The sequence below is a fragment of the Oncorhynchus tshawytscha genome, linkage group LG30 (genome assembly GCF_018296145.1).
Source record: "Oncorhynchus tshawytscha isolate Ot180627B linkage group LG30, Otsh_v2.0, whole genome shotgun sequence".
Classification (NCBI taxonomy): Eukaryota; Metazoa; Chordata; class Actinopteri; order Salmoniformes; family Salmonidae; genus Oncorhynchus; species Oncorhynchus tshawytscha.
Window position 1 is genome coordinate 16,596,761 of NC_056458.1, and position 132,571 is coordinate 16,729,331.

Sequence of the window (132,571 nt, forward strand, 5' to 3'; positions counted from 1 at the left end):
TAGATAGCCTGCAGTTACAGACAACTAACTAACCTATTATATATAAACTATTATTCTCAAGTTACTAAATACATATTGATAGAGTGTGATTTACAATCAGCCTATGAGGAGAACATCTGACCATGGAGATGAATTGTGTATCACAGATATTTTTGCACAACGGTCATAATATATTTTCCTCATCCCCTGCCTCCAATAGGTGAGGACAAGGCAGTGGCCCCAGTGACGGACAGCGAGTTCAGCCAATCGGTGAATCCACAGAGCTTCTGCACGGGCGTGTCTCTGCACCACCCCGCCCTCATCCAGAACACAGGGCCATTGATTGACATGTCAGACATCCGCCCTGGAACCAGTGAGTACTTCACATACAGTAGGATGTGCATAGAATGGAAAGATGTCACATTACAGTGTAATGTGTAGAAGTTAACTGGATCTGACACGCAAAGTGGTTATAAAGCACCCTTAATGTTGTACATGCTGATTAGAACTGATATGAATAGCATCCTCTCACCATCCTCCTATCCTCTCCTCAGACCCAGTGTCGAGGAAGAGTGTGAAGTCAGCCCACAGCTCCAGGAACCGTTACTCCAGCCAGTGGACCTTAAGCAGGCCGGGCCAGAGCCAATCAACAGCCTCCGCAAGAACTCTGACCTCTGACTGGCGCACCATGGGCTCTCACGGCATCACCGCCACCGAGAGTGACAGCTACAGCGCCAGCCTGTCGCAGGACACTGGTGGGTACCGCCCAGCCCTGGCAACAACCCAATTAAGACCCATCATTAACACATCTATCTTTTACATCCCCAAACCAGACCTGTAGGATACCTTGAAAGACCTACTGACACATCTGTACTGTATGCAAACTTCATATTGTATTATTTAATATGGTATCTCATATATTGTTTCTCCAGATAAGGGTCGTAACAGCATGGTGTCCACAGAGAGTGCGTCGTCTACGTACGAGGAGCTAGCGCGGGCCTACGAACACGCCAAACTGGAGGAGCACCTGCAGCATGCCAAGTTCACCATCACAGAATGTTTCATCTCCGACAGCTCCTCTGATCAGATGACCACTGGCACCAACGACCCGGCCGACAGCATGACATCACTCAGCACGCCGTCCGAAACAGGCCTTTGTCGCTTCACCGCCTCGCCACCCAAACCCCAAGACTATGACCGCGGCAGACCTACCAATGTGGCCGTGCCCATCCCCCACCGCGCCAACAAGAGTGAGTACAGAGAGCCACCCTGACTGGCACAGTGGCACCATATTATACTGTGCCACAGGCTATACATCTCAACATGCCCTCCCTCTCTCTGTTCTGTCCTCATCACTAGGTGAATTCTGCAACCTCCCACTCTACATGAAGACAGACCCTTTCTTCAGGAAACAGGCAGAACTGCATGACCCGTGCCCTGCTGTACCGCCCCGGGAGGCCTCCATCCGCAGCCTGGCACAGCGGGCGTACCACACCCAGGGCCGTCACATGACTCTGGACCCGTCCAAGCAGCAGGCCCTGACGCTGGGACACTCTGGGCTGGCCAGCCTGGGTGTGAGCTCAGGTACTGCCACCCTGCCCCAGAGGACTCTCACTATGCCCAGCTCCAACCCTGCAGCCACAGCCTCCACCTCCAGCACCAGCAGTAATCCCACTGGCTCCAGCACCAAGATGGGGGGCTCCAGAGACTCACTGCTAGAGAACAGCTCCTCAGCATTGGGCAGACTGCAGAAGCAAGGGGTCGGGGCCTACTCCAAGTCTTACACACTGGTGTAGCTACTAGCCCCCCTTCTCTCTCTCAAAGACTATACACTCCTGTCTGGCCCGGCCCCACACCAGTGTTCTACACATCAGGTCAGGGTGGGTATGTAGTGCAGTGCAGTGCAGCAGGTGTCCCCAGCTAACAGCTAACTACTGTAACAGCTAATTACCCAGTAGCTTGAGTAGTCTTTATTCTGACCTTGGGTTCTGCCTCCCAGGAATGACCAGAGACCATTGTAACCTGCCTGATTCATGCTCACCTGGACCTGTATAAAACAAACTACTATCTACTGACTACCAGTTAGCCTGCTGCCATGCTAGCATGCTGCTCAGTATCCGGGGACGTATCCACACACACACACACACACACACACACACACACACACACACACACACACACACACACACACAGACAGAGGAAGACCTGGAGCTGTTCTCCAAGGTCATTTCAAACCAATTGAGTATTACTGAGGAGCTGAATGGTGAAAGCTCACTGCTCGTGCTGATGAAGTCAATGATAGCAGAGGAGTCTGGGCTAAAAGCAGTGTTGATCACACACACATACATTATGCTGCCCTCCATGGTTTGAGCAGAAGCTCCTGCAGGACTTCCAGTTTTATCCCCTCTAGTCTCGTCTCACTCTCTATGTCTCCACGTCCAGTCTCACTCTCCATCGGCAGTTACTCTCTCTCTCTCTCTGTGGATTCCATAAGGAAGGGTTTCAGGTTCACCTCACTCAGAATTTTAAGTTCGTATTTTTAGCACATTTATTGTTGATATGTCCCACCCTCCCCTCCTCTTTCCCAACTCAACATTATCCAATAGCTTTTGTCCGAAACATGACAACCCAAATAACCCAGCAATGATTTGAAAACATCAGGGCTCTCGCAATACAAACAAATATAGAATATTTGGTATTTTAAAGATTTTACGTATATATTTCTATATAAGTATATTATGTCATTAAAGTGAAATTATGGCAAAGAATAAAACTATACAACCATTTAAATGTTTTAAAAACTATAAGAATGAGACAATCGCTCAATCATGTGAAGAGCAGGGAAAATGAAAGAGGAGGAAAGAATAGAAGAGTATTATGAAGAGGGAGGAGCACGTGTATATAGAGGGTGTTCTTTATGTTAGACAGGCTGAGAGGAATGAGGTGACTTCCTTTTCAGACAGGAAGTGTCTATCTCAAAGCCCCCTATTAGTTAGTATCTTATGAGATCGTCAGTGATTGGTTGGTGTACTTACTTTCAGAAGCCAAATCATTTCCTCTGAAGACGGGTGTATCCAGGGCGACCTACACTGTTGACACTGTTGTCTATCATCTCTCTGCTTTCGTTCACCTGTTACTTGAGTAAACAGAGGCCATTACCTCTCAGGGCCTCAGGTATGGGCATTTGACCTTTGACCTGTGGTAGCAGCGGGGTTACAGAGTCACTGTGAGTGGAGCAGAAGTCAGGGATCAGAGCACGGCTACTGTACCCACAGCTAGCTACCACACAGAGTGTACACCAGTAGCCCTGTGACGTCTACCAACCTCTCAGCCGATGTATTACTGTCTCCCTCCTTCCAATACAAAATGGCCGCAAAGACACCAAGGAGGATAATCATGTGAAGTAAGTTAATTGTCTAGTTTACCAGAGAGACGTTACCAGCCAGTAACAGTTTGAATTCAGTTTGAATATGATAAGATGATGTGCAGTCAGTGGTCTATTGGTGTCTCTGTTGCTGCCCTGTCTGAAGTACTGTATATTTCCCACTTCTTTCTCCATCCCCAATATCCATGTCCATCCTCATCCCCTGCACCATTTTGTGCTACTACATGTACATCAAAACAGGAACTTGTTGGAATGTCTATTGAAGTATTGCCATTCAAGTGTTGTGTCGTTTCTTTTGTTTTTGGATTATTTGTCCATCTGTTGATTTTTAATTGAATATGTTTGTTTTTGCTTGTTTATTTATTTGTATTTTTTGGGTTCCAGAGGCCAGACAGTACTGAGGCATAACACACCTATGATTTCGGCCAGCTTTAACCAAGTCAAATCAGGGACTAGCTCTTTAGGTCACACCAGAGCCATGTATTTAGAAAGCAGGGCCAATGCGGTTTCTGCATTATGATGCATTTACATGACACTTCAACATTCTATGGCAGCCATGTTAGCTCCCTATTAACATCACATGGGGAATATTTTTAGCAATGCTATGTAACTGAATGTCTAGAATTCTAAAAGTTGTTTGAACTCTCTATATACAGTGGGGAGAACAAGTATTTGATAACCTGCAAAATCGGCAGTGTTTCCTACTTACAAAGCATGTAGAGGTCTGTAATTTTTATCATAGGTACACTTCAACTGTGGGAGGCGGAATCTAAAACAAAAATCCAGAAAAATCACATTGTATGATTTTTAAGTAATTCATTTGCATTTTATTGCATGACATAAGTATTTTATCACCTACCAACCAGTAAGAATTCCAGCTCTCTCAGACCTGTTAGTTTTTCTTTAAGAAGCCTTCCTGTTCTCCACTCATTACCTGTATTAACTGCACCTGTTTGAACTCGTTACCTGTATAAAGGGCACCTGTCCACACACTCAATCAAACAGACTCCAACCTCTCCACAATGGCCAAGACCAGAGAGCTGGTAAGGTGTAAGGACTTCAGGGATAAATGTGTAGACCTGCACAAGGCTGGGATGGGCTACAGGACAATAGGCAAGCAGCTTGGTGGAAAGACAACAACTGTTGGCGCAATTATTTGAAAATGGAAGAAGTTCAAGATGACCCTCGGTCTGGGGCTCCATGCAAGATTTCACCTCCTGGGGCATCAATGATCATGAGGAATGTGAGGGATCAGCCCAGAACTACACGGCAGGACCTGCTCAATGACCTGAAGAGAGCTGGGACCACAGTCTCAAAGAAAACCATTAGTAACACACTACGCCGTCATGGATTAAAATCCTGCAGCGCACGCAAGGTCCCCCTGCTCAAGCCAGCGCATGTCCAGGCCCGTCTGAAGTTTGCCAATGACCATCTGGATGATCCAAAGGAGGAATGGGAGAAGGTCATGTGGTCTGATGAGACAAAAATAGAGCTTTTTGGTCTAAACTCCATTCGCCGTGTTTGGAGGAAGAAGAAGGATGAGTACAACCCCAAGAACACCATCCCAACTGTGAAGCATGGAGATGGAAACATCATTCTTTGGGGATGCTTTTCTGCAAAGGGGACAGGACGACTGCACCGTATTGAGGGGAGGATGGATGGGGCCATGTATCGCGAGATCTTGGCCAACAAGCTCCTTCCCTCAGTAAGAGCATTGAAGATGGGTCATGGCTGAGTCTTCCAGCATGACAATGACCCGAAACACACAGCTAGGGCAACTAAGGAGTGTCTCCGTAAGAAGCATCTCAAGGTCCTGGATTGGCCTAGCCAGTCTCCAGACCTGAACCCAATAGAAAATCTTTGGAGGGAGCTAAAAGTCCGTATTGCCCAGCGACAGCCCCGAAACCTGAATGATCTGGAGAAGGTCTGTATGGAGGAGTGGGCCAAAATCCCTGCTGCAGTGTGTGCAAACCTGGTCAAGAACTACAGGAAATGTATGATCTCTGTAATTGCAAACAAAGGTTTCTGTACCAAATATTAAGTTCTGTTTTTCTGATGTATCAAATACTTATGTCATGCAATAAAATGCTAATTAATTACTTAAAAATCATACAATGTGATTTTCTGGATTTTTGTTTTAGATTCTGTCTCTCATAGTTGAAGTGTACCTATGATAAAAAATTACAGACCTCTACATGCTTTGTAAGTAGGAAACACTGCCGATTTTGCAGGTTATCAAATACTTGTTCTCCCCACTGTATATGTCTCTGGGTCACACACACTGAAGTTGTGTATATACTAGACAGGGTCAGGAAAAGCGGACCCTCCCAACCAGCTCTCCCTAGTCAACTCCCTGCCACCTTGGACATACAGTATATACACTACCCCTGGCAGTATTGTTTAGAAATTAACTCTTGTACATAAAACACGGTTTTGTATGAAGAGCTATTTTCATCAGAATAAAATAGGGATCAGGGTTGAATCATGCCCCACTTCAAAATGACTAATATTGATTTGATAAACATTCATTTCGACCTTGGGCAACAAATATTTTTTTCTCTATTCCCTTCATGTTTTTTATACTAATTTGTTGAATTTTTATGCTTTTTTAAAGGTATTTTGATGTTGTCATTTGTCCTGTTCACTTTTTTAATGATCATTTTTTGTATTTTGTTCATCCTCAAAAATGACATTGCATGCTTGGTAAAAGGGAAAAGGTGAGGGAAAGAAATGTACAAAAAATTTAAATTTGAAGAAAAGAAAATGTTGAGAGGATTCCAAACATTCGTTTGAGTTGCTTCTAATAGCAATTGCTTGTCTTTAAAAGAACATTTTCTATGAAAAGTAATGAAAAAAACGAACAAAAAGAGTATTCTAACACCTTGTGCAATAAAGCTATCTTTCTATATGCCATGGCTTCTGTCATTCTTAATAGACTTGCCTGCTACGCTAGCAACAAACACTTGCCTGCTACGCTAGCAACAAACACTTGCCTGCTACGCTAGCAACAAACACTTGCCTGCTACGCTAGCAACAAACACTTGCCTGAAGACAAATGTTGTTATTATACTGCTCTGTTAGCTACATACTTCAGTCTGACACTGCCAGTGTTGAAGTCGTTTGTGGTGTCAACATGAGGGTGTTGTACAAAACAATGTCATCTTTGATTGGATCATCTCTAACCAATCAGAGTAACAAAGCCAATGGCGAATTTTCAAAATGCCGCTTTACCCACGTGGGCTCTGGCCCAACCCCACTGGTTTCTGGGACAAACCAGAACGGTCAGAATGTGTTTGTGTTTAGAAATCGTCAGGGAGGTACTCAGATGCAGACTCATTGCGGAGAAGAAACAAACTTCCTTGAGCGTGGCGTAGAGTTTGGCCGGAACAAGGAGTTTGGGTAGCCAGGCAAAACAAACTACCACATTCTGCTAGTGTTGGGAACAGGAATCAGAACTAGAACCAAAGAATAATCAGATGGATAATAATTAAACCACAACGAAAATGAAAAAGCATCAATAGCAATAATACATTCTAATTGAAAAATCATGTAGCATGTGATTGTTTTTACTGTTGAATCCATTCCTTAAGCTTCTGACTATACATGTTAATTCTGGTGATAGACTGAAGCATGCTGCAACCCACAATCAGGTTCTCATATTTTATTAGGCACACGCATTTGCTCCCATGTACAGCCTGAAAACCTATTTAGTGTCAGCCTGGGTCAACCAATCTACCATCACTCAATAATGTTCAATATGTGAATTATACTGAACAAAAATATAAATGCAACATGTAAAGTGTTGGTCCCATGTTTTATGAGCTGAAATGATCCCAGAAATGTTCCATGGGATGGTTTGTTTATGGTTAATGGGATGGTTTGTTTATTATTAATGGGATGGTTTGTTTGTGGGTAATGGGATGGTTTGTGTGTGGTTAATGGGATGGTTTGTTTGTGGTTAATGGGATGGTTTGTTTGTGGGTAATGGGATGGTTTGTTTGTGGGTAATGGGATGGTTTGTTTGTGGTTAATGGGATGGTTTGTTGGTGGTTAATGGGATGGTTTGTTTATGGTTAAAGGGATGGTTTGTTTGTGGTTAACGGGATGGTTTGTTTGTGGTTAAAAGGATGGTTTGTTTGTGGTTAAAGGGATGGTTTCTTTGTGATTAAAGGGATGGTTTGTTTTGCTGTGTCAGAGAATGGTAGATACAGAGGTGCATTCTGCTTAATGAACTATCTACAGTCCTCTCCAAGCAAAAACAAATCCACAGAATCCTTACATTCTAACCTGCTATCATTTAATGCATGACATGACGCGTTTATGCCTGTCATGTAGTAAACATGTGCTCAGAAGCAAGATTTCAAGTAGCTGCATGTCTTAAAATACATTGAATACATCAATCAAATCCATGCATCGTAAGTTAGAAAACATTTGAAAATGAGAAGTTGAGTCTATTATACCTCGGTAGTAGTTTCATTCATCTCTTTCAATGCATTTCTCTGCAAACCCGAAAATGTTGTGCGCTAAAGATATCATTGTAGCCACACAAATACATTAGAAGATCATTGTCAACCAGATCAGAAACACTATGCTCACAACCTGTATCTCCTAAATGGTGTCGCTGGCGTATTTTGTTCGAATTTTGTAATATGTTATGCAATAGGCTTTAATGTTTTTACAAGGTGTGTGTCCATCCATCCTGTTCGGGAATCACAAGTGAGAAATGTATATTGCAAACTTTCATCCATTTTTTAGATAAAAAAATATTGGCCTACCTTCATGTTGTGTCAACCATCCATCCAAATAATGTAATTTCATGTCTACCTTTGTCTTTATAAACATTCACACGTATTCCATAATATGGGCTAATCCAGAGGGCAACATTGCAGCTGGTGATTGCCAGCATTCATTATTTGTCACGTAATGTAGGCATATGATATAATCAACACACGTGTAGGACAATTGATGCAAGCATATAAGTTCATACTTTTTCCGTTGTTTAAAATGGCATTATCACATTCCGCTGTCTTGTTTCATGGTATCACATGTAGAAATGTCCCCAAGGTGTCACATGTATTTCACATTAGATCATCTTTTAACATGTCTAGTTTGATGTTATCACGTTGTTTTAACATGTCTAGTTTGATGTTATCACGTTGCTTTAACATGTCTAGTTTGATGTTATCACGTTGTTTTAACATGTCTAGTTTGATGTTATCACGTTGCTTTAACATGTCTAGTTTGATGTTATCACGTTGTTTTAACATGTCTAGTTTGATGTTATCACGTTGTTTTAACATGTCTAGTTTGATGTTATCACGTTGTTTTAACATGTCTAGTTTGATGTTATCACGTTGTTTTAACAGGTCTAGTTTGATGTTATCACGTTGCTTTTACACGTTGTCATGTTATCACGTTGTTTTAACAGGTCTAGTTTGATGTTATCACGTTGCTTTAACATGTTGTGATGTTATCACGTTGTTTAACATGTCTAGTTTGATGTTATCACGTTGCTTTAACATGTCTAGTTTGATGTTATCACGTTGCTTTTAACATGTTGTCATGTTATCACGTTGCTTTAACATGTCTAGTTTGATGTTATCACGTTGCTTTAACATGTCTAGTTTGATGTTATCACGTTGCTTTAACATGTCTAGTTTGATGTTATCACGTTGGTTTAATATGTTGTCATGTTATCACGTTGCTTTAACATGTCTAGTTTGATGTTATCACGTTGGTTTAACATGTTGTCATGTTATCACGTTGCTTTAACATGTCTAGTTTGATGTTATCACGTTGTTTTAACATGTCTAGTTTGATGTTATCACGTTGTTTTAACATGTCTAGTTTGATGTTATCACGTTGTTTTAACAGGTCTAGTTTGATGTTATCACGTTGCTTTAACATGTTGTCATGTTATCACGTTGCTTTAACATGTCTAGTTTGATGTTATCACGTTGCTTTAACATGTTGTCATGTTATCACGTTGCTTTAACATGTCTAGTTTGATGTTATCACGTTGCTTTAACATGTCTAGTTTGATGTTATCACGTTGCTTTAACATGTTGTCATGTTATCACGTTGCTTTAACATGTCTAGTTTGATGTTATCACGTTGGTTTAATATGTTGTCATGTTATCACGTTGCTTTAACATGTCTAGTTTGATGTTATCACGTTGGTTTAATATGTTGTCATGTTATCACGTTGCTTTAACATGTCTAGTTTGATGTTATCACGTTGGTTTAACATGTCTAGTTTGATGTTATCACGTTGTTTTAACATGTCTAGTTTGATGTTATCACGTTGGTTTAACATGTCTAGTTTGATGTTATCACGTTGGTTTAACATGTCTAGTTTGATGTTATCACGTTGGTTTAACATGTCTAGTTTGATGTTATCACGTTGTTTTAACATGTCTAGTTTGATGTTATCACGTTGTTTTAACATGTCTAGTTTGATGTTATCACGTTGGTTTAACATGTCTAGTTTGATGTTATCACGTTGCTTTAACATGTCTAGTTTGATGTTATCACGTTGGTTTAACATGTCTAGTTTGATGTTATCACGTTGTTTTAACATGTCTAGTTTGATGTTATCACGTTGGTTTAACATGTCTAGTTTGATGTTATCACGTTGGTTTAACATGTCTAGTTTGATGTTATCACGTTGGTTTAACATGTCTAGTTTGATGTTATCACGTTGGTTTAACATGTCTAGTTTGATGTTATCACGTTGGTTTAACATGTCTAGTTTGATGTTATCACGTTGGTTTAACATGTCTAGTTTGATGTTATCACGTTGCTTTAACATGTCTAGTTTGATGTTATCACGTTGGTTTAACATGTTGTCATGTTATCACGTTGCTTTAACATGTCTAGTTTGATGTTATCACGTTGGTTTAACATGTCTAGTTTGATGTTATCACGTTGGTTTAACATGTCTAGTTTGATGTTGTCACGTTGGTTTAACATGTCTAGTTTGATGTTATCACGTTGGTTTAACATGTCTAGTTTGATGTTATCACGTTGGTTTAACATGTCTAGTTTGATGTTATCACGTTGGTTTAACATGTCTAGTTTGATGTTATCACGTTGTTTTAACATGTCTAGTTTGATGTTATCACGTTGCTTTAACATGTCTAGTTTGATGTTATCACGTTGGTTTAACATGTCTAGTTTGATGTTATCACGTTGGTTTAACATGTCTAGTTTGATGTTGTCACGTTGGTTTAACATCTTGTCATGTTATCACGTTGCTTTAACATGTTGTCATGTTATCACGTTGCTTTAACATGTCTAGTTTGATGTTATCATGTTGCTTTAACATGTTATCACGTTGGTTTTGTTAACATGTCTAGTTTGATGTTATCACGTTGCTTTAACATGTCTAGTTTGATGTTATCACGTTGGTTTAATATGTTGTCATGTTATCACGTTGCTTTAACATGTCTAGTTTGATGTTATCACGTTGCTTTAACATGTCTAGTTTGATGTTATCACGTTGCTTTAACATGTCTAGTTTGATGTTATCACGTTGCTTTAACATGCTGTCATGTTATCATGTTGGTTTAACATGTCTAGTTTGATGTTATCACGTTGCTTTAACATGTTGTCATGTTATCATGTTTTTAACATGTTATCACGTTGCTTTAACATGTTATCACGTTGCTTTAACATGTCTAGTTTGATGTTATCACATTGCTTTAACATGTTGTCATGTTATCACATGTTTAACATGTCTAGTTTGATGTTATCACGTTGCTTTAACATGTTGTCATGTTATGAACATGTCTAGTTTGATGTTATCACGTCGCTTTAACATGTCTAGTTTGATGTTATCACGTCGCTTTAACATGTCTAGTTTGATGTTATCACGTTGCTTTAACATGTCTAGTTTGATGTTATCATGTTGCTTTAACATGTCTAGTTTGATGTTATCACGTCGCTTTAACATGTCTAGTTTGATGTTATCACGTTGCTTTAACATGTCTAGTTTGATGTTATCATGTTGCTTTAACATGTCTAGTTTGATGTTATCACGTTGCTTTAACATGTTGTCATGTTATCACGTTGGTTTAACATGTCTAGTTTGATGTTATCACGTTGCTTTAACATGTCTAGTTTGATGTTATCACGTTGCTTTAACATGTCTAGTTTGATGTTATCACGTTGCTTTAACATGTCTAGTTTGATGTTGTCACGTTGGTTTAACATCTTGTCATGTTATCATGTTGCTTTAACATGTCTAGTTTGATGTTATCATGTTGCTTTAACATGTCTAGTTTGATGTTATCACGTCGCTTTAACATGTCTAGTTTGATGTTATCACGTTGCTTTAACATGTCTAGTTTGATGTTATCATGTTGCTTTAACATGTCTAGTTTGATGTTATCACGTCGCTTTAACATGTCTAGTTTGATGTTATCACGTCGCTTTAACATGTCTAGTTTGATGTTATCACGTCGCTTTAACATGTCTAGTTTGATGTTATCACGTTGCTTTAACATGTCTAGTTTGATGTTATCATGTTGCTTTAACATGTCTAGTTTGATGTTATCACGTCGCTTTAACATGTCTAGTTTGATGTTATCATGTTGCTTTAACATGTCTAGTTTGATGTTATCACGTTGCTTTAACATGTCTAGTTTGATGTTATCATGTTGCTTTAACATGTCTAGTTTGATGTTATCATGTTGCTTTAACATGTCTAGTTTGATGTTATCACGTCGCTTTAACATGTCTAGTTTGATGTTATCACGTGCTTTAACATGTCTAGTTTGATGTTATCACGTCGCTTTAACATGTCTAGTTTGATGTTATCACGTCGCTTTAACATGTCTAGTTTGATGTTATCATGTTGCTTTAACATGTCTAGTTTGATGTTATCACGTCGCTTTAACATGTCTAGTTTGATGTTATCATGTTGCTTTAACATGTCTAGTTTGATGTTATCACGTTGCTTTAACATGTCTAGTTTGATGTTATCATGTTGCTTTAACATGTCTAGTTTGATGTTATCACGTCGCTTTAACATGTCTAGTTTGATGTTATCACGTCGCTTTAACATGTCTAGTTTGATGTTATCACGTCGCTTTAACATGTCTAGTTTGATGTTATCACGTCGCTTTAACATGTCTAGTTTGATGTTATCACGTTGCTTTAACATGTCTAGTTTGATGTTATCACGTTGCTTTAACATGTCTAGTTTGATGTTATCACGTTGCTTTAACATGTCTAGTTTGATGTTATCATTTTGCTTTAACATGTCTAGTTTGATGTTATCACGTCGCTTTAACATGTCTAGTTTGATGTTATCACGTCGCTTTAACATGTCTAGTTTGATGTTATCACGTTGCTTTAACATGTCTAGTTTGATGTTATCATGTTGCTTTAACATGTCTAGTTTGATGTTATCACGTTGCTTTAACATGTCTAGTTTGATGTTATCATGTTGCTTTAACATGTTATCACGTTGGTTTAACATGTTGTCATGTTATCACGTTGCTTTAACATGTCTAGTTTGATGTTATCACGTTGTTTTAACATGTTGTCTAGTTTGATGTTATCACGTTGCTTTAACACGTTGTCATGTTATCACGTTGCTTTAACATGTCTAGTTTGATGTTATCACGTTGCTTTAACATGTTGTCATGTTATCACGTTGCTTTAACATGTTGTCATATTATCACGTTGCTTTTACATGTTGTCACATGTTATCACGTTGCTTTTACATGTTGTCACGTTATCACGTTGCTTTTACATGTTGTCACATGTTATCACGTTGCTTTTACATGTTGTCACATGTTATCACGTTGTTTTTACATGTTGTCACATGTTTTCACGTTGTTTTTACATGTTGTCACGTTATCACGTTGCTTTTACATGTCACATGTTATCACGTTGCTTTTACATGTTGTCACGTTATCACGTTGCTTTTACATGTTGTCACGTTATCACGTTGCTTTTACATGTTGTCATGTTATCACGTTGCTTTTACATGTTGTCACATGTTATCACGTAGCTTTTACATGTTGTCACATGTTATCACGTTGCTTTTACATGTTGTCACGTTATCACGTTGCTTTTACATGTTGTCATGTTATCACGTTGCTTTTACATGTTGTCACATGTTATCACGTTGTTTTTACATGTTGTCACATGTTATCATGTTGCTTTTACATGTCACATGTTATCACGTTGCTTTTACATGTTGTCATGTTATCACGTTGCTTTTACATGTTGTCACATGTTATCACGTTGCTTTTACATGTTATCACGTGGTTTTTCATTGAGGGCTATGATACAAATCCTTTATAAAGCATCTTTAACCCAATAGAGAGAAGGACAACAGTGAGAAACTGTGGGGAGTTGTGGGGAGTTTCCTATATTCTCTTAGTTCAAACAGGTCAAATGTGTCTTCAGCAGATTGTGTGCCTTGTGTGAATTGAGGGAGTGAATGTGAATGTGCTGAGTGTGTACGTGTGTATGTACACATATGTGTGTTTGAAGAGAGAGAACACTGATGAGGTTAGACAGAGAGAGCGGTAAGGGGAGGGCACACAGTTCACCCACTCACACAGAGACACCCACTCACACAGAGACACCCACTCACACAGAGACACCCACTCACACAGAGACACCCACTCACACAGAGACACCCACTTACACAGAGACACCCACTCACACAGAGACACCAACTGAGAGTGGAAGGAGGCAGCTCACCTGACTGCCCTCGACCAGCACAAAAACATCCTGTGGCGGACTGCAATAGCATCGAATAGTCCCCGGGATATGCAACTGTTCAGGGAAGTCCGGAACCAATACACGCAGTCAGTCAGGAAAGCTAAGGCCAGCTTCTTCAGGCAGAAGTTTGCATCCTGTAGCTCCAACTCCAAAAAGTTCTGGGACACTGTGAAGTCCATGGAGAACAAGAGCACCTCCTCCCAGCTGCCCACTGCACTGAGGCTAGGTAACACGGTCACCACCGATAAATCCATGATTATCGAAAACTTCAATAAGCATTTCTCAACGGCTGGCCATGCCTTCCGCCTGGCTACTCCAACCTCGGCCAACAGCTCTGCCCCCGGCAGCTCCTCGCCCAAGCCTCTCCAGGTTCTCCTTTACCCAAATCCAGATAGCAGATGTTCTGAAAGAGCTGCAAAACCTGGACCCGTACAAATCAGCTGGGCTTGACAATCTGGACCCCCTATTTCTGAAACTTTCCTCCGCCATTGTCGCAACCCCTATTACCAGCCTGTTCAACCTCTCTTTCATATCGTCTGAGATCCCCAAGGATTGGAAAGCTGCCGCAGTCATCCCCCTCTTCAAAGGGGGAGACACCCTGGACCCAAACTGTTACAGACCTATATCCATCCTGCCCTGCCTATCTAAGGTCTTCGAAAGCCAAGTCAACAAACAGGTCACTGACCATCTCGAATCCCACCGTACCTTCTCCGCTGTGCAATCTGGTTTCCGAGCCGGTCACGGGTGCACCTCAGCAACACTCAAGGTACTAAACGATATCATAACCGCCATCGATAAAAGACAGTACTGTGCAGCCGTCTTCATTGACCTTGCCAAGGCTTTCGACTCTGTCAATCACCATATTCTTATCGGCAGACTCAGTAGCCTCGGTTTTTCGGATGACTGCCTTGCCTGGTTCACCAATTACTTTGCAGACAGAGTTCAGTGTGTCAAATCGGAGGGCATGCTGTCCGGTCCTCTGGCAGTCTCTATGGGGGTGCCACAGGGTTCAATTCTCGGGCCGACTCTTTTCTCTGTATATATCAATGATGTTGCTCTTGCTGCGGGCGATTCCCTGATCCACCTCTACGCAGACGACACCATTCTATATACTTTCGGCCCGTCATTGGACACTGTGCTATCTAACCTCCAAACAAGCTTCAATGCCATACAACACTCCTTCCGTGGCCTCCAACTGCTCTTAAACGCTAGTAAAACCAAATGCATGCTTTTCAACCGATCGCTGCCTGCACCCGCATGCCCGACTAGCATCACCACCCTGGATGGTTCCGACCTTGAATATGTGGACATCTATAAGTACCTAGGTGTCTGGCTAGACTGCAAACTCTCCTTCCAGACTCATATCAAACATCTCCAATCGAAAATCAAATCAAGAGTCGGCTTTCTATTCCGCAACAAAGCCTCCTTCACTCACGCCGCCAAGCTTACCCTAGTAAAACTGACTATCCTTCCGATCCTCGACTTCGGCGATGTCATCTACAAAATGGCTTCCAACACTCTACTCAGCAAACTGGATGCAGTCTATCACAGTGCCATCCGTTTTGTCACTAAAGCACCTTATACCACCCACCACTGCGACCTGTATGCTCTGGTCGGCTGGCCCTCGTTACATATTCGTCGCCAGACCCACTGGCTCCAGGTCATCTACAAGTCCATGCTAGGTAAAGCTCCGCCTTATCTCAGTTCACTGGTCACGATGGCAACACCCATCCGTAGCACGCGCTCCAGCAGGTGTATCTCACTGATCATCCCTAAAGCCAACACCTCATTTGGCCGCCTTTCGTTCCAGTACTCTGCTGCCTGTGACTGGAACGAATTGCAAAAATCGCTGAAGTTGGAGACTTTTATCTCCCTCACCAACTTCAAACATCAGCTATCTGAGCAGCTAACCGATCGCTGCTGCTGTACATAGTCTATTGGTAAATAGCCCACCCATTTTCACCTACCTCATCCCCATACTGTTTTTATTTATTTACTTGCTCTTTTGCACACCAATATCTCTACCTGTACATGACCATCTGATCATTTATCACTCCAGTGTTAATCTGCAAAATTGTAATTATTCGCCTACCTCCTCATGCCTTTTGCACACATTGTATATAGACTCCCCCCTTTGTTTTCTACTGTGTTATTGACTTGTTAATTGTTTATTCCATGTGTAACTCTGTGTTGTCTGCTCACACTGCTATGCTTTATCTTGGCCAGGTCGCAGTTGCAAATGAGAACTTGTTCTCAACTGGCCTACCTGGTTAAATAAAGGTGAAATAAAAAAATAAAATAAAAGCTGCTCCAGGTTTGAGAACACTGCGCAGATCAGAGCAAAGTAGGAGAGTGATGGACGGACAGACAGACAGACGAACAGGCAGACAGACAGAGGCATTAGGGAGAGAGCTGAGAGAGAAGAACACAGAACACTACGGGATCGCAAACCTCTGCACAGGTATTGTACACTTTCCTTCACTGCAAATATTCAAAACTTACTGTATCTACAGAAAAACCTTCTCATTTCATTGATACATTCACACATCTTAAAGTCATGATTTTTGTTTGGTTCTGTATTTACTGATAGAGATAATAATACATGGAACAGAATAGATCAGAATTCCAGTCACTCCAGATGGAAACCAAATACAGTGGGCACCTATGTAATTAAAGTCTATTAATGAATAATAATACTTTTCAGAAATAGCCAGTTGTGTGGACAGTTCTACCGCCTATATAATCCCAGATCATCAACCTGAAATGCCAGAAGTTCTGTTGGGTGTTTGATTGGCCACAGCTGTTGCTCTACCTGGGATAATCAAAAGGAATTCATTATTTACCATGTTACAGAGAAAGGCATTTGACCATACTGTAATGGAACTGCGTACAATATTGAACGTTTTTATTCTGTATTTAATGTTTTCATTCGATATTGCTGTGTAGCTTTTTCTAGGGAATTATAAAATGCATTTAGTAGGCTTTGCATAAACAAAAATCTAACAGTTACTATAGTCTCATCGGGGAAAATATGTACATTCTGTTCTTTGCTCTATTTTTGAACATGCATCATTTCAGTTCAGTTTATAATTTCAGAAAGCTTTACCAATGTCAGGAATAATTGATTGGCTCGAGGTGTGGAAAATGCAGAACCCAAAGATAAGGAGAACAACTTCTATATTTAAAGCTTTAATAGACAGACAATAGACAGATGCATATGGGGAGATAGGCATGTTCCTCTGAGAGGTTTGTAGCCATCTGTCAACCTCCTCAAGGGCAGGCAGGCATAAATACCCTCTCCAAGTGTTCCGGGCCCCTGGTCAAAACATGAATCAAGGTTGTTGACACCACTTAGGTCAGAGTGAGCCGTATATTAGATTTCTCTATCATTTAAAACCTTTACAGCCATTGGCCATTGGTCTCAGGGCACCTAGAGGTCATCTAGGATACCAGGTTCTGCTTCATGGTGACTCCTAACCTCTTGGAAGTCACTCGGGCTGAGTTCAGATTTAAGGGGGGCCAAGAATGTAGATCTTAACACCCACCTAGTTGTCTATTAATGTACTGCATCAAAAACAAAGCTCTATCAAATTGTAAATCAGTGATTGGCTTAAAAATGTGATTTTGGTTGGAATAATACTGTGAAATTGTGAAAAAATAATGCCCTTTTAGTATAAGTGCTGTTTGAAAAGTCCGCCTGAAATTTCAGCCTGTTTTGGTGGGATGGAGTTGGTGACATCACAATGTGGTAAATTAGTTATAGACCATTAAGAAAGAGAGTTCCAAACCTCTCTTCCAATAACAGCTAATTTTCAGTTTTCCTTTACCCACTCAGACCACTCTCAGACAGTCCTTGCTTGAGAAATTGCCCTTTGCTAAGTAGCCATTATTGTTTATTTTGACCATTTTAATTGAAAACAATCACAGTAAGGTACTTAATTGTTACCGAGGAATGATTTTATATTGAGATAAGAAACAACTGCATTGGATCTTTAAAACACTCAAACGCCTTGTGTATTTCCATTCTCTTTACAGTCCACCAATTCTGGTTAGAGATGGACCCAGTGTTTGAGAGATCTGTGGGTGGCTCCTCCAAAGCCAGCCTTGCCGTACCTCCTCAGAACCACAGTGACCCAGTAGCGCTGTTCTGAGATCTGCAGTTGCTGCTGAGCTGCCGCCCTCTGTTCATCCCTCTCTACTGCCACCTGGTGGCCGTGGCCTGCGTGGGCAGCACCCTCCAGCTAGCGTTCATCTTGACAGACAGACAGACAGGAAGCTCCACAACGCCACCAACTTCTTCATAGCGAACCGTTACTACACAGGCCTATCATTAGCAATTAGGTAGAGTTTTTACTACTTTGTATAGTGAATAAGTAGTCAAAACACTACAGGTAGACTACACCGGCTTTCTCAGTAGTGATCAGTAGAGTTTTGCAGCTCGTGGCTGCACTTCCTGTGCTCTTGACCGCAGAAAAAGATATAAAAGGTTGCTGGCATCATTGATAAGTTCATATCTGTCACACTCTCTTTATAACTCTCAAATGATGTACTGTACATCACTGATATTCTGCCTCGTCTATGAATGTGTGTTTGCCAATTATCTAGATTGTCACTGTGCATGTGTGTCATTATCTTCCACAGCATACATCAGTTTTTATTATCTTTCCACAGGCTGTTACAAGTGATTATTAAAGTAATCACTTGTAATTAAAGTATTAAAGTAACAATTAAAGTAACAATTAATGTTTGAGGCAGCGTTTCCCAGCTCCAGTCCTCCAGTACCCCCAACAGCACACATATTTGTTGTAGCCCCAGACAAACTCACCTCATTCAACTCATTGATGGCTTGATGATTCGTTGACAAGTTTAATCAGGTCTGCTTGTCCAGGGCTAAAAGAAAATGTGTATTGGAGAACTGGAGTCGGGAAACACTGGTTTAAAGGCAGGGATGGTCTCCAGTCCTTGGGGCCTGATTGGTGTCACACTTTTCCCCCAGCAAACACACCTGACTCCAATAATCAATTAATCATGATAGTCAGTTTAGAATGCAATCAGTTTAATCCACTGTTTTGCTAGGGATGAGGAAAGTGATTCCACTTCAGCCCCCGAGGACTGGAGTTGCCCATCCCTGGTGACATATCCCTAAGCAGACATATCTTTTCATTATGTTTGCACCATAGATGTACCAAACAGTGAACAAACAGGTTTCCTCCCCAATGAAGTTGACTCTTCCTGTCTTGTAGCTGCTGTGGTTTGGATGAAAAGCAAAGACATTTGTGGAGTCCACCCACACAGGTGTCTTTGCTGGTGGAGCAGCTATAGCCGGTGTTCCTGTCTGGAGTCCAGCTACAGACCAGGGGGGATGTAGCCAGTGGGATTCATAGAAAGACACTGTGTGTGATGTTGAGTGCAAACACAAGTCTGGTATTATGATGAAACTCCCATCTATGTCACTCATCCTCAAAGGGTCCTCTATTTTTACTATGCACTCCCACCTCACAACTAGACTACTGTATGTGTTCACTCACTGCAGGGATACAAATACACTCCCACCTCACAACTAGACTACTGTATGTGTTCACTCACTGCAGGGATACAAATACACACACACCTCACAACTAGACTACTGTATGTGTTCACTCACTGCAGGGATACAAATACACACACACCTCACAACTAGACTACTGTATGTGTTCACTCACTGCAGGGATACAAATACACACACACCTCACAACTAGACTACTGTATGTGTTCACTCACTGCAGGGATACAAATACACTCCCACCTCACAACTAGACTACTGTATGTGTTCACTCACTGCAGGGATACAAATACACACACACCTCACAACTAGACTACTGTATGTGTTCACTCACTGCAGGGATACAAATACACACACACCTCACAACTAGACTACTGTATGTGTTCACTCACTGCAGGGATACAAATACACACACACCTCACAACTAGACTACTGTATGTGTTCACTCACTGCAGGGATACAAATACACACACACCTCACAACTAGACTACTGTATGTGTTCACTCACTGCAGGGATACAAATACACTCCCACCTCACAACTAGACTACTGTATGTGTTCACTCACTGCAGGGATACAAATACACACACACCTCACAACTAGACTACTGTATGTGTTCACTCACTGCAGGGATACAAATACACTCCCACCTCACAACTAGACTACTGTATGTGTTCACTCACTGCAGGGATACAAATACACACACACCTCACAACTAGACTACTGTATGTGTTCACTCACTGCAGGGATACAAATACACACACACCTCACAACTAGACTACTGTATGTGTTCACTCACTGCAGGGATACAAATACACTCCCACCTCACAACTAGACTACTGTATGTGTTCACTCACTGCAGGGATACAAATACACACACACCTCACAACTAGACTACTGTATGTGTTCACTCACTGCAGGGATACAAATACACACACATCTCATATTACCTGCAAATCTCTATCTGGTTTACATACCCTTGTCACAGTCTGTACATGCAGTGTCTTTCTGGTTTTCTGTGCCTTGTGTTGCTTTAAGGAAGGTTATGTTAAGTTTCAGTATTTCTGGTTTGCTGTATCTAGCTAGTTCTCTTGTGGCACTGTAGAAGGTTCTGTTAGGGTTTGTGTTTGGTGCCAGCGTTAACATCCCGGGGTCACAGGCCATGTTTTGTTTAACAATCATGACAGATGTGTTATAGACCAATAAGAGAGTTTCAAACCTCTCTGCCAATAACAGAACACATGCCAAATACCAGAAGAACTTAAGCCTTGTTCACACTTGTTCACACTGCAGGCCTTAATGCTCAAATCAGTTTTATTTTCAAATCTGTTTTGGAATATTGACTGTCCAAACAGCAAGTTGCAAGTGACCAAATCGGATTTGAGTGTGTGACAGCAGTCATTTGCTGACATGGCTACGGTAGTTGACATAGTAACAACGGGTGTGTTGCAGTGGTGTAGACTGATTGGTGGTGGTGCTCCTGCTTCCCATCACTCAGAAGTTGTGTAGCAAGCTAAAGTGACAACAATGGCTGCCATGGATGTTTCCCAGTTGCTTTGAATGTTCAACATCATAGTGTAAGTCCACTTTTAAAGCCTCAAAGGATAAAATGATCCAACTTTCAAAACAAGTCATTTTTGGCCACCAGTCAACTAGCTAGCTAGGTAGCTTCTAGCGTTTTAGCGTTCTAGCACATTCACTCATTTGTTTGTAAACTATTAACAAGCTATTTGGCTACCACATGTTCTTGTTAAACTGTCAACAGAGTAGCTAGCGAGCAACAAGATATACCAAATAACAGTCTAGAAACTACTAGGGCAAATACATCAGATTTGACTGCTCAGACACAAGTCGCATGGCCAGGAATCAGATTTGTATCTGACTTCAAACCACCTACAAAGGAAATATCTGATTCCTTGTGCTTTTTGGCTGTTCAGACTGCAGGACAAAGAACAGATTCAAGTAGGATATGCAAAAAAATTTGCTTACAGTAGCAGTGGTTTGACTGTGTACATCTTTCCATTGTAAGGGATGATCATGTGGTATATTAATGGACAGTGATCATGAGTGAAACATCTGATCTGAAGTCAGCCCTGGCCTTTCCGCAAGCAAACTGAAAAGGCAACCTCATCTGCTGACAGCATAAAACGCTGATAGAATAAAATCCAGGAGGCATATACTGTATTGTGTACACACAGCATAAGGAACAGTACAACAATTCAGTGCATACGCTTTCCCTACAATTTCATAATAACGCAGATTCAATCTCATGCCAAGCGCCATAGCAGGCGTTTCTGTATTTAATCTGATAAACGAGGCACGGGTGCATCTGTATTAGTAACGAGCAGGGAAGGAAACAGCGGGGAGAGGAGGTGCAGGCAGACAGAGCTCCTCCACATCACTTCAGCCTCAGCTTAACATAGAGGAGGACCATACTTACCAGCCCTGAAGGGCCCTCAAGATCCTGATCAATGGTAAACACACATACATGCACATTGCACAAAGGCATAATTACACAAATATTGCTGCTACAGACACACACAGTGTGTGCATGACATTCTGATCAGAGCCATTTTAGTTGATAATGTACGCGGTTCACTTTCCCTTCTGTCAACCATCATCACACAGGCTAATTAAAGAGACTGGATCTATGCTACTATCGTATCAATATACTGGTATGTCTGGAACTCAACTGTCTCCCCTTTAAACTCATGGTTGAACTTCATACACCTGACATCTTTTGTGGAAGACATTTCCAAGTCATTTAATCCATAGGAGCCTAAGGATGTCCCAGTCAAGCACTGTGAGCAATCATGAAGAATCAGTCAACAAGGTTACCTCAAATCAAATTTAATTTGTCACATACACATGTTTAGCAGATGTTATTGCGGGTGTAGCGAAATGCTTGTGTTTCCAGCTCCAACAGGGCAGTAATATCTAACAAGTAATATCTAACAATACACACAATCTAAAGAAAAGGAATGGAATTAAGAATATATAAATATTTGGATGAGCCATGTCAGAGCAGCATAGACTAAGATACAGTAGAATAGGATAGAATACAGTATATACATATGAGATGAGTAATGCAAAATATGTAAACATTATTAAAGTGACTAGTGTTCCATTATTAAAATGGCCATTGATTTCAAGTCTATGCAGCAGCCTCTAATGTGCTAGTGATGACTATCTAACAATCTGATGGCCTTGAGATAGAAGCTGTTTTTCAGTCTCTCGGTCCCAGCTTTGATGCACCTGTACTGACCTCGCCTTCTGGATGATTGCGGGGTGAACAGGCAGTGGCTCAGGTGGTTGTTGCCCTCGATTATCTTTTTGGCCTTCCTGTGACATCGGGTGCTATAGGTGTCCTGGAGGGCAGGTAGCTTGGGCAGACTGCACCACCCTCTGGAGAGCCCTGCGTTTTCGGGCAGTGCAGTTGCCATACCAGGCAGTGATACAGCCCGACAGGATTCTCTCAATTGTGCATATGTAAAAGTTTGTGAGGGTTTTAGGTGCCAAGACAAATTTCTGCGCTGTTGCACCTTCTTCATCACACTGTCTGTGTGGGTGGACCATTTCAGTTTGTCAGTGATGTGTGCACAGAGGAACTTGAAGCTTTCCACCTTCTCCACTGCGGTCCCGTCGATGTGGATAGGGGGGTGCTCCCTCTGCTGTTTCCTGAAGTCCACAATCAGCTCCTTAGTTTTGTTGATGTTGGGTGAGAGGTTATATTCCTGGCGCCACACTCCCAGAGCCCTCACCTCTCTGTAGGCTGTCTCGTCATTGTTGGTAATCAGGCCTACTACTGTTGTGTCGTCTGCAAACTTGATGATTGAGTTGGAAGCGTGCGTGGCCCCGCAGTAATGGGTGAACAGGGAGTACAGGAGGGGGCTGAGCACACATCCTTGTGGAGGTGTTGTTTCCTATCTTCAACACCTGGGGGCCGCCTGTCAGGAAGTCCAGGACCCAGTTGCACAGGGTGAGGTTCAGATGAGCAGCATAGTCAATGAGCAGCATTCTTACATAGGTATTCCTCTTGTCCAGATAGGATAGGGCAGTTGTGATGGCGATTGCATCGTCTGTGGATCTTTTGGGGCAGTAAGCAAATTGAAGTGGGTCTAGGATGTCAGGTAAGGTAGAGGTGATATGACCCTTGCCTAGTCTCTCAAAGCATTTCATGATGACAGAAGTGAGTGCTACGGAGCGATAGTAGTTACCTTTGCTTTCTTGGGTACAGGGTCAGTGGTGGACGTCTTGAAACTGTGGGGACAACAGACTGGGATAGGGAGAGATTGAGTGAATATGTGAGCACTCCACCTCAGTATGATTCAGTGACATCATAGCCAGGTTAACTATAAATATATATATTTTTTAAAGTATGACGGTGGTGCGGCACTATAGTTATAAAACCACCAGGTGGCATCAGATGATTCAGATAGTAAACAGTGAAACCTGATGAGACAGAGTAGTAGTTACCCAGAGCAGTCACGCTTGACAAGCTGTAGATGTCGACAGTGAATTATTGATGTGTTTCAATGGCACCTTCAATGGTCCCCAATTATTTAACCCACACGAGCAGAGTTTCACCTCTTTACCTCGATGGGGTTCTCGCTCTCTCTGAAATAACCATACCTAAAGGTTAGAAACATGGGTTTGAGATTGAGAAGCAATACCTTATAGTGAAATAACGTTCACGTATGGAGTGTGTACAAATATACTTTGTTTTAATATCACAAATAAATCTCCTGTCACAGAATGACAGCTAAATAGGCAATAAAATTATAATAGAACAAACACACAGTGAGATCTTCCTGTACATTTTGCTCCATGATTAGGGAAGTGGTGTGTTCACTCACACATGCACACAGAGAATCACAGGAGGTCTGGACAATTTTACGATATTTAATTTATTAACTATGATACAGATCACATAAGGCCTTCATCTTCATTACACCATTCTCAGTCAGACAAATTACATGGTTTGCTGTAGATGCACAGTACTTCATCTTTCACTTGTTTTAAGCTACTGTATTCCACTTTCATTGTTCTCACACTAATTTCATGTTTTAAAATAATGAAAAGGGTTGAACCTTCTCCCTTGGTGTGTTCTTAAATCATGCACTAAACTGAAGTGGCCTTAAACCATTCACAAAATTGTAAAAATTGACTTTCAATCATTGAAATACACACAAAAAATGTTTTCTACCATTGACTAAAGGGCAAAGTGTTAGACCCCCTAACATACAAATAAACAACCATTTTACTATAGTAGAATCTCTTCTTTTTCTCTCCCATTTCCCAGCAGAACTGTCAGAGTTGTGTAGAAAATGAAGTGATGCAGCCACGTAGGTCCTCTGAGCCAAAGACACATTCTACTGGGACAGTTTGTTTTCCTATCCATCTCCCATCTGATCTTTTGTGCGTCTGGTAATACTGTACTGCACTGCCCTGGGTGAGGAGTCACTGCAGCGTTAGTCCATCAGAGATAACTGCCTCCCACAGCAGGAAAACCCCAAAGATAAGTACCAGAGAGTGATCCCAAGTATTAATTAGTTGACCCTCATTTACAACCAATAGCTTTGACTGATCTGTTCTGAACTGGCAGCATGAGCAACATCCAAGATGGCTGACATCGAGTGCAGCCATGCCTCCTGGCCAATCCTCCATCATCCCCAGAAGATGCCAGTGGCACTCCTCTCATGGGGCAACATTCATCTGATAGAAGAATCCAGAATATAGTAGGAGTATTCATTCAACTACTTTACATTGACTGCATGTTTGTTTTCTACAAGAGAGAGGACAGTTAAACACCAACATAAACCCCATAGTATACTGGAGCTACAGTAGTTACTCTTGCTTTGTTGACATTCCTGAGCATGAGTCCAGACACACGTGCTCCATCTCTATAGGATATACTATACTGTTATTACTGTACTGTAGTTAATTGCAGTGGCAGTGTTTTCTGTATGCACACCTTGCCTCAGTTTAAGGTCCTTAATATTAGATGAGTACAAAGAGCTCAATTGGCTAGATACCCACAGCAACATATCCAGAAACCTATCATTTTGCAATAGGGCAGTGGTTTCCATGGCCACCAGATAGCACAGTGGAACAGACACAGTACGTGTAGAGCCCTGGCCTGGTATTTTGATTTATTTTACCTTCATTTATTTAAGAACAAATTCTTATTTTCAATGACAGCCTAGGAACAGTGGGTTAACTGCCTTGTTCATGGGCAGAACGACAGATTTTTACCTTGTCAGCTCGAGGCTACCTGCCACCCCCAGTATGACTAACCTCGCCCATGTCATGCTACTGTCTGATGTTACTGTCAATCATTCCCCATAATCAATCTTCAAATGTGGCCAATTTAATCATGAACCCCTAACTTATGGAGTGGATCTGACATCTCAACCAAGAGCATTCCTCTCCTGGATCCTAAAGGGTCTGATTAACTGACCCTGGCTCAAACTCACTTTCCTAAACACTACCACTCAAACCAGGTGACTTCCTTAGTCAAAACATCAGTAAAGCAACATCAGTCCTAAAAAGAGGGGAAACTCCAGGCTATTCAAACCTGCATGCTCAGAACTATTTATAACATGGCTAAAAGGAATATGAAACCAATATTAAATGGTTGGGTTTTCCATGGGGTTATAAAGTGAGCCCTGAATCCTCGAAAAGAACACATATAATAACAGGATCGTGTTAACGAGTCTCTTTACTACTGCCACGCCCACGCGGACATTAAAACAAACTAGTCAATTGATCAAGGTTGCATTTCATGGAACTTAACACTACAATTTAAAAGTGCTTCAGATAAGTATGAGGATACAAAAACAAGGGTTTGGATGTAAACAACGTTTTGATCTGCAAAGGACCCTTATGAGAGGCAATGGGTATGGTTCCTTGAGCTGTGAACTCAGCACACTAAAACATTCTGACCTAACAAACCCCTTTTAAAAACAAAACCCCTACAACATTCTGACCATTAAAGTGCATCCCTGGATGTCCCCACCCCAACCCCCTAGCAGGGGCCCTACAGGCAGACAGGGAGGCTCCCCTCACGGCTGTGTGTACGTTACCAAGTACAGCCCTGAGAGAGGCACAGTCCGTACATCCAGTGGCTACTTTCATTAACAAACAGAACATTTCAAAACTATTATTCACAAATAAAAACATGGTGATGGGCACAAATCATATCTTCCAGCATGACATGGAGGCTTGGACTTTTTTTTAAATTATAGTGTATTGTTAGGGTAAGAACGGTTGGTTGGCAGAGAGATGCTTACTGTAACAATGACACCCACTCTGTTCTGCCCCCAGCCCCCCTGTGAGTGAGTCGTAGGTAGAGTCAGGTTATCAGGGGCTATAGGGGGTGGAGTGGACGGGTCAGCATGGTGATCTGCATTGGCACACAGGTGACAGGGACGGGTCAGCATGGTGATCTGCATTGGCACACAGGTGACAGGGACGGGTCAGCATGGTGATCTGCATTGGCACACAGGTGACAGGGACGGGTCAGCATGGTGATCTGCATTGGCACACAGGTGACAGGGATGGGTCAGCATGGTGATCTGCATTGGCACACAGGTGACAGGGATGGGTCAGCATGGTGATCTGCATTGGCACACAGGTGACAGGGACGGGTCAGCATGGTGATCTGCATTGGCACACAGGTGACAGGGACGGGTCAGCATGGTGATCTGCATTGGCACACAGGTGACAGGGACGGGTCAGCATGGTGATCTGCATTGGCACACAGGTGACAGGGACAGCAGGATGCTGTTCACAAGTGGCAAGTTTATTTGTCAAACACTAATCGTCTCCTCTCTCTGTTAACATGTTATTATCGACGACCGATCAATGTACTATCAGTATGTATGTTTTGGTGTGTGTGTGTGTGTGTGTGTGTGTGTGTGTGTGTGTAAGTGACTAAGGTCCAGCATCATCAGATCAGGGGTGCAGCAGCATCAGATCAGGGGTGCAGCATCTGTTCCCTTCTCAGTGTCTCTCACAGTGTCTCTTGCTCGGTGGGGGTATGGTGGGGGTGTTGGTGGAGGGGGTCAGGAGGGACTGCAGGGGAGACTGGGGGGTGGTGGTGGGGGCGACTGCTGCAGGGGCTGAAGTGCGTGGCGGTGGAGGGAGGGGAGGAGTGGTAGCAGGAATAGGCAGAGCCCCCGGTGAGGGTGGTGGTGGGGGAGGCACGGAGGCCAGCCAGGCCAGTGGGGGAGTCCAGGAGGGGCTGGTTGTAGAAGAAGAAAGCACACTGGTGGATGAAGGTCTCGATGATTGTCTGGTAGGTCCGCGTGGCCGTCAGGGCGTCCATGGTGGTGAAGTCTGGCCGCATCAGAGTGGGCCAGAAACAGATGGACAGATTCTCACTGGTCATCAGGTTCTGTCTGCTCAGCTGGCTCACCCTGGGAGAGACAACACAATACATCTCCATCAACAACAGCATGACAACAGCTACTAGTGTAATAACATTATTACACAGGTGTAAGAGCTACTTGATGATACATGTTACAAAAAATGCAAATGGTTTCAGTCACAATGCAGTCAGGGCCAAGGTCATAGAATGGAACCGTTAGCCAGTCTGATCTGTACTCACTTGTGTAAGTGGCTCATGACAAATCTGAAGACGTCATAGTTCTCCCTGGGGAACCTCCTCAGTACATCCTTCATGGTGTACAGCCTCTGTTCCCTGTCGTTGATCTCTACACACACACACACACACACACACACACACACACACACACACACACACACACACACACACACACACACACACACACACACACACACACACACACACACACACACACACACACACACACACACACACACACACACACACACACACACACGAGGGAGGGAGGGAAGGGGTCAACGCTATGACTCATATGTTATCAACACTGTTAGTCCATCTGTTACTCCATATGCAGCACTACATACAAACGCTATATATACACACAAGAGTATGTGGCCACCCCTTCAAATGATTGGATTCGGCTATTTCAGCCACACAGCCAGGCAGTCTCCATAGACAAATGTTTGGCAGTAGAATAGCCTTACTGAAGAGCTCAGTGACTTAGCACCGTCATACGTCATTTCCAACAAGTCAAGTTCGTCAAATTTCTGCCCTGCTAGAGCTGCCCCGGTCAACTGTAAGTGCTGCTATTGTGAAGTGGAAATGTCTAGGAGCAGCAACTGTTTAGCCGCAAAATGGTAGGCCACACAAGCTCACAGAACGGGGCTGCAGAGTGCTGAAGCGCCTAGCATGTAAAAATAATCTGTCCTCGGTTGCAACACTCACTACGGAGTTCCAAAGAACGGTTCGTTGGGAGCTTCATGGGGTTTCCATGGCCGAGCAGCCGCACACAAGTACGATCTTTGTCCCCATGTGCAGTTACAAACCGAATGCCAAGTGTCGGCTGGAGTGGTGTAAAGCTCGACGCCATTATACTCCGGAGCAGTAGAAACGCGTTCTCTGGAGTGATGAATCATGCGTCGCCATCTGACAGTCCGACCGACTAATCTGTGTTTGGCGGATGCCAGGAGAACACTTCCTGCCCCAATATATAGTGCCAACTGTACACTTTGGTGGAGGAAGAATAATGGTCTGGGGCTGTTTATCATGGTTCAAGATAAGCCCCTTAGTTCTACTGAAGGGAAATATAATGACATTCTGGTTTGTCGAGATCGGTGTGGAACAACTTGACTGGTTTGCACAGAGCCCTGATATCAACCCCATCGAACACCTTTGGGATGAATTGGAACGCCGACTGCAAACCACGCCTAATCGCCCAACATCAGTGTCCACCTCACTAATGCTCTTGTGGCTGAATGGAAGCATGTCCCCACAGCAATGTTCCAACATCTAGTGGAAAGCCTTCCCAGAAGAGTGGAGGTTGTTGCAGCAGCAAAGAGGGACCAACTCCATATTATTGCCCATGATTTTCAACAAGCAGATGTTCAACAAGCAGGTGTCCACATACGTTTGGTCATGTAGTGTACATACCTACATACATATTAGTATACAAACAGTTGAAGTCGGCAGTTTACATACACTTAGGTTGGAGTCATTAAAACAATTTTTTTTAACCACTCCACAAATGTCCTGTTAACAAACTATAGTTTTGGCACATCGGTTAGGACATCTACTTTGTGCATGACACAAGTAATCTTTCCAACAATTGTTTACAGACAGATTATTTCACTGTATCACAATTTCAGTGGGCCAGAAGTTTACATACACTAAGTTGACTGTGCCTTTAAACAGCTTGGAAAATTCCATAAAATGATGTCATGGCTTTAGAAGCTTCTGATAGGCTAATTGACGAAGGAAGGAGACGCATTCTGTCTCCTAGAGATGAACATACTGTGGTGCGAAAAGAACAAATCAATTCCAGAACAACAGCAAAGGACCTTGTGAAGATGCTGGAGGAAACAGGTACAAAAGTATCTATATCCACAGTAAAACGTGTCCTATAGCGACATAACCTGAAAGGCCACTCAGCAAGGAAGAAGCCAGTGGTCCAAACCCGCCATAAAAAAGCCAGACTTCGGTTTGTAACTGCACATGGGTACAAAGATTGTACACTTTTGGGAGAAATTTCCTCTGGTCTGATGAAACAGAAAATAGAACTGTTTGGTCATAATGACTATCGTTATGTTTGGAGGAAAAAGGGGGAGGCTTGCAAGTCGTGGAACATAATCCCAACCGTGAAGCACGGGGGTGGCAGCATCATGTTGTGGCTGTGCTTTGCTGCAAGAGGGGCTGGTGCACTTCACAAAATAGATGGCATCATGAGGCAGGAAAATTATGTGGATATATTGAAGCAACATCTCAAGACATCAGTCAGGAAGAAAAAGCTTGGTCGCAAATGGGTCTTCCAAATGGACAATGAACCCAAGCACACTTCCAAAGTTGTGGCAAAATGGCTTAAGGGCAACAAGGTATTGGGAGTGGCCATCACAAAGCCCTGACCTCAATCCTATAGAACATTTGTGGGCAGAACTGAAAAAGAATGTGTGAGCAAGGAGGCCTACAAACCTGACTCAGTTACACCAGCTGTCAGGAGGAATGGGCCATAATTCACCCAGCTTATTGTGGGAAGCTTGTGGAAGGCTACCCGAAACATTTTACCCAAGTTAAACAATTTAAAGGCAATGCTACCAAATACTAATTGAGAGTATGTAAACTTCTGACCCACTGGGAATGTGATGAAATAAATAAAAGCTGAAATAAAATCACTCCACAATTATTCTGACATTTCACATTCTTAAAATAAAGTGGTGATCCTAACTGACCTAAGACAGGGAATTCTTACTAGAATTAAATGTCAGGAATTGTATAAAACTGAGTTTAAATGTATTTGGCTAAGGTGTATGTAAACTTCCGCCACTTCAACTGTATATCCTCATCCACCCCTCTATGAGAGGTCCTCCCCAAACCCTTAGCCTGTAATAACCTGATACTTTCACAAGCACAAGAATCTTACCATGCTCCATGTCTTTCTGAACCCTCCAGAACCCCAGTACCCCCATCCCGAACCCCAGCCAGCTCCATGTCTTTCTGAACCCCCCAGAACCCCAGTAGCCCCATCCTTAACCCCAACCAGCTCCATGTCTTTCTGAACCCTTCAGAACCCCAGTACCTCATCCCTAACCCCAGCTAGCTCCATGTCTTACTGAACCCTCCAGAACCCCAAAACCACTCAAGCCCAACCAGCTCCATGTCTTTCTGAACCCTTCAGAACCCCAGTACCTCATCCCTAACCCCAGCTAGCTCCATGTCTTACTGAACCCTCCAGAACCCCAAAACCACTCAAGCCCAACCAGCTCCATGTCTTTCTGAACCCTTCAGAACCCCAGTACCTCATCCCTAACCCCAGCTAGCTCCATGTCTTACTGAACCCTCCAGAACCCCAAAACCACTCCTTAAGCCCAACCAGCTGTGTCTTACTGAACCCTCCAGAACCCCAAAACCACTCCTTAAGCCCAACCAGCTCTGTGTCTTACTGAACCCTTCAGAACCCCAAAACCACTCCTTAAGCCCAACCAGCTCCATGTCTTTCTGAACCCTTCAGAACCACAAAACCACTCCTTAAGCCCAACCAGCTCTGTGTCTTACTGAACCCTTCAGAACCCCAAAACCACTCCTTAAGCCTAACCATCTCCATGTCTTTCTGAACCCTTCAGAACCCCAAAACCACTCCTTAAGCCCAACCAGCTCTGTGTCTTACTGAACCCTCCAGAACCCCAAAACCACTCCTTAACCCCAGCCAGCTCCGTGTCTTACTGAAGGCCTCAAGCAGCTCCACCTGCAGGATGCAGGGCACCAGGGGCTCTGGCAGCTCAGAGAAAAAGGCCTTCAGAGCCCCAGCCACCGTGTTGATGGCAAAGTCCTTCTCCACCAGGTCCAGCCCATGGTCTACAGGGGGAGAGAGGTAGAGAGGGAGATAAAGAGGGAAGAAGAGATGTAAAGAAAAGTGAGATGTAGAAGAAGAAAATAAAGAGGAGAGAGAGAGGAGGTGGTGAGGGGAAGGGAAGGGAGAGAAAAATAGAGGGAGGAGAAGGAGAAGGAGAGGGGGGAAAGAGAAAATAATAGGGATAGTGTGTCAGAGGTAGTCATTTTGTCACTGTTCTAAATATATTTAGTTTACGTCATCATTTCCTCTGCAGCTCATGTGTCTATATATTGATTAGCCACATAACTAATCAGGGTTAGTCCAGGTACTGGGGACAGACAGTGTGGCAAGTACAGTCGATCCCTCTGTGGGTCTGGTACATTGTTTTAGACCAGACAGACATGACTGGGTACAGCAACTCACCCTGGTCAAACTGCCTCTGCATACTCTCCATCTCACACTTGTTCCCGCTCACCCTGTAGAGCCCCTCTGTGTTGAGACCTGCAGAGAGACAGAGATGGAAACCACCATCTGCATTATGTCATCAACCATTTCCAGTAAAGTCAATGAGGACACTGCTGCAGCACAGTACAGGACACTGCTGCAGCACAGTACAGGACACTGCTGCAGCACAGTACAGGACACTGCTGCAGCACAGTACAGGACACTGCTGCAGCACAGTACAGGACACTGCTGCAGCACAGTACAGGACACTGCTGCAGTACAGCAGTTGATCATTGGCTACATTTGCTGTAGTGTAGTTATTTTTCTTCTATTTACATTTAATAAGCCAAGAAGAACTAACACCCTCACCCAGAACGACTTAAAGTATATATCATATTGAAATTACACAACCACATAATGTGAGTATTGTAAGGAAAAACAATCACAGTGCAACAATAAGACATTACACAGTTTAATCCTTCAGCAACACAGATTTACCTCAGAATAAACTTATTATCAATGAATAATATTCTTTGTATGTTTTGCACAGCATCCAAGTCAAATAACATAATGAATCAGACAAATATACACTTGAACAAACACAGGGGAGAAGAGGAGAAAGAAAATAGTGACCCACCTGTGGTCTCAATAAAGCGGACACACTTGTCAATGAAGAGTGGGATAGGTCTGTCTGGGGACACCACGTTGACCAGGGGCACCCCGAAGTAGCTGCTCTCCAGGGGCTTGGGAATAGAGGACCGAGGCTTTGGTCTGGTTTTCTGCAGAGAAACACAGGAATGTTGACATTGTTAATGACCACAGACGTCTACATTAGATTTCTGTACATTATGTCAACACTATGTTTATTCAGCTTGTCAGCTGCAAGATTTGCCTTTATGCATTCAGCATCAGCATGAACAGCTGTCGTTTCAAGTGTCTCAGTAACTCTGAAATAGAGGCTGCTTTCTTCTTAAAATTCCAACATGAATAACTTACTTTCTATGAATAGCATATTAGCATGGAGGAAAAGTTGAGTAAAACAATCAAGCAATTACCCACTAAAAAAGGTTTTTAAAAGTAAAGAGATTACATGAAAAATCAAATTAACCATGTTGTCATTACTTAACCACGTTTATCGTATCAAAGCTGGCCAATTACCTACAATTGAAAGAGAATAGTCTTTCAAGCCTGAAAAGAATAGTGTTTACGCATTAGCAGTTAAGGGGAGACTACTAACTGAAGCAACACATACCTTGGCAGTTCGCCGCAGGCTCTTCAGAATGTTCCTCTTCTTGGGGTCCTCTCCCTCCTCATTGATGATGTCTCCTTTCAGGGTTCCGAAATCATCCTCCTTGGTTTTTGGCAGAGCCCCCATCTCGTCTTCGCTGCCAATGAAGCTGGTGCGGAAGCTGCTGAACTTGCCCAGGCGTTTAGAGCGGTCGCGGTAGAGCCGTGGCTTTACCCCTGCCGCCGAGAACTTCCTGCGGCGCTCCAGGGAACTGCTGTCCGCCTCACTGTCTGAGCCGTTCCCGTTGGCGTGCATCCGATTGGCATTGCGGATGGTAATAATCTTGCCCTGCGTGCTGTCATGGGGCACAGAGTAGATGATCTCCTCGTTGCTGGGCCGGGGCTTGGACACAGCATCCATGGGCTCTGCATAGTCCGAGGGGTCGTAACCTCCGTCCCCACCTGGCACCCATGTCACAGCGGAGGGCAGGGAGCGACGGTGACCCATGGTGTCTGTGTTGTAGGGGTTTCTGCCCACCTTCCGGAAGTCAAAGGTCACAGAGGGCTTGGGTCTCACCTGGGGCGTGGCTTTGCTATTGAGCTTGTTCTCAAAGGAGCTGATGTCAGAGATGACAGAGACATCGCTGGAGTCCAGGTCAGGCAGGTTGAGGCTCCCACCATGGGAGGTGAGTGTGCCGTCGTAGTAAGGTGGGGAGGGCTCCACGTCATCCATGTCAGAGTCTAGGAACATAGTGCCAGTGCTGGGTGAGCTACAGCGAGGGGAGTAGGCAGTCTCGTTAATGCAGGCCTCAGCCACGTTATCATACATGTGAGTGGCCTCCACGATGTTGCGTTTCTCCACCACCTCCATCAGGAAGGGATGAAACATCTCCATCCTGTGCAGGCCACCCACCACCCCTCCTGATCCACACACCACACTGTTGAACCTGCCCTCTATCTCTTGGGCCAGCTCCTCTCCCTGGACCAGCTGCTCTCTGGCAGACTCACTTTCTGTGAGCTCCACCTGGCTCTCCCCCACAGCCAGCAGCTGAACAGGAATGATGTCCTGGACCTCACATAGGAAGGCACACAGGGTCTCCAGAGAAGCCTTGCGGCGGGCTGAGTACACAGCGATGTAGCCATGCACTAATCTGCTCTTCCTCAGGGAGAAGGAGGCGTGGTAGGAAAGGAGAGAGAGCTCAATCACCTGTTTGTGAGGTCCCACTGTCTGCTCCAGTATCACCGAGGTGCCACTGTTGGATGTTGGCCTGCAGTGCTGAGGCAGTAGGAAGGGAGAGAGGAGCTGTTCCACGTCATAGTTGTCTCCACACATCAAGCACATGACGATGCGGATGTCTGCCTCTGGGCTGGGCTGGTGAGGAGAGTCTCTGGGACCTGGAGTTTGAGGGGGCAGAGGTGGGGAGCTGCTACTGAAAGATGAGCTCCTTCTAGAGTCCAGAAGACCTCTCAATACTTGGTTGATCTGACTCTCATTCACATTGTGCCCATAGCCCACACCAGGTGAAGCTGGGTCGAGGAAGCTACACTGCAATCTCCTTGCTACCTGCTGTCCCTGTGTTATCAGACCTAAAGCAGTTTCTCCCCCAATATCGGCATAGGTCCCTACACCCCTTTTAGTAACCAAGAGCAGAGATGTTAAAAGCTGAGCTATATGGCTGTCCCTTCTACCGATTGTTGACTCCCGCAACCTTTCAATGCTTTCTACGACGTAGGTTAGGGACTCTTTTGAGTTGTACAGACACAGGCACCCATGGGGTGTGAAGGTGGGAGTGTGGAAGGAGTTAACAGGAAGTCGTACATTGCCCTCGATAGGTCGCAGGGTGAGCTCATACATCTTCCCATCCAACACATACCGGTCGTCATTGGTACAGAGAGCTCTGATCTCATTGGCAAACTCCCTAGCCAGTCCGTCTTTGCCCAATATCACAAGGTTGATGCGGTCCGCTTTAATATCCCCAAAATAAGACTTCACGTTGAAGAATGGGTAGCATGTTGGGAAGCGTGAGGCCAGGAGCTGCTCTATCCTGAAGTCTCCACACTGTGGGCTGCTGGGACAGGTCTCCTTGGTGGGGTGGTAGACAAAGTGAATATGCTTCAATACCAGAGCATCTCTCTCAGCTGGAAGCTTCTGCAGGGCTTTGAACCGCTGCTCCTCCCCTAAAACCTCCTGGATGGCCCCCATCTTCTCCTTGCTGGGCTTTGCGTCCACCTCCAGCTCATAGAAGAGCTCGGAATACTCCAGCAGAAGCTCCTGGAAGTCCTCTTTAGCGTGGCCGATGATCTCTTTCTGGTGGCGGTTGTAGAGGTCCAGGTACTCTGATTCCTCCAACCATTGGTAGAAGTCTTCATTCATGATGAAGCTGCGGGCCTCTTCCCAGGGCTTGCCAGGCGTGACAAAGGGAGAACAGGCCAACTTGTGCTTGAACTCCTGCCTCATCTCAGCCCGCTTGCACTCATTCCTCAGGTGCTCCAGGTGGGCGTCGAAAATGTCCTCGGCTGGTAACGTTTCCAGCAGGTCTGAGGGGATGCGCTCATCCTCCATGTTGTCTATGTGAGACGTGTCCTCCCATGGAGAGTCCTCCAGAACTACAAACCAGTGGGCAAAGTGCTGCTTGGACTCCAGGACCTTCTGAACCCCAGACCAGCTCAGCTGGTCGATCTCATCCAGGTCAGGCACCAGGGAGCTAAGTGCTAGAGGAAGAGTGCTCAGATAGATTTTCCGACGTCTCTCAATGTGCTCCTGTTTCAGACGGTAAACCAGCTGCTGGAAGAGCTTCTTGCATTTTGCTGTGCCCTCCAGAAAGACGTATTCATTGAACTCTGAAGAGGTGTGCATGCGTCTGCTGGTGTTAAGCCAGGTCTCATTGTGGTTCTTCACTATGCGGTTGACTAGCCATTCGTATCGGTCTTTAGCCAAGGCTATCTGCTGACTCTGAAGCTTGAGGGCCTCAAAGTAAGGAATGATCTTGGGCTTGCCCCTGCTCTTATCAATGAGTTGCACCAAAGTAAGGAAGGCTAGGTCAACATTGATGTTAGAGCGTGCAGATGTCTCCACTACTGGAAGACTCTTTTTAGTGATGGCAAAGGTGTGAGAATCTTTGATGTAGCGTTCAACCCCCTCATCACACTTGGTTAAGACCAGCACAATGGGCTTCTTTGTTTTGCTCAGATGACCGTAAAGGTTTGTGACAAACTTCAACTGGTCGTCAAAGTTGCGGTTCATCCCCCTACTGACGTCCATACAGAGCACGAACCCGTCAGCCTGTAACTTGCCCTCGGGCATCTGCTTCTGCTCAAAGTCCTGCTCCAGCCCCAGCTGGTCCGTGCAGAAGTACATAAGCTTCTCTGCAGAGGCCAGCTTGGTGGAGGCCGCCCTCTTGATGTAGGGCTGCATGGCAGTGCTGCGGTGTGGCTGGAACGTCTGGTCATCAATGAACTCTGTCTGCTCCACCACATGCATCCTGCACTCCGGCCCCTCCTCCACCACCCGCCCCACCTCCCCCCAGAACAGGAAATGGTCATTGTTAACCACTCTACCCCCAAAGTCACTGGTGCTCAGCACTGACGTGTGGTCCAGATAGAAGTCATCGGCACTGGGGCGCACAAAGCGGTTGCACAGACAGGACTTACCCACGCCACACTGGCCCTTCTCTTTCTCAGTTCCTGACAAACCCACCACAATAAGGTTGTATGTGGGTGACTTAACATCTTGCTTTTTGGCCATCATTATCATCAGCTGACACTCATCCTGCCATAATCAGGCACTCGATCAGAGAGTACACTTGGACGTGTGTCCATAAAGTGGCACTGGGGATGAGGTTTAGTTGCCGTTTCCTCTAGTGTGCTACATGTTCTATCAACAACAGTGCAGGGGTGTAGCAAAGACAGAGGCTTCTCTCAGTCATTCCTAATGTAGCTATGACCCTGCCAGACAAAATAAAAGAGCACAAAAATAAGAATTAGCTAAACAAAATCTTACATTTATGTTAAATAACAAATACTAGTTTGAGGAAAGTTAACCTAATTTCTGCTCTCATCAACAAAAAAAAGAACAGTCAAACACCTTCACAAGAAAAACAGAGGTTAAAAGAAGACAACACTAAGAATAATTTCCCTTCAACTTAATAAGAGAACAGTGAGTAGGGACATTCATTTCTAATCTCATCTCAAGCTGGGCTGGCCTTTTAATAGAACAGCAAATGAGATACACAAAGAAAAAAAACTCAATATTCCCTGCAAATAAAGTGAGACCTAAAATACAGTGCCTTCAGTAAGTATTCATACCCCTTGACTTATTCCACATTGTTGTGTTAGACTGAATTTAAAATGTATTAAATAGATTCTTTCCCCCAAACTCATCTACATACAATACCCCATAATGACAAGTTTTTATACATTTGTGCAAATGTATTGAAAATGAAATACAGAAACAACTACTTTATGTATTCACACACGCACTCATATTTGGCAGTGAATACAGCTGTGAGTCTTTCTGGATAAGTCTCTAAGAACTTTGCACACCTGGATTGTACAATATTAGCACATTCTTTTTGAGCTCTGTCAAGTTGGTTGTTGATCATTGCTAGACAGCCATCTTAACGTATATTTTCAAGACAATTTACAGTACCGGTGAAAAGTTTGGACATGCGTACTCATTCAAGAGTATTTATTTTTACTATTTTCTACATTGTAGAATAATAGTGAAGACAAACTATGAAAAACACATGGAATCATGTAGTAGCCCCCCAACAGTGTTAATCAAGTCAAAATATATTTTATATTCTTCAAAGTAGCCACCCTTTGCCTTGATGACAGCTTTGCTCACTCTTGACAATCTCTCAACCAGCTTCACCTGAAAGGCTTTTCCAACAGTCTTGAAGGAGATCCCACATATGCCGGGCACTTGTTGGCTACTTTTCCGTCACTCGGTGGTCCAACTCATCCCAAACCACCTCAATTGGGTTGAGGTCGGGTGACATTGGAGGCCAGGTCATCTGATGCACCACTCCATCACTCTCCTTCTTGGTAAAATAGCCCTTACACAGCCTGGAGGTGTGTTGGGTCATTGTCCTGTTGAAAAACAAATGATAGTGGGACTAAGCGCAAACCAGATGGGATGGCGTATCGCTGCAGAAAGCTGTGGTAGCCATGCTGGTTAAATGTGCCTTGACTTCTAAATAAATCAGAGTGTCACCAGAAAATAACCCCAACACATCACACCTCCTCCTCCATGCTTCACGGTGGGAACCACACGTGGAGATCCGTTCACCTACTCTTGCTCTCACAAAGACATGGCAGTTGGAACCAAAAATCTCAAGTTTGGACTACAGACCAAAGGACAGATTTCCATTGGTCTAATGTCCATTGCTCGTGTTTCTTCTTATTCTTATTGGTGTCCTTTAGTAGTGAAGACCTGATTCAAGCAGTCTCCTCTGAACAGTTGATGTATAGATGTGTCTGTTATTTGAACTCTGTGAAGCATTTATTTGGGCTGCAATTTACGAGGCTGGTAACTCTAATGAACATATCCTCTACAGCAGAGGTAACTCTGGGTCTTCCTTTCCTGTGGCGGTCCTCGTGAAAGCCAGTTTCATCATAGCGCTTGATGGTTTTAGTGACTGCACTTGGAGAAACTTTCAAAGTTCTTGACATTTTCCGGATTGATTAATCTTCATGTCTTAAAGTAAAGTAATGATGGTCTGTCGCTACTCTTTGCTTATTTGAGCTGTTCTTGCCATAATATGGACTTGGTCTTTTACAAAATAGGGCTATCTTCTGTATACCACCCCTACCTTGTCACAACACAACTGATGGACTCAAATGCTTAAGAAGGAAAGACATTCCATAATTAACAAGGCACAACTGTGAATTGAAATGCATTCCAGGTGACTACCTCATTTAGCTGGTTGAGAGAATGCCAACAGTGTGCAAAGCTGTTATCAAGGCAAAGGGTGGCTCCTTTGAAGAATCTCAAATATATTTGGATTTGTTTAACACTTTTTTGGTTACCTCATGATTCCATGTGTGATATTTTATACTGAAATATCAAATTTACATAAGTATTCTGACCCTTTACTCAGTAATTTGCTGAAGCACCTTTGGCAGCAATTACAGCATTGGGTCTTCTTGGTTAGGATGCTACAACATTTGCACACCTGTATTTGGAGAGTTTCTCCCATTCTTCTCTGCAGATTCTCTTAAACTCTGTCAGGTTGAATTGGGGGGGGGGGTCGCTGTACAGCTATTTTCAGGTCTTTCCAGAGCTGTTAGATCGGGTTCAAGTCCGGGGCTCTGGCTGGGCCACTCAAGGACATTCAGAGACTTGTCCCGTAGTCACTCCTGCATTGCCTTAACTGTATTCCCAGAGTCGTTGTCTAGTTGGAAGGTGACCCTTCACCCCAGTCTGAGGTCTGGAGCAGGTTTTCATCAAGGATCTTTCTGTACTTTGCTCGGTTCATCTTTCCCTCGATCCTGAAAAATAGCCTTACAGCATGATGCTACAACCACCATGCTTCACCGTCGGGATGGTGCCATGCTTCCTGTAGGCACTGTATGTTGAGGGGGTATGTAGTAAAACTAGATTTCATTTTCTTTCCTTGCCTTGTATGAGAGGTGTCACCTGAAAGGATTCTACATGGGACTGGAGTCACACAAAGTGTATCACATATAGGCTACTGACAAGCCCACAAAAGGATCACAACAACTACAGTACATGTGATGGAGATAATGGCGCTGCATTGGAAAGCGGACATTTTAAGGCAACATAACTTTAGTCTGGCCAAGAGAAGCTAGAACAATTTATAGTATATAGTTCCTTCAATACTTACAGTACACCATTGCACTATTTTGTGTATTATTTTTTTTTCCACTGATCTTAACTTTTTTTGTACATAATGTTTCCGCCATCGTTTCCTATGACCGAAAAAAGCTTTTGGACATTAGAACAGCCATCACTAACCTCGATTTGGACGAGGCCTTCTACTTCAATGAGATGGAGGTGAAATACATTAAGACTGTAATATACTATACTTCTCTGAGTCATGGCTGAACAAGGACAATATACATCTAGCTGGTTTTTCTATGCATCGGCAGGCCAGAAGTTCTGAGCCCGGTAAGATCAGGGGGTGGTGTGTGTCTCTTTGTTAACAACAGCTGGTGAGCAATCTATAATATTAAGGAAGTCTCGAGGTTCTGCTCGCCTGAGTTAGAATACCTCATAATAAGTTGCAGACCATACTATTTACCATACTATAGCTGTCTATTTACCAGTACAAACTGATGCTGGCACTAAGACCACACTCAACAAGCTTTATAGGGCCATAAGAAAATGCTCTTCCAGAGGCGGCACATCCAATTGCCATTTGAATGCAGGAAAACTGAAATCCGTTTTACCAGCATGTCACCTGTTTAACTAGAGAGAAGAAGAAAATACTCTAGATCACCTTTCCTCCACACACAGAGACACATACAAAGCTCTCCCTCCATTTGGCAAATCTGATCATAACTATATCCTCCGGATTCCTGCTTACGAGCAAAAACTCAAACAGGAAGTATCAGTGACACGCTCAATACGGAAGTGGTCCGATGAAGCGGATGCTGCACTAGCACAGACTGGAATATGTTCCGGGATTTATCCGATGGCATTGAGGAGTTTACCACATTGGTCACTGGCTTCATTAATAGGTGCGTCGACGACGTCATCTCCACAGTGACCATATCCCAACCAGAAGCCATGGATTACAGGCAACATTCGCACTGAGCTAAAGGCTCGAGATGCCACTTTCAAGGAGCGGGACTCTAATCCGGACGCTTATGAGAAATCCCGCTACGCACTACAATGAACCATCAAACAGGCAAAGCGCCAATACAGGAATAAGATTGAATCCTACAACACTGGCTCTGACCTCTTGTATTATTTATATCTTAATGTTTTTGCACTGACTCTCTTGAACAAAGGTCTATGCACGCTCACTATACTCCATCCAAAAACACTATACTGACACTCCAACACACACACACAAGCATATTGACACCACACACACTGCTGCTACTCTGTTTATTATATCCTAATTGCAAATATTTTTCTTACTTTTTTAACTCTATTGTTGGGAATTGGCTCGTGAGTAAGCATTTCACAGTGCAGACTACACCCGTTGTATTCGGCGCATGTGACCAATAAAACAGGATTTGATGTTGGTCATGTCAAGTGAATCAAATCAGGGTTACAATACCCTATAGACAGCTTGGGATTGAATCATTAACCTCCTAGTAAGTAGTCCGGTTCCCTAACCATAAAGCTCTATTGTACTTCTGCCCAGAGTTAGCTTTATTTTGGCACTTTTTCACACTACTCATGACTTGGCAGGTTTCGTAGTGTGAGCAGGGGGGGGAGTGGAGTGGAGGAAAAGGAGAAGCACTCTTCACACTAATTGGAATCCCATCCTACCTATTGCTAGTCAAGACCATTGAAGGGATGGATGGTCTCGGTGTCCCTCATAACCATGCAAGATAAAGTCATCCATCTCGAGGGTGGCCAAGGACCACATCGGACAAAGAGCTGGGAAGTGGTGTTGGATTCCTTGCCAACCGGGACCTTTAGTGGTCACTATTAAGTAGAAATGCTCTCAATAATGGACTTGATCATGGATGAATGACAAATATTTACAGTGCATTAGGAAAGTATTCAGACCCCTTGACTTTTCCCACTTTGTTACAGCATTATTCTAAAATTGATAAAATAAAAATCCTCATCAATATACATATAATACCCATAATAACAAAGTGAAAACAGGTTTTAATTATTTTTTTATATATTTTTTTTTTTACAAATGTATTAAACAAATACAGAAATACTTTCTTAGGGCTGAGATCCCGTTAACGGGATCGATATAACAGTCAGTGAAAGTGCAGGGCGCCAAATTCAAAACAGAAATCTAATTAAAATTCCTCAAACACATCTTATACCATTTTAAAAAGGTAATCTTGTTGTTAATCCCACCACGGTGTCCGATTTCAAATAGGCTTTACAGCAAAAGCACAACAAACGATTATGTTAGGTTAGAGCCATATCACAGAAAAACAGCCATTTTTCCAGCCAAAGAGTGGAGTCACAAAAATCAGAAATAGAGATAGATCAAAGGTTAGTGATTAATTCTTCATCAGATGACACTCATAGGACTTCATGTTACACAATACATGTATGTTTTGTTCGATAAAGTTCATATTTATAAAACAAAATCTCAGTATACATTGGCGCATTACGTTCACACACTAAGCAAACCATGCAATAATCTGAGTACGGCGCTCAGAGAACCAACAAGCCAAAAAGATATCGCCATATTGTGCAGGCAACAGAAGTCATAAATAACATCATAAATATTCACTTACCTTTGATTATCTTCATCAGAATGCACTCCCAGGAATCCCAGTTCCACAATAAATGTTTGATTTGTTCGATAATGTAGCTATTTGGACATAAATGATGGACTTTTGTTAGAGCGTTTGGTAAACAAATCAAAACTCACGAAGAGCGTTCAATAGTTGCAGGCGAAATGTCAAAAGGTTCCGTTACTGTCCGTAGAAACATGTCAGACGATGTATAGAATCAATCTTTAGGATGTTTTTAACATAAAACATCAATAATATTCCAACCGGAGAATTCCTTTGTCTTCAGAAAAGCAAATGGAACAGGAGCTACCTCTCATGTGAATGCGCGTGACTGCTGGCAGACGTCTGACTCCCCTCTCATTCAGCCCCCCTTCATAGTAGAAGCCTCAAACAAGTTTTTGAAGATGGATGACATCAAGTGGAAACCTTAGGAAGTGGACGATGACCAATATCCCACTATATCTTCAATTTGGGCTGAGTTGAAAATCAACCAACCTCAGATTTCACACATCCTGGTTGGATTTGTTCTCAGGTTGCCTGCCATATGAGTTCTGTTATACTCACAGACATCATTCAAACAGTTTTAGAAACTTCAGAGTGTTGTTTTCTATCCAAATATACTAGTAATATGCATATATTAGCAACTGGGACTGAGGAGCAGGCAGTTTACTCTGGGCACCTTATTCATCCAAGCTACTCAATACTGCCCCCAGCCATAAGAAGTTAAGTATTCAGACCCTTTACTATGAGACTCGAAATTGAGCTTAGGTGCATCCTGTTTCCATTGATCATCCTTGAGATGTTTCTAGAACTTGATTGGAGTCCACCTGTGGTAAGTAGCCTAGTGGTTAGAGCATTGGGCGAGTAACCGAAAGGTTGCTAGATCAAATCCCCAAGCTGACAAGGTACAAATCTGTTGTTCTGCCCCTGAACAAGGCAGTTAACCCACTGTTCCTAGGCAGTCATTATCAATAAGAATGTGTTCTTAACTGACTTGCCTAGTTAAATAAAAAATGTAATTAATAAAAAATTCAATTGATTGGACATTTTCTTTTAGAAAGGCACAAGTCTGTCTACATAAGGTCCCACGGTTGACACAGCATGCCAGAGGAAAAACCAAGCCACGAGGTCGAAGGAATTGTCCTTAGAGCTCAGAGACAGGATTGTGAGGGGGCACAGATCTGGTGAAGGGTACCAAAAAATGTCTGCAGCATTAAAGGTGGCCTCCATCATTCTTAAATGGAAGAGGTTTAGAACCACCAAGTCTCTTCCTAGAGTTGGCCACCCAGCCAAACTGAGCAATCAGGGGAGAAGGGTCTTGGTCAGGGAGGTGACCAAGAACCCGATGGTCACTCTGACAGAGCTACAGAGTTCCTCTGTGGAGATGGGAGAACCTTCCAGAAGGACAACCGTATCTGCAGCACTCCACCAATCAGACCTTTATAGTAGATTGGCCAGACAGAAGCTACTCCTCAGTAAAAAGGCACATGACAGGCTGCTTAGAGTTTGCCAAAAGGCACCTAAAGACCCAGACCATGAAAAACAAGATTCTCTGGTCTGATGAAACAAAGATGTGAAGCTTGGCATTCAGGCCAAAGAGTTCCATCTGGAGGAAACCTGGCAACATCACTTCGGTGAAGCATGGTGGTGGCAGCATCATGCTGTGGGGATGTTTTGCAGCAGCAGCGCTCAGGACCTCAGACAGGGGTGAAGGTTCACCTTCCAACAGAACAACAACCCTAAACACACAGCCAAGACAACACAGGAGTGGCTTCGGGACAAGTCTCTGAACATCCTTGAGTGGCCCAGCCAGAGCCCGGACTTGAAAATCTTCCCTGGAGAGACCCGAGTAAATTAAAGTAAATTAATTACAGATTTCTTGAGTTATCTTAGATTAATTCTGACTATTTTGAGGAAGTGTACAGTCATGGCCGAAAGTTTTGAGAATGACACAAATATTAATTTTCACAAAGTCTGCTGTCTCAGTGTCTTTAGATATTTTTGTCAGATGCCTCTATGGAATACTGAAGTATAATTACAAGCATTTCATAAGTGACAAAGGCATTTATTGACAATTACATGAAGTTGATGCAAAGAGTCAATATTTGCAGAGTTGACCCTTCTTTTTCAAGACCTCAGCAATCCACCCTGGCATGCTGTCAATTAACTTCTGGGCCACATCCTGACTGATGGCAGCCCATTCTTGCATAATCAATGCTTGGAGTTTGTCAAAATGTGTGGGTTTTTGTTTGTCCATCCACCTCTTTGGGATTGACCACAAATTCTCAATGGGATTAAGGTCTGGGGAGTTTCCTGGCCATGGACCCAAAATATTGATGTTTTGTTCCCCAAGCCACTTAGATATCACTTTTGCCTTATGGCAAGGTGCTCCATCATGCTGGAAAAGGGATTGTTCATCACCAAACTGTTCCTGGATGGTTGGGAGAAGTTGCTCTTAGAGGATGTGTTGGTACCATTCTTTATTCATGGCTGTGTTCTTAGGCAAAATTGTGAGTGAGCCCACTCCCTTGGCTGAGAAGCAACCCCACACATGAATGGTCACAGGATGCTTTACTGTTGACATGACACAGGACTGATGGTAGCGCTCACCTTGTCTTCTCCGGACAAGCTTTTTTCCGGATACCCCAAACAATCGGAAAGGGGATTCATCAGAGAAAAGGACTTTACCCCAGTTCTCAGCAGTCCAATCCCTGTAACTTTTGCAGAATATCAGTATGTCCCTTATGTTTTTCCTGGAGAAAAATGGCTTCTTTGCTGGCCTTCTTGACACCAGGCCATCCTCCAAAAGTCTTTGCCTCACTGTGCGTGCAGATGCACTCACACCTGCCTGCTGCCATTCCTGAGCAAGCTCTGTACTAGTGGTCCCCCGATCCCACAGCTGAATCAACTTTAGGAGACAGTCCTGGCACTTGCTGGACTTTCTTGAGCGCCCTGAAACCTTCACAACAATTGAACCGCTCTCCTTGAAGTTCTTGATGATCTGATAAATGGTTGATTTAGGTGAAATCTTACTGGCAGCAATATCCTTGCCTGTGAAGCCCTTTTTGTGCAAAGCAATGATGACGGCACGTGTTTCCTTGCAGGTAACCATGGTTGACAGAGGAAGAACAATGATTCCAAGCACCACCCTCATTTTGAAGCTTCCAGTCTGTTATTCAAACTCAATCAGCATGACAAAATGATCTCCAGCCTTGTCCTCGTCACACTCACACCTGTGTTAATGAGAGAATCACTGACATGATGGCAGCTGGTCCTTTTGTGGCAAGGCTGAAGTGCAGTGGAAATGTTTTTTGGGGATTCAGTTCATTTGCATGGCAGAGAGGGACTTTGCAATTAAATACAATTAATCTGATCACTCCTCATAACATTCTGGAGTATATGCAAATTGTCATCATACAAGCTGAGGCAGCAGACTTTGTGAAAATGTATATTTGTGTCATTCTCAAAACTTTTGGCCACGACTGTATACTGGCTATGGCATCTTAATATGGACAAACAAGACAAAGATAAGCGAATATCAATTAAGGGTGTATGCGAGCACACTCGTTCCGTTCGCCTAGCCGGCAATGGCTAGCCGCCAGCTTAAGAGGTTCTGAAGCATGCTGACGCCTTTAGAATCAGGTAAGTTGGGGTAATATTGTTTGTCAAGTTGCCAAGCAGTATATTTTATACACAGAGGATGGGACCATACTGGAGATGCTCCATAACTAGAACCAATACCCAAGCAGGAAAAGCAAAGTATGATGAGACATAGTCTGTTTTATAAATCGAGAGTGAAATACAACCTCATCTCTAACATGTAGGCTCAGCATTCCCTAACAGTCCCATTGCAAGTCAGAATGTTGAACAAAGTTCATTTCAACTTACTTTACCTGACAATTTTGCCCCCATGTCAAAGGTAATCTGAGACAAAATAGCCACAGGGAAGCGTTATCAACCCAACCTTCAGTACGCTGGTCTGTATAATGGGTTTTTTGCACCCTACAAACACTTGAGCAATATGGCTGAGCCTAACCGAACCACAGACCGAACGTTGTCCCATGTAATCATATGGCAAATTCCACAAACACTTCCAGCTGATTGAGAGGAAACGTGCTTTGGTCGACTATGTTTGATTATTGTTTGGATTATTGTGCATAATGTTCAATGCGTCAGGAGATTGAAAATACAAGCGAGATAACCTCAGAGAGAAATGAGGGTAAACAACATTTTCCTGTGGATACCCCATCTCCACCTCCTACTGTCAAAAGGACCAACAGCACAGACAACCAATAAAGAGTAAATATCATTTTATTCAACATTATGGCTTGTAGACTCCTGTCTTTTTAGGCAGACTTCCTTCAGACTGAATATCCATGGGGTAACCATGGTAACATAATGATGTTTAGGCAAGAGGATGCTCAAAGTACAACCAGAAAACAACCATACTGTATTATTGTGATACAATCACTCATGTAAATAGAAACATATACATACTGTGTGTGTGTGTACCGTTTCAATATTGAAATTAAATGTGTCAACATAGGCTACTGCCATTCAATAAAACGTTATTGTTTATAAAATTTGGCATCTCATATTCTAAACCTATAGAAAATTCAAACCATGTCTACATTTCTCAGCAAAGGCACAGTAGGAAGTCAATTGCGTTTAGCTGAGCTAGGCCTGACAGACAACCAGATTGAACAGGCAAATTCTTTGGAAGTGAAAACAAGCAAGTCACTATCCTACACTGTGATTGTAAAGATACATGGCTTTCTAAATTCAGAAGAACACATATACTTGCGTCATATTGTTCAAAATCGTCAATATAGCGGGTTACAACTCCTTATGCATATTGTAATGGATTAGCAAAGGTTTTGGAATGAATGTTCATGGAAAGGACTGGCCACACCAGGCCTCTTGTCCACAGAATAAATAGCCGAATCGTAACTAAAACACATTTACCTCGTATTTCCGAATCCACTTGGACTTTTTAAAAATCAGCAGTTTCACTCAAATATACATTTGTAACAGACAATTGTTACAATTGTGCGTAAATTGATCATGAGAATGTCTCTCGAACACTGGTTTCAATCCGTGTTTCAGATTAAAATGGGGAGAAAGTGAATACATACCATCGCATTCTCCCTGCATCCGTCAGGCCAGCGCTTGCCGCAGCCCTGTCCGCATGATATGCATGTACATAAGAAACAAAAATAACGTGGCTCTTCTGATTCCCAGACAGAACTAAGTAGGTTATTATTGTTTGCTTACATATTAATTGTAAATCTACATCTCGATGGTTTTCTAATCCATTGATCTGTTTGTCTTTTTTTGTGATAATAAAACTACAAAGGTAAAAACATTTTTCTTTTTCTCTCCTTGTTAAAAATGAAAGGCGTATAAAAGCTTGTTTCGCCGTCTTCTCCTTGCTTCACCACGTTGCTTTTGACGAATTATTATGCCCATTGTTGTGGCAACATCATACTGGATCGATCATGCACGGGACACCGGTCGAGTTTGCTGCACTTCCTGTACAATGTTTCTTCTAAACAGCCCTAATGCAACAAATTGGTAACGTCCTTATCAATTTAACAAGAGATGGCGTGTGTGAAAGTGTTTTTTTTCCAGCTTCCCAATAATGGCGACGGCCCTTCTCCCAGAGCTAATTCTCTTCTCCTTTTCTCTGAAAAAAAAGCAACTACGGAGACAGACGCGGAGGAGACTCGCCCAGCGGCACGCAAACACAACTGCAGCACGTACAATATTTACAAAGGCGAGACGCTGCTGTCATGCCGACACGCGTAATCGCCATCACTGTTACAAATATGACTTTAGCCAACATATGTCAAGCTCCCATAAATTAAATTGGCTTTGGTATATCTCTGTGTCAAGACCACTTAGGCTGCATTCATGCTTTTCTCTATTGGCATCACCTGCTTTAGTAGGCCATATGTATTTGTCTTATTCTATTAACATTGTGTCCTACTCTAAATTCACCCAATGCATCATTGTAGGCGTAATATTTTTTCAAATTATTATTAGGCTAATCTATGAAAGGCCATTCCACCACAATTTTTTTGGTCGATACTTACTCCAAATGTTTAGATACTTAACTAAAAATGTCGAGATACTATATAAACTACGAGACACTTTCAAAGTGTCGAGATACTAAATCGAAATTTCGAGATATTTGTTATGGTCCGGTAATACAGGACTAGTAAAGGCCCAGTGCATTTTTTTGTGAGATAATTGTTATTATTATTATTATTTTTGTACAGCTTTAGGTAGGTTAGAGAAGCCTATGCACCCTGATCCTCTCTGGTCAGGGGAAGTGGTAAGGCATGTATTTATAGCCTAAATCAGGCATATTTATTTGTGTTAAGAGAAAATGTGAATGTGATCAAATTGATTTTATATTCAAACCTCGGGTGTCTAGGCTACCTAGACCTTATCAATCCAAAATTATTGACTGGAATTAATCAATCAACACAATAGTGATGAAATACTGATTGAATAAGTTTAATTACAGATGCAAAAGGCCCACATGATGCAACCCTGCATGCTCAGCCCTATATTGTCTAATAGCAGTTGTTGTCTAGTTTTTATAGAAGCCCATTCCCACCACCCAAAACATTTTTTAAAGTCAAATCAAATCCAATTTTATTTGTCACATACACATGGTTAGCAGATGTTAATGCGAGAGTAGCGAAATGCTTGTGCTTCTAGTTCCGACAATGCAGTAATAACCAACAAGTAATCTAGCTAATAATTCCAAAACTACTGTCTTATACACAGTGTAAGGGGATAAAGAATATGTACATAAAGATATATGAATGAGTGATTGTACAGAGCAGCATAGGCAAGATACAGTAGATGGTATTGAGTACAGTATATACATATGAGATGAGTATGTAAACAAAGTGGCATAGTTAAAATGGCTAGTGATACATGTATTACATAAAGATGCAGTAGATGATATAGAGTACAGTATATACGTATACATATGAGATGAATAATGTAGGGTATGTTAACATTATATTAGGTAGCATTGTTTAAAGTGGCTAGTGATATATTTTACATAATTTCCCATCAATTCCCATGATTAAAGTGGCTGGAGTTGAGTCAGTGTGTTGGCAGCAGCCACTCAATGTTAGTGGTGGCTGTTTAACAGTCTGATGGCCTTGAGATAGAAGCTGTTTTTCAGCCTCTCGGTCCCAGCTTTGATGCACCTGTACTGACCTCGCCTTTTGGATGATAGCGGGGTGAACAGGCATACTTATTTTCCACCATAATTTGCAAATAAATTCATAAAAAAATCCTACAATGTGATTTTCTGGATTTCTTTTCTCATTTTGTCTGTCATAGTTGATGTGTACCTATGATGAAAATTACAGGCCTCTCATCTTTTTAAGTGGGAGAACTTGCACAATTGGTGGCTGACTAAATACTTTTTGCCCCACTGTACCTGACCAAGGCCCTTCTCCCCCGATTGCTCAGTTCGGCCGGGCGAACAGCTCTAGGAAGGGTCTTGGTGGTTCCAAACTTCTTCCATTTAAAAAAAAAATGTTTGGTACCCTTCCCCAGATCTGTGCCTCCACATAATCATGTCTCTGAGCTCTACGGACAATTCCTTCAACCTAATTTCTTGGTTTTTGCTCTGACATGCACTGTCAACTGTGGGACCTTATATAGACAGGTCTATGCCTTTCCAAATCATGTCCAATCAATTGAATTTACCACAGGTAGACTCCAATTAAGTTGTAGAAACATCTCAAGGATGATCAATGGAAACAGGATGCACCTGAGCTCAATTTTGAGTCTCATAGCAAAGGGCCTGAATACCAATGTAAAAAAGGTATTTATGTTTTTTAATTTTAATAAACATTTCAAAAATTGTTTCCGCTTTGTCATTATGGGGTATTGTGTGTACATTGGGAAGGAACATTTGTTATTTAACCCATAATCTGAATTAACTGTTTATCGCTGGATGCCCTTTCCTGTGTGTCATGGTAGTTGGAAAAAACATGGAATTCTGTACTTTTCTTCCCGTTGGCTCTAGGTCTTCCTAAGCACCAAAGATCTCTGTCATCTCCTGTTTCAGTGGATAGATTGTAGTAGCCAACTGCTCTATGATGTATGCTGGCACTTGAATCAGAGTTTTGTTCAACAACTCCTCTTCCAGGTTGTCTGCTTTTGCCTACTTTTGACAGCTGTGAATATCCAGGATTTCTGTCAACGCCTCTGGATCTACACTGCTGAAATCCGACTGACAGGCCTCTAAGGTCAAGTGCTCCTTTTCGGTTATGTACTTCAAGAAGTTATCCAAAAGCTGTATGATCCAATATTGCTGATGCCATTTTCAAAAGTAGGCATCGGTCCTTTTTCCATCCTTCTGCAATAATGCGGCCTACACTTTGCCACTCCTTTCCCCCATAGTCGTATCGATGAAATGGCACCTTGAATGTACTACCCATGGTACACTGGTTGTAAAACTCCCAGAACTCAGATAAACAGTCCCTCAGAACTCCGCCCTCATCAGTGACCTGTTCGTACTTTCCATCAGGAAGACTGAGTTTGATCTGAACATCAGCTTCAAGTGGTGTCCTCACATAAATGGTGGATCAGTTCCTTAAGTACTTTGTTCTCAATGGACAACTAGGGTTCTACTCTTTGCTGCATTGGTGGTAGGGTGTTTCATTGTCATCAGCAGCAACATTTGCTTCTTCTCTTTCATTAGTTTAATTTGCCTCTTCACATACTTTTGTTGTCAGGTAGAACCTCATTATATTACCCTTTGTGATTTAATATTTTTTGTACATTTGAATGCTCTTTGTATCAGTCAGATTCACATCAAAGTCTTAGATTGTTCCTTGATAATGTTCTCCATTTGGAAAATATAAATTCTCTGCCATTTCTTTTAATTATTTTTATTATTCTACAGTCCTTGGGGACATCACATTTGCGGGTCCCCCCACCTCACCTGGCAATGACTTGCACAAAAGCTTTCTTCTTCCTCTGATACATAATCCACCCCACTTACATTTTTCTGTTGTTCTGCAGAGCATTTCCTGATTTTGTCTCCCCACATGAGCCCTCTTCCTGTGGCGATTTGATCTGTTGACTGATCTGTTGACTGATCTGTTGACTGATCTGTTGACTGATAGCTCTGTTTGACTGATGGCTCTGTCAAAAAGTTTTGCTTTTCATTTCAAAGGGCATTTTGTCTTCTGCCTGCAGTATGTGAGAATGGCAAGGCCATCCTCATAGGATGGTAGGTAGGTGCGCAGCTGCTCATCACTCATGTGTGGAAGCACACTATCATCAATCTAATGCAGGAAAGAAAATAACTCTTCCTGAACTCTTCATGTGATAAGGATCCGCACTGCTGCTCACAATAGCTTGATTACAGGTAAACAACACTATCTTGAAACCTACACTTTTGCACCTTCTCCATCATTCTTACATTATCTTTCTTACATTCATGCCTCATTGGAAACTATAAAAGTCGTCCATCTTGCACACACACACATTTGACATGAACACTTCAACTGATGATTTCGTCAAAATGATACAATTACCTTATCAACCTTTCTCCATAGTACAATACATTGAATCCAACACACAGCAAACCACTCCATACCAGAGTTATATCTAAAAGTGAAACAATAGGCCTACATTTTAACATTGTCTGAAAATAATATTTCCTATCCAAATAAAAATGCTTTGTCATTAAGTTATTATTTTCTGCAATGTACGCCTATCTCTCAACAATGTACGTATCTTGGGGGTTTCTATTATTTTGATGACATTTTATAGGCTATTGCTGCCCCCTGGTGTAGCCTACTGTTGTGTACTTGTAGGCCTATTTGTAAATAAAGTTTATACAAGTCTATTTGCATGGGGCCAGTAGTACTACAATGCAAATAACAATTTAGTTCGAAAACAGGTCGAATATATGCAATGTATACATTTTAAATTCCGTAGCTGCACACACCACACCAAAATTATATATTTGATAATTGATGACGTGCTTCCAAAACTATTTGCGCACGGGGAGACAATAGAAGCATTGGAACGAGAGGACAGGACACCATGGTTACAGTTCGTCTGCCACTTTTCTAATGCGGTAGCTAGTTTGAGAGGATTACGGAGCTCGTGTGATTGAATAAATAACGGGAACATTAACTAAAGATACAACTTCAAGGTAAGATTTAATTCCAGCATTTTCTTCTTTGGCTAAAGCATTGCTTCAATTAGATGAAATATTACATATATAGTGAAGGCAACAGGCAGACCTCGTCATAATCCAGCGGATAAAAACCCGATAGATACCGGATAAAAACCCGATAAATTCCACTTTATGATACAAGTATCAAACTTGGTACAATAATACTAGCCTGGGTACAAGTCTCTTTAGTTAGCCCACTCCCTGTACTCCATGTGCCAAAGAGATGGGCCTTTCTGCCATCTTCAAATATGAACATTCTATCATTAATGAGCTCTAGAAGAACAGAATATTTGATCCTGATTTGATCACCTTCACAGATATCCTCCAATCACAACGATTATGCAAATATTTGAACTATCACTTTTTTTCTCCACAGAACATGGCACAGATAGAACAATAAGACAGATATTTCACCGGATGTATAAATGTGAAGCATCCAGTTGACGTTTCCATTCACTACCAAATATGGTAGTGAGAGGAAGCCCAGTGGCCGGCAGTGAGAGATGATGGAACAAAATTGATTTTGGCCCACATGCTGCGAATTTACTCATCGATTAAACATTTGATCTTAATTCAGTTTTCTGTTCCCAAAACTATAATCTATTATGAACAGAGTGGACAAAGTTTTTTTGTATACTTTTTTTGTAAACTACCATTTGCCAAGGTTTTTAAAAATTGCGTTGTTTAGAAGGCGTACAAAGGCGAATTGAGCTATTGCACACCTCACTTTACAGAGTAGGCGTTCCCTAACGGAAATAAGCAAATTAATGCTAGAATACGCCAATAGGATCTCGCTAGCTTGTGCCCACCTCCTTGCTTGTTCTGCCCACTATGGCTCATTTGTTCCCATTTGAAATGACAGGCTGTGGTCTATCTTGGTTTAGTTATAAAAATAAAAATCATCTTTGATGATGGTATCCGGTTACCAAGCAACTGTTTTTGTTTGACGAACTGTTTCAGTCTGGACAAAATTTTTATTGATGGGGTTACCTGTTTAATAATGGGTTACCTGTTTCTCTGCTGGTATTGTATTTCTCCTAAAGTGACGTGTACAGGGCAGGTTTCCTGTCACGTTTCTTAAAATTGACACTAAACGGAATATGTAAGGGATAATCAACGAGGGACAATGGAAAATAATGAATGACACAGAGTTGCATTATTTCCCAGCGAACGCATATAGCTCCGAGTTGATTATCTTTTTTATATTATCGCTATAATTTAACACATTTGACGCAAAAAATGTGTTAAATATCCACTGAAGTAGGTAGCAAGTTAACTAGATAGGTACAGTAGTAGCCTTGGTAACCAAACAAACAGAATTGCTAGTTTAGCTATCCAAACCATCAGTCGTAGCTTGCTATTATGTAAATCGAATTCAACGATGCAATTAATGTTTTCAATTCGACTTTTGCTTTCAAAAGCAGATCAAACATAGAGCATGTAAGAATAAGAATGAACTATACAGGGATGCAAACTAGTCACCTTTCGGCAAATTCACTGTTTTTAAACCAGAATAGGTCAGCTACGTGATTCGTATGCGTGATTCTAATATGCACGTGATTCTAATATGCGCGTTTGGGTCAATAATGGCTGTAAGCGAACCAGTGATGCGCGTTTTGAGAAATACTGTCTGTATCCAAGGCTCGAGCCTGGGCTCAGCCAGTCGTTCACATAACAGAATGCAGCACGTGACTGAGAGAAGAGACAGCCAGCTTGCTTAATTACAGCATCAGAACGCGCTCTGGAAAGACAGCGGAGAGTGGAAAGGCAGTTTGCCAGTTACAACACACTAGCGCTTCCCCTGATCATCAACGAAGAGGTAGGTGAGAAGCCTGGAGATGGAGGTGAGAAGGTGATGAAGCGTACTTCATGAGCTGTAACTGAAAAACAACTGGCATTTGGAAAGTTTGAGGTTAGGGAGCAAGTGTGGTGGAACAATAATTGTTAGCATTGTTAAGTATCTTGCTACAGTACCTGGATCAAATTCTCCATTAGCTAGCAAATGAAAATTAGGATGAAAATTAGGATTTGCTTGTTTAACAAGTGGATTCAGGGATCAAGTGAAGCTGGAGCTGGGCCTGGCTTAAGCTGGATGCCAGTAGAGGTGAAAAGGAACACCACACACTTTCCGTCTTTTTCAATAAGGTGGATAAAAAGGGGTATGCCAGGTGTACTGCCAACAAAGGGTATCATTCTCTGCTGCTGGCACATTGTATAACAGATGTACACAAGCAGAAAGTGTGCAATGTCATAACATGCAGTGTAGCCCAACTGGCCTAAATAGGCCAGTTGAGAACAAGTTCTTATTTACAACTGTGACCTGGCCAAGATAAAGCACAGCAGTGCGACAAAAACAACAACACATGGGATAAAGAAACATACAGTCAATAACACAATAGAAAAATCTATATACAGTGTGTGCAAATGTAGTAAGATTAGGGAGGTAAGGCAATAAATAGGCCATCGTGGCTAAATAATTACAATTTAGCATTAACACTGGAGTGATACATGTGCAGATGATGATGTGCAAGTAGAGATACTGGGGTGCAAAGAGCAAAAATATTTTTTTTTACAGATGGGCTGTGATCAGTAAGCTGCTCTGACAGCTGATGCTGAAAGTTAGTGAAGGAGATATAAGTCTCGAGCTTCAGTGATTTTTGCAATTCGTTCCAGTCATTGGCAGCAGACAACTGAAAAGAAAGGCAGCCAAAGGTGGAGTTGGCTTTGGGGCTGACCAATGAAATATACCTGCTGGAGTGCGTGCTACTGGTGGGTGTTGCTATGGTGACCAGTGAGCTGAGATAAGGCGGGGATTTATCTAGCAAAGACTTATAGATGACCTGGAGCCAGTGGGTTTGGCGACGAATATGTAGTGAAGGCCAACCAACGAGAGCATACAAATCGCAGTGGTGGGTAGTATATGGGGCTTTGGTGACAAAACAGATGGCACTGTGATAGACTACATCCAGTTTGCTGAGTAGAGTGTTGTAGGCTATTTTGTAAATGACATCGCCGAAGTCAAGGATCGGTAGGATAGTCAGTTTTACGATGGTATGTTTGGCAGCATGAGTGAAGGAGGCTTTGTTGCGAAATAGGAAGCCGATTCTAGATTTAATTTTGGATTAGAGATGCTTAAATGCTAGAAAAACGAAATGAATGATTTTGAACCGATCGCTGCCCGCACCCGCCCGGCCGACTAGCATCACTACTCTAGACGGTTCTGACTAAGAATATGTGGACAACTACAAATACCTAGGTGTCTGGTTAGACTGTAAACTCTCCTTACATAGTCACATTAACTTCTCTCGGATAGGGGGTAGCTTTCGGAAATTCAACTGCCTGCTACTCATCCCCAGAAGATAAGATAAGCATATTATTAGATTTGGATAGAAAACACTCTTAAGTTTCTAAAACTGTTTGAATCATGTCTATGAGTATAACCGAACTTATTTAGCAGGTGAAACCCCGAGGACAAACCATTCAGATTTTTTGTTGTTGTTGAGGTCACTCTCTTTTCAATGGGTTTTCATTGGGAATCCAGATTTCCAAGTGATCTTCTTGCAGTTCCTACCGCTTCCACTGGATGTCAACAGTCTTTAGAAATTGGTTGAGGTTTTTCCTTTTTGTAATGAAGACGTACGGCTATCCAGAACGAGGGTAACTTGAAGTGTACTGTTAGATAGAGGCACGTGACCAGAAAGCTAGCTACAGTTTGTTTTCCTCCTGTATTGAACACAGATCATCCCGTCTTCAATTTTATTGATTATTTACGTTAAAAAAACACCTAAAGTTGTATTACAAAAGTAGTTTGAAATGTTTTGGCAAAGTTTACAGGTAACTTTTGAGATATTTTGTAGTCACATTGCACAAGTTGGAACCGGTGTTTTTCTGGATCAAACGCGACAAATAAATGGACATTTTGGATATATATCAACGGAATTAATCAAACAAAAGGGCCATTTGTGATTATGGGACATATTGGAGTGCCAACAAAAGAAGCTCGTCAAAGTTAAGGCATGAATTATATTTTTGTTTCTGTGTTTTGTGTCGCGCCTGCAGGGTTGAAATATGCTTTTCTCTCTTTGTTTACTATGGTGCTATCCTCAGATAATAGCATCGTTTGCTTTCGCCGAAAAGCCTTTTTGAAATCTGACATGTTGGCTGGATTCGCAACAAGTGTAGCTTTAATTTGGTATCTTGCATGTGTGATTTCATGAAAGTTTGATTTTTATAGTAATTTATTTGAATTTGGCGCTCTGCATTTTCACTGGCTTTTGGCCAGGTGCGACGCTAGCGTCCCACATATCCCAGAGAGGTTTTTAAGAGCAGTTGGAAGACACTCCACGGAAGGAGTGTTGTATGACATTGAAGCTCGTCTGGATGTTTGTCAACACAGTGTCCAAAGAAGGGCCAGAATTATACAGAATGGTGTCGTCTGCATAGAGGTGGATCAGAGAATCACCAGCAGCAAGAGTGAAATCATTGATATATACAGATAAAAAAGTCAGCCCAAGAATTGAACCCTGTGGCACCCCCATAAAGACTGCCAGAGGTCCGGACAACAGGACCTCCGATTTGACACACTGAACTCTATCTGAAATTGTAGTTGGTGAACCAGGCGAGGCAGTCATTTTAGAAACCAAGGCTGTTGTACCCATGACCAGCTCGGAAACCATATTTCATAGTGGACAAGGTACTGTGGGATTCGAAATGGTCGGTGATCTGTTTGTTAACTTTAGAAAGGCAGGGCAGGATGGATATAGGTCTGTAAAAGTTGGTGTCTAGAGTGTCTCGGCAGCTGCGGCAGCTTTCCAATCTTTAGGGATCTCAGACGATACAAAGAGCGGCTGAATAGGCTAGTAAGAGAAGGTGCAGATTGTCTAGCCCAGCTGATTTGTAGGGGTCCAGATTTTACCGCTCTTTCAGGACATCAGCTGTCTGTATTTGGGTGAAGGAGAAGGGGGAGCTTGGGCAACTTGCTGCGTGGGGTGCAGAGCTGTTGGCCGGGGTAGGGGTAGCCCGGTGGAAAGGATGGCCAGCCATAGAAAAATGCTTTTTGAAATTCTCGAATATCGTGGATATATCAGTGGTGACAGTGTTTCCTAGCCTCAGTGCAGTGGGCAGATGGGAAGAGGTCCTCTTTTCTCCATACACTTTACAGTGTCCCAAAACTTTTTGGAATTTGTACTGCAGGATGCAAATTTCTGTTCGAAAGCTTTAGCTTTCCTAACTGACTGTGTATATTGGTTCCTAACTTCCCTGTAAAGTTGCATATCGCGGGGGCTATTCGATGCTAAAGCAGGACACCACAGGATGTTAATGTGCTGGTCAATGGCAGTCAATTCTGGAGTGAACCAAGGGCTATATCTGTTCTTAGTTCTACATTTTTTAAATGGGGCATGATTATTTAAGATGGTGAGGAAAGCACTTTTAAAGAATAACCAGGCATCCTCTACTGACGGGATGAGGTCAATATCCTTTCAGGATACCCAAGCCAGGTCGATTAGAAAGGCCTGCTCGCTGAAGTGTTTTAGGGAGGGTTTGACAGTGGTCGTTTGACCGCAGACCCATTACGGACGCAGACAATGAGGCAGTGATCGCTGAGATCCTGGTTGAAGACAGCAGAGGTGTATGTGGAGGACAGGTTGGTCAGGATGATATCTATGAGGGTGCCCGTGTTTACAGATTTGGGGTTGTACCTGGTAGGTTCCTTGATAATTTGTGTGAGATTGAGGGCATCTACCTTAGATTCTAGGATGGCCGTAGTGTTAAGCATATCCCAGTTTATGTCACCTAACAGTACGAACTCTGAGTCCAGGGCACAACTGGGGGCTGAGGGGGTCTATAGCAAGCAGGGAAGTCTACTATAATTGTTTGGAGTGTTTACATTTAAACTGTTGGAACTAGTCATAAAAACATTTACCAAAAAAACAGTAAGTTGGCACACATTTTCACCACTTTTCTACAAAAAAAATTAAAGGGTATGGCATCTTTGGGCAATTTTATTGTGTTTTCCAGACCCCCTCAAACATTTTAAGCCATCATTGGGCTGTAGAGTGGAGCCCTCAGAGTGGAGCAGCATACTACTGATATTAACTTTTTAAACCAAGTTGATTTCACCTGTTTACTCTCTCTCAATGCCACACATTTGTTACTAATTATCAAGACTGCCCTGATAACCTTTAGTTTGTATTTAAATCCTGCCAAGCCTTCCTCAGTTTCTTTCTAGTTGTGTGCATCACAGTTAAGAGTACATTTATTTCCTATTTTCCATGTATATTTTAGTTGTCATAACATTAAGATGTCATGTAAATTCCTTATTTTCATTACTTGAAATGTATTGGTTTAATAGATTCATCCTTATCACCTTTACCTTGTATGTTATGTAACCTGTTTACAATGTATGTCCTTTGTTGCAGAACCACACACAAATCCAACTTTACCATGTCCAACCACAAGTCCTTAGTAAATATGTGAACTTTGGCACCATCTCTGTTCTCTGATTGCTCTCTGACCCCGAGCCCCTAGTGACATCTATCCAACAAATTACCGATCTTGGGTCTCTTAGCCTATTTTCCAATGGCCATATTGGAAATCACTGCCAGGAGGGTAATGGACAAAATCTGCAAACGCACTATAGCCAAAAATACTTATTTAGACATGCCCTTGCTGTGTGAATTGGGTGGCTCTATCACAAATTCCAAATCATTTTCACGTAGCCGTGATGACCTCTGAATTATTATCTATATTATCTGTGGGGTTTATTTAGTGGGTAGATAACTAACAGGAAATTTTAATGGCAGCCATTTTATAAAAATGGCCTCCCTGGTTAACTGACAGTCTTCACAGGCTGCCTCCAATCTTTAAAATGTTCCTTAAGGTATTTATTATTAGTGTACCAAGTTTGATACTTGTATCATAAAATGGAACAATTATTTCACCTGCCCTCTGGACTATCAGGTCTAGCTGGCTATGGTGTTTTGTAGCTAGCTGAGTTCAACGTTGAATAGCTTTATAATAATGGTCAACACAATTACCCTTTATCGGTCCAAGCTTGTATTGCATAGGCTTCAGAATTGTTATATTGTGGAACATTTACAGTGTCTTCAGAAAGTATTCATACCCCTTATTGTACATTTTGTGTTACAGCCTGAATAAAAAAGGAATAAATATAATTTTGTCACCCATCAACACACAATACCCCATAATCACAAAGTAAAAACATGTTTTTAGAAATGTTTGCAAATTTATTGAAAAATACATTTACACTCATGTCAATCATTTCTAGAAAAACCTTTGGCAGAGATAACAGCTGTGAGTCTTTCTGGGAAAGTCTCTTTCCACCTGGATTGTGCAACAATTCAAAATTATTCAAACTCTGTCAAATAGTTTTAAAAATCATTTCTTGACACCCATTTTCAGGTCTTACCATAGATGTTCAAGTAGATTTAAGTCATTTACTATCTTCTTGGTAAGCAACTCCAGTGTAGATTCTGCCTTGTGTTTTAGGTTATTGTCCTGCTGAAAGGGGAATTCATCTTCCAGTGTCTGGTGGAAAGCAGACGGAACCAGGTTTTCCTCTCGGATTTTGCCTGCGCTTAGCTCCATTCCGTTTATTTTTTATCCTGAAAAACTCCCCAGTCCTTAACAATTACAAGCATACCCATAACATGATGCAGCCACCACTATGCTTCAAAATATGGAGAGTGGTACTCAGTAATGTGTTGTATTGGATTTGCCCCAGACATTTTATTAAGGAAAAAAAAGTGTATTGCTTTGCCACATGTTTTACATTAATACTTTAGTGCCTTGTTGCAAACAGTATGCATGTTTTGGAATATTTTTATTCTGTACAGGCTTCCTTATTTTCACTCAGTCAATTAGGTTAATGTTGTGGAGTAACTACAATGTTGTTGATCCATTGTCAGTTTTCTCCTATCACAGCCATTAAACTCTGTAACTGTTTTAAAGTCAACATTGGCCTCATGGTGAAATCCCTGAGCGGTTTCCTTCTTCTCCGACAACAGAGTTAGGAAGGACGCCTGTATCTTTATAGTGACTGGGTGTATTGATACACCATCTAAAGTGTAATTAATAACTTTACCATGCTAAAAGGGATTATTTTTACCCATCTACCAATCGGTATCCTTCTTTGTGAGGCATTGGAAAACCTTCCAGGTCTTTGTGGTTGAATCTGTGTTTGAAATTCACTGCTCGACTGAGGGACCTTACAGATAATTGTATGTGTGGGGTACAGAGATCAGGTAGTCATTCAACAATCATGTTAAACATTATTGCACACAGTGAATCCATGCAACTTATTATGCAACTTAAGAACACAATTACTCCTGAACTTATTTAGGCCATAACAAAGGGGTTGAATACTTATTGACTCAAGACATTACTGCTTTTCATTTCTTATTCATTTGTATAAAATGTGAAAAACATAGTTCAACTTTGTCATTATGGGGTATTGTGTTTAGACCAGTGACCAAAAATCTACATTTTATTTTCAGGCTGCAACACAACAAAATGTGGAAAATGTCCAGGGGTGTGAATACTTTCTGAAGGCACTGTATTATTCATTATTCGTAGGCTAAATTCTTATCATTAAAATCACACTCAAAATGTATTGAAATAACCTAATAACCTAACATTGTAAAACTAACACACTTTTGCTCTTGTTTTTACTTTGCAACTTGTATAATTTTGCCAATAGGTTAAGTACTTTTGTCTTATGTATTGAATACAAGATTGTATTTATTTGCAAGAATAAAAATGTATCTAACCAAGCTCCTATATTCTCACGCTGGCCCAAAAATGTTTGGGTTATTTCAAGCAAATATTGAATTTGTAGACAATTTCACAGTGTGTTACGTTTTGTAATCATGCCTAGGTTATAGTTTTGACAGGTGAGGAACAAGAGTTATGCAATGGAGCAATATATTGCTACCATCATTGTTAGATGGTAGACTTGATTCTAAACTGTTGTCTCTGCTGTAAACTTTAGTTCTGTCCTCTGTCTTCAGCAGATGGTCAACTGTTTACACACAACATTGAAAGTATGTGATGACTTTGTAACTCTCCCACCCCCTTCCTATTAACTACTTATAACTTGCCATAACCCCTTTCTCCTATTAACCACTTATAACTTGTTCATTCCAATGTCCCTTCAAGCCTTATGGACATGGAGGAGGTATGTGGTGGTCTGCGATCTCTGTGTGTAACCAGCTGGGTGTGGACTGTGTTTGCCTCCTCTGTTAGATCAGCTTGACCTCGGGATGAGCCTCCCTCCTCACTGGAAGGTGATATGATGTTTTTTCTTTGTGTGGTGCATGAGGGAACATTATCTGATGTATTTCTGTCAGCTGCGGAATGTCCAAACATGCATCTGTATTGCCAAGATCAAGCTCCCTGCAAAATGATCCAGTTTCTTAATAGCTTATTAAATTTGACCATGCACTTTGTTGCTTAAACTAAAGTTATTAAACTGCCGTTCAAATATACACATGTGCATACAGTCACTCAGTTGCTTGTTTACTGTAGGCCTACAGTGCATCTGTTGTTGTTGTTTTGTTTGTTGCTTGTGTTTGCATGAGCCATGTCCTATTTTTAGACATACCGCACAGTGTCTTTTTTATTTTTATTTATTTAACCTTTACTTAACTATGCAAGTCAGTTAAGAGGGCATACCCCAGCCAAACCCTCTCCTAACTCGGACGATGCTGGGCCAATTTTGCCCCACCCTATGGGGACAGCCGATCACAGACGGCTGTGATACATCGAATCAGGGTCTGTAGTGACGCCTTCTGCACTGAGATGCATTGCCTTAGACCGCTGCGCCACTCGGGAGTTTCTGTCTATGCACCGGTGCTCACTTCCTCCTCCCCTCTCTGCCACTTCCTGTTTTAAGGCAAACCATGTTAGTTTCCTGAAACCTCAACCTGACAATGCCTGTAGTCACTCACCTCCATATGAGTTTGCGTGGTTTAAGCTAAATCTCTACATAAGTCAGATGGAGGCACACATAGCAAGTGTTGCACTGAGTGTCTCTGGAGGACAATCCCATGGACAGGGGGAGTGAATGACACTCCAGGAAATAGGCTTTTGTAGGGAGTGGGTGAGGCGTCAGAGGAACAGCTCTATTGTTTTGTCAGGGAGATGGTGCCTTAGGCTGAGGGGAGGTAAAGAGGGGGATTAAAGGGAGAGGGAGCAGATGGGGGCTGTAGGAATCCAACACAGATGGACAGCGAGCAGTAGAAGGTGTGTGATACTGTACACTCATATACTAGACAGAGCCACAGACATAGTAGCAAAATTATATTTTTTGCTGTTTACACAACCTCACAATGACCTCCTTTCTAATGCACCTATAACCTTTTTTCTGGACTAAGCACTTCTCTCACAGAACACTGTTTAAGCGTAAATGCTGTATAATACATTAACAAACTGGGTGAAGGGGAGTAGGAGTGGCAGAAGAAAGGCTGAGAGAAAGGGAAAGATGTCTAGCAAGAGTTGGCATGTAGAGATAAAGATGAGCTTACTGCTCTATGCCAGGGATTATACCTGATACTCATTAGTCTACCTCTTTTACGCTGTCACCACTCACCACACATGCATTGTGTGTGTGTGTACTTGTGTTTGTGTCACTGATGTAGCACTGACGTCCGTCTGGTCTTCCTATTAATATTTTATGTATAAAGTGTGTGTGTGTGTGTGTGTGTGTGTGTGTGTGTGTGTGTGTGTGTGTGTGTGTGTGTGTGTGTGTGTGTGTGTGTGTGTGTGTGTGTGTGTGTGTGTGTGTGTGTGTGTGTGTGTGAGAGAGAATGGCATCCAGTGGGATAATCCCCTCTGGCCTTGCTCAGTCTTCCCCGCCCCAAATTATCATTATCATTCCTCCATGGTTCAGCATGCCAGTGATGGAAGACGGCAATAAAAACACAATGAGGGGAAAGAGCATGTCCTGCCGTTGTAGTGTAACAGACTATAGGCCTAAAGCCTATCAATGCTGTTTCATGTAGCTTTTATCAACATGTGTATTTGTTGGATATAGAGGCTACAGTATCATGCACAATGTTGCTGTTTTTGAGTTTGTCATGTAATTATCTGTCATTTCACGAGTTACAGTCAGGCGGTTGGTGGACTATGCTACTAGGAGAAGGACTGAACATAAAGATCATGAAGTTATTTAGGCACTATTCTGTTATGTTAAAAAGTGTTTAAAAGCATTGTTGTTTATTGTTATTGCGTGAAAAAGGGGTGGCGAGATATCATGCACTGTGGGTCCCTTAGGATGGGGTGGAGAGATATCTCTCACAATTCTGCACACCACCCTTAAGTGACTCTGTTCAGAGGGGAACAGAGCGAGAGAGAGAGAGAGGCTCCATCTGGAATACATTATTCAAATTCCACAAGGCTGGATATCTGATGATGTTGGCAAGAGAGAGAGGGAAGTTGGGGTGTTGGGTAGAGAGAGAGAGAGGGGAAGTTGGAGGGTGTTGGGTAGAGAGAGAGAGGGGGAGTTGGGGTGTTGGGTAGAGAGAGAGAGGGGAAGTTGGGGTGTTGGGTAGAGAGAGGGGAAGTTGGGGTGTGTTGGGTAGAGAGAGAGGGAAGTTGGAGGGTGTTGGGTAGAGAGAGAGAGAGGGAAGTTGGGGGGTGTTGGGTAGAGAGAAAGGGAAGTTGGGGGGGTGTTGGGTAGAGAGAGGGAAGTTGGGGGGTGTTGGGTAGAGCCCGACCGATTAGGCTATATCCGTTCACTGCTGATATAGGTCTTTTACCGATATATCGTATCGAACAATAATTCCACCGATAACCAATATTCAATAAATAGGATGAATAAGGTAATCACATGCTTATCCAAACACTTTTCTAATGATGTCATCATTTGAAGCATATTTCTTGGACAATAGCTCTTTTGGATGGCAATTTATTAGGGCTGGGAATTGCCAGGGTCCTCGCGATACGATATTATCGTGATACTTAGGTGCCGATGCGGTATGTATTGCAATTCTCATGATTCTACAGTATATGTATTGTGATGGGGGAAAAATCGATACAGTTACATATCGGGATATTATGTTTGACGATATATCGTATTGTATCATATTGTTTTGAAAATATTGCAATATAATTTTTGTGCTAGTTTGCTGTACCTGCCCCAAAACTCCAGTATTTCTCCTTCATAGCTTGTTCTCCATCTTCTTTTTAAACAGGGAGCCAATTTGTTTTCAGCGGTTTTATTCCCATGGCTAATCGAAACTAGTTTTCTCATGGCTCTCTCTTGTCCATCTGCAGCAGCAATACAAATAAAGCCTTTTGTATATTAACACTCACACTTGATTCTTTTCCCTCTTACTAGCTAGCTCTGATAGCTATTTTTTTTTAAATGTACTTACTATGACTGTGATCTTAAAATTAATGCACTAACTGTAAGTCGCTCTGGATAAGAGTTTCTGCTTAATGACTAATGACTAAAATGTAAATGTAAAAGATGGACAACAAGCTATGAATGAAAAATACTGACAAGTTTTTCCCCCATCACTACAATTTATGAGAACAGTGTGGGAAAATGACACTTTGTTATCAGAAGATATATTGGTAAGTTTTGCTCGCCAAAAAATCGAAATCAGTATCGGACCCCAAAAAACATATCGGTTGGGCTCTAGTGTTGGGTTTTTAAATGATAGTATTAGTAACTGAAAATCATAACAGATATGGAGGTAGCAGTAGGGGGGCGCTGTCCTCAAATGGTCCCTGCTATCCGGGATCTGACATCACCCCATTGAAGTTGACATTTAAAATAGTTATGGTTATGGTTAAGTAAGGGTTATGATTAAGGTTAGGATAAGGGTAAGGGTTAGGGTTTAGGTTAAGGACGTCCCAAGGATCCAGAATAGTACTAACCATCCTCAAACTGAAGTCAGGGGGTGAGGTCACGGTAGCGTGAAAGAGACTGTCAAATAAGTGCACTGCTGCTCCACTATGTGTATACTGTACATAGGGGATTAGTGGATATATCACTAACACACTCACAAAACGTGTGAACATATACCAGTACCCTACAAACATATTTCATATATATATATATATATATATATAGATAGGCTTACGCATCTACTCTGCCACTCTAAGTAATGAGACATTTCTGCGCTGCTGTTGTTGTAAGAGAGTGATACATCTTGTGTTTGCACAGTTTTTTTTTCCATGGACGGGAAGAGAGCCAATGAGAGGGTTAGGTATGAAATTCATCTTGTTGGTGTGACAGTTCTATCGCTATTATCGCCTATGAATCTGTTTCAGCTTGTAAGAGAAGAGAAGAAGAGAAGGAGGGAGGGATAGAATGCACTCGGGCCACGTCATGTGATTTTTGTTTGTATCATTTTTTATAGAGTTTCAGAACGGTTACATGTTTCTTAACGTCCCATGGGCTGTTAGCAGATTTTTCCAAACCTTTTGAACTCTCTTTTCTTTGGCCCGGCTCAGCCAGCATTCTTTCCCTCGTCTTTTTCTCTCTCTCTCTTTTTTTGGAAGGTGCTCCGGTCCAAGTGTGTGACGTGTTAGTGGAGTTACAGCCTGTGTTTCGCAGTGGTGATTTAAGTACTTGCGGACGAATGGAGGAGAGGATGTTTACTTGACCTGTCAATGGGTCTACAGGGCTGAAGTTGTAAACAAGTTGAACTGCTGGTATTCATTTAGGCTTGATGCTGTGTGCTTTGTCCTCATAGGGTGGCACAACGGACAGAGAGAACAGCGGGAGAGCGTAGTGTGAGGGTGTGTATGTGTGTTTGGAAGAGAGAAACAGACTGACAGAAACAGAGACAGCATGTAGTGTGTGAAGGAGAGAGTAACCGTAACCTGGATCTATTGCACATGGACAGAGGGAGGTAGATGAGCCACTAGAACACCTAGGGAGTCTTCCTGATGTGGAGGGAGGACCACTGACGCCAGAGAAGACCAGAGAGGGAGATCAACAACACTAAGCTAGGCCAGGATGAGGTACCGAGGCAGGGTAAGATCCTTATCCCTTCTCTACATGCTGCTCATAACATGTCACAGGTGTGTGTGTGTGTGTGTGTGTGTGTGTGTGTGTGTGTGTGTGTGTGTGTGTGTGTGTGTGTGTGTGTGTGTGTGTGTGTGTGTGTGTGTGTGTGTGTGTGTGTGTGTGTGTGTGTGTGTGTCTGTCTGTCTGTGGCGGACATTTCGTCAGTCCCCACAAGGAAAAAGGCTATTTTAGGGTTAAGTTTAGAATAAGGGTTAGTTTGGGGCTCCCGAGTGGCGCAGCGGTCTAAGGCACTGCATCTCAGTGCAGGCGTCACTACAGACACCCTGGTTTGAGTCCAGGCTGTATCACAATCGGACGCGATTGGGAGTCCCATAGGGCGGTGCACAATTGGCCCAGTGTCATCCGGGTTTGGTCGGTGTAGGCCGTCATTGTAAATAATAATTTGTTCTTAACTGACTAGTTAAATAAAACAAAACAATTAAATAGGCTTAAGGGTTAATGCTAGAGATCAAAACAAACTTTATTTGTCACATGCGCCGAATACAACAAGTGTAGAATTTACCGTGAAGTGCTTACTTACAAGCCCTTAACCAACAGTGCAGTTCAAGAAGAGTTAGGCTTAGGGTTAGGGAAAATAGGATTTTGAATGGGAATCATTTTTTTGGTCCCCAAAAGGATTGTAAAACAAACATTTGGACTATAGTTCTCCCACCATTACTATGAGTCATTACATTGCCTGGGACTGGCACTAGGCTCTCCTGGGATATACTGTAGCTGGTGGCTGGTATTTTTCCACTCTGTCCAGTGCTAGCACATCCATGCTGGAGTGACAGCTGTGGGGCTGGTGTGTGTCCACCCATAGTAGGTATGTCTGGGGACGGAGCAGAGGGGCGCCTTATAAGGAAGAGACTGAGGGGAATCAGCCCAGCACCCCTGCCTTAAGGGGCCCAGAGCCAAGTCCTGCTGAAGCCTCCCTGCTGCCTCTCATAGATGCACCACTCACAACCCTCTTGGCTCCATAGGACGACATAACCCTCAACCCTCACCTAGTTGTTGTGTGTATGTACTGACATGTACAGTATGTGTAACTGATAGATGCACACACACACACTACATGTTAATGTTTTTAAATGTATGTCAATTGTAAAGTATTTTCTGTGTAATGTATGTGTCGGACCCCAGTAAGACTAGCTGTCGCTGTTGGCGTCGGCTAATGTGGATACTAATAAATCAAATTAAAATAGGACTACAACACCCACAAGACTCTTTACGCCATAAGACTAAAACACTCACATCCCTCACTACTACGGGTGCGTTCGTAAATTCTCGCTGGAGTGCCAGAGCGCCCTAAGAGTGTGCTCTGGGCATTCGTAAATTCAGAGCGTTGTCAGATTGTGCGTTCGTAAAAACAGACTGTTTCGCACTCTGAGCGTTCAGAGCGCACACTGGAACCTCTGGCCAAGGAGTAGGGTTGATCTGAGCGTTCAGAGCGCACACTGGAAGCTCTGGCCAAGGAGTAGGGTTGATCTGAGCATTCAGAGCGCACACTGGAACCTCTGGCCAAGGAGTAGGGTTGATCTGAGCGTTCAGAGCGCACACTGGAAGCTCTGGCCAAGGAGTAGGGTTGATCTGAGCGTTCAGAGGGCACACTGGAAGCTCTGGCCAAGGAGTAGGGTTGATCTGAGCGTTCAGAGCGCACACTGGAAGCTCTGGCCAAGGAGTAGGGTTGATCTGAGCGTTCAGAGGGCACACTGGAAGCTCTGGCCAAGGAGTAGGGTTGATCTGAGCGTTCAGAGCGCACACTGGAAGCTCTGGCCAAGGAGTAGGGTTGATCTGAGCGTTCTGACCTCACAGTGGCAGTCAAGCACCCAAATGAACTGGCTAAAGTTAGCTAACTGGCTAGCTACTTCCAGACATAAATGACAGAACAACTCACTTTGTCCATTTTATTTGCCCTAGCAGAGCTATTTAGGCTGTTTTCATGTTATCCAGAGGGTTTGTGACTAACTGTGCTGCTGGAAACAATTGAATTACGCTTTTTTGTGAACGTTTAATGATACCGGCCATATTCAATGGGTGTTGAGCGTTCGAAATTCATCAGTTATACAAACGCACCCTCCATAGTACAGTATTGCAGCAACAACAGCCCTCACCGCTCTATTGGACTACAACTTCCACAATCCTCACTGCTTTTCAAGACGACTCCTTTCACAGCCCTCACTGCTCCATAGGATTGCAACACACATAACTACAACACCAACAACTACAACACCTACAGTTGAAGTCAGAAGTTTACTTACACCTTAGCCAAATACATTTAAACTCAGTTTTTCACAATTCCTGACATTTAATCCTAGTAAAAATGTAATTTCGTAGGTCAGTTAGGATCACCACTTTATCTTAAGAATGTGAAACGTCAGAATAATAGTAGAGAATTATTTATTTACGCTTTTATTTCTTTCATCACATTCCCAGTGGGTCAAAAGTTTACATACACTCAATTAGTATTTGGTGGCATTGCCTTTAAATTGTTTAACTTGGGTCAAACGTTCGGGTAGACTTCCACAAGCATCCCACAATAAGTTGGGTGAATTTTGGCCCATTTCCTCCTGACAAAGCTGGTGTAAATGAATCAGGTTTTGTAGGCCTCCTTGCTCGCACATGCTTTTTCAGTTCTGCCCACAAATATTCTATGGGAATGAGGTCAGGGCTTTGTGTTGGCCACTCCAATACCCTGACTTTGTTGTCCTTAAGCCATTTTGCCACAACTTTGGAAGTGTGCTTGGGGTCATTGTCCATTTGGAAGACCCATTTGTGACCAAGCTTTAACTTCCTGACTGATGTCTTGAGATATTGCTTCAATATATCCACATAATTTTCCTTCCTCATGTGGCCATCTATTTTGTGAAGTGCACCAATCTCTCCCGCAGCAAAGCTCCCCCACAATATGATGCTGCCACCCCCGTGCTTCAAGGTTGGGATGGTGTTCTTTGGCTTGCAAGCCTCCCCCTTTTTCCTCCAAACATAACGATGGTCATTATGGCCAAACAATTTTTGTTTCTTTAGACCAGAGGACGTTTCTCCAAAAGGTACGATCTTTGTCCCCATGTGCAGTTGCAAACCGTAGTCTGGCTTTTTTATGGTGGTTTTGGAGCAGTGGCTTCTTCCTTGCTGAGCGGCCTTTCAAGTTATGTCGATATAGGACTCGTTTTACTGTGGATATAGATACTTTTGTACTTGTTTCCTCCAGCATCTTCACAAGAACCTTTGCTGTTGTTCTGAGAATGATTTGCACTTTTCTCACCAAAGTATGTTCATCTCTAGGAGACAGAATGCGTCTCCTTCCTGAGCGGTGTGACGGCTGCATGGTCCCATGGTGTTTATATTTGCGTACTATTGTTTGTACAGATGAACGTGGTACCTTCAGGCGTTTGGAAATTGCTCCCAAGGATGAACCAGACTTGTGGAGGTCTACAATTTTTTTTCTGAGGTCTTGGCTGATTTCTTTTGATTTTCCCATGATGTCTAGCAAAGAGGCACTGAGTTTGAAGGTAGGCCTTGAAATACATCCACAGGTACACCTCCAATTGACTCAAATGATGTCAATTGGCCTAACAGAAACTTCTAAAGCCATGACGTCATTTTCGGGAATTTTCCAACTGTTTAAAGGCACATTTGACTTAGTGTATGTAAACTTCTGACCCACTGGAATTGTGATACAGTGAATTATAAGTTAAATAATCTCTCTGTAAACAATTGTTGGAAAAATTACTTAACAAAACTATAGTTTGTTAACAAGAAATTTGTGGAGTCGTTAAAAAACGAGTTTTAATGACTCCAACCTAAGGGTATGTAAACTTCCGACTTCAACTCTACATCCTCACAGGTCCATCCAACTTCATTACCCACAGGGCCGATGGATACTCTACACAGAGTCTTGTGATTTTCTTATATTATATAGAACACTCATCTCTTCTAAGGGCCACAGGACCCTGTTCACGGGGCCACAGTAACTAGGCCTACACTACTTAAGAGTCCACTCACAACCCAACCTCTTAAGGATCGGACCCTTTTTTGCAGTTTTCGCCTAAAATGACGTACCCAACTCTAACTGCCTGTAGCTCAGGACCGGAAGCAAGGATATGCATATTATTGATGCCATTTGAAAGGGAACACTTTGAAGTTTGTGGAAATGTGAAATTAATGTAGGAGAATATAACACATTTAGATCTGGTAAAATATCATTTTTTTGTCCCATCATCTTTGAAATGCAAGAGAACGTAACGTAACTATTCCAGGTTAGCCACAATTTAGATTTTGGCCACTAGATGGCAGCAGTGCATGTGCAAGGTTTTAGACTGATTCAATGAACCATTGCATTTCTGTTCAAAATGTTCTATCAAGACTGCCTAAATGTGTCTAATTGGTTTATTAATACATTTTCGAGTTCATAGCTGTGCACTCTCCTCAAACAGTAACATGGTATTCTTTCACTGTAATAGCTACTGCAAATTGGACAATGTAATTAGATTTAACAAAAATGTAAGCTTTCTGCCCATTTCAGATATTTCTATGTCCTCAGAAATGTTCTTGTTACTTCGAACCTCATGCTAATCACATTAGCCTAAGTTAGCTTAACCATCCCATGGGGGGGGGACACCGATCCCGTAGAGGATGAGGCAGCATTTTAGAGAAACACACAAACAGCCAAACACACAAAAGACACATTCAGTGGAGATCCTTGAAGACCTGACCCTAAGCCTGACTCTAAAATACCTTCAGAAAAATCACTATACGTGCGTGTGTGTGTGTGTGTGTGTGTGTGTGTGCGTGAGGGGATTCCTCTGTGTGTTTTACTTTCTGCAGGAAGGCCACCTGCAAGAACAATACTCTGAGGTAGAGGGGAGCTGGGTAGGAGTGCAGAGTGGAAGTGTCTCCTGGCTTTCCCCTGCTCATAGTTCTTGGCTTCACTCCACTGTTGTCCTTGTGTTGTTTCAAGGATTTTCCACCATTAAGCGTTCAGAGATAACGACCAGTCAGTGACATTAACCAACCCCTAACGACACCCCTGAGAGGACTGTGTGTTCCCAAAGCCCCTGGCCCCATTGTTCCTCTCCCAGTGTGCCTTTGTGTGTGTGTGTGTGTGTGTTAGGGGGCTTGCTTACGCACTTCAAATGATTACACCTGATACAGTGAGTGATCAAACAGACTAGAGGGTGATTGGTTGTAGTGGAACGGTCGTGGAATGCAGGATGTAACCTAGACATTTCTGTTCTGTACTGGTGGATAATAGTAGTCGTAACTGGATAATGCACACACCAATTCACGGTAGGTATATTTTTTGTGTCTGTTCTCTTGATATTTTCAGATGAACATGTCGGTGAACTTCTCTGGGTATTATTTCCCTGTCTGTGCTCCGTTTGTCATCAGAATACCAGGGTTTACATGTACACACACCTTTTTAGCAGCATTGGACTGTATTTACTGTATATACATCCCAATACGCTATCTCACAATCACACAATAGAGGATCTTAGAGACACTGTTTATATGAAGGATTACTGAAATGGCTTCATTGTTTGATTTATGTTCTGCATGTCTGAACGTCCTGTGTGTGCTTTCCTCTGGTTGATATGGTTGTTCCTGACAAGCTTCTTGTGGAGGTGTTTATTTGCAGTGCTGTGGTGTTGTCAGTATACGCCCAATCCCAACTCGACCCTCTGCCCTACCCTCCATGACCGGGAGCCCCAAAAGGCGGTGCACAATTGGCCAGCACCATCCAGGTTAGGGGAGGGTTTAGCCGGCAGGGCTTTTCATGGCTTATCTATCTCAAATAACTCCTTGTGGCAGGCCGTGCGCCTGCAAGCTGACCTCTGTCGTCAGTCGGACGGTGGTTTCTCCGACACATTGGTTCTGCTGACTTCTGGGTTAAAGCTGCAATATGTCACCAAATCTGACAGAATTCACATAGAAATGTGAGTTAGAGATATGCCATTCTCATTGAACGCAAGTCTAAGAAGCGGTAGATCTGTTCTATGTGCTTTATTTCTATGCTTCCCATGCTTAAGTCTCGTTTTTGCATCTTTTACTTTTAGTTTTGTACACCAGCTTCAAACAGCTGAAAATACAATATTCTTGGTTATTGAAAATATATTTCACAGTGGTTTAGATGGTAAAAAAAAAAAAATTCAGGTCTAGTTGAAGTGCATAGTGGTGGGTTTCAATTTGGATAAAAGCGTCTGCTAAATTGCATTTATTATTATTATTATTATTATATTATTTGGGATTGTATGTATGTGGGAAAGAGTGGCAGGCAATGATGTCTCCCCCTTCTATCCCCCTCCCTTTCTCTCTCTCTCTCTCTATAGGAGGTGGGAGGTGAGGGCAGAGTTCATAGAGTTATGGAGAGTACTCTGACAGCCCGGGACAGGGTGGGGGTGCAGGACTTTGTGCTGTTGGAGAACTACACTAGCGAGGCGGCCTTCATTGAGAACCTGCGTCGACGCTTTGGAGAGAAACTCATCTATGTAAAGAATCATATCATATAGGCTATATGGCAATCTTATCATAAAAATCCAGGATAGTTTTCTGGCTGAAATGAAGATCCTACATCTGTAGCTTTAACATAATGTTTGACTTGATTTGCGTTGTACCCTACAAAAAAATGTCCAATAATTATAATCCACAGAAGAATTCACATTTCCTGTTGCTGCATGATAATTTCCCTGCTCTAGCAATCCATCTGGAATGAAGATCTTACATCTGTAGCTTTAACATAATGTTTGCTATTGGTAGATTTTTTTATGTCAGTGTTTTTGTGGGTTTTGTATTAGAGGGGTTGGTGACTGCAGTGTGCGGGTCTTGTCTCCCTGTCAGACCTACATAGGGTCAGTGTTGGTATCAGTGAACCCATACAAGGACCTGGAGATCTACTCCAAGGCGCACATGGAGCGCTACCGAGGGGTCAGCTTCTACGAGATATCACCCCACATGTAAGTCACCCTCTGACCCCTGATTAGCCACAATTTAGATTTTGGCCACTAGATGGCAGCAGTGTATGTGCAAAGTTTTAGACTGATTCAATGAACCATTGCAATTCTGTTCAAAATGTTCTATCAAGACTGCCCAAATGTGCCTAATTGGTTTATTAATACATTTTCGAGTTCATAGCTGTGTACTCTCCTCAAACAATAGCATGGTATTCTTTCACTGTAATAGCTACTGTAAATTGGACAGTGTAGTTAGATTTAACACAAATTTAAGCTTTCTGCCCATTTCAGATACTTTTATGTCCTCAGAAATGTTTTTGTTACTTCCAACCTGCTAATCACATTAGCCTACTTTAGCTTAACCATCCTGTGGGGTGGGGGACACCAATCCCATAGAGGTTAACCTTTCTCTGACCCAGCAGGACTAGAATGAGTGTGTGTATATCTGAATGTGCTCTGGAACATTACATTTACAATATGTAGTCTATGTTTACTATCAGATGGTGATCCACTGTATGTGAATACACCAGTATGAGCCCAATCACTAGCTGACATCATGTTTGTATCCCACCCCTCTGTTTCTCTGTCCTGTAGCTATGCGGTGTCAGACAACACGTACCGAGCCATGCGGACTGAGAGGAGGGACCAGTGTATCCTGATCTCTGGGGAGAGCGGAGCAGGGAAGACCGAGGCCTCTAAGAAGATCCTCCAGTACTATGCCACTACCTGCCCTGTCACTGACCACATGAGCACGATCCGGGACCGGCTGCTGCAGTCCAACCCTGTTCTTGAGGTACACACCCCGCCCACTCCCAAGGATCTCTTCCTAGGAGCACCTCTATAGGCTCTGGAGGAGGAAGGACATTTATAGCAGGGGTACTGAGACTGGTGTAACATGAGATAAATGAATGGCCCACTACAAAATGATGTTCCTTCAAAGAAGTAACTCTATTAGTAGATGAGGGAAAGCATGTTGATCCATTGCATATTTTGAACCAATCTCTGACAAAGCCATAACAATAGATAGGTGCTGCTGTGAACATGCTATTACTGTACTGTTAATGCTTCCTCTCTCTCAGCTGTGTTTGATCTTATCTCTGTTGTTTCCCACACTCACTTCCTCTCTCTCTCTCTCTCTTTTCCTGGCTCTCTCTCTGCAGGCCTTTGGTAATGCCAAAACATTGCGAAACGACAATTCCAGCCGCTTTGGAAAATACATGGATGTCCAGTTTGACTTCAGGGTAAGCCTGTTTTCCCTTCCTTTAACTCCTGGATTGAGGGATTTCCCACATATAGGTCTACCATCGCTGACACTCATGCCATACTATCTATACAGCACATCAAGTCAAATTGATTTATATAGCCCTTCATACATCAGCTGATATCTCAAAGTGCTGTACAGAAACCCAGCCTAAAACCCCAAACAGCAAGCAATGCAGGTGTAGAAGCACGGTGGCTAGGAAAAACTCCCTAGAAAGGCCAAAACCTAGGAAGAAACCTAGAGAGGAACCAGGCTATGTGGGGTGGCCAGTCCTCTTCTGGCTGTGCCGGGTGGAGATTATAACAGAACATGGCCAAGATGTTCAAATGTTCATAAATGACCAGTATGGTCCAATAATAATAAGGCAGAACAGTTGAAACTGGAGCAGCAGCACGGCCAGGTGGACTGGGGACAGCAAGGAGTCATCATGTCAGGTAGTCCTGAGGCATGGTCCTAGGGCTCAGGTCCTCCGAGAGAGAGAGAAAGAAAGAGAGAAAGAGAGAATTAGAGAGAGCACACTTAAATTCACACAGGACACCAAATAGGACAGGAGAAGTACTCCAGATATAACAAACTGACCCTAGCCCCCCGACACATAAACTACTGCAGCATAAATACTGGAGGCTGAGACAGGATGGGTCAGGAGACACTGTGGCCCCATCCGAGGACACCCCAGGACAGGGCCAAACAGGAAGGATATAACCCCACCCACTTTGCCAAAGCACAGCCCCCACACCACAGAGGGATATCTTCAACCACCAACTTACCATCCTGAGACAAGGCTGAGTATAGCCCACAAAGATCTCAGCCACGGCACAACCCAAGGGGGGGGCGCCAACCCAGACAGGATGATCACATCAGTGACTCAACCCACTCAGGTGACGCACCCCTCCCAGGGACGGTATGAGAGAGCCCCAGTAAGCCAGTGACTCAGCCCCTGTAATAATCAATCAACTGATTGTGCGTGACTAATACATGTGACATTCATGGCATACCATACAGCATGCCTTACTATGAATCTAAAACATAATGCAGCTAAAGAAGCTCTAGTAGGACCACACTCAACAGTACCTTGACTGTCCCTGTGCCTAACCTCCCCTAGGGGGCACCCATAGGAGGCCACATCCTCAACTACCTACTGGAGAAGTCTCGTGTGGTGCACCAGAACCACGGAGAGAGGAACTTCCATATCTTCTACCAGCTGCTGGAGGGAGGAGAACAAGACCAGCTCAGCAAGCTGGGCCTGGAGAGAAACGCTCAGAAATACCACTACCTGGTCAAGGTGTGTGTGTGTGTGTGTGTGTGTGTGTGTGTGTGTGTGTGTGTGTGTGTGTGTGTGTGTGTGTGTGTGTGTGTGTGTGTGTGTGTGTGTGTGTGTGTGTGTGTGTGTGTGTAATTTGAACAGGGATGTCCTGTACCTCTTAGGGTTGCTGTCCCAGGGTGAGCTCCATCAATGACAAGAGTGACTGGAAAACAGTGAGGAAAGCCCTGACCGTCATCGGCTTCCATGAAGAGGAGGTGGAGGTCAGAAACACTTTAGTGTACATCAGAGGAGGCTGGTGGGGGAAGCTATGGAAGAACGTGCTCATTATAATGGAATGAATGGAACGATATCAAACATATGGAAACCTCATGTTTGACTCTGTTCCAATTGTTCACACCCAGCTATTACAATGAGCCCGTTCTCCTATAGCTCCTCCCACCAGCCTCCACTGGAGTACATACTGTATGTCACTGCAAATACCCACCCAAAGTTTCACTCTGAAAACAGTGAGAATGTCATGGTTTAAATGTGTCTCTTCTCTCTCCCTGCTAGGATCTGTTGAATATAATCGCAAGTGTCCTTCATCTTGGGAACACTCAGTTTGGAGAAGGGGAGGATGGAGAAACCCAGATCACCACTGAGCCACAGCTCACATATCTGTCCAAGGTTAGAACTTCTAACATGAACTCTACCTCCTCCCACAGACTGACACATTCCCTAATTCTCCATTTTAAAGGTAGATGTTGATGTTGTACTGCTTGTTCTGCAGCTGTTGGGTGTGGATGGACCAGCACTGAGAGAGGCTCTCACTCATAAGAAACTCACTGCCAAAGGGGAAGAGGTGAGTGTGTATGGTGGGATGTTTCACTTCATACAAAACTATGCCTGAAGCCTGCTAATATAATTTTATATAATCTAATTTAATATCCCACTTACCAAGAAGTAATACAGTATGCCACCGATGTGCATGGCATGAATATTTTGATTAATTTGTTTAAAAGAGAGGATACTGATAAAGTACAGCTGAGCCCAGAAATAACACATGAAAGTATTTTATTTCAATGTGTGTGTACTGCGTACTTATGTGTGTATATGTTCCAGATGATAGGCCCGTTGAGTTTTGAGCAGGCTGTGGCAGCCCGTGATGCCTTGGCCAAAGCGGTTTACGGCCGTGCCTTCACCTGGCTGGTGGCGAAGATCAACCAGTCTCTGGCTTTCAAGGTCTCTCACACACATCAATCATGATAGCTAGCTAGCTAGCAAAACAATTCACCAATTATTTCCTCTTAATTATTGCTCTCTCTCTCTTTGCCAGCTACCGTAATGCTGCTTGCTACCTCCAAAACTGAGTGGATTGTGTTCTATTTACAGGATGAAGTGTACAACAGCAGTAAGGGCTCATCATCAGTCATAGGACTGCTGGATATCTACGGCTTTGAGGTCTTCCAACACAATAGGTACCTGAAAACATTCTAGCTGTTAACTTACTCTGTGTGTGTGTGTGTGTGTGTGTGTGTGTGTGTGTGTGTGTGTGTGTGTGTGTGTGTGTGTGTGTGTGTGTGTGTGTGTGTGTGTGTGTGTGTGTGTGTGTGTGTGTGTGTGTGTGTGTGTGTGTGTGTGTGTGTGAGCCATTTGTTTGTACAGTCAACCCAATTCGGATATTATTTCCTCTAATATTGGTCTTTTGACCAATCACATCAGGTCTTTTCACATCAGATCTGATTGGTCAAAAGACCAATTAGTGAAACAAAGATCCGAATTAGGCTGCCTAATAAACATATTGTAGCACAGTTGTTTTGTGCCATCTTTCTAAACCTAACCATCTCCCTGTAGTTTTGAGCAGTTCTGCATCAACTACTGCAATGAGAAGCTGCAGCAGCTGTTCATCAAGCTCACCCTCAAGTCTGAGCAGGAGGAATACGAAGCAGAGGGCATCACTGTGAGTCTGTGTACTCAGAGAAAAATACAAAACAAGAATAGAGGTATACTAGTGATGAGGTTGTAGTTCATTAAATGCAACTGTGTATTTCAGTGGGAGCCGGTGAAGTACTTTGACAACAAGATCATCTGTGACCTGGTGGAGGAGAAACACAAAGGCTTTATCTCCATCCTGGTGAGAATGACTGGCGTTCCCTTCAGTTTAGTAGTTTATCTGACTCTCTTTAGTCTTTCTCCTCTCTCTAGTATCTCTCTCCCTCTGTCCTCTCCCTCTCTCTATTTGAATGTTAACATATAAATGTGAAATGTGTTGTAGGATGAGGAATGTTTGAGGCCAGGGGAGCCCAGTGATATCTCCTTCCTGGAGAAGCTTGAGGACACTTTGGGAGGCCATGCCCATTTTGTCACGTGAGTCCAATCTTTCTCTTACACACACACACACACACACATGTCATATTTTGTTTGTGTATTTGCACCATCACCCCAAAATGTATTTGTGTGTATATTTGTGGCTCTGTATCTAAGATTTGAATTGTCTCTGTCTGTCAGTCACAAATTGGCGAATGGGAAGACACGCAAGGCGGTGGGCAGGGAGGAGTTCAGACTGATTCATTATGCTGGAGAGGTCAACTACACTGTCAATGGTGAGCTAGCTAATCAATCAGTCAATAGTAGAACTGCTGGTTCCGTGTCAGAGGAACCAGTTCCGGTGGCATGCATTGAAACGCATCGCCTTATCGTGGCTTTCTTTTGCAAATGACTATAAATTTACTGACTTATTTCCTAAAACTTGTCAATACTAAACATCATATAAAGGTGTGGGACATTCATTGTGTGACCAGAAATAACTAACAGGTCTATTTCACTTCAGCAACTAGAATATGTCCATCCACAATTCAACTGTTTTCAACACCAGACTACAGAAAGAGCTGGCCGCTACTATACGAGAGATTGTTTGTGTGGAAATGACCTCTGCCCTTGACTTACAATTAAAACCAGTAAATGAATCATTGGCAGTGCTCACTGCTGAAGTGGAGACCTTTTCAACTAAAGTGAAAAGTCTGGAGAAGACAGCCAATGCGACAGAGGTACGACTCATGAAAAGAGCGAGCTAAGTTGGAATGGATAATCAAACTCTTAAAAGAGAAAACGGAATCCCTCAAAAATGTACGGGTCACTGGACTTGTAACTGGTGTGGAAGCGGGCAACTTTCTTCATGAGCAGTCTTTCTATGAAGTGTTTGGGTAGGAGAAGCTGGGTCCCATGCCACTGATTAACATTGCACACGCACTGAACATTCACAAAGGTTCATTTGGAAGGGATGTGAATACAGCACTAATTTTCCTTTTATAAAAAAAGGTACGGACTCCACTCAGTGTGCTCAATATCGCCCTCTAGCTTTGATAAACTATTTTCCAAACATTCTGTCGTCCTGTTTCAAAACTTACTTACCCAAATTGGTACATCCAGACAAAAGCCAGTTTGTTAAAAAACAAGATAACCTACATGCTTCATCAGAAACCAAATGCAGTTCTATCTCTCAACGCAAAAAAAAACAAAGTTTTATAGACTAGAATGGTCATAACTTTGTTCGGTTTTGGAGCATATGGGACTTGGCTCCAATTTCATTCGATTAAAATACTATATGCCAATTCCTCAGCCACAGCGATAACAGGCTATACCTGCTCTGCTCTGTTCAGAATATGTAGAAGTAGCAAGGAAGGTGACCCCATCTAACCTCTGCTATTTCTATTAACTGGAGTGGGAGACATGGTTTCCGGGTGAGGAGGCAATATGTGGTTGGTGGATGGGGACTGAGGGGGGGAATGGGTTGATACTGTTGATACTGTTGATACTGTTGATACTGTTGATACTGTTCTTTATCTTTATATTCATTTCTGATGTGTTTTTTTCTTCTTTCGAATGATAACTGAATATATGAATATATCTGAATGAATATGACTTTGAATGCTATACCTGTACCTGTAAACCCCCCTTCTGAAAAAATGACAAACTAAATAAAAAGTTGGTCACAGAAATATTTGGATATATCTGCAATAAATAACTGACTGATTTCAACCACACACTCTCTCTGTATTGTTTTATGTTCCTCTGCCATCACAGGGTTTCTGGACAAAAACACCGACCTGCTCTACAGAAACCTGAAAGAGGTGAGGCTGGAGTAACAATAGAGAAATGAGAACACAGACCACACTCACCACACTCATGAACTCTCTCAGAACTCCATCACGCTGTTTATGTGTGTACACTACAGTAGGTATATGCAGTATAGTGTCCATAGGTGTGGTGTGTTAATATGGTTCCGTGTTGTGGTGCTTTCTCTGTTCAGGTCATATGCCAGTCAGATAACCAAATCCTGAGTCAGTGCTTCCACAGAGAGGAGGTGACGACCCAAAAACGCCCAGAGACGGTGAGATACACACACACACACAGACATACACAGACAGATATACAACCACAGCCGACTAAACTCAACTCCATGATTTACATTGGAGTTGAGCAGCGACTAGTGTGGGCGGACTGGATTTCAGCACCCAAATAATTATTTTACACGACAAAGAATAGCACACATTTACACGGGACAATTTCATGTGTAAATGCAGGCTTTTCTTTGGGTGCTGAAAGTTGAGTTTAGTCAGCTAACACGCACACAAATACACACAGTTTGATATCGCACCTCACTGCTGCCCTCTGCAGGCTGCCACTCAGTTTAAGAACAGCCTGGCCAAACTGATAGAGATCCTGATGTCTAAGGAGCCATCCTATGTGCGCTGTATCAAACCCAACGATGCCAAGCAGTCAGGTAATCGTACACAGTAAAATCAGTCAATTAGTCAATCAGTCAATCAGTAAATCAGTCAATCAATCAATCAGACAATGTAATATTCTTTCTCAACAGGGAGGTTTGATGAGGCTCTGGTCAGACACCAGGTCAAATATCTGGGTCTGATGGAGAACCTGAGAGTCAGGAGAGCTGGCTTTGCCTACCGCCGGCGCTACGAAGCCTTCCTACAGAGGTATGTTTGTCTGTATACAGTGCATTCTGAATGTATTTAGACCCCTTTTTCCATATTTTGTTGCGTTTCAGCCTTATTCTAAAATGGGTTAAATTAAAATATTAAAAAATCCTCATCAATTTACACACAGTACCCCATAATGATTAAGCAAAAACATTATATTAGACATTTTAGCAAATTTATATTAAAAAAATAACTGAAATATCACATTTACATAAGTATTCAGACCCTTTACTCAGTACTTTGTTGAAGCACCTTTGGCAGCGATTACAGCCTTGAGTCTTCTTGGGTAGGACACTACAAGCTTGATATTTGGGGAGTTCCTCTCATGCTCTGTCAGGTTGGATGGGGAGCGTCGCTGCACAGCTATTTTCAGGTCTCTCCAGAGATGTTCAATTGGGTTCAAGTCCCGGCTCTGGCTGGGCCACTCAAGGACATTCAGAGACTTGTTCCGAAGCCACTCATGCATTGTCTTGGCTGTGTGCTTAGGGTCGTTGTCCTGTTGGAACGGCCCCAGTCTGAGGTCCTGAGCACTCTGGAGCAGGTTTTCATCAAGGATCTCTCTGTACTTTGCTTTGTTCATCTTTCCCTTGATCTTGACTAGTCTCCCAGTCCTTGCTCCTGAAAAACATCCCAACAGCATGATGATGCTGCCACCACGTTGCTTCACCATAATGATGGTGCCAGGTTTCCTCCAGATGTGATGCTTGGCATTCAGGCCAAAGAGTTAAATCTTGGTTTCATCAGACCAGAGAATCTTAGTTGGCCACCTCCCTGACCAAGGCCCTTCTCCCCCGATTGCTCAGTTAGGCCCGAGCGGCCAGCTCTCGGAACAGTCTTGTGGTTCCTGTGCCACTGTGTTCTTGGGGACCTTCAATGCTGCGGAAATGTTTGGTACCCTTCCCCAGATCTGTGCCTCGACACAATCCTGTCTCAGAGCTCTACGGGAATTAATTCGACCTCATGGCTTGGTTTTTTCTCTGACATGCACTGTCAACTGTGGGACCTTATATGGACAGATGTGTGCCTTTCCAAATCATGCCCAATAAATTGAATTTACTCCAATCAAGTTGTAGAAACATCTCAAGGAGGATCAATGGAAACAGGATGCGCCTGAGCTCAATTTCGAGTCTCATGGCAAAAGGCCTCAATACTTATGTAAATACGTTTTTTAAATGTTTTTATGGTTTTATAAATTTGCAAAAATGTCTAAAAAGCTGTTTTCGCTTTGTCATCATGGGGTATTGTGTGTAGCTTGATGAGGAAAATAGTTTTTTAAATCAATTTTAGAATCAGGCTGTAACGTAACAAAATGTGGAAAAAGGGAAGGGGTCTGAATACTTTCCGAATGCGCTGTATTATGTGACTATTTACACGTTTCTATAACCACAGTTTCTATATTAACCACATACATTTCTGTAACCACAGGTACAAGTCTCTGTGTCCCGGGACGTGGCCTAACTGGCAGGGCAGACTGGCTGATGGAGTTGCCACTCTGGTCCAACACCTGGGCTATAAACCAGAGGAATACAAACTGGGAAAGTATGTACACACAGCGAGGGAGGGGGAGGGAGGGAGAACAGAAAGTAAGGGGACTTCCATTTGCCTTAGTCATGTTATGAGGAGAAACATGAGACGGTATGTTGTTGATGTGTAATTCCCTATATCTTTGCAGGACCAAGATCTTCATCCGTTTCCCAAAGACTCTGTTCACCACTGAAGATGCCTTGGAGGCCAGGAGGCCCGCCCTCGGTAGGACTATACAGCAGGGAGGACGATGACAAGGCTGTTTAGTTTGGGGGGAATTAATGTATTGAAGAAAATAACATGATTAACAGCAGAGCAGCAGTAGAAAACAGTGAACTGCCCTTGGCAGAAGTATGAGGATGTATAATACACTAAGCAAATGTAATAAGGATGTAATTGATATAGTCTGTCCTGTGGTCCACCATCTTGTCTCCTCTGTTCCTGTGCTCTGTTCTAGCTCTCACACTACAGACCTCCTGGAGGGGCTACAGAGAGAGGGCCAAGTACCACCGCATCAGAAACGCAGGTGAGGGATCAAACAGCTTACACTCTTACCTGCTTCTCAGTTACTGCTTCCTCAAGCAATTACTCTGCAGCCACTTTCTGCTGAATGAAGTAAGGCCGAGAATATGATTTAGTTTGTTCTTCTGAGCTCTGCACAGTTGTAGCTTGTTGGGGTGTTTCTGGGATATGACTGATTGTTTTCTCTCTGTATAGTGCTAGTGATCCAGTCTGCCTGGAGAGGGATGAAATCCCGCCGTAAGGCAAGACGCCGCAGACACGCTGCTGAAATCATACGCAAGTTCATCAAGGGCTTCATCTACCGCCACTATGAGCGCTGTCCAGAGAATGAGTACTTCCTGGACCATCAGCGTTTCTCTTTCCTGATGACGCTGGTTAGGAACCCACCCAAGAGTGTCCTGGACAAGAGCTGGCCCGTTCCCCCACCTAGCCTCACTGAGGTACTGCAGCCCCACAGTACACATACACACACGCACACACACACTGAAGGAAATGTAGCATAAGCTAAGGTGTGATGGTGCAATGCGTCTGACTGTTGTACATACAATGTGTCAATGTTTTATTTGTATCTGTCCCTATGTCTGTGTAGGCGTCAGAGCACCTGTGCAGGCTGTGTATGCAGAACATGATGCGGGCCTACTGCAGGAGGATCCAGCCAGAGTGGAAGAAACAGGTAGGCTTCTCTACTGTCTGTTACTGTCACTCACCTGACAGGAACACATAGAAAGGTTATTTCTGTCCACTTTCTATTCATTTTATTCTCTCTTACACACACACTCTCTCCCTCTCTGTCTCCCTACTCCATTCTTCCTCCCCTTTTCTCCTTCTGTCTCTTTCTCCAACTCCACATGTATCTCTTCTGTGTCTCTATAGATGGAGCAGAAGGTGGTAGCCAGTCAGATCTTCCAGGACCAGAAGGACAGCTATCCCCAGAGTGTCCCCAAGCTGTTTGTGGCCTCCAGACTAGGTAGGGCACACACACTCACTGACACACTTGGTACACACCTCAGGCGGCTGGTTGCACCTTAATTGGGGAGGACGGGTTCATAGTCATGGCTGCAACGGAATAAATGGAATGGTATCCAGCACATCAAACACGTGTTTGATACCATTCCATTTAATCCATTACAGCCATTACTATGAGCCGTCCTCCCCTCAGCAGCCTCCTGTGGTACACAGACTTCAACATTTCACAGACTTGACAAACACACCACTGACAGATGCTCTCTCCTGTACACAGACAGTGAGGAGTTCAACCTCAAAGTGATACAGACTCTGGGCAATGACAAAGTGAAGGTGAGTAACATGATGTTGTAGTACTATCCCCCTGTAGTGTTTGTGTCCGTTTGGACTGGAGTCTACCATGACCCGTCTCACCTATGTCACTCTCCTGTTGTTGGTTGAGTACTTAAATCATTCTAATTGGCTGTTTCCTGTGTACTGTGTCTCTACAAAGTCGTATATTGCTTTGAATCTATATTGATAAAGAAACGTTTGTTTTTTATGACAACCCCTCCCTCTCTCTCACTGTCACTCTTCTTTCATTTCTCTCTCCATTCCCCTCTTCTGTCTGTGACAGTATGGAGTTGCGGTGACTAAGTATGATAGGAGGGGTTACAAGGCGCGGCCGCGCCAGCTGCTCCTCACCTCCTCCTTTGCTGTGCTGGTGGCTGAGGCCAAGCTGAAGCAGAGGATCGACTACGCGGCCCTGAGGAGTGAGTCTCTGCTGGGAGTCATAGGGGATTGAGGGACCGGGGGTGGTGGGCCAGGGGTGAAGGCAGGCGGGGGCAGGGGGGTTGAACTTAAATGGTTAGGCCTCAGGAGTTTTTAGTAACATTGCTTATAAGGTAGTGGTCATGTGTTTGTAATGTATAACAGGGGAGTGGGTGCCATTCCTCTCTTTCCAGGCATCTCTGTGAGTTCTCTGACTGATGGGTTCATGGTTCTGCACGTGCCCAGTGAGGATAACAAGCAGAAGGTAACAGGATGACCTCATTCTGGTTATTCTATCTAGCAGTTGTCATGGTGACTTACTGCCATGGTGCCATAAAGTACAGTACCTAACCTCTGACCCCTTGTCTGCCCTGTAGAGTGATGTGGTGCTCCAGTGTGATCATGTGATCGAGGTGGTGACCAAGCTGGCCACCATGGCGGACAAGAAGAACAAGGTCAACATCAGCCAAGACAGGTGGGTCTGGCTCATAGAATTAGGAATTAGAATAGGCTCTCTATGGTCGAGCTTCTCTGATCATCTGGACACTGGATAGCTTCATTACCTTTTTCAGAGAATCCATTCCATTTTTTGCCAATCCATTCCAACTGTCATGTATTGTTTGTGCTAATGACACTCTATTTTCACAATGACTTTCTATTTTATTCCCTCCTCTCTCTCATCCCATCTCACCCCATCACTCCTTTCCTCTCTCTGATCCTCTCCTCCTGTCTGTGTGCAGTATTAAGTTTGCGGTGGCTCGGGGGAAGGAGGGGGTCATTGATTTCACCAGTGGATCAGAGCTGAAGGTAGCCAAAGGCAAGAAAGGACACCTGCTGGTGGTGAGTCAGGAGACGGGAGAGGAGGAAACGTATTATTATGAGGACAGTAAGGGCTTGAGGAAGGGAGGGTGAGGACTTCTAGATGGAGGACGAGGTGAGCTGGGATTGTCAAATGGAAAGCAGTAGATTATTAAAGATAACTACCTCTTTCATCTCTATATTCTCACTGGAAGTTTTGACCAATAATCCACATTAGGGACTAACAATGGCCTCGTGTGAATTGACTTGTTTTGCAGACGGCCCCTCAACTCAACCCAAGATGACGACCTCGCTGTAATCCACAGAGAACCAATCATTCCACAGGATGATTTCCTGCTTTAGCCAATCAGATTATAGCCACACAGAAGTTATTTTTCTCCATTAAATGTGAGACCACAGCCATACACTGCCTACTACAAGATCATTATGTTCTCCGTTAGCACAATTGAACTTATAAATCTTAATTTAGATAGTTATTGATTTAAAATGACATATTATCATATATAAATGGATTCAGAGGTTTTGCCGGAATTCATAATACTGTTTATTAACAAAACTCGTATTAAATGAAACAACACATTTTCAATCTTATGCTTCATCTTTATTTTGTAGTCCTTTACAATATATTTGCTCTTGTATGTAAAAAAAAAAAAAAAAAAAATTTAGATTTCCATAATAACAAAAATAAACACCATTTTACAAATAAATAAGTAATAAATAAGTAAATAAATAGGCAAAAAGGCATCTTTGGAAAGTACAGTGAAGTGAGGACTGTTGAGAAAGGGGATGTTGGGTAGTGTTTCTCAACACTCTTCCAGCTCTCAGCTGTTAGAGTCAGAGAGAGAGAGAGAGAGAGAGAGAAAAGAAGGAAACTCTGGGAGAAACCCAGAGTAGAGTAAGACATACAGTAACACTATGCGTAAACTTGGTTTCAGTCTAACAAAGTCAACCGAGCATCTCACAACAATGAGAAATCATGATCTTAGGGAATACTAGAAATTATAAACCAGGTAGTTTGGCTCCTGGATGCTGATTGGCGGAAAAGCCGTAGTATATCAGACAATATACCCTGGGTATGATGCAAAACTACTTGTTTTCTGTTATAAATACGTTGGTAACCAGTTTATAATAGCAATAAGGCACCTCTGGGGTTTGTGGTATATGGGCAATATACCACAGCTAAGGGCTGTATCCAGGCACTCTGGGATGCATCATGCCTAAGAACAGCCCTTATCCTTGGTATATAGGGCCATATACCACACCCCCTCGGGCCTTATTGATTCATTGAACCTTATCATTAATGCAGTTGAAATAACAACAGCAGGTATTGACATCACTTGGCAATATTGAGTCACAGTACTGTATTTCTGTCATAGTAATACTGAATGAAATATATCATTATTATCAACTTATAATAACGCTGATTATTATCATCATAATGAATAATACTAATATCATTATTATTGGTGTTATTAGCTGCCTTGTTACTTCTGAAATAAACTGTGTGCATTGACTACATAAAATACTGTTGTGTTATAATTCATAATAGTACAATTTGTAAATTCTCACATCCAACATTGTCCCTAGTCCACAAAATAAGTTAAAAGCCACTCTAACCACAACCCGTCACAGGCTTGTGCAGTACTAGTTTGCATTATGAATATGAATCCATGCATACCATTCTATCTGCCCCTGGGCTAGGTACCTGGAGGACCTCTGTGTTTGGTCTTCAGGAGGATGAAGTCTCTGGCCAGCTTGGTGAGGTAGCGCTCCAGGTCCCTGAGGATGACGTAGCCCTCCAGGCGGCTGGTCCACAGGGACTTTGATGGGGCCTGGTGGCTGGAGGGAGTGCTCACTGCACGGGTCAGGGCAGGGGGAGATGTGGGGATTACATTGGAGCTGTTCACACATCTCAACTGTAAAGACCACAGAGAGGTTTATCAGACTGAGCTCATAACATTTCTCCACAGTGTATATACAGTAGCTACTGAGTAGCCATAGTGGGTAGCTACATGAACACCTAATATAGTGCGCAGAGAGAATAAGTACACACTTCGTTCATGTATATGGCGCACATTGTCTGTACCTGAAAGTTGACTTTTGTCATGAGATCCCGCAGGTCTGTCAGAATGTGCTGTATTCTCTCAGGTATGCTGGGTTTTGGCATGCCCCTGCTCCCCATCCTGTGGGCTGCCCCCTGTCCAACCTCCTCCCTCTCTATCTCCCTTCTCTTCATGTCCAGGTGAGCCCAGAAGGTGTGCAGGTCTCGAGAGGCAGCACTCAGACGCTCCCAGTCCTGTACAGGCCAGATCATAACATTATTCACAATATCACAATCTCCTATTCTATAGTAACTTTTTAAAGCATTAAACCACAGCAGGTTAACAGGTGGTACAGGTCACACACAAACCTTCATCTGAAGCCAGTGGTAGAAGTCTGTGGAGAGGGAGGGTAGGGTCTGCCACTCCAGACTTCTGTCCTCAAACTGCTTGTTATCCAACTGCTCCTCCTTCTGGCAAGACAAATGAAGGTACATTATGATAACAGCCTGTAGCAGGGGAGGATAGCTGTTGTCTCTGGGCACATAGAAGCTCTAGCAGACTAGCCACCAGTAATAGAGGCTAGCAGAGGAGTCAACTCACATATCTCCTGAGCAGCTGCTGTACCCGAGTGTGGGTGCATCTGATGGATTTGAGGGAGTATGAGTAGGACTTGAGTAGGCCTGGATGGGATGCACAACATGGGTACACACAGCTCAGGGTAAGGAAAAACTGGAGAAACAGAACCTGCCACCAAACAGACATCTGGAAGAGACAGGGACAGGATGAGTGATTGCTAAATTGCAAAATCATGTCAACATTTGTCAATGAATGAAAGTCGGCATGCAGAACAAATATAGCCAGCCTTATCTGAATCAATTCTCAATATATGTTGGTAACTTGTGGAACTCTCTTATATGTATTACTTAACAACCACAATACAAATGTTAGATCCATGACAATTTAGCACCAGCCTTCAATCGAAAACTGGAGAATTTACCAAGCTCCATATTCATTGCTTTCTAACCTCTATTTAATCCATGTCGCTGAAGTTTCAGTGTGATTGAAATGTAAAGGGAATGTTCCCACGTTAGCAGACTGCATTCAAGGTAAAAGCTGCATATTTCGGCTCAATTGGAAATTGCTTTTACATTTCTATTGCATAATCTGTCATGCTTCAACTATACAGATTGACTAGAGCAGCTAGTATCATTATCTCATCACACTAACACAGACTTCTTAGTATCTAAACCAGCCCTGTAGAGATAAAGGAGTTTACCACCGACGGTCCAGCTATGGAACATCTGTACTGCTCAACACTAGCTAGAGTGAGATGGACAGAGACAGAGTAGACTTACCTTGTAGAGATAGCAATCTGTGATTGACACATCCTAGTTGCATCCTTTGATATTTATGTATGTCTTCAGTTTCTGTTGTGGTCTGGAGTTTTTCTCAGCAGCTCGTGTAGCGGTTTCAGCAAATGATTCACAAAACCTGCCCAATTGCCTAAGTGTAGAGGTTAGTTAGCACATAATTACATTTTTCGCTATCATTTTGAGGTAAATAGGGCCTAATATGATGATTGTTCATTGTTGTAGAATTACTCAATGTTATCATATTTTTATCAAACTCAAACTGTTCTGTAACTTTTTACAGTGTAAATGCAATCTAGCCAAATTAGTCATTATATATGATATTCTGCTGAGTTCAGTAATGAAACTAAATGTTTATTAGACATTTAACATTTTAGTGTGTGTGTTTGTGTTGACTGCTGAGTTCAGTAATGAAACTAAATGTTTATTAGTGTGTGTGTGTGTGTGTGTGTGACCTTCATCAGTTACTGGGATTCAAAAATCTATAATCCTTTTAATTTATATGAATGTTTCTATGTATAAACTAAAATGAATAGTTAACCTTAATTTATATGAATGTATGTACTATTATACCTTAATTTATATGAATGTATGTACTATTATACCTTAATTTATATGGATGCTATAGAAGAACATTATGAAACAACATTATTATCTCAATTACAGTATTTTGAGAACTAACCACTGCCTAAAATAGTCCCGGAAATGAAAATCCCTTTGCGCAATCTTTTTGGTTGTTTCTTTTCTCTACTCATCGACGACACTTTGTGTTGTTGTGGGGTGCTCTATGGGGAAGCACCCCAGTGTCTCAACTGTAAAATCAAAACGACACTATCCTTGTGACATTGTTAAATGAGTGGGTGGGTTGTACAAGCTGAGATACTACACACTTTCTATATTCATTTGTATTCCTTCAGGTTCTCTCTCTTTTTTTTTTGTGATTATATTCAATAACACTTTAATGTACACTGCACAACCCACCTAGGCGGATGTACAGTATGAAAAGCATTTCCCATACATGCAAAGCGGAAAAACTCTAAATGCAATTATTAGTCGTTTTGAAAGTAAGTAATTGTGAAAGCACTGTTCTCATGCAGGATACAGTAAGTCACTACTTTGAGACTGACAGCACAGTTAATCAAATGGTACACCTGACAAGTAACAGCAGTGTACTCTAGCCTACTGCACAAGACATATCGAAGTCTGCCTGGCATAGTCAAATCAATGTGTAGAAAGCAGAATTTTTAGGATTTCTAAACATTGATTTGCACAAATTGAATCATTGGATTCATAAATTGAACTTGCATATCATGATTTGAATGAATATTGCATTTAGTTTGACATTTATATTTAATATTGAAATTAAATATGTATATATTCAGTTTCAATATGGAAGACATTGTATTCATTGTCTGTGTATCAAGCTTACAATGTATCATTTGAAGTTTACCAAAGTTTCATATATTCAACTCCTCAGATGCATTAAGATTATGTTTTCAAATTCAGTTCTCGAAATTCAGATTCGAAACTAGAGACAACATCCTGGTACTTTGCCAGCCAGGAATGGTAGAAGAGAACAGATTACAATCAACCCCTCTCGAAATGAGTGGTTTCTAGAGGTTAGTGCCATCTTGAGATTGCATTGCGTCACCTCTGTGTGTTATACAGTCTGACTGAGTAATAGTTGTCTCTCTTCTCTCTCGATAGAGAGAGAGAAAGAAAGAATTAACAGGAAAGACTGCAAAGCAATGGTCTTTCAGAAAAAGTCCAGATCTCATCCAACCCTGAAACACCACCAACTATGCTTACCTTGGTCTGACTAGAAGATAATCTGGCCAGTTTGACATGGTCATAAAGTCTCTAACAGATAAAGCACTCCCAGCATATTTTGCAATTAGAAAGACCCTATATAAATTTAACCCACCAATTAGAATTTGGGTTAAATGATTTGATGTATTATTTGTCATAACTCCAATCCTTCTATATGGCAGAGAAATTTGGGCCCCCCTTTACAATTTAAAATATACCTCATGGGATAAATGCCCCACCAAAGTTTTACACCTGGAATTTTGTCAAAATATTCTAGGTGTGCCCAGAAATGCCCCAAACCTAGCCTGTAGGGCATATCTTGGGAGATTCCCCCTGGCATTCCAAATTGAGAAAAGAGACACACATTTCTGGACTCACCTAACACACTGTGATCCAGAATATTAGAATTACAAGGCTTATTTCTGCAAACACTGTAACCAGAGAGTGACCCTTCAGACTAGCAAAAGCAACCAACTAAATTCAACCATTCAACCACAAATAACAACATTAGATCAAATAGAAATCTCAATTTAATCACAGACTTCAATGTTACCAAATTCTAAATAGAGATATCAGATTTTCACAAGACTTTGTCAAGATCAAAGAATTCAAAGGAAGACATTAGCAATGTACAGACTCAGTGACCATAGCCTGGACATAGAGACAGGACGCTAATATCACAACAAAAACACAAAAAACCCTCCTGAAATTTAAAGAAAGAATTGCAGGTTTTCTTGAACTACCTGTTGAGGAGAAAATCTGCATTTTGTTAGGAGAAAATGTAGAGAAAGTAGATCTTGCAGCAGATTATGTCCTGGCCTGTCATAATATATGATATTTACTTTCTCAATTGTTGATGCTGTTGTTCTCTTCTTGTGTATATTTGTCCATGTATGAGAGAGAGAGAGAGAGAGAGAGAGAGAGAGAGAGAGAGAGAGAGAGAGAGAGAGAGATAATAATAATAATAATAATATTATTCGGCTATTTCAGTGACTTTCAATGTGGCATCGTCATAGGATGCCACCTTTCCAACAAGTCAGTTCGGCAAATTTCTGCCCTGCTCCGGCAACTGTAGGTGCTGCTATTGTGAAGTGGAAATGTCTAGGAGCAGCAATGGCTCAGCCGCAAAGTAATAGGTCACACAAGCTCACAGAACGGGACCGCCTAGTGCTGAAGCACATAGCACGTTAAAATGGTCTGTTCTTGGTTGCAACACTGTTCGTAGCTTCATGAAATGCCAAGCGTCAGCTGGTGTGGTGTAAAGCTCGCTGCTATTGGACTCCGGAGCAGTGGAAACACATTCTCTGGAGTGATTTAATCTAGTTTCGTCATCCGGCAATCCGGCCCAATATCAGTGCCTGACCTCGCTAATGCTCTTGTGGCTGAATGGAAGCAAGTCCACGCAGCAATGTTCCAACATAGCAGCAAAGGGAGGGCCAAGTCCATATTAATGCCCCTGATTTTGGAATGAGATGTTCAACAAGTAGGTGTCCACATACTTTTAGCCATGTAGTGTATATTCAGAGCATTTGGATAATGACTTTTCACTAGTTTTAATTTGTCAAATTGTGAATGACTGAACAGTTATTTTTTGGGGGCGGGTTTAGAGAGAGGAGGGGGGCAGAGGGCAAGTGATGATGAGAGAAAGAGCTTAGTAATTTTCGTGATTGCGGAAGCATGCCGTTTCATCACAGTTGTGCAGAGAGTGGCAGGTGGTTACTGGATGGCATATTCACCATTATTTCACCATGACAGAAATAGCAGAGAGAGGAGTTTCTGTTTCCCCGGGGGGGGGGGGCAGCCCTGGGAATGTCTCAGAGAACTACATCGTCACTATTTTTACCATAATTACCACCACCATCATGACTATCCATCCCACTTTCTGTTATTTAGAGCCATTGTAGAGATGAAATGGCACTCTGCCATTACCCTAAGGCCCATGGTCATAAATCACCATAATCAAATGAGAGATATACATTTACTATTGAGATTTTGGAATAGGAAAATAAACAGAAGCTGCTTAATCGACTTAGGGTTCAGTCAAAATCAGCCAAGTAGTTTTGTACACAGCCTTGGCACTATCTGAGTGTGTATCTGTGTAGTTACTGTTTATGCCCAACTGGCTCATGCACACAGGTCAGGTTCAGACCTGGAGAGAGGAAGTGGGCAGTGAACTACAGGTCAGTGGTCTGGACAACAGTCCTGATGGACAGATACAGTACCTACTTCCTCTTTTTGTGAGCAGAGAACTCTAACAGGGATGTGGTCTCGGGATTATGTTGGTATGTTTGTGTGTTGTGGGGGAGAAGCTCTATATGCATCACATACTGTACATACTACCCCTTTCAAATCATGACTCTCTAGAAGGGCTTCCCTCACTCTCATGACTCCCCCCTCTGCTCTCACAGTTAGGAGGAACACTGACAGATTCCCCCTCTCTTGGTCACCTTTTAGTTTCAATACCTTTTTTTAAATGTTCATTACCTTTCCTTAAAAATTTTAGCAATCAAGAGAGCACTCACGATACCCTGGAACACTGAAACTTTTGCTCTGCTCTGCTCTATTGCAGTACTTGACCACAGCAATCCATTTCTTTAAAGCTCTGAAAAAGAGCGCCACCATGTGGTGGTCTCCGGAAGAGGTGCCGGTTTAGATCCCGTGACTGTCACAGTTTACGTGTATAGATCTACACATGTTCGTGGGTGGAGTCTGTTTTTAAGGGCTGCGGACTCTTTTCGTTGCATTCCACCCAGAGAGGAAGTCCGCCTTGTGTAGTGTACCACACAGCGCTTGGGGAGACTACCAAGCAAGCAGGGCTGAGGCATTCTTTTTGACTCTAGTTAGCGATGACTTTTGAACTTTAGGCTGAGGTCAGGGTTTGGAAGCCTACCTCAGCTACAAGAAGTCCCAAAGTTAATCTCTAAAGGCTAGAGAGAGAGTTTGAGAGAGGGTTCTGAGAAGTACTCATGGCCAATTGTAAGGGTTTTCTACAATCTCAATCTCCCACTGTACATCGATACTCTGCCATATTATTTGGAATATAGAAGCCCTAAAGACCATAACAAGCAAAAACTGTCAACATTCATTTGGATACTAATTTTGATCCCTCTCCGGGGGCTTTGTAACAGTGAGAAATGTATTGGGAAAATGTTCAGTACAAATCATTGTGGATTGATTGGTGAAGTTTCTGTCAGTTGACCCGAGCCTAGATGCACTAAGATAAACTCTTCTTGTCCGAGAGAGAACTTATTATTTGGACATGATCCGTTCTCTCTATATGCCAGGGGGCGACTGAATTTTTGATTGGCGGTACTGTCTGATATTTATCCTGTATAAACGTTGTACATGTACACATACTACTAACTATAACAGTATTTGGATCTATCCATCTATTACAATGTATCCAGAATTGAATCCAGAGTCATGTCAGATCATCTGTACGTAAAAATGAAATCTCACCATTTACCCACTTTTTCAACAAATCCTTTTAAGTTGAAGATTTAGTCGAACGTAACCCCTTCAGCGATGTGACCATAATCATCCTCTCAAAGGAAAAACAAATATCTTGTCTTATATTGTTTAATATTGTTTGCTGAAGGGAAACAGAGGGCCGACCTCATTGGTGTTTGGAATGGACGCCCCCTAAAGTTCTTCAGAGGGCAGCTGGATCTTTCACAGCCATAGAGACAGAAACTGCACAGTAAGCACTATTAATATAAGGGCATGAAGAGGTTGTTATCAATAAACATCACATTGGTACGGTTTTAGAAGAACAAAGGGCATGTATTTTACACAGTTACACAGTTCTATTTTGAAAAGTGCACTATATTTTATGATACCACACAATGTATTGTTGAAAGGACATCAAAATATATTTAAGAGTGAGCAGTAAGCATTATTATAAATTGGTCTTTGTTGAACATGGCTTTCATTATGAGTTGAATATTGGCTCATGGCTTACAAACTAACTGGGTTGACTGTACCCAAGGAATCATAGCATAGGTTCTATAGCACAAGATGCTGACAGGACAGTGGATACACAAGGACAGAACAGGAGACACAATGAAAAAGCAGACCATTGCTCCACAGTGACTCCATGTGGCTTGTCCTTAAGTCCTTGTTTATGCAGATGTTGTTTGTCAGGGTCCAGGTGGAAGGGTCAGCCAGTTTAAACCACCCCCGTCTCTTTCCACAACATCCTTCCATTGAGACAGACACTATGGGGGTTGGACCCATGGAGGTGTTCTGTTAAATCCTGTGGTTGGACCCGATAAAAAGGACCAGTGTGTCCATCCATCCTGTCACAGTACCTGGAACCACTTGGAGTCGTGCTCATCCTTTCTGAGTTGTGCAGTTTGAGTGTTAACCTCAGTCTCCCTCCACGAGAAGATGCAGGCCTTTGCCGTCGCTGCCCTCTCCATCTGGCTGTGTCTGGGTGCCACCACCCTGGCAGAGTCCCACGGCCCACAGCACTGCAGTAAGGATCATCTGCTTTATATCTTGTTGAGGCTCATGTTTGCTGTGCACTGTGTGGAAAACTGCTGTTACTTGTATGACTATTTTGGTAATATTGTCAAGGTTTATCAAATCAACAGTCTCTTCTAACTTAAAGTATACCTATATGTCTACACATGATCTCTGAGTTTGAAAATCTGTCTAACTGCCGACTTTGTCTTTTAGCATCACCTAATATGACTGGGGTCCTGACTGTGGTGAGTAGCCCTCTTGTCCATTAACCATTATCAATAATTCTAGGACACTGTGTGGCTATATTGCATTCTTTCGAAACCAAACCAGACTCTCAGTTCAGGCAACCCTGTTTTTATCCACTGATGTTTTCTCGTAAAAACAACTATATTGGCACAGTTGGCTTAGTTTTTGCAGGTACAGAATTGGGTCATATTAATCTCTCTATATATCGTTATCTCTCTCTTGATTAAACAGCTGGCCCTTACAGGAGGTGAAATCAAGGCAACTGGACATTACAGCTATGACTCGACGGACAAGAAGATACGTTTCACTGAAAGTGAGATGCACCTCAACAAGACTGAACATCTGGAGGACTACCTGATGCTATTTGAAGAGGTAACACTGACAACTGACAGAAACATATAAGGCAAGATTCCAACCCAATTGTAATTCAGAATAGCTGCTTTATAACATCACATGGCCTACATAACAGTTGCATAACCCACTTGTTACTATGGTTATGACACAGCATCATCATAACCGATGCTTCCTCCTTCTCATCCGTCTCTCTCAGGGGGTCTTCTATGACATTGACATGAAGAACCAGTCCTGTAAGAAGATGTCTCTGCACTCTCATGCTCACGCTCTGGAACTCCCCACTGGTGCAGCCCATCAGGTTGAGCTGTTTTTGGGGAGTGACACTGTTCAGGAGGAGAACATCAAAGTGAACATATGGACGGGATCCGTGCCAGAGACTAAGGGTGAGTATGATACACATTAGGAGTCAACCTGTCAATGTGATTTTTATTAATGAAGTATAATGTTGGATGGCAATGGTGTAAACATGGGTTTATATAGTGAAGCTATTAGGATGTATCAAATCATCTGTCTGTCTGCCTGATCTCCAGGCCAGTATTTTTTGTCTACTACTGTGGGAGAATGTCTACCACTCAGCACTTTCTACTCAACTGATTCCATGACACTCCTCTTCAGGTGAGTGGCATACTTTTAATTTGTTTAATGCAGCTGTAGGGTCACTGAAACCTTCTTGTGCAATGGATAATAGCTGCTACTATCTGCCTATACTTTGGTATATCATAGTACTAGATGCATTTAAGAAATGTTTGAGATTTAGTTCTGTATGGTCTCCCACAGGAGAAACCAACGTCTTGATGTAGACCTAGAGAAAATGTCCTATTGGGCCGAAGATGACACTGATTTTGAAGTTGCAGGCAGGGCTACTATATCACGAGACAATGAGCCTGACTCATGTCTGCTACACTTGCATGCCCAAAAAGTTCATGCTATTTTTCTCTTCTTCTCACAGCAATTCCGAAGTGGTCACTGAGGTGAAAGCCCCTGAAGTATTCAATCTGCCGTCTTTCTGTGAGGGTGTGGAGCTGGAGGAGGCTCCTGAGGGCCAGAAGAATGACTTCTTTAGTCTGTTCAACAGTGTCTAAGACAGTGGCACCAGGACCTCCAGCCCCAACCAACCAAGAGTGTGGCCAGCTAATCCTCCTAGTTGTTTCTCTCCCTCTCATAACTACATTTGAGTGTTTCATTGCAAATTCTTCTCTTCTGTTAGACCAGATATATATCATAATATACTTTCTTTGATTATTCCTCTTTGAAGACATTGCATAAAGATTAATCAGATGAAAAAAGGAAAGTTAATGTTAAGTTGTCATGTTAATGTAATCTCTACGTTTGAACGGGATATAAGGGGATATAACGTTTGTAATTTACACTATTAATCTGTCACTTAAAGTTGCTAATGTGTAGGAGGTCTGCATAGGCAAATGAGATAATAAAAACTCAACATCTTTTCGAGTCTCCAAATGTATTTGTTTTATTGAAAGGGGCGGCAGGTAGCCTAGTGGTTAGAGCATTGGACTAGTAAAACTGAAAGGTTGCCAGATTGAATCCTCGAGCTGACAAGGTAAAAATCTGTTGTTCTGCCCCTGAACAAGGCAGTTAACCCACTGTTCCTAGGCTGTCATTGTAAATTAGAATTTGTTCTTAACTGACTTGCCTAGTTCAATAAAGGTCAAATATATCTTCTTTTTTTTTTTACCAAAGTCTTCCTCAAAGACAAGGAAAGGCCATTTCCTAGAGAAAATGTGTGCTTGATATTTTATTAAGGTTTGAGAGAATTTGAAGTGAGGATAGTTTGAAAGTTTCAAAGGTTTGCAGCTTAAATGACCAAGGAGCTGGACCATTTTGGATAGCTACCACTCTACTCTTATGGTTCTCATTCAAACCCATGTTCATTTATGCAAATGTTTATAGTTCATAAAGTATGAATAGTATAAAAAATCTTTGGCAAGCAATCTAAGTTGAGTCAGTCTGTATGTAGGTTTGGTGTTATTAGCTTAAACGGTTGAAGAGCAGTGCTAAATCTAAAATGTACAATTCTAGCCAATAGAGCTTCTATGCCAATTTTAAATGGTTATAGTTTAAAAGGTATAAATAGTATCAAAAAGCCTTTGACAAACAATATAAGTTGGGTCAGTCTGAACATGTCAATGTTGGTTTGTTGTTGATAGCTTAAATGGTGTGAGGAGATGCATGCCCAAAGTTTCTCCAAGTAAGTCTATGGCACTTTTATTGCAATTGAAATCCATTGGGAGCTCATTTAAATATTGTTGTAGTACAAAAAATGTAAATGCTATCAAAGATATTTTCTCAAGAAGTCTAAGTGAGGGCTGTCTGCACATTTAAAAGTTGGTTTTGTGTTTACAGTTTAAATTGTTTGTACTAGAGTGGGCAGAATAATAATATGAGTATGTAAGAATTCTACAGTGGTCTTGCCTTCAGCAAGCACATTAAATAACTCAAGCTCTCTCTCTGAAACTCTTTTGTCTGTCAGTATTTTTGGGGGTAGGTTTACACAAATGTATTTCACATTTACACACAAGGTCACTCATGGCCTGCAGTAAATGGGATTTGAAAGAACTTTCAAACTATTTCTGGTTAATAGAGAGGGATGGATACTGGGAAAAGTGATGCAATCACAAAACCCAAAACAAGCACGGAGACAGTAAACCTTATCTGGGGTGAGTTTCTGAGGGAGCCCAGCTACTGCCTGTGGTGCTGCACATGCCGTGCTGGGTCTAGGATATTCCAACACACTGGGGCCCTTCAAACATTCTGAAACGTGTACCTGCCCATCAACACCATCACACGAGTCGCTGCATGGCAACAGTTGCAGCAGTGGGAAAAACACTATTCTGTGTATCAAATAAAACTGTCAATGCAACGCTAAGAATGGACCTACCTAATTTATTTCTGAAGAAAGATAACACTCAGTCAGTGCATGGCCTTGAGAGCATATAAGGCAGTGGCCCTAGGCGAGGCACTAGCAGTCTGTCACTGCTATTCCATTGTTAAAAGATTGCCTATAGGCCCCTCAAATTCAACTCTGGACAAGCCAGTGCCACTGCTTTTTTTCATTGATCCCCTCTAAATCAGTGACTGCTTTAGACCTGGGACACCAGGTGTATGCAATTAATTATCAGTGGAACAGAAAACCAGCAGGCTCCAGACCTCGTAGGTTAGAATTGATTACCCCTGCTATAGGCTGTGCATGTTGAGACGGGTCACTTGTCGATGGCTCCTTTGCCGGTAGCCCATCCGTGCAAGTCTAGACCATGGCTGTGTTTGAATACCCATACTAACATACTGTATACTGCATACTTAATGAGTATATACCACATACTATTAGTTTATTTTAGTGTACTGTAAACGAACGGTATCCTTTCAGTTGAGCATACTAGTGCTACGCCTGTTGTTATGCCCGTCTACTGGAAGTTGATGCTGTTGCTTTGCTACCTCTTGCTAGATCGTTAGCATAAATAAAATATCGAAAATAGATTGTTAGCATAACAAATTACTAGCTAGACATTGTATGACTTCGGGTGGGTTCGTAAATTTAATCTGGAGTGCCAGAGTGCGCTCATATGTTCAGAGCGGGGTCATATTGTCCATTCTAAATTCTGAGGGTTGCCCACACTGGCTGATCCGAGCATTCTGACCATCACAATGGCAGTCAAGCACACAAGCTTATTGGCTATCTACTTCAGACAGATGAGAGAACATCTCACTCTGACCATTATATTCGACCGAGCAGAGCTGGTTAGGCTGTTTTCATGTTATCCAGAGGGTTGGTGACTGTATCTGTGCTGCTGGCAACAATTTAATAATGGTTTTTTTTGCCGACATTTACTGACACCGGCCATATGCCTACTTAATTTAAAATATATATATTCAATGGGTGTTGATCGTTCATAAATGCATCCGTTATTCTGCGCTGTGTGGCACACAGACGAGTATGCTCTGAAATTGGAGTAGATAGCCAGTGCGAATTTATGTCCATTGAGAACGCACCACTATACCACTTAACTAAGAATGACGTGAATAATCAAGTAAATAAACGTTGGGTAGTTAGATAGCATATTGTTAATATACTGGCAAATTCGATTTATTAGTAGCCGACTAAGGAGGTTACGTTAGCTAACATACTACTGCTGTAATTATATGCTATGCGGTTCTTACGGATAGCGTAGGCAACACATTGTCAGCCAACATAAGGTGTAGCATAACTTATTAAAACATGTATTCATTTCTTCCATAGATCAACATTTTCTTAACCTGTGTCATAATTAGTTAATGCAATGAACATGCATCCACTGTAGTCGGATTTCGCTGCATATTTCCGCCATTCTCTTCAAATCTGAAAACGTTGTGAACCCACGCCCATTTAGGAAGAATTGCATTATGGGCCCAAAAAGCACGGAAATAGCGTCCACTGCTTGTATTTATTTGTATTTTTTTAAGAACATTTTTGAACTTTTAATTTTATCAACAACAACTCAATACAGAAAGTACATGAGGGAACACAAGTATATATATATATTATATACAATGGACAATCGAGCTAGGGGGTACAATATCACATTACAATTTCACAAGGACCTTAAGGGACATACATACACTTATAATTCTAACATATTTTTTGTTAGTAGAGTATTTAATTGTCTTACAGTTCAATTTCTTTTTGTAGGGTAAGAAAATGTGTTTTTTGTTTGTAAATTTACATTTGTGTATATGAAATTTAGCCAAAAGAATAATTAAATTAATTACATTAAAATGATTCAGCTTAATTCTATCGTATGTTTTTTTTAAATCCAAGCAGTACATCTCTCCACAATAGTGTAAAATCTTCATAAATGTGTTCAATTATAAATCTACTGATGTCTTGCCACAGTTTCCTTACATGAATACAATGCCCAAAAAGATCCAACACTATTTCTGGGTGGTCATTACAAAAGGAGCACTGCTTGTATACTTCGTATTTTCGCGAATGTAGTAGGACATCCGGGAACTTTTGGTATACTATCTCTATCCATAGTATGGCCAATAAGCATACTACATACTCAATTTACGTCACAAATAATACGATTAGTATGCGTATTCGAACACAGTTAATGAGTCAGGCGTTATTGCATGCACTTTCGGCTAAGTAACATGTTTGTTAACTTAATTTGTCGAGATCTATATAGAAAATAATGTGACTAAAAACTTGGACAACGCGCGGCTTGTTTTTTAGATAATATATCAATTGTATTAACTGGATAACTATTCATTTTTTATTTGTTATACCGACTATTTCACATTGAACAATGGCAATTGCACACGTTGCAACAGAATACGTTTTCTCCGACTTTTTATTGAAGGATCCAACAGAGTCGAAGTACAAAGGGGTGCGTCTGGAGCTTGCGGTAGACAAAATAGTCACTTTCATCGCGGTTGGTCTCCCTTTGTTACTCATCTCCCTCGCGTTTGCCCAAGAGGTGTCAGTAGGTGAGTTGAATAACTGATAGACTATCAAAACTAAAACTAAACTAACATGTTCAAATATATCGAATACAAGTATCAGGGTCAAACAGAAACTGATAAAATTAGTATTCTCTCTAGCCAATTGAATTGAGCAGTAACAGCAGAGCAGATTATCGGTTTCTTTCGACGCACAAACTCTGGCTTTCTGTTTTTGGTTTGAGCAGACCTCTGCAGTCAAACACTGAATAAAAACCTACTTCAATTGTTTTAGTTCGTCTAAAACGAATGCATGTTTTGATTCTCATTAGATAAACTCGTAAACATGTTTAAATCCCTAGGTCGTTCTTTGTCTGCTCCATAGACCCCATATCTGCAATTCATACCGCCGTCTGTCAACGGGAAACAGGCTAACTGCATTGCATTTGTTTCGCCCCGGAATATCCTGCCATGTATTTCAGAATTCTTAATTTATTAGAAAAGCTGAGTTGCTTGTCACTCAATATGCAGTTGTAGTAACATTGTAGCCTTCTTGTATTGTCTTGAGTTCGAGATTAGGCCCACAGCGCCGCCTGCCCCGTGAAGAACCCGTTACATTGTAGATCTTTGAAAATGACTCCACAACAGGGTTGCCAGGTCAAGTTAAATTTATAGCTCATTGACCACTGAAAACCTGAAATCCCCGAAATCTAGACCCATTTTTTCACAGCAAGGGGGTTATTTATACAATAAATCCCTTTTCCATAACGTTATTGAGCCAATTAAGAAGGAATATGATAGTAACTTGGGTTTCCTCAAAATTAATAATTTTTGCAAGCTATGACATGACGCAATTAATACATTTGAATATGTGGCAAGATAAAAGATCATTAGCCCTTATTACTCTCGCTAGATCATTTTCATCAATTGATGTCTATTTAACACATTTAACTGCTATGCTTAAGCAATATATAGCCAATATACCACAGCTAAGGGCTGTTCTTAAGCATGACACAACGCCATATATTTTACCTTCATTTAACTAGGCAAGTCAGTTAAGAACAAATTCTTGTTTACAATAACGGCCTAGAATCAGTGGGTTCAGGGGCAGAATGACATATTTTTACAGTGTCAGCTCATGGATTCGATCTAGCAACCTTTCGTTTACAGGCCCAATGCTCTAACCACTAGGCTACCTGCCGCCGCATGCATATTGGCCATATACCCAAACCCCAAGTGTGCCTTATTGATATTATAAACTGGGCAGCAACGTAATTAGAACAGGAAAAAGTCATGTTTTGTTATACCTGTGGTATATGGTCTGTTTATTCTTTTTTGAATTTGCTTTACCTGTAGCCTAATCTGACCACTGTTACATCAATCTAATCCATTCTAACATCTGATTGGCAATTGCAATAGAGTTTTGATCATTTCCAATTTAATTAACAAAACATGTCCATTAATAATTGCATAATAACACAAGTCTACAACAACAATAAACTGAAGTTTATAGGCTATTTATTCAATTGGTTTGTCAGGTAGGTTACACAAGTGGCACACCACTCAGTCACTCAGCAACAGCCTGCCGCACTGCCAGACAGTCAGCACCAGGTCACAGTGAAATGTTTATAAGAGAAATGCCATGACGGCCACGGTGCAACTTAAAAGTAGACCAAAATCGTGCAACCCGTGGCCAATACATTTTCACCTGAGACATTGTTTTCAAAGTTAGCCCAATTTGTACAAAAACAATGAACATGACAACACTGCTCCACAATCTCACATAATCCACACCCCTCGGCTGTTATATTTTATCTTTAAAAGGTATTCATATGGAATAGTGACTGAATAGAGGTAGCATTGGTAATGAAACAGGTTTGTGGCAGAAAGATAATTTGATTCATAAAATCACGTGGTAAAAGAATTTCAAATGTATTTATAAAGCCCTTCTTACATCAGCTGATATCTCAAAGTGCTGTACAGAAACCCAGTCTAAAATCCCAAACAGTAAGCAATGCAGGTGTAGAAGCACGGTGGCTAGGAAAAACTCCATAGAAAGGCCAGAACCTAGGAAGAAACCTAGAGAGGAACCAGGCTATGAGGGGTGGCCAGTCCTCTTCTGGCTGTGCCGGGTGGAGATTATAACAGAACATGGCCAAGATGTTCAAATGTTCATAGATGACCAGTAGGGTCAAATAATAATAATCACAGTAGTTGTCAAGGGTGCAACAGGTCAGCACCTCAGGAGTAAATGGCAGTTGGCTTTTCATAGCCAATCATTCAGAGTATCTCTACCGCTCCTGCTGTCTGGAGAGTTGAAAACAGCAGGTCTGGGACAGGTAGCACGTCCGGTGAACAGATCAGGGTTTCATAGCCGCAGGCAGAACAGTTGAAACTGGAGCAGCAGCACGGCCAGGTGGACTGGGGACAGCAAAGAGTCACCAGGCCAGCTAGTCCTGAGGCATGGTCCTAGGGCTCAGCTCCTCTCAGAGAGAGAGAGAAAGAAAGAATTAGAGAGAGCATACTTAAATTCACACAGGACACCGGATAATACAGGAGAAATACTCCAGATATAACAAACTGACCCTAGCCCCCCGACATGTAAACTACTGCAGTATAAATACTGGAGGCTGAGACAGGAGGGGTTGGGAGACACTGGGGCCCCATCCAACGATACCCCCGGACAGGGCCAAACAGGCAGGTTTTAGCCCCACCCACTTTGCCAAAGCACAGCCCCCACACCAATAGAGGGATATCTTCAACCACCAATTTACCATCTTGAGACAAGGCCGAGTATAGCCCACAAAGATCTCCGCCACAGAGATAAGTTTAGCCTAATGCTGAGTCATAATTCTCACATGGCAGTGTGGTTATAGCCATGTATAAAACATTAGGACCACCTGCTCTTTCCATGACAGACTGACCAGGTTAAAGCTATGATCCCTTATTGATGTCAGTGTAGATGAAGGGAGGAGATGGGTTAAAGAAGGATTTGTGTGTGCCATTCAGAGGGTGAATGGGCAAGACAAAATATTTAAGTGCCTTTGAACTAGGTATGGTAGGAGGTGCCAGGCACACCAGTTTGAGTGTCAAGAACTGAAGCCTTGGTGGGTTTTTCACGCTCAAGTTTCCTGTGTGTATCAAGAATGGTCCACCACCCAAAGGACATCCAGCCAACTTGACACAGCTGTTGGAAGCATTGGAGTCAACGTGGGCCAGCGTCCCTGTGGAACACTTTCCACACCTTGTAGGTGTTTCTAGTGTTTTGTACACTCAGTGTATATGTTCAGTTTCATTCTGTGGGATCAGCACTGTAAAGGGTCCCTGCTTTTTAATCTATTCCCCTGCAGACTATGTTACATGACAGTTTGGGCAGAGGTCAATGGAACTTGGGTGGCAGTGACTGACTGTGCTTTCCATAGGCCATCCAGGCAATATGTTTCACCAAATTGATTTGTGTTGTGGATGTGGAGTCCAAACATGTGTAATAACATAGATAATAGCCTATTATTACTAACAATAATTTATAAAATGTCAGTTGTTATATAAAGGTTACACATCAAGCAAATAACAGTGAAATCACAAATATATATATTTTTTATGCCATACACTATGGGACAACCGCATCAATAACTGGAGGGGACAGTTACTCACAAACTCAATGTCCACTGGGAGTAAATAACAGCTGGAGCCCACACTGGTCCTATTTCCTGTCTTCACTCAAAATAAGATCATTAGTCTGTATATACTTACTAGTCTTCCCACTCTGGACTGGCCCATTCTGACCCTGTTCAATCCCTTTGGCTGAATGCAGGTACCCAGATCAGCTGTTTTGCCCCTACCAACTTCTCATGGCGACAGGCAGCCTATGTTGACTCCTTCTGTTGGGCGGCGGTGCAGGAGCAGCAACTCAGCGTTGATGGCATCGAGGGTGCCCCCCTGTGGCTGCACAAGGTACAAGCCCTCAGTTAGCCAAGAGGGCAGCTCCAGTCAGTGGCCAGAGGGCAGCTCCAGTCAGTGGCCAGAGGGCAGCTCCAGTCAGTGGCCAGAGGGCAGCTCCAGTCAGTGGCCAGAGGGCAGCTCCAGTCAGTGGCCAGAGGGCAGCTCCAGTCAGTGGCCAGAGGGCAGCTCCAGTCAGTGGCCAGAGGGCAGCTCCAGTCAGTGGCCAGAGGGCAGCTCCAGTCAGTGGCCAGAGGGCAGCTCCAGTCAGTGGCCAGAGGGCAGCTCCAGTCAGTGGCCAGAGGGCAGCTCCAGTCAGTGGCCAGAGGGCAGCTCCAGTCAGTGACCAGAGGGCAGCTCCAGTCAGTGACCAGAGGGCAGCTCCAGTCAGTGACCAGAGGGCAGCTCCAGTCAGTGGCCAGAGGGCAGCTCCAGTCAGTGGCCAGAGGGCAGCTCCAGTCAGTGGCCAGAGGGCAGCTCCAGTCAGTGGCCAGAGGGCAGCTCCAGTCAGTGGCCAGAGGGCAGCTCCAGTCAGTGGCCAGAGGGCAGCTCCAGTCAGTGGCCAGAGGGCAGCTCCAGTCAGTGACCAGAGGGCAGCTCCAGTCAGTGGCCAGAGGGCAGCTCCAGTCAGTGGCCAGAGGGCAGCTCCAGTCAGTGGCCAGAGGGCAGCTCCAGTCAGTGGCCAGAGGGCAGCTCCAGTCAGTGGCCAGAGGGCAGCTCCAGTCAGTGGCCAGAGGGCAGCTCCAGTCAGTGGCCAGAGGGCAGCTCCAGTCAGTGGCCAGAGGGCAGCTCCAGTCAGTGTGAGAGATCGATCTGTTAATGTGGCTCAAACAGTTATGGCTGCGTGGGGAGTGGCGGAATAACACTCCTCATTGGCAATCAGCATCACATTTGGCATATTTATGATTGAGATCCCCTTTCAGAGCTCTCAGGAGTAAGCCATACTTTAAATCAGATCAGACTGTCAGAGTAGTCAACCTCTTCAACTACATGAAATCCCTTTACAATTATAATTATGCAGCCTCTTCTCAGACGACTGGAAGAGATACTATTTCTTGACGAGGTGGATGATATCGACATAGGTCCAGGTGTATTAGCATAGCCGCGGGAAGTAGGGGTGCTTATAAATCCATAAATGAAAGCACCCCTACCTCGAAACATCTTCCTGCGGACATGTGAATGAGTTTGGTTTACTTGGTCTGTCACAAGGAAGCTCCCAAATGCCCCGTGTCACCACAATGAACTTCTATGTGTCATACCAATGTGGGGCACACCAATGTTCTGTATCTTCCTGGTCCTTATTTCTCTCACCCTCTTTTATTCCTCTGACCTCCTCCTCCAGTTCTTCCCTTACATCCTTCTGTTGGTGGCAATCCTCATGTACATCCCTGCTCTGTTCTGGCGCTTCACTGCCGCCCCACACCTCTCCTCTGACCTCAACTTCATCATGGAGGAGCTGGACCGCTCCTATAACCGAGCCATCAGACTGGCCAAGAGCCTGGCCTCATCTATAGACACCAAAGATGTCTCTGACGACCCCCCCAGGTAAACACTACGAAGGGCCTTATTCACTTCCACTTTAGATGACTTGTCTTCTTTAGATTATTTATTTGTCTCTTCCACCTGAGCTCAAAGACTCCTAGTGTCCAAATTTACTAAGCGTTTGCATTAGACATCGACCGATTCAGATTATGGTCGATTACATTGCATTCCACGAGGAAACTGCGTGGCAGGCTGACCACCTGTTATGCAAGTACAGCAAGGAGCCAAGGTAAGTTGCTAGATAGCAGTAAAAATATCTTATAAAAAACAATCAATCTTAACATAATCACTAGTTAACTACACATGGTTGATGATATTACTAGTTTAACTAGTGTGTCCTGTTGCATATAATCAATGCGGTGCCTGTTAATTCATCATTGAATCACAGCCTACTTCGCCAAACGGGTGATGATTTAACAAAAGTGCATTCGCGAAAAAAGCACAATCATTGCACCAATGTACCTAACCATAAACATCAATGCCATTCTTAAAATCAATACACAAGTGTATCTTTTTTTAAACCTGCATATTTAATTAAATTGATGTTAGCAGGCAATATTAACTAGGGAAAATGTGTCACTTCTCTTGGGTTCAGTGCAAGCAGAGTCAGGGTATATGCAGCAGTTTGGGCCGCCTGGCTCGTTGCGAACTGTGTGAAGACCATTTCTTCCTAACAAAGACCGTAATTAATTTGACATAATTATGACATAACATTGAAGGTTGTGCAATGTAACAGCAATATTTAGACTCCGGGAGGCCACCCGTTTGATAAAATATGGAACGGTTCCGTATTTCACTGAAAGAATAAACTTTTTGTTTTCGAAATGATAGCTTCCAGATTTGATCATATTAATGACCTACGGCTTGTATTTCTGTGTGTTTATTATATTACAATTAAGTCTAGGATTTGATAGAGCAGTATGACTGAGCGGTGGTAGGCAGCAGCAAGCACGTAAGCATTCATTCAAATAGCACTTTCCTGCTTTTGCCAGCAGCTCTTTGCAATACTTGAAGCACAGCAATGTTTAGGACTTCATGCCTATCAACTCCCGAGATTAGGCTGGCAATACTATAGTGCCTATAAGAACATCCAATAGTCAACGGTATATGAAATACAAATGGTATAGAGAGAAATAGTCCTATAATTCCTATAACTACAACCTAAAACTTCTTAACTGGGAATATTGAAGACTCATGGTAAAAGGAACCATCAGCTTTCATATGTTCTCATGTTATGCCATTTTTTACATGGCACATATTGCACTTTTACTTTCTTCTCCAACACTGTGTTTTTGTATTATTTTAACCAAATTGAACGTTTCATTTTTATTTGAGACTAAATTGATTTTATTTATGTATTATATTAAGTTAAAATAAAAGTGTTCATTCAGTATTGTTGTAATTGTCATTATTATATGTCAGGCGATTAATCGGTATCGGCTTTTTTTGGTCCTCCAATAATCAGTATCGGCTTTTTTTGGTCCTCCAATAATCAGTATCGGCTTTTTTTGGTCCTCCAATAATCAGTATCGGCTTTTTTTGGTCCTCCAATAATCAGTATCGGCTTTTTTTGGTCCTCCAATAATCAGTATCGGCTTTTTTTGGTCCTCCAATAATCAGTATCGGCTTTTTTTGGTCCTCCAATAATCAGTATCGGCTTTTTTTGGTCCTCCAATAATCAGTATCGGCGTTTTTTGGTCCTCCAATAATCAGTATCGGCTTTTGTTGGTCCTCCAATAATCAGTATTGGTATCGCCGTTGAAAAATCATAATCGGTCGACCTCTAGTTTGCATCAGGTGCAGAGTTGACCAGAAAAAAATCATAGTGGGAAAAGAACAAAAAAGTAAATAAGGGTTAGACTATAAGATGTTTAGGAATAACGGCTGGTACAGAATCACAAATAATGGAATCTAGAGAGATAAAATGAATTTGAATTTGCTTAGTCTAGCCCACTAACTATGCAGTCAAATGGGTTGATCTAGTTAGAGCAGCAAAGAGAGGCCATGCTGTGTTTTTCTGCTGTTTCTACACGAAGCCATACTATTAATGAAACTAATGGGGGAGAAACCGCAGGTTCACCATCTATAGAGTGTAGTGCATTGAGAGGACAATGGAGTTCATCTCAGTAACCAGGTTTCCATCCAACCTTTTTATGCGAGTACATGTCAGACACAAAATGTCATGACAGGCCTGATGGAAACAGGAAATTTGTCTGAAAAATTACCAAATGTCAACTAAACAAAATAAACATATGTAGCCTAATAAACACATGTTGTGTGGTCCTCCCACTACGACTCGTCGGAAAAGCATGCAGTTTATTAGGCTACAGATTAAATTAATGATGAACTTCACAGGGTGGTGAAAGTGCAAGGTGATGAGCTTGATGCTCCTTTCCAGTAAATATCGAGGGTCTTATTCTGGTGACATGATCATCTATGCTTGACTGCCATTTGACAAATAAACAATCTCACTCTTTTGTCCATAATAATCTCATGTGGGCTATACCCGTACTGGTTTTGCCCAGCTGTTGGCCAGAGTGCACGTGCCAATACCAGAGCGGGAACTCTCGCTATATAATCACACAGAAAACACTGGTACATGGGAATAGAAGATGAGATCTATTTTCATTGAGAGGCAGAGGGAGAGTGAAACCTTATTAGCTAGAAGCACAGGTAGTGACAAATGGACTAATTAGGGATTTTTTTTAAATCGTTTGACTTCGCACTGCTGTAGACTAAGCCTGGCTGGGGTCAGCAGTCAAATACAATGTGTATCTGTCTAAACTGTGATTATAGGCAGAGCTGTTTATCAGATCAGTAATGGGCAGTGGCAGAATATGCACATTTATTTTTCTTCAATAAACAGTTCTTAAAAGTGAAATAGTGCAATGATTTTAAAATGATCCAGCACTCACTTGAAGTTGACTTTTTCTTTATTTTTCTGTACACATACGTACAAACACGCTAAAATGAAGTTGATGTGTGTCTGCTTGGAGAATAAAAATATTCAAAATTGACACAACTGCATCAGCCCCACCTAATCTCCCTGTGTGATGGCAGTTCCCTGGACCTGACCGAAGGCTGCTTTAAATACCCTCTGGTGGAGCAGTATCTAAAGACCAAGCGTTTCTCCCGCTGGCTGGTGGTGAAGTACCTGGCGTGTCGGCTGTTAACCCTGCTCACCCTGCTGCTAGCCTGCCTCTACCTGGGCTACTACATTCGCCTAGCCTCCATCACCGATGAGTTTGCCTGTGACGTGCGGACAGGGGTGCTGAGGAACAACAGTGCGGTGCCGGTGCAGTGTAAGCTGGTGGCGGTGGGGGTGTTCAGGCTGCTAAGCTACATCAACCTGGGGGTGTACATCCTGCTGGCTCCCCTGCTGGTGTACGCTGCCCTGGGCCCGGCCAGACAGAGCTCCCGCTTCCTCCGGCCCTACGAGATGCTGCCGGCCTTCGGGGCTCTGGACCTGGACACACCCTTCTACAACGACCTCAGCGTGTACCTGCTCTTCCTGGAGGAGAACCTCAGTGAGCTGAAGTCCTATAAGTGTCTGCAGGTGGGTAACAACACTACATGTTTAGTCATATGATAGGCCGGTGGTCTATCATGACCATATGTTGCCCATTTTAGTTTTTTAAGTAATAACTTACAAGCGTTGTGCTCCAACTAATTGAGTCATTGTAACCACAATGGACAACTTTGGGTAGTGTCCACTTGGGAAAATATGCTTGGAATTATGTTATCCCAGAGAGACATTATGTCTGGTATTACATTGAGGTATCAGAATGTCTATTTATGTGAAGTGTATTGCTACAGGTGCTGGAGCTGCTGAGGGAAGGAGGCGGTGAGGCCTTTGACACTATGTGTCTGCTGCAGACTCTGGGCCAGGTGAAGACAGATGTGGTGGATGGGAAAAGATCCACTTCACACAAGGACAGCAAAGACTGCACCAAGCCTGGAGAGGAGGACACAAGCTCTTCTGAGCTGAGAGGTGTGTGAGTGGGTGGGTGGGTGGGTAGACTAGGTTATTGGTTCACAAAATGATTGGTTTTATGATATATTCCCCTGCCTGTGAGTTTTATAACTTCATGCAGTTCACTCCACCCATCTGACGGTGCCGGAGAGACTATGGGGATCATACACTGTCTCCCCAAACTCCCAGTGACCTCTACTACTAGGGGACAGGACAGGTCTTCTGCCTGCTCAGGTCAGAGCCTCTTCAGTCTCTCTCCAAGTGGACAAGAGTGCGTGGATAGAACAACATCCATCTCATATGTCCTCTGTAAATAAAGTTCCCTGTTGTGTGTAACACTCTGAGGTTGCCTTGTTCTTCTGACTGGGAAAGGTGTCAGTGAGTCACAGACCAGCCCAACTGGATAGTCACTCTCTTTCGGGTATGGTCATCTTCCTCACACCATAGGCCAGATTGAGATGTTCAGTCTGATCTTTTTGATTCCTTTCAGATGTTTCTACATTGTGGCTGGACGACGGGCTGAAGAAAGACAACAAGGACAAGACCTGCTGTGGTGGGAAAGATGTACGTCAGAGAGTGATCTGAAGTGTGAACTAGGGCCTTTATCTTTTCAGTCATTTAGCAGACGTTCTTCTCCAGAGTGACTTACAGAAGCAATTAGAGTTAAGTGCCTTGCTCAAGGGCATGTCAACAGATATTTCACATAGTCGGCTTGGAGATTGTAACCAGCGACCTTTCGGATACTGGCCCTAACCACTAGGCTACATGCTGATCAATAGCTTGTTTATTTTTATTTTTTTTAAGTGCTGTGTTGCTATGTTACCGTACCTACCTTAGTACAATAAAATTGTACCTTTTGTTCTTATCAGGATCGATCAAGCCCCTACTAATTTATTCTCTGGAATTTAAACAAAAGTTGTTTATAGAACTGTGGTCCACAGTTTCCCCATAGAGAGGCTCTCTTTCTGTGTTTACTGTCAGAGATACAAGGTGTTTGTCAGACTGCGTCATTATTTAATAAAAAGGCTGTGATTAGTTATCTAATATTGCTAGCGACATAAACGAAGCCTTGGCCTCGTTTTAACCAGCGTACTTCAGCCTCGGTACCTAAGTGGTCACGTATTGATATTGAACCGTTTATTTTATAAGGAATAGCAGATTATTTTATTCTTCGGGGATCTGAGTAACTCATTACGTCTCATGGCTAGATTCAATCAGTTCTGCGCTAACCCGCTTAACCGACAACTGCATAGAACTTTCATAGTTTTTAGGCGATGTCGGAGGTGTTGACGGCATTGGAGATGTCAAATCAGCAAGCGTCTCCCAGCATTCTACCTGTCGGGGACATTGCCATTGGATGCAATGAGTTGTATTAATAATAATCCCATGCAGGCTTGTTACAAATCCGAACACCAGAATGTGTGTTATAATCTACACCTTGATTAGGCTGATATACACTAAGTGTACTAAACATTAGGAGAACCTGCTCTTTCCATGACAATAATTTACCAGGTAATTCCTGGTGAAAGCTTATGATCCCTTATTGATGTCGCCTGTTAAATCTACTTCAATCAGTGTAGATGAAGGGGAGGAGACGGGTTAAAGAAGGACTTTAAAGCCTTGAGACTTGGATTATGTATCTGTACCATTGAGGGTGAATGGGCAAGACAAAAGATTTAAGATTTTTGAATGGGGTATGGTAGGTGCCAGGCGCACCAGTTTGTGTGTCAAGAGCTGCAACGCTGCTGAGTTTTTCACGCTCAACAAGAACAGTTCACCACCCAAAGGACATCCAGCCAACTTGAAACACCTGTGGGAAGCATTGGAATCAGCATGGGCCAGCATCCCTGTTGGACACTTTCAATACCTTGTGTGTGTTCAAGCCCCAATGAATTCAGGCTGTTCTGAGGGCAAAGGGGGTGCAACTCAATATTAGGAAGGTGTTCCTAATGTTTTGTACACTGTGTAAATCCTTATTTAGTTTAATGATTTTCAATTTGAGTGTCATTAATTCTATATAGCCTACACTTTCTCCTTCTGAACTTCTAATATAAGTGGGACTAGTGTGGCTTGGTGACAATGACTACACAAGCAGCCGCTCTGATTTGACAGCTCTAATGCAGTTCCACATCCGACACCGCAAAAAGACTAGCTATGTGGGTGTCAGCTATCGCCAGTTAACACGTGATCTGATTGAATCTAGGACTAAGTATCTAAGGCTGCATTTAGACAGACAGCCCAATTTGGATCTTTTTTTCCCACTAATTGGTCTTTTCAGCAAACAAAAAAAAGATCTGATTAGTTTGAAGACCAGAATTGGGCTACCTGTGTAAACTCAGCCAATGTGCATTGAAGTATAAAGCATGTTTGTGTGTAAAGTGCATGTGGAAGAGACTGTAGAGAAAGTCACTATTGTTACTCTAAAGGTGCAGTATTTATGTTCATAATGTTATTTAGCAATACTTCAAAGCAATCCTTCAAAATGGGTATGAGATGTCGCTGTTAGTCTGTTTTTATACAGTTTCGCATTGATTGATGTTAGATATTAGTTGCTATTTATTTCAATTGCATGTTAATGTACATGGTCCTGTTGGTTGTTATTTTTGTGTCTTATATACCACAGACAAAATGATGCACTGACTGTCCCAACTTCTTTGTGAAGTAACATCACCACGCACTTTTGATTTCATAGGTAATGTACTGTATGACAAAGGATATTCAAGTGTTTTAAACGGGTTTTTGTTCTTTTCAATAAAAATAGAGGCTTATTGAAGTCTGATTCAAGTTGTTCATTTTGATTATGAAATCACCCCACACAAGCATAAAACTGACAGCACTACAACATATCGAAAGGGTATTTATGGTTGGATGTTCAGTTATTCATAAGGAATGATAAGACAGTGTTTGGGCAAATAAAAAAACTGCAGATGGACTGAAAATACATGTAAATCTCAAGCAATTTCAAACGTTATTAAAGACACAATGAATAGAGTAGAAGTATTCAAAACATCAATGTTGGGGTTAAAAAAACATTTTCTTACAACCTACAATACCAGTCAAATGTTTGGACACACCTACAGTACTCATTCAAGGGGGTTTATTTATACCTTTTTCTACATACCTTTTTCTAATGTCCATTGCTCGTGTTTCTTGGCCCAAGCAAGTCTCTTCTTATTATCGATGTCCTTTAGTAGTGGTTTCTTTGTAACAATTCAACCATGAATGCCTGTTTCACACATTCTCCTCTGAGCAGTTGATGTTGAGATGTGTCTGTTACTTGAACTCTGTGACTTGAACTCTGCAACTGCACTTGAAGAAACTCAAAGTTCTTGAAATGTTCTGTACTGACTGATCATCATGTCTTAAAGTAATGATGGACTGTCGTTTCTTTTTGCTTATTTGAGCTTTTCTTACCATGATATGGACTTAGTCTTTTACCAAATAGGGGTATCTTCTGTATACCACCCCTACCTTGTCACAACCAGTGGCGACCTGTGATTCAGGGCAGGTGGGGCTTGCCTGTTTGGCATATTATTTTGGCATTAATACGTGTCACATATCAGTTTGCAAACAATGTAAAAAATAATATATATCATTGAAAGCCGCATACAAACAGGACTCTTTTTTTGTTTTCTTGAGTAAGTCAACTCCAAAATGCAGGTGTTTCAGCCTAGCTCAGTGCTTTCTGTGGTAGTGGGGCGAGACAGTAGAAAATACGGAGCGTTGCGCCGTGATTGGCTCAGTGTTCTATCACTCATGGAGACTTTACATCACTGCCATGTGTAAGAGGAGACCTTGAACATTTTAGCCCTTCGGCTGCATCCATAAAAGTGCCCATCCAAGAAGGCTCAAGGTCATTGGCCACAGATAAATTACGTCAAATCACATTATATGTACAGTAGCTTTGATTGGACTGATCATATCAATATCATACTTTCACAATCATAGCTAGCAGTCATCATCATGAATCAAGTCGACAATCTACTGGCAAATCCTTTTTAATCTGTGTCATATGAAGATAAATAATGAAAAGAAATTATAGATAAAACGTATCAGTGCTCATTGGCCATTGGACATAAACACTACACAACAAGTTGGAAATCGCAAATTCAACGAGTGGTTTGGAAGGAATCAGTGACAGTGGCTGTGTGGTCTCAAATCTGGGATAAAGGGGCTTTTTTCCAAGTTTAGAATGATAAACATTCAACATTGGCCATACTGTCAATGAAGCAGGACTTGTGCCGCGCTCAAAACAACTGTTAACTCGGAGGACCACCGCGCCGCCTTCTTGTTCAAGTGAGCACAGAATGAACAATGTGAGTCCAAAAATGTATTGTATGCTGCTGCATAAATGATGTAATATGCCAGGGAGATATGTATTCTGTAGCTAAGAAAGTAATACTAAGTGTATGTTGTATAGTAAGATGTTAGTAGCCCATGTGCCTCACCCTAATAATTTGGTCTATTTACCCCTCTTAATTTCGACTACTGTTCTGACTGTTCTACTGTAGCCTTTAACCTGTTTTAGAGAAATGTAATCATCAAATATTGTAAGAGCTTTCATTGTCTGCTAATATGCCCCCTTTATTTATCATACGGTTCTGACTTGGTGTACAGGGAGAACACTGTAAGAATGGCCCATGTTCTGAATTCTGTCGCTGTACATTTCAAAAGTGCTAAATAAATAGTTATATTGATGAACATTACATCCTAGCTCGCTCATTAATGTCTTAATCGATATAACGGATTGCCTCTTATCTGCTTGTCGTCCCCTTATGCCATAGTTTGTACATCTCTCTCAATTGTCTTCAGAAACCACATTTGTTTTTAAGCAAGTCAGCCATATCAGTTATGTTTTTTTTAAAGGCAGTAAATGAGGCTGATTGAACTGTCTCGCTGCCAGACAAGGCTCTGCTGATGGCCAGGTGTAGCAGTGGTAAGATGTTGGGGCAGCTTCATGTTGGCCCTGACAGTTTTTGGGCACCGTTAGTCACCTTTATTGTGCAATTAATGTATTGTTTAGTGTTGTGTTGTGTAGTGGCTTTTCTGGCATGCATTCCAAAATTATATATTTTTTTCCCCACCAAGACTTACATGCTAAAATCGCCACTGGTCGGAACAGAACTGATTGGCTCAAACGCATTAAGAAGGAAAGAAATTCCACAAATTAACTTTTAACAAGGCACATTTGTTAATTGAAATCCATTCCAGGTGACTTCTTCATGAAGCTGGTTGCGAGAATGCCAAGAGAGTGCAAAGCTGTCAAGGCAAAGAGTGGCTACATTGAAGAATGTCAAATATAAAATATATTTTGATTTGTGTAACACTTTTTTGGTTACTACATGATTCCATATGTGTTATTTCATAGTTTTCATGTCTTCACTATTCTACATTCTACAAGTTATAAAATAATAAAAATAAAGAAAAACCCTGAAATGAGTAGGTGTGTCCAAACTTTTGACTGGCACTGTATTTAAGTTAGTTATTTCTGTTTTTCATTTTCAATAAATTAGCAAAACTTTCTAAAAGCATATTTTGAATGTGTCATTATGAGATATTGTGTGTAGATAGGTGAGAGAGAAAAATTAATTGAATCCATTTTGAATTCAGGCTGAAACACAATGTCGAATAAATCAATTGGTATGAATAATTTCTGAAGGCACTCCAACTACCTCAAATACTCCAGTATTCCTGTAAAATTTGTAAATTTGCTACTGACACTGACCCTGTATTTAGCTTTCTCTCTTATTTCCTATTTTATTACAATTGGTAGGGTTGGGTAGGGTTTGCAAGTTAAGCATTTCACTTTACTTGAAACTTAATTATTATAATTGAAGGTATTATAATCTGACTCCAATTAATATCTCTGAATTTCAGTGACTCATGACCAAATCTAGGCCAGTGACTCCTTCTGCAGGTATTTGTTATTTTTGATAGTCCAATCACATAAGTACACACACACACACACACACACACACACACACACACACACACACACACACACACACACACACACACACACACACACACACACACACACACACACACACACACACACACACACACACACACACACACACACACACACACACACACACACACACACACACACACACACACACAAACACACATTGAAATATTGTATATTGACTGACTTCAGCATAACATGAATGAATCTAAATATATTACATGTATTTCATTATCCCATTAGATAATTGTAGCAGGGAGGAGGACTAGTCACCTGCAGCTCAAAGCAGTGGAACGGTGTTGGAGTTTGGGTGGCCATTCCTATGAGGCATATTACATGTAATACAGTTGTGGCCAAAAGTTTTGAGAATGACACAAATATTAATTTACACAACATTTTCTGCTTCAGTGTCTTTAGATGTTTTTGTCAGATGTTACTATGGAATACTGAAGTATAATTACAAGCATTTCATAAGTGTCAAAGGCTTTAATTGATAATTACATGAAGTTGATGCAAAGAGTCAATATTTGCAGTGTTCACCCTTCTTTTTCAAGACCTCTGCAATCCACCCTGGCATGCTGTCAATTAACTTCTGGGCCACATCCTGACTGATGGCAGCCCATTCTTGCATAATCAATGCTTGAAGTTTGTCAGAATTTGTGGGTTTTTGCTTGTCTGCCTGCCTCTTGAGGATTGACCACAAGTTCTCAATGGGATTAAGGTCTGGGGAGTTTCCTGGCTATGGACCCAAAATATTGATGTTTTGTTCCCCGAGCCACTTAGTTATCACTTACTTTTGCCTTAAGGCAAGGTTTTCCATCATGCTGGAAAAGGCATTGTTCGTCACCAAACTGTTCCTGGATGGTTGGGAGAAGTTGCTCTCGGAGGATGTGTTGGTACCATTCTTTATTCATGGCTGTGTTCTTAGGCAAAATTGTGAGTGAGCCCACTCCCTTGGCTGAGAAGCAACCCCACACATGAATGGTCTCAGGATGCTTTACTGTTGGCATGACACAGGACTGATGGTAGCGCTCACCTTGTCTTCTCCGGACAAGCTTTTTTCCGGATGCCCCAAACAATCGGAAAGGGGATTCATCAGAGAAAATGACTTTACCCCAGTCCTCAGCAGTCCAATCCCTGTACCTTTTGCAGAATATCAGTATGTCCCTGATGTTTTTCCTGGAGAGAAGTGGCTTCTTTGCTGCCCTTCTTGACACCAGGCCATCCTCCAAAAGTCTTCGCCTCACTGTGCGTGCAGATGCACTCACACCTGCCTGCTGCCATTCCTGAGCAAGCTCTGTACTGGTGGTGCCCCGATCCCGCAGCTGAATCAACTTTAGGAGACGGTCCTGGCGCTTGCTGGACTTTCTTGAGAGCCCTGAAGCCTTCTTCACAACAATTGAACCGCTCTCCTTGAAGTTCTTGACGATCCGATGAAGGGTTGATTTAGGTGCAATCTTAATGGGAGCAATATCCTTGCCTGTGAAGCCCTTTTTGTGCAAAGCAATGATGACGGCATGTGTTTCCTTGCAGGTAACCATGGGTGACAGGGGAAGAACAATGATTCCAAGCACCACCCTTTTGAAGCTTCCAGTCTGTTATTCGAACTCAATCAGCATGACAGAGTGATCTCCAGCCTTGTCCTCGTCAACACTCACACCTGAGTTAACGAGAGAATCACTGACATGATGTCAGCTGGTCCTTTTGTGGCAGGGCTGAAATGCAGTGGAAATGTTTTTGGGGGGATTCAGTTCATTTGCATGGCAAAGAGGGCCTTTGCAATTAATTTCAATTCATCTGATCACTCTTCATAACATCCTGGGGTATATGCAAATTGCCATCATACAAACTGAGGCAGCAGACTTTGTGAAAATTAATATTTGTGTCATTTTCAAAACTTTTGGCAACGACTGTACACTGCTGAGATTGTAAATAGGAGATCAACCAAATGTAATTTAATGTAATTTAATGTAATTTAATTTCTGCTATTGTCATTGATATTATGAAAAATAATACAATATGATGCCATTCCACAATTATCACAGGATCTGTGATACCAGATGTCCTATCCTAGGAACAGCTGAAAGATTAGTGAATGATTGTGAACTTTGAACACTTTAGATAACGGTACAGAAATTTGCCTTACCGCTTTTAGTACTCAGGGGTCTTTGTGCCTTCAACAAATTCAAGATTAGGACTAATCTACAAAAGGAATAGGAGGAATCATATCCACAAGCAGCTCCTGGCATTATACATAAAGCAGACGTTGCAGTTGGCTGCACGGAGTCGCAATAAGAGAAATCCCATGCAGCCTTGTACAAATTTGGAAACATGGCATGTGAGATGTAATCTACACCTACTACATTAGATAAAAATCCTCATTATTTCGTTTGTTTTTTAAATTTGAGTGCAATTATTTCTATATAGCCTATACCAGAGGTGGGACCAAGTCATTGTTTTACAAGTCACAAGTAAGTCTCAAGTCTTGGCACTCAAGTCCCAAGTCAAGACAGGCAAGTCCAAGTCAAGTCTCAAGTCAAGACCATCAATTATCAAGTCCTAAACTTTGAGTTTCGAGTCCTACAAGTCATAATGTGCTCTTCACCAAATGTAATACCATTTCATATTTTAACAAGAGTAAGTATAGTATATTACATTTACACAAATCATGAATGCTTTTAAAAATATCTATATATTTATTACTTCCCAAATAAACGTTATATTTCCATGGAAATACATGGGTAGCCATGAGAAAGACCCCCACCCCCCAATAGGGATCGACTATCGAGGATCGCTAGGGGGTGCAATCGGGTGATCGGGCGATGTACACAATCGCCCAACCTTAACACACACACACTCTGTGGTTACAGTAGGCTAATGTATGTCATTGCTAATAAGTCTATGCTAGGTAAAGCTCCACCTTATCTCAGTTCATTGGTCATGATAACAACACCCACCCGTAGCACGAGTTCCAGCAGGTATATCTCACTGATCATCCCCAAAGCCAACACCTAATTTGGCCGCCTTTCCTTCCAGTTCTCTGCTGCCAGTGACTGGAACAAATTGCAAAAATCTCTGAAGTTGGAGTCTTTTATTTCCCTCACCAACTTTAAACATCAACTATCTGTGCAGCTAACCGATCGCTGCAGCTGTACATAGTCCATCTGTAAATAGCCCACCCAAACTACCTACCTCATCCCCATACTGTTTTTATTTTATTTACTTTTCTGCTCTTTTGCACATCAGTATCTCTACTTCCACATCATCATCTGCTCATTTATCACTCCAGTGTTAATCTGCTAAATTGTAATTATTCGCTCCTATGGCCTATTTATTGCCTACCTCCTCATGCCTTTTGCACACACTGTATATAGACTTTATTTTTTTCCCACTGTGTCATTGACTTGTTTATTGTGTTATTGGCTCACTGCTTTGCTTTACCTTGGCCGGGTCGCAGTTGTAAATGAGAACTTGTTCTCAACTAGCCTACCTGGTTAAATAAAGGTGAAATAAAAATAATTTAAAAATGGTTTTAGGAACAGCAGTAACATCAGGCAGGATTTAGGCTACCAACTGCCTAGCCAGTTGTAGCTCAATCTTGGGTGCAATGATCACGTTCCCGCACTGACTGACTGTGTGGAGGCTTATTGATTTAACGTTATGTTAGCCTACATGATACACCAGTAAAGTAATAAAATATATAGCTGTCGGCTATATTACCGTTCTTTGTGCAGCTTCGTCTGTAATGTTCTTCCCGCATATTTAAAAAAAAATTTTTAGCCCTTTTTCTCTGCTGTTGACTATATTAGCCACGACTTACCGTTCTTTGTGTAGCTTCAAATGTCGAACAAAGTCGGAAATTGTTGCGCCTCCGTCTGTAATTTTCTTCCTGCATGTTTTGCAAGTTTTGCAATCCTTTTTTTGTTGATACAGCATCTTCTTTATATCCGAAAATAATAATTTTGGGTATCATCTTTCCAAGGGCTCCATCTGAATTCACCCGCCGACGTTCCTCTGCACTGTCACGCACAACTTTTTCTCAGCTGGCACAATATGATTGCCTGCTGTCCGATTCAAACTGTAATCCGTTAAATGAAGAGTTGATGCGCTGCACTTTTTTTAATAGCATCATTTTTCATATTTGGGCTTGGGGAGGGTATCAAGTCAGGTCGAGTCATAAGGCTCAAGTCCAGGTTAAGTCACGAGTCATTGGTGTTAAAGTCAAAGTCGAGTTGCAAGTTATCATATTTGTGATTCGAGTCTGACTCGAGTCCAAGTCATGTGACTCGAGTCCACACCTCTGGCCTACACTTTCTCGTTCGGAAATTCTAATGCAAATTGGACTGGTGAGGCTTGGAGTATGACCTCCAGCCCCCTGAAGAAAGGGAAAGTGGTTGAATGAACCATCTGCTGTAAGCTGTTTATTGTTGTTCCTCCCAGGATGCAATTATGTGTGGTAAATCGATATCCACAAGGTCCATGCAGACCAAAGAGTCCTGCTTTGATAGCAAAGTCCGAGAAGGACTATGGGCACTTCAGGGAGATTATATAATAGGATCTTGAGTTTCTCTATTGGAAAGTTAATATGGTTCATATTAGGACAGCTCCCTCACTGTTTTGTGAAATGGCCATGGGATCCCGTAATCAGTAGCATACAATCTTGTTTAATGCCATGATAAATTATATATTTGGACTGGAACAACATGAATAGATGTGGGACGATTGTACGTAGTCTAAATAAGATACTGATGATTTGTCGCCACAGATGATTTGTTTAGGTTTTATTATGGTTGTGGCTGGATGGAGTAGCCTAAATCTACTGTGCTATCTAGTGGTCGCATCGGGGACAACAGTTGTTGATAACAGCATTGTAGCTTTTTTTTTTTTTGTGACCTTTATTTAGCATTGCAGCAAACCCTAAACATTTTCCTAACTTAACCCCATTCTCATAACCTGCTACCTTAATTTACATAACCAGCTGTTTTAGTTCTCTAACCTGCCATGTTAGTTATCCTAATCTACTATGTAAACAAAGGAAAGGTCAGCATTAAGGTCAGAAGGTCAGCATTACAGCCTCATTGAAATTTAAAGGCAATGTTCCCACGTTAGCGGAGACTGCGTTCACGGTAAACGCTGCATATGTTGCCTCAATAGGAAATGTCTATCGCGCAATCTATAACGCTTCAGTGATACAGATTGAATAGAGCCTTAATCAGAGTTCAATCCCTACTAGGTGACACTATTTCATTTACCTTGGTGTGCCTGGGCAAAAACCAGTCTATGAGGAGTGAGGAGGTAATAGTAGAGTTTAATACGTAGGAAAAACATCTGAGTCTGTTGTGGTCTGTGGTGAGTCAGAGGGACAAGAGGGACCCAGGTGGTCGAGGAGAGACAGACATTAGATCACTGTGGTCATACTGTAGCTCAGCCTTGATAACTTAGAAAGGGGACAGGATACTGAGTTGGAGAGAGACCGGCCAATTGTGTTTCAATACAAATCATGTAATCCCTTTCCTTTTGTAATACTGAAGTACTCAGCTAAGAGACATGTAGTGTCTGGAAATGATTGGCTCTAAATTGGTAAACCTTAGCAATGACCTTGGTAGGAAAAACCCAACATTTCCACCAAAATGAATTTGTTTTAACATTTGATTTAACTGTAAGTTGAACAATTTCTTATTTTTTTAATGACATTGCTCCTACATATAATTGGATTCTCTGCAAAGAAAGTTAATGTAGTGGTGATTGTCTTTGTAGAAATGTGTGTTTTGGTGAAACAAAAGCTATTTGAGAAAAGCTATCCTAATTTCCAAGCTTCATTTTGAGAGTGCCAAGACGAAAGTCAGAGAAAAACGATTAGATGGTTGCTGTTACCGAGGTAAAGTTGTTTTTGTATTCACACATTCAACAGACATTCATCAGACATTCAACAGACATTCGCCAAAAGCCATTTAAAATGTAAAAATCAATAACTCACCGTTTGTCACAGAATCATCAAGCTAGATATGATTTAATCTATAAATGTCTCCCATACTTCTACAACCTTTGTTTAGAGGAAAAATTCCAGTTTTGATTTGATAGAGACGTGTAGTTCGTTTAGAGGGTGTGTGGTAAAAGTTCTACGAGTCTGTTATACCCTATTAGAAGGGGCCTGGCAGAAAATTCTGCATCTTCAGTCATATTAAATTAGATTACATTAAAAAACTATGGGATGAAGGGGTCAGGCCTGACTAACAAAGAAGACAGGTGAATGGATCAAGAGGACCAAGATAACCATGAGGATCAACATGGACATTCCACAATGGAGATAAGGAAAACTAAGAGTCAACCATAACATACGTATATATATATAACTAAGAGTCAACCATAACATACGTATATATATATATATATATATATATATATATATATATATACGTATGTTATGGTTGACTCTTAGTTTTTTAATATATATATATATATACGTATGTTATGGTTGACTCTTAGTTTTTTAATATATATATATATATATTAGCATGGGTATTGAAAGATACCAGATTGGATAAAACAAAAAAAGCACTATTATAAGAAGTAGATGTTACGTGCTTGGTTTTTGGGCTAAATGTATACATTATGATTTGCCTCTGAACTGTATGTGAACCCCTCTGCAACCTACTGGCACTAACCATTAAAAACTAGGACTTCAACCAGGCTGTCCCAATGCTCTTTGCTCTCTTAAACTGCTTGCACAAAGCCTACGTGAAAAGTTGTTTTTTCACAAAAGATCATGAAAAACAATATCAACTGGCCAAAATCATCTCTACATAATTCAGCAGAGAGGTGTGCAACTACCACACATTATACTACTTCACCTATATAGGTATTACCAAAAAATCCCTTTCAATTCACAATCCTGGCAGAAAGAACTATTTGCAAACCTTTTAAAATGTCCAGAAAGACAGTGATCTTAGAAGGGTATTTATACTTTAAAAGACATATTTTATGTGAATGGATGTGGATGAAAGTATTCTGTCAGTGTTTTAATGTCCTAGTTTCATGTTTTTTTCTTTACCTCCAAATCTATATATGAGTGAGCCTATGAGGATCTTGGGGATCATATTTACGATTATAGCCATTGATCAAACGTATAACAGACAGACAATGCTCAAAAGGAGTTGTTTGTGATATCTACACTCAGTTGCCACTTTATTAGCTTCACCACCCTATTCACGAAAATAAATTGCTCCTACATACACCAAGTCCAGTGGTCTTGGCTTGCTAGACACTAAAGCATGCAGAGAAGTATTCAGGTATTCTGTTACTGTTTGTTTGAACTTTAGAATGTGCAAAATGACAGCACAGTCTGTGATGGTCTTTTGTAACTCAGAAAAGTTCCAAAACTGCTTTTTTAATAATTCCAACACTCAGTTTGTACTGACTGAAATAAACTCCAACTGGACTTAAAAACAGTCTATCTCCTTTTCCAGTTTCATCAACTGTTTTGAATTCACACTGTTCCAGATGCAAAGGGGGTTGTACCTAATAAAGTGATGACTGAATCTGTAGTCTTTCCAGAATGTGTTCTGGGAATACCCGGGGTATTAAACATTTGGCTGTAAGTGTTGAACAGATGAATCTATTACCAGGAAAAAAGCCTGAAAAAGGAAATACTGATACGATTCATTTGTTGTGAAGAAGGCTTCAGGTCACCCAAGAAAGTCCAGCAAGCGCCAGGACCCTCTCCTAAAGTTGATTCAGCTGTGGGATCGGGGCACCACCAGTACAGAGCTTGCTCATGAATGGCAGCAGGCAGGTGTGAGTGCATCTGCACGCACAGTAAGACAAAGACTTTTGGAGGATGGCCTGGTGTCAAGAAGGGCAGCAAAGAAGCCACTTCTCTCCAGGAAAAACACCAGGGACAGGCTGATATTCTGCAAAAGGTACAGGGATTGGATTGCTGAGGACTGGGGTAAAGTCATTTTCTCTGATGAATCCCATTTCCGTTTGTTTGGGGTATCCGGAAAAAAAAGCTTGTCTGGAGAAGACAAGGTGAGCGCTACTGTGTTATGCCAACAGTAAAGCATCCTGAGACCATTCATGTGTGGGGTTGCTTCTCAGCCAAGGGAGTGGGCTCACTCACAATTTTGCCTAAGAACACAGTGGTACCAACACATCCTCAGAGAGCAACTTCTCCCAACCATCCAGGAACAGTTTGGTGACGAACAATGCCTTTTCCAGCATGATGGAGCACCTTGACATAAGGCAAAAGTAAGTGATAACTAAGTGGCTCGGGGAACAAAACATCGATATTTTGGGTCCATGGCCAGGAAACTCCCCAGACCTTAACCCCATTGAGAACTTGTGGTCAATCCTTAAGAGGCGGGTGGACAAACAAAATCACACAAATTCTGACAAACTCCAAGCATTGATTATGCAAGAATGGGCTCCCATCAGGATGTGGCCCAGAAATTACTCTTTGCATCAACTTCATGTAATTGTCAATAAAAGCCTTTGACACATATGAAATGCTTGTAATTATACGTCAGTATTCCATAGTAACATCCAACAAAAATATCTAAAGACACTGAAGCAGCAAACTTTGTGAAAATTAATATTTGTGTCATTCTCAAAACTGTATTTCTAAATTCCCACATGGTGATCTCATGGAACCTTGCTGTTTTTATGTCTTGGCCACTATGGGTAGGTGTTCTTTTTATTCTGCATTAGCCTAGCAGGAAATACAGAAAAAAGGAGGAAGATTCTCAGACTTACAGTAGCTTACAACAAGATTGACTAGGTATTTTCCAGGCTATGAAAACTCATGTAGTTTCATCTTTCAAGAAATTTAGAAGTATGAAACTTTGTCTTGACACTTTTTTATCAGAGTTATCCTTGTGTTATTGCTAGGGTTGCACATTTTGGGAAATATTCAGAGGTGGAAACTTTCCATGGGAATTAACGGGAATATATTGGAATTAACGGGAATATATTAGAATTCACGGAAATATATGCAAATTAATATTAATACCATTTAAATGTAGATGTTTTTTGCATTGGATATATTTACCATATCATATGGAGACAGAAACATAAACCTTTTACCTTATCATAAGTAGACAAATTGCAAATGATTAAATCCTTCCAATAGAAAAAAAACAATTTAGTTACGTATTGAACTTTAATTAAACGAGTTGACTCTTCACACGGGATGATTTCACTGAACAACAAAACAAAGGGAATATTGAATGATCCCCAATGATCCATCGCATCTCCCAAAAACATTTTCAACATACATCTGTAAAATGATACTCTCGAAACTAAAGCTTTGGTTGTCTTCCTCTCAGCCTGTTGGTCAGCCTGTTGCGTGCTTTGGTGTGTGTGTTCCCAAACAAGGACCAGTTGCGCTCTGAGGCGGCTGATGTTGGTGGGATTTGGAGGATGATGGAGGCAACAGGGAAAAGAGCCTCAGATCCACAAAGTCCCTTCCACCAGGTGGTTGATGAGATATGTTGGCAAGACTGCCATATTGCATCTCCATCCCAAAGCCCTTGCTTGGAAGTGTACTTTGCCAGACTGCCAAGAACCTTGCCCTCAACCAGGCCAAGGTGGACAGACATGGTAGTAATGAAACCATAGGCCTTGTTGATCTCTGCACCAGACAGGATGCTCTTGCCAGCATACTTGGGGTCCAACATGTCTGCTGCGGCGTGTAGGCAGAAGTCTTCACGCTTTTTGATGTATTTCAGAACTGCAGTTTCCTCTGCTTGGAGCAACAGTGAAGTGGGCAGGGCAGTACGGATTTCTTCTCTTAGATCTGCAAACAGAGTCTGGGCATCAGACAGGATGGCATTGTCTCCCTCAATCCGTGCAATGGCTACTGCTATAGGTTCCAGGAGTTTCAGGCTGCTTACCACTCTCTCCCAAAATACATCATACAGGAGGTTCCTCTTGATGGGGCTGTCCATATCAGCAGACTGTGATATGGCCATTTCTTGGAGACAAGTCCCCTCCAGGAGACTGTCAAACATGATGACAACACCACCCCAACGGGTGTTGCAGGACAGCTTCAATGTGGTGCTCTTATTCTTCTCACTTTGCTTGGTGAAGTAGATTGCTGCTATAATTTGATGACCCTTCACATACCTAACCATTTCCTCGGCTCTCATGTAGAGTGTATCCATTGTTTTCAGTGCCATGATGTCCTTGAGGAGCAGATTCAATGCATGAGAAGCACAACCAGTGGGTGTGATGTGAGGGTAGGACTCCTCCACTTTAGACCAAGCAGCCTTCATGTTTGCAGCATTGTCTGTCACCAATGCAAATACCTTCTGTGGTCCAAGGTCATTGTTGACTGCCTTCAGCTCATCTGCAATGTAGAGACCGGTGTGTTTGTTGTCCCTTGTGTCTGTGCTCTTATAGAATACTGGTTGAGGGGTGGAGATGATGTAGTTAATTATTCCTTGCCCACAAACATTCGACCACCCATCAGAGACGATTGCAATACAGTCTGCTTTCTCTATGATTTGCTTGACCTTCTGTTGAACTCTGCATCCAGCAAATGAGTAGATAAGTAGTCTGGTTGGAGGAGTGTATGCTGGCCGAAGAACATTCAGAAATCTCTTCCAATACACATTGCCTGTGAGCATCAGAGGTGAACCAGTTGCATACACAGCTCGAGCAAGATATTCATCAGCATTTCCCTGACTACGTTCCTCAGGAGTAAATGTCAGTTGGCTTTTCATAGCCGATCATTAAGAGTATTTCTACCGCTCCTGCTGTCTCTAGAGAGTTGAAAACAGCAGGTCTGGGACAGGTAGCACGTCCGGTGAATATGTCAGGGTTCCATAGCCGCAGGCAGAACAGTTGAAACTGGAGCTGCAGCACGGCCAGGTGGACTGGGGACAGCAAGGAGTCATCATGCCAGGTAGTCCTGAGGCATGGTCCTAGGGCTCAGGTCCTCCGAGAGAGAGAAAGAAAGAGAGAAAGAGAGAATTAGAGAGAGCATACTTAAATTCACACCAGACACCGGATAAGACAGGAGAAGAACTCCAGATATAACAAACTGACCCTAGCTCCCCAACACATAAACCACTGCAGCATAAATACTGGAGGCTGAGACAGAAGGGGTTAGGAGACACTGTGGCCCCATCCGATGATACCCCCAGACAGGGCCAAACAGGAAGGCTATAACCCCACCCACTTTGCCAAAACACAGTCCCCACACCACAGAGGGATATCTTCAACCACCAACTTACCATCCTGAGACAAGGCTGAGTATAGCCCTCAAAGATCTCCGCCACGGCACAACCCAAGGGGGGAGCCAACCCAGACAGGAAGATCACGTCAGTGACTTAACCCACTCAAGTGACGCACCCCTCCTAGGGACGGCATGAAAGAGCACCAGTAAGCCAGTGACTCAGTCCCTGTAAAAGGGTTAGAGGCAGAGAATCCCAGTGGAGAGAGGGGAACCGGCCAGGCAGAGACAGCAAGGGCGGTTCGTTGCTCCAGAGCCTTTCCGTTCACCTTCACACTCCTGGGCCAGACTACACTCAATCATATGACCCACTGAAGAGATGAGTCTTCAGTAAAGACTTAAAGGTTGAGACCGAGTCTGCGTCTCTCACATGGGTAGGCAGACCATTCCATAAAAATGGAGCTCTATAGGAGATGGCCCTGCCTGCAGCTGTTTGCTTAGAAATTCTAGGGACAATTAGGAGGCCTGCGTCTTGTGACCGTAGCGTACATGTAGGTATGTACGGCAGGACCAAATCGTTAAGATAGGTAGGAGCAAGCCCATGTAATGCTTTGTAGGTTAGCAGTAAAACCTTGAAATCAGCCCTTGCCTTAACAAGAAGACAGTGTAGGGAGGCTAGCACTGGAGTAATATGATAATTTTTTTTTGGTTCTAATCAGGATTCTAGCAGCCGTATTTAGCACTAACTAACTGAAGTTGATTTAGTGCTTTATCCGGGTAGCCGGAAAGTAGAGCATTGCAGTAGTCTAATCTAGAAGTAACAAAAGCATGGATGAATTTTTCTGCATCATTTTTGGACAGAAAGGTTCTGATTTATGCAATGTTACATAGATGGAAAAAAGCAGTCCTTGAAACAGTCTTGATATGTTCGTCAAAAGAGAGATTAGGGTCCAGAGTATCGCCAAGGTCCTTCACAGTTTTATTTGAGACGACTGTACAACCATCAAGATTAATTGTCAGATTCAACAGAAGATCTCTTTGTTTCTTGGGACCTAGAACAAGCATCTCTATTTTGTCCGAGTTTAAAAGTAGAAAGTTTGCAGCCATCCACTTCCTTATGTCTGAAACACAGGCTTCTAGCGAGGGCAATTTTGGGGCTTCACCATGTTTCATTGAAATGTACAGCTGTGTGTCATCCGCATAGCAGTGAAAGTTAACATTATGTTTTCGAATGACATCCCCAAGAGGTAAAATATATAGTGAAAACAATAGTGGTCCTAAAATGGAACCTTGAGGAACACCGAAATTTACAGTTGATTTGTCAGAGGACAAACCATTCACAGAGGCAAACTGATATCTTTCCGACAGATAAGACCTAAACCAGGAAAGAACTTGTCCGTGTAGACCAATTTGGGTTTCCAACCTCTCCAAAAAAAAAGGGGTTATCGATGGTATTAAAAGCAGCACTGAGGTCTAGGAGCACGGGGACAGATGTAGAGCCTCGGTCTGACGCCATTAAAAGGTAATTTACCACTTTCACAAGTGCAGTCTGTGCTATGATGGGGTCTAAAACCAGACTGAAGCATTTCGTATACATTGTTGTCTTCAGGAAAGTTGAGTTGAGGCGCAACAGCTTTTTCTAACATTTTTGATAGGAATGGAAGATTCGATATAGGCCGATAGTTTTTTATATTTTCTGGGTCAAGGTTTGGCTTTTTCAAGAGAGGCTTTATTACTGCCACTTTTAGTGAGTTTGGTACACATCCGGTGGATAGAGAGACATTTATTATGTTCAACATAGGAGGGCCAAGCACAGGAAGCAGCTCTTTCCGTAGTTTAGTTGGAATAGGGTCCAGTATGCAGCTTGAAGGTTTAGAGGCCATGATTATTTTCATCATTGTGTCAAGAGATATTGTACTAAAACACTTGAGTGTCTCTCTTGATCCTAGGTGCTGGCAGAGTTGTGCACACTCAGGACAACTGAGCTTTGGAGGAATACGCAGAGTCCGGAATTTGCTTTCTAATAACCATGATCTTTTCCTCAAAGATCATGAATTCATGACGTTCATGACTTTATTACTGCTGAAGTGAAAGCCATCCTCACTTGGGGAATGCTGCTTTTTAGTTAGCTTTGCGACAGTATCAAAAAGGAATTTAGGATTGTTCTTATTTTCCTTAATTAAGTTGGAAAAATAGGATGATCAAGCAGCAGTGAGGGCTCTTCGATACTGCACGGTACTGTCTTTCCAAGCTAGTCGGAAGACTTCTAGTTTGAAGAGTGAGGGCTTCCAGTTTCTTTCCAAGGTGTGTTTGGTGTGGCGCCATTTCCGTTCCAATTTTCTGGAAGCTTGCTTCAGAATCTGGTATTTTCTGTATACCAGGGAGCTAGTTTCTTACGACAAATGTTTTTAGTTTTTAGGGGTGCAACTGCATCTAGGGTATTGTGCAAGGTTAAATTGAGTTCCTCAGTTAGGCGGTTAACTGATTTTTGTCCTCTGATGTCCTTGGGTAGGCAGAGGGAGTCTGTAAGGGCATCAAGGAATCTTTGTGTTGTCTGAGAATTTATAGCACGACTTTTGATGCCCCTTGGTTGGGGCCTGAGCAGATTATTTGTTGCGATTGCAAACGTAATAAAATGGTGGTCTGATAGTCCAGGATTATGAGGAAAAATATTAAGATCCACAACATTTATTCCATGGGACAAAACTAGGTCCAGAGTATGACTGTGACAGTGAGTAGGTCCAGAGACATGTTGGACAAAACCCACTGACTCGATGATGGCTCCGAAAGCCTTTTGGAGTGGGTCTGTGGACTTTTCCTTGTGAATATTAAAATCACCAAAAATCATAATATTATCTGCTATGACAACAAGGTCTGATAGGAATTAAAGGAACTCAGTGAGGAACGCTGTATATGGCCCAGGAGGCCTGTAAACAGTAGCTATAAAAAGTGATTGAGTAGGCTGCATAGATTTCATGACTAGAAGCTCAAAAGACGAAAACGTCTTTTTTTTTTGTAAATTGAAATTTGCTATCGTGAATGTTAGCAACACCTCTGCCTTTGCGGGATGCACTGGGGATATGGTCACTAGTGTAACCAGGAGGCGAGGCCTCATTTAACACAGTAGATTCATCAGGCTTAAGCCATGTTTCAGTCAGGCCAATCACATCAAGATTATGATCAGTGATTAGTTCATTGACAATAATTGCCTTTGAAGTAAGGGATCTAACATTAAGTAGCCCTATTTTGAGATGTGAGGTATCATGATCTCTTTCAATAATGACAGGAATGGAGGAGGTCTTTATCCTAGTGAGATTGCTAAGGCGAACACCGCCATGTTTAGTTTTGCCCAACCTAGGTCGAGGCACAGACACGGTCTCAATGGGGATAGCTGAGCTGACTACACTGACTGTGCTAGTGGCAGACTTCACTAAGCTGGCAGGCTGGCTAACAGCCTGCTGCCTGGCCTGCACCCTATTTCATTGTGGAGCTAGAGGCCTGTCTATGTTGGTAGATAAGATGAGAGCACCCCTCCAGCTCGGATGGAGTCCGTCACTCCTCAGCAGGCCAGGCTTGGTCCTGTGTGTGGGTGAGTCCCAGAAAGAGGGCCAATTATCTACAAATGCTATCTTTTGGGATGGGCAGAAAACAATTTAACAAAAATCCAATTACATTTGAAAATGTTTCTAATTCCAAAATCATGTAACAGAATTTGGGTATTCCAGAACTGTAATTTACATGTAAATAAACATAACCCTGTTTTATGTTTTTAATACTGCAGATAGAATGCTCTGTGTGCCAGAGATGG

At 42.3% G+C, this 132,571-nt stretch overlaps 6 protein-coding genes across 9 annotated transcripts in view; 4 read left to right on the forward strand and 2 right to left on the reverse strand.

The window, feature by feature from the left end:
• Positions 1 to 4,051, forward strand: part of LOC112229127 (Down syndrome cell adhesion molecule-like protein 1 homolog) — a 140,200-nt gene extending 136,149 nt beyond the window's left edge. Inside the window, exons 30-33 of the mRNA XM_042309661.1 lie at positions 200 to 352; positions 534 to 734; positions 912 to 1,229; positions 1,339 to 4,051. Of these exons, the coding sequence (XP_042165595.1) occupies positions 200 to 352; positions 534 to 734; positions 912 to 1,229; positions 1,339 to 1,775 (1,109 nt within the window). The 3' untranslated portion in view covers positions 1,776 to 4,051. The remainder of the gene's footprint in view (positions 1 to 199; positions 353 to 533; positions 735 to 911; positions 1,230 to 1,338) is intronic.
• Positions 4,052 to 24,536: 20,485 nt separating this feature from the next.
• Positions 24,537 to 48,880, reverse strand: LOC112242721 (rho GTPase-activating protein 35-like). The gene is made up of 7 exons (XM_042309281.1): positions 48,276 to 48,880; positions 33,758 to 37,677; positions 33,143 to 33,284; positions 32,485 to 32,562; positions 31,953 to 32,084; positions 28,260 to 28,365; positions 24,537 to 28,068 (listed from the first exon to the last, which is right to left on the reverse strand). The coding sequence occupies exons 2-7, from the start codon at positions 37,484 to 37,486 to the stop codon at positions 27,663 to 27,665; spliced, it is 4,593 nt and encodes a 1,530-aa protein (XP_042165215.1). The 5' UTR covers positions 37,487 to 37,677; positions 48,276 to 48,880; the 3' UTR covers positions 24,537 to 27,662.
• Positions 48,881 to 53,206: 4,326 nt separating this feature from the next.
• Positions 53,207 to 87,405, forward strand: LOC112228677 (unconventional myosin-Ic-like). Of its 4 annotated transcripts, XM_024394212.2 has the most exons (32): positions 53,207 to 53,347; positions 62,636 to 62,676; positions 73,742 to 73,900; positions 74,250 to 74,365; positions 74,957 to 75,155; positions 75,523 to 75,603; positions 76,726 to 76,905; positions 77,049 to 77,147; positions 77,440 to 77,553; positions 77,657 to 77,728; positions 77,989 to 78,108; positions 78,259 to 78,344; positions 78,721 to 78,826; positions 78,920 to 79,000; positions 79,142 to 79,233; positions 79,375 to 79,469; positions 80,950 to 80,996; positions 81,176 to 81,256; positions 81,544 to 81,649; positions 81,746 to 81,863; positions 83,292 to 83,405; positions 83,539 to 83,615; positions 83,848 to 83,916; positions 84,108 to 84,352; positions 84,502 to 84,585; positions 84,786 to 84,879; positions 85,153 to 85,208; positions 85,492 to 85,627; positions 85,820 to 85,890; positions 86,003 to 86,100; positions 86,366 to 86,465; positions 86,702 to 87,405. In XM_024394212.2, the coding sequence occupies exons 2-32, from the start codon at positions 62,653 to 62,655 to the stop codon at positions 86,726 to 86,728; spliced, it is 3,147 nt and encodes a 1,048-aa protein (XP_024249980.2). In that variant the 5' UTR covers positions 53,207 to 53,347; positions 62,636 to 62,652; the 3' UTR covers positions 86,729 to 87,405. The 4 variants fall into 4 exon arrangements, with proteins under 4 accessions (XP_024249980.2, XP_042165218.1, XP_042165216.1 ...); XM_042309284.1 differs by lacking the exon at positions 62,636 to 62,676; XM_042309282.1 differs by lacking the exons at positions 53,207 to 53,347; positions 62,636 to 62,676 and adding an exon at positions 66,742 to 67,379.
• Positions 87,406 to 87,666: 261 nt separating this feature from the next.
• Positions 87,667 to 89,450, reverse strand: LOC112228678. The gene is made up of 4 exons (XM_024394213.2): positions 89,087 to 89,450; positions 88,855 to 88,956; positions 88,531 to 88,740; positions 87,667 to 88,360 (listed from the first exon to the last, which is right to left on the reverse strand). The coding sequence occupies exons 1-4, from the start codon at positions 89,294 to 89,296 to the stop codon at positions 88,142 to 88,144; spliced, it is 741 nt and encodes a 246-aa protein (XP_024249981.1). The 5' UTR covers positions 89,297 to 89,450; the 3' UTR covers positions 87,667 to 88,141.
• A 6,502-nt stretch (positions 89,451 to 95,952) lies between these two features.
• Positions 95,953 to 98,180, forward strand: epd (ependymin). Its single transcript, XM_024394211.2, has 6 exons — positions 95,953 to 96,142; positions 96,346 to 96,377; positions 96,610 to 96,750; positions 96,929 to 97,115; positions 97,263 to 97,347; positions 97,682 to 98,180. The coding sequence occupies exons 1-6, from the start codon at positions 96,055 to 96,057 to the stop codon at positions 97,812 to 97,814; spliced, it is 666 nt and encodes a 221-aa protein (XP_024249979.1). The 5' UTR covers positions 95,953 to 96,054; the 3' UTR covers positions 97,815 to 98,180.
• Positions 98,181 to 101,747: 3,567 nt separating this feature from the next.
• LOC112228675 (pannexin-1) lies at positions 101,748 to 113,897 on the forward strand. Its single transcript, XM_024394210.2, has 6 exons — positions 101,748 to 102,216; positions 105,983 to 106,122; positions 107,450 to 107,652; positions 110,710 to 111,205; positions 111,466 to 111,640; positions 112,113 to 113,897. Exons 1-6 carry the CDS (start codon positions 102,036 to 102,038, stop codon positions 112,205 to 112,207), a joined length of 1,290 nt encoding a protein of 429 aa, XP_024249978.1. The 5' UTR covers positions 101,748 to 102,035; the 3' UTR covers positions 112,208 to 113,897.
• Positions 113,898 to 132,571: the final 18,674 nt, after the last annotated feature.

Excerpts from the sequence above, each read along its gene's own strand:
- LOC112242721 (XM_042309281.1), bottom strand. The coding sequence starts at position 37,486 with ATGATAATGATGGCCAAAAAGCAAGATGTTAAGTCACCCACATACAAC. Across the intron at positions 32,085-32,484 it reads GCAGAGGCAGTTTGACCAGG|ACCATGGGCTGGACCTGGTG; the intron begins GTGAGTTGCTGT and ends CTCCCCCTGTAG. Across the intron at positions 28,366-31,952 it reads GGAGCTGCTTGAGGCCTTCA|AGATCAACGACAGGGAACAG; the intron begins GTAAGACACGGA and ends GTGTGTGTGTAG.
- LOC112228677 (XM_024394212.2), top strand. The coding sequence starts at position 62,653 with ATGAGCCTCCCTCCTCACTGGAAG. Across the intron at positions 79,001-79,141 it reads AAGGCTTTATCTCCATCCTG|GATGAGGAATGTTTGAGGCC; the intron begins GTGAGAATGACT and ends AATGTGTTGTAG. Across the intron at positions 81,864-83,291 it reads TACGAAGCCTTCCTACAGAG|GTACAAGTCTCTGTGTCCCG; the intron begins GTATGTTTGTCT and ends CTGTAACCACAG.
- LOC112228678 (XM_024394213.2), bottom strand. The coding sequence starts at position 89,296 with ATGATTTTGCAATTTAGCAATCACTCATCCTGTCCCTGTCTCTTCCAG. Across the intron at positions 88,741-88,854 it reads ACCACTGGCTTCAGATGAAG|GACTGGGAGCGTCTGAGTGC; the intron begins GTTTGTGTGTGA and ends TGGCCTGTACAG. Across the intron at positions 88,361-88,530 it reads TGACAAAAGTCAACTTTCAG|TTGAGATGTGTGAACAGCTC; the intron begins GTACAGACAATG and ends TGGTCTTTACAG.
- epd (XM_024394211.2), top strand. The coding sequence starts at position 96,055 with ATGCAGGCCTTTGCCGTCGCTGCCCTCTCCATCTGGCTGTGTCTGGGT. Across the intron at positions 96,378-96,609 it reads TGACTGGGGTCCTGACTGTG|CTGGCCCTTACAGGAGGTGA; the intron begins GTGAGTAGCCCT and ends TTGATTAAACAG. Across the intron at positions 97,116-97,262 it reads ATCCGTGCCAGAGACTAAGG|GCCAGTATTTTTTGTCTACT; the intron begins GTGAGTATGATA and ends CCTGATCTCCAG.
- LOC112228675 (XM_024394210.2), top strand. The coding sequence starts at position 102,036 with ATGGCAATTGCACACGTTGCAACAGAATACGTTTTCTCCGACTTTTTA. Across the intron at positions 111,206-111,465 it reads AGTCCTATAAGTGTCTGCAG|GTGCTGGAGCTGCTGAGGGA; the intron begins GTGGGTAACAAC and ends GTATTGCTACAG. Across the intron at positions 111,641-112,112 it reads AAGCTCTTCTGAGCTGAGAG|ATGTTTCTACATTGTGGCTG; the intron begins GTGTGTGAGTGG and ends GATTCCTTTCAG.